This window comes from Aotus nancymaae, unplaced genomic scaffold (genome assembly GCF_030222135.1).
Source record: "Aotus nancymaae isolate 86718 unplaced genomic scaffold, 86718_ANA_hifiasm-v0.15.2.pri h1tg000020l, whole genome shotgun sequence".
Lineage (NCBI taxonomy): Eukaryota > Metazoa > Chordata > Mammalia > Primates > Aotidae > Aotus > Aotus nancymaae.
This window is the reverse complement of record NW_026988432.1, coordinates 58472475-58594370: the sequence shown is the minus strand read 5'-3', so window position 1 is coordinate 58594370 and position 121896 is coordinate 58472475. Positions and strand designations below refer to the sequence as shown.

At 38.6% G+C, this 121896-nt stretch overlaps 3 protein-coding genes, 1 non-coding gene and 3 pseudogenes across 8 annotated transcripts; 3 read left to right on the top strand and 4 right to left on the bottom strand.

Annotated features, from left to right (window-relative positions):
* Positions 1 to 2844: 2844 nt before the first annotated feature.
* Positions 2845 to 59275, bottom strand: NDC80 (NDC80 kinetochore complex component). The gene is made up of 17 exons (XM_021672410.2): positions 59149 to 59275; positions 57771 to 57880; positions 55826 to 55903; positions 51766 to 51889; positions 51494 to 51666; positions 50629 to 50731; positions 44661 to 44750; positions 39969 to 40062; positions 38585 to 38691; positions 37700 to 37844; positions 31970 to 32175; positions 27157 to 27309; positions 25238 to 25327; positions 13384 to 13476; positions 11052 to 11182; positions 8730 to 8832; positions 2845 to 3043 (listed from the first exon to the last, which is right to left on the bottom strand). Exons 2-17 carry the CDS (start codon positions 57869 to 57871, stop codon positions 2906 to 2908), a joined length of 1929 nt encoding a protein of 642 aa, XP_021528085.1. The 5' UTR covers positions 57872 to 57880; positions 59149 to 59275; the 3' UTR covers positions 2845 to 2905.
* LOC105713170 (KATNB1-like protein 1) lies at positions 32602 to 33852 on the top strand (annotated as a pseudogene).
* A 53-nt stretch (positions 59276 to 59328) lies between the features above and the next one.
* METTL4 (methyltransferase 4, N6-adenosine) lies at positions 59329 to 92770 on the top strand. 4 transcript variants are annotated; one of them, XM_064379362.1, is made up of 9 exons: positions 59329 to 59431; positions 63128 to 63959; positions 66405 to 66467; positions 76126 to 76495; positions 78417 to 78486; positions 82820 to 82994; positions 85627 to 85733; positions 86100 to 86191; positions 89030 to 91159. In XM_064379362.1, the coding sequence occupies exons 2-9, from the start codon at positions 63564 to 63566 to the stop codon at positions 89185 to 89187; spliced, it is 1431 nt and encodes a 476-aa protein (XP_064235432.1). In that variant the 5' UTR covers positions 59329 to 59431; positions 63128 to 63563; the 3' UTR covers positions 89188 to 91159. The 4 variants fall into 4 exon arrangements, with proteins under 4 accessions (XP_064235432.1, XP_064235433.1, XP_064235431.1 ...); XM_064379363.1 differs by lacking the exon at positions 59329 to 59431 and adding an exon at positions 59441 to 59682 and having other exon boundaries at positions 63146 to 63959; XM_064379361.1 differs by lacking the exon at positions 59329 to 59431 and adding an exon at positions 59441 to 59682.
* On the bottom strand, positions 61535 to 64363 carry LOC105713231 (ubiquitin-conjugating enzyme E2 variant 1-like; annotated as a pseudogene).
* Positions 73401 to 109183, bottom strand: LOC105709388 (ATP-binding cassette sub-family C member 6-like). 2 transcript variants are annotated; one of them, XM_064379365.1, is made up of 5 exons: positions 109097 to 109183; positions 107391 to 107573; positions 105571 to 105696; positions 105304 to 105432; positions 73401 to 73473 (listed from the first exon to the last, which is right to left on the bottom strand). In XM_064379365.1, the coding sequence occupies exons 2-5, from the start codon at positions 107484 to 107486 to the stop codon at positions 73447 to 73449; spliced, it is 378 nt and encodes a 125-aa protein (XP_064235435.1). In that variant the 5' UTR covers positions 107487 to 107573; positions 109097 to 109183; the 3' UTR covers positions 73401 to 73446. The 2 variants fall into 2 exon arrangements, with proteins under 2 accessions (XP_064235435.1, XP_064235434.1); XM_064379364.1 differs by lacking the exon at positions 73401 to 73473 and having other exon boundaries at positions 102146 to 105432.
* On the bottom strand, positions 75653 to 75786 carry LOC135276167 (small nucleolar RNA U109). The gene has a single exon (XR_010343727.1). It is a non-coding gene; the product is annotated as a small nucleolar RNA U109 (small nucleolar RNA).
* A 4403-nt stretch (positions 109184 to 113586) lies between the features above and the next one.
* On the top strand, positions 113587 to 114468 carry LOC135276072 (tubulin beta-4B chain-like; annotated as a pseudogene).
* Positions 114469 to 121896: the final 7428 nt, after the last annotated feature.

The window sequence follows — 121896 nt, the reverse complement described above, 5'->3', positions numbered from 1 at the left end:
CCATCCATATTGTTGTGAAGAATATGATTTCATTTTTCATGACTGTGGCAATTGTATTTTTTATTAATATATAATAGATGTGCATATTTCTGGGGTACATGTGATATTTTGATATTAATAAATTCATATAATGTATAATAACCAAATCAGAGTAAATGGAACATCCATCACCTTAAACATTTATCTTTTTGCTGGAAACATTTGAATTATTCTCTACTATTTTGAAATACATAATAGATGTTTGTTGATTATAGTCACTCTACTGATTTATTGAACACTAGATCTATTTTTTCTATCTACCTGTATTTTTTGTACCCATTTATCAACCTCTCTTCATCCCTCCCTCCCTGTACCCATCCCTTCCTCTGGTAACCACCAATCTTTATGAGATCCACATTCCTAGCTCCTACATATGAATGAGAACATGTGATATCTGTGTTTCTGTGCTTGGCTTCACTTAACAATTACCTTCAGTTCCATCCATGTTGTTGCAAATGAATGATAGGATTTCATTTTTTAAATGGTGGAATAGTATTCCATTGTGTATATGTATCACATTTTCTTCATCCATTCACCCATTGATGGGCACTTGGGTTGATTCTGTATTTTGGTCATTGTGAGTAGTGCTGCAATAAACATGGGAGTGCAGATTATCTCTTCAACATAATGGTTTCTTTTGGATATACACCCAGCAGTGGGATTGCTGGATCATATAGTAGATCTATTTTTAGTTTTTTGAGGAACTTCCACAGTTTTCCATAGTGGCTGTACTAATTTACATTCCCACCAACAGTGGAGGAGAGTTCTCCTTTGTCCACATCCTTGCCAGGATCCATTTTCCTTTTTGATGAAAGCCATTTTAACTGGCATGAGGTATGTCATGGTGGTTTTGATTTGCATTTATCTGAATAGTGATGTTGAGCATTTTTTCACATACTCATTGGCCATTTGTATCTCTTGAGAAATGTCTATTCAGATCTTTGAGACTCTTTCTTCATGGGTCACTTGAGTGCATGATAACTACATATTGCTGATACCACACTGGATAGTGTAGATAGAACATTTCTATTGAAGAAATTTCTATTAGTTGGGGTCAGAAGTCAAGATTTTTCAATACATTTTACCAACGTATTGAAAGATTGGACCACTGCACTCCAGCCTGCACGACACAAGATCCTATCTCCAAAAAAACTAATCTTGTCATTAGTTATCCCTAAACTATAACCTTTTTTTTAATTCCTTTCTGACTAAATGCACCTCCGTTCCTAAAGCCTTGCTGTAATTCTATTCCAAGTTTTTATTGTGTTTTTCTTTCTATGTTCTTCATTCTGACTCACATTTGAAAGAACAGAAACTTAAACCTCACATTCTAGCATCCTGAATATTCATTTCTCATGGGTCCTGTGGCTGTACCCAGGATTGTGCACCAGCTCAAGTAAGTTCCATTGTGACTTCTAGCACTTCTAAGAGGTGTAATCTGAAGGAAATCACAGCTTCTCCAGAAATAAACTCTCATCTCTAAAATGAGGGGGTTGAACTCTTTTATTATTTCTTCTGTTTCTCACATTCTGTATTTTTCTGTTTCAGAGTAAAGATGGCATGGAGCCAGAAAGAACTTCATCTTCTTGGAAAACCACAGGGCTCTGGATCAGGAGTGGGTTGTACTATACACCTCGTGTCATTAAAATGTTTAGTTAGTACCAACCTTTGCATAATTTGTACAAGGGATCAGCAAACTTTCTGTAAAGGGCCAGACATAAACATTTCTGGCTTTGCAGGCCCCATGGTCTCTTTGGAATATACTCAACTCTGCCATTGTAGTATGAAAGCAGTCACAGACAATATGTAAATACATGGTTGTGACTGAATTTGGCCCTCATGATGTAGGTTGAGAACATCTCTAATCCAAAATGCTTCAAAATCTGAAACTTTATTTTTTTGTGACATCGTCTTGCTCTGCCACTAAGGCTGGTATGCAGTGGCATGAACACAACTCACAGCAGCCCCAGCCTCCTGGGCTCAAGGTATACTCCTGCCTCAATCTCCTGAGTAGCTTGGAATGCAGGTATGTGCCACAATGCCTGGTTTATTTTTAAACTTTTGTAAAGTCTTACATCTTGGCCTCCCAAAGTGACTGGATTACAGGCATGAGCCACCACAAACAGCCTAAAATCTGAAACTTTCGGGCACTGACATAACGCAAGTGGAAAATGCCACACTTGACCTCACGAAGGATTGCAGTAAAAACTGCTTCATGCACAAAATTATTAAAAATATTGTATAAAACAGGTGGGGCACAGTGGCTCACGCCTGTAATCCCAGCACTTTCGGAGGCTGAGGTGGTCGAATCACGAGGTCAGGAGTTCGGTAACAGCCTGGCCAACATGTGAAACCCTATCTCTAGCAAAAATACAAAAACTAGCTGGGTGTGGTGGTTGGTGCCTGTGATCCTAGGTATTTTGGAGGCTAAGGCAGGAGAATTGCTTGAACTCAGGAGGCAGAGGTTGCAGTGAGCTGAGATCGTGCCACTGCACTCCAGCCTGGGTGACAGAGCAAGACATTGTCTCGAAAGAAAAAGAAATTGTATAAAATAACCTTCAGCCTATGTGTATAAGGTGTATAAATAAATCTCATGTTTAGACAGGAGTCCTGTATTCAAGATATCACAAAAATCCCAAAATCTAAAAATAATACCCAAACCCCAAAAAACCCGATTCTGAAACACTTCTGGTCCCAAGCATTTTGGGTAAGGGATCCTCAACCTGTATTTTGCCAACTCCTGGTTTAAATCATTCTACCTTGGCTTCTTACCATCTGAAGTTAGTAAGAAATGAGAGAGAAAAACACACTTTATTAAGACAATTTTATTAACTATGGATATATATACATAATCAACCTTTTATCTTCATTCTTCAGAAGCCTTAATTAGAGCAGCTTTCTTCTTATACTTATCTCTAATCTCTTTAATATTTTCCAAGAGATCTTCTGACGTGCATTCTTTATATTCTCTATCAACTTTAGCAATCTGCTCCTCAAGATGTTTCTAGTGAAGACAATTAACAATTGTTAATGTAAAAATATTAATTTCTTTTAAAATGTTTAATTGTAAAATTTACAAACAAGAGGATAACATTTTTAAATTAAGAATAAAAAGGGCCGGGAATGGTGGCTCACTCCTGTAATCCCAGAACTTTGTGAGGCTGAGATGAGCAGATCACTTGAGGTCAGGAGTTGAGACCAGCCTGACCAGCATACTAAAAATACAAAAATTAGCCAGGTGTGTTGGTGCATGCCTGTAATTGCAACTATGCAAGAGGCTGAGGCAGGAGGTTCATCTGCACCTTGGAGGTGGAGGTTGCAGTGAGCCAGGATTGGACCACTGCACTCCAGCCTGCACGACACAAGATCCTATCTTCAAAAAAAAAGGAATAAAAAGAATTTTTTGTATTTACCACGTAGGCCCTTTTGGTGCCCTTTCCTAATTGTATCCTTTTTTTTCCTCCCCAAGATACAACCTCTTGTCTGAATGGTGTTTCACTTTTATTTATATTATACCTTTATTACACACACAGAGAGATAAATTATCTCTAAATAATATATTGATTTAGTAGTACCTGGTTTTAACCTTCATATTTATCAAATGATATTAAACATAATGTTCTATGACTTTTTCATCTATTTTAAAATTCATTCGTGTTATCATATATGGCTGTAGTTTATTCAATGTACTGCAGCATAGTGTTCTAGAATGAATATATCGACATTTACTTCTTTTGCTGGTAATTGTTTTGTTTGTTCCCAGGTGTAGTAGGCTGAGTGACAGCTTTTCCAAAGATATCCATGCCCTAATTTCAGAAAGGAACCTGTAACTGTTAGCTTACATGGCAAAAGAAACTATAGATGTGACTAAGTTAAGGGTCTTGAGAAAAGATTATCCTGCACTATCCAGGTGGGTCCTTACACCACTGTCAGAGTCAGAGAAAAAATTTAAGGACAGCAGTGGAGGGCAGAGAGGAGAGAAGATGCCATGCACTGGCTTTGATGATGAAGGAAGGGGCTATAAGCTAAGGACTGTAGGTGGCCTCTAGAAGCTGGCAAAGGCCCCAGAAAGATTACAGCCCTTTGGACCCATTTTAGACTGACCTTAAGGACTCTAAGATGATAAATCTGTGTTGCTTTAAGCAATTAGGTTGGTGGTAATTTGTTACATTAGCAATGGGAAACTAATATGCCACATTATTTGTTCTTCTTCTTCTTGTTTTTTTGGCTATTTCAAATACTGATATTGTAACAAATTACCACAAACAAGGTGGCTTAAAATAACAGAAATGTGGGCCAGGCACGGTGGCTCATGCCTGTAATCCCAGCAGTTTGGGAGGCCGAGGCTGGCGGATCATGAGGTCAGGAGTATGAGACCAGCCTGACCAACATGGTGAAACCCCATCTCTACTAAAAACACAAAAATTAGCTGGGTGTGGTGGTGCTTGTCTGTAATCCCAGCTACTCAGAAGGCTGAGGCAGGGAATCGCTTGAATCTGGAAGGCGGAGGTTGCAATAGCCGAGATCACACCATTGCACTCCAGCCCGGGCAACAGAGCAAGACTCTGTCTCAAAACAAAACAAAACAAAAACAAAAAAAACCAATAACCAACATAAATGTATTCTTTTACAGTTCTGGAGGCTAGAGTTTGAAATCAAGATGTCAGCAGGGCCATGCTCCCTCTGAAGGCTCTCAGGAAGAATCCTTCTTTGCCTCTTCCCAGCTCTGGTGGCTCCTGGCAATCCTTGGTGTTCCTTAGCATGTAGCTGCTTCACTCCAACATCTGCCTGTCTCTGCATGGCCTTCATATAAGGTATCAGTCATCAGATGGAGGGCCTGTCCTAATCCAATATGATCTCATCTTAACCAATTACATTTGCAAAGATCCTATTTGCAAATAAGGTCACCTTCTGTAATTTAGAATAGATGTGACTTTTGCGGGGGGCACTATTCAACCTAGTACAGCCCCCTAGCATATAGTGTAAACATTTCTTTAGGACAAATATACCTAGAGTGGAAGTTGGTTTTGGGGATTAGCAAATTACTTTCTAAAATTATTTTATCAATTTACATAATTGCTCGCAGTAAATCAGAACTCCCATTTCTCCACATCCTTGCTGGAATTTGGTAATGATCAAACTAAATTTTTGCCAATTTCTTAAGTGTGGAATATGGCATATATTTTCACATGTTTATTGGCCACCTTGGTTCTTTTGTGAAATTCTCATTCAAGTCAAAAAGTTATTTTTATTGATACATATCAGATGCGCATGTTTTTGGGGCCCCTTCAAGTCTTTGGTCCACTTACTTATTTTTCAGAGGCCATTATACATCGGGATGGTAATCCTTCACCAGTTGTGTTTTAAAAAATATCTTCTATCAGTTTGTGGCTTGTCTTTCCACTCTCTTTCCACATCTTTTATGTAGAGAAGATCTTAATTTTAATAAAGGTAAATTTGTACATAATTTCTTTTGTTGTTTGTACTTTTTATGCCTTTTGTGTTTGTACTTTTTAAGAACTCCTTTACAACCCCTAAAATATAACGATAGTCTCTTATAATCTCCTAAAAGTTAAAAAAGTTAGCCTCACATTAACTTCTGAATCCATCTGGAACTGATTTCTGTGTAGAGTTTAAGGTAGGGATCCAACTTCATTAACCGAACAATTCATTTTATCCCACTATTCGGAAATACTGCCTCTCTCACATATGTTTCAAGTCTATGCTCGTGCATCTATATCTGCACTCTTAATCACAGAGATTGGTCTTTCTGCATCAATACTATGTGTTAGTTATTATAGTTTTACAATAATTCTTGGTATGCCTAAACAGACCAAAAAAAAAAAAAAAAAAAAAGTCATTTTGTGTCCTGCAGGAAACTAGGAGTCCAGAACAGAAGTTAGCAAACTTTTTCTGTAAAGAACCAAATAATAACTACTTTAGGCTTGGCAGTCCAGATGGTTTCCTTAACAATTGCTCAATCTTGACACTGTAGTGCAAAACCAGCCAAAGATATACTAAAATAAATGAGGTGGCTGTGTTCCAATAAAACTTTATTTACAAAAGCAGGCTGTAGGCCCAATCTGGCCTGCAGGTTGTAGTTTGCTGACCCCTGGTCTAGAACATCAAGCCACATGTGAGACCTTTATGGGGCTTCAACCAGGAACTGCTCAAATAAATACTCTGTCCCACAAGAAAAATATTCCATCTAAAGATACCTTTAGGCCGGGCGCGGTGGCTCAAGCCTGTAATCCCAGCACTTTGGGAGGCCGAGGCAGGTGGATCACGAGGTCAAGATATCGAGACCATCCTGGTCAACATGGTGAAACCCCGTCTCTACTAATACAAAAAATTAGCTGGGCACGGTGGCGCGTGCCTGTAATCCCAGCTACTCAGGAGGCTGAGGCAGGAGAATTGCCTGAACCCAGGAGGCGGAGGTTGCGGTGAGCTGAGATCGCGCCATTGCACTCCAGCCTGGGTATCAAGAGCGAAACTCCGTCTCAAAAAAAAAAAAAAAAAAAAAAGATACCTTTAGATCAAACCCCTGTTTTCTTTAGTCCAACTTCATTGCTCATTTTAAAATTTCCTTATTTTGCCTGATTCTGTTCAACCAGTATTGTTCCTCTGAATCACAGGGATCAATCATAGAAAGCTTGACTTTCTATGCTTCTTTCATATTTTATGAAAGCTATTAAGCATTTTATACTGATTAATCATAAATTTTGCACAGTGCAAAGTAAGTGCTTAGTATTTGCTAAATTTGGTCTAATCCTCCCAATAACACCAAACTGTACAGAAACTAAAAAATAATAGTAACTTACCATTAGGTTTTCAAATCTAACTTTATGTTAACTGATTAAAACATTGATAGCTGTGATTACCTCACACAAATCTCTAGTGATAAGTTACTACTGGATTAACACAGAGGACAGACAATAGAGCTGCAGATAACAGAAAAATCACAGCCAGGCAATGGTAGCACATGCCTGTAATCCCAGCACTGGGAGGCTGAGGCAGGCAGATTGCTTGAGGTCAGGAGTTTGAGTCGAGCCTGGCCAACATGGTGAAACCCTATCTCCACTAAAAATACAAATATTAGCTGGGCATGGTGGCACACGCCTATAATCCCAGCTACTTGGGAGGCTGAGGCAGGAGAATCCCTTGAACCTGGGAGTCGGAAGTTGCAGTGAGCCGAGATTGCACCATTGCACTCCAGCCTGGGAGACAGAATGAGGCTCCATCTCAAAAACAAAACAAAACAAAAACAAACAAATAAAACAAAGAAACAAAAAAAAGAAAGAGGTGCTAAGGATGTTCCCAAGTGTTTAGCACAACCCCTTCATTTTACAGATGAAGAAACTAAAGACCCACCGAAGATATAAAATGATAAACAGACTTTGTCAACCTAAGCTATCAATTGTATGCTATGAAAAAACTTTTCTCTTATGCATCTAGAATAGAATTACTATATATTATCTTTGGGAAAATGAGAACATATTCACTCAGATAATTTTTTTGTCCTATGGTTGAGATGAACAACACTGGTTGAAAAGGATCAGGCAGTTATTAGAACCACTAAGTACTTGAATTAGAAAGTGGGTAGAAACCACATTTTCTGACATAGTATCTAGGACGCTTTTCTTACTTCTTCACACTAAAAAGTGAAGACCATTGGTACCAAGAAAGCAGCAGTTCAACGTCTTTCATGAAAGAGGATGGGTAGCAGGGTATCACATGCTCATGTTTTCAATAAATAGAAGTCTATTAATATGATAAAGTAAATTTTTTTTCTTAAAGCGTACTCAACTGGAAATATATCATCAACTAAATTAACCAGGAATTTTATAGTTCAGCAATTTCTCTTAACTCTTAGGGCTCTGTGCAGCAGGTTGGAGGGATAGTTTTATTGGTGAACTTTAGCTATGTGAAGAGTGGGATAAGGTAAATAAACCTCATGCTTCTGAAATACTTCATTTTGTGTTTATATGAAATGCAGAAATGAAAAATAATTGTCCTAAGGTATGCCCTTTCATCTTAAGCTGAATGAAATCCTAAATGTACTAATGTAAATATACTAAATATGTTTTCAGTATGTAGAACATGGCCTGGCATAGCAACATTACACGCTGTTGATGTAATAAATAGCATCATATGTTGTTTATGCAAATACAATAGATTACTTTGTAAAATGCACAAGTGGGTTGGGCGTTGTGGCTCACACCTGTAATCCCAGCACTTTGGGAGGTCAAGGCAGGTGGATCCCCTGAGGTCAGGAGTTTGAGACCAGCCTGGCCAACATGGTGAAACCCTATCTCTACTAAAAATACAAAAATTAGCTGGGCATGATGGTGGGTTCTTGTAATCCCAGTTACCTGGGAGGCTGACAAGAGAATTGCTTCAACCCAGGAGGCGGAGGTTGTAGTGAGCTGAGACCATGCACTGCATTCCAGCCTGGGCAACAAGAGTGAAACTCCATCCCAAACAAATAAAATAAAATAAAATAGAATGCACAAGTGTTTCTCTGCATCATGCTGCCATACCACTACAGAAGATTCTTCTGATAAATGTTTGCTAGATCATACTTTAAATATAAATAAAATTTATCATTTAATTTCTATGGAAGAAAGCAGAAATATATCAGAGTTTTAAAATCCTTTCTTAAAATGTAGGAAAGACCATCACATACTTACCTCTACAGACCTGACATGTGTAGCAACCATCTCTATCAGACGTTGCAAGTTATTTCCCACTTTCCGTCTTTTTTCACTCGTGGTTTGCATAACTATTTGGTGTCTGTAGAACAAAAACTTTTGTTTAAGTTGTCCAGGAAAAAAATTAATAACATCAGTTCTAGTTAGCTCATTTCTCATTTCCACATTCAATAAAACCAGACTGTGACTGATTTATACGGTGCATGCTATATGTATAATTTGTAGAGGTCCCATTATCAATCATTAAAAGAGAAATAAAAACATTTTCAGATCATTTGCAATCAACAAAACAAAAGAGCACCAAAACTTCATGTTTTAACAAATAGAGCTTTGGAGCAAAGGGTTGTAACTGAGTCTCCAAAGGGATTGTAAACTCAAATGCTTTCTGGGCAAGACAAAAATTTGCAAATGGGGGAGTAGAACTCTTACTTGTAGGTATTCAAATTCAAATTAAAACCAATAAAATTGCAGGCCAAATAAAGTTCAAGTTTCCTATGCCTGGTCTACACCTAAAGAAGTGAAGAGAAATGATGTTCTCAAGGCTTGTACTTGCAATCTCAAAGTAGGACATTTTTCAGTTATTTGAGGGCAACTTAAGACTTAAAAAATGTATATTTTACATGAATGTACACAGAGCCTATGGATTATTCAGTATATTGATTTTGTATAAGTTGCACAAGAGCATTATATATACAGAGACAGAATATTAAAGAAAGGATACCACTGTTTGTAGTTGTAGTTATTTTATTGTGTGGCTAAAATTTTTTGTAGGTAAGTTTTTTTTTTTTTTGAGATGGAGTCTCTCTCTGTCACCGAGGCTGGAGTGCAGTGGCACAATCTCAGCTCACTAAAACCTCCGCCTCCTGGGTTCAAGCGATTCTCCTCCCTCCACCTCATGAGTAGCTGGGATTACAGGTGCATGCCACCACGCCCTGCTAATTTTTTGCATTTTTAGTAGAGATGGGGTTTCACCATATTAGCCAGGATGGTCTCGATTTCCTGACCTCGTGATCTACCCGCGTTGGCCTCCTAAAGTGCTAGCATTACAGGCGTAAGCCACTGCGCCCGGCTCCTATGTAAGTTTTAAAAATTGTAAGGGAAACTGAGACGGAGGAGATCCTGACAATGTATAATTTGATTATAAGGAACTTCTAAGAAATACAACAAAATATATAGGCTGTGCTTTTATGTTTGTTCGAAAATATCAGTGTCATCTGGCAAGTTTCATGTTGCGTCATGCCAATTTCTTTCCTGAGAAATACTTGGTGAGTGCAGAAAACTGCATCCAGCTGAATCAGGATGCAAAGGAATACAGACACATAAGCACACACATCAAATATACATCAGCTACTCAGTGCACTGCATATGTAATGAGCCACATGCATCCAGTACTCATGGTACAATTTTCCATCCTACTTCAGATAACCCACTTTCTACCTCTTTACAGTAACTCACAGGCTGTAGCCCTCTGCATGCTTGTTTCCGAAATCAAACTAGAGGTCTTTTTAAGATGAATAGTCCCATATTTATTGTAGCATTATGTATTTCTTAACCATTAAGCATGTGTATCATTGTGCTAACATTTTTGTTTGGTTCTTATGTTTTGTTTATATGTGTCACTGATAGAGTTAATGTCTTTAGAGATGGAGTCTTGCTATGTTGCCCAGAATGGCCTTGATCTTCTAGGCTCAAGTGATTCTCCTCAGACTCCTGAGTAGCTGGGACTACAGGTGTGTGCCACTGACCCTGACTACTGATGAAACTTTTTAGTGCTGTGCCTCAGTATCAGTTTTCCCATAGGTCCTGTGATTGTTATTGCATGATTTTGCACAGCATGGTAACTATTGAGAAGACATATGTTGTGTTATAGTAGACTGACTATAATTTATAGTATAATTACATTTTACTACATAATTTACATAATTTCTAGGAAATAAAAACATGAGCTTAGTGGAGTTTATTAAACCTTAGTGGAATTTTATTAAAATTCACTAACCAATAGCCAATTTGAATTGATTTAAAATTTTATGTTGTTTTCAGGGATTAAAAGCCATGTTTTAACTAGATCTAAAGATTAACAATTTCTTGGTGAACCGTAACTGTAATACTAACAGAATGTACCTGCTGATAGAGAAAGTTCTCAAGTTATAAGCAGCTGTACTCAAGTTCTATATATCCCTCTTTCCATCCCAAATAGCTCTATAATATAAATTAAAGCAAAGAAAAATTGATCTAATTTTATAGAACTGTTAAATCAATAATCTGAAAATAAACATATAAATCTTGGTGAGATAAACTTACTCCCGCTGAACAGCATCTGATTCATTCATAGCTTCACTGAGCCCCTGGTTAACTGTACTTTCTAGCAGGTGCTTGTGTTTCTCCAAGGACTCAAGCTCATTGGCACATTTTTCATCCTCTTCCTCTGCTTCCTATCAGGATAAAGTCACGGTTATGGTTTCTTGATATTCACATTCTGTATACTCTAGGTAGATTTAAAACAATTATGCAAAGCATTTAAAGAAAATCAAGTTGCATCATTTGTATTCTCAAGAGCTTACTGTGTTACATGCAAGAGACTTTAAAATGTTCCTTTGGGAATTCCATATTATAAAAACACATGTGGTCGGGCGTGGAAGCTCATGCTTGTAATTCCAGCACTTTGGGAGGCTGAGGTGGGCAGATCACTTGAGGTCATGAGTTTGAGACCAGCCTGGCCAACATGGTAAGTAAGACCCCATCTCTATTAAAGATACAAAAATTAGCTGGGCGTGGTGGCATGTGCCTGTAATCCCAGCTACTCAGGAGGCTGAGGCATGAGAATCACTTGAACCTGGGAGGTGGAGGTTGCAGTGAGCTGAGATTGTGCCACTGCACTCCAGCTTAGGTGACAGAGCAAGACCCTGTCTCAAAAATAAAAAAAAAAAGATAAAAATAAAAGCGATTTTATTTTTTTAATTTGAAAATATTTATTAAAATGTAACATATATATATATATATAATCTTTAACTCAAAGGTTCTGCTTTAGAAATTTATCAAAGAGAAAGAATGGAAAAATGCATAAAGATATACAAAGATATTCACAGCAACGTTATTTGTCAATTGAAAAGTTAGGGAAAATATTAATAAGGGGCTGGCTAAATAAGTTTTAAATATATACATATATATAATAAAAACACAATATAAGGATCGTTCTCTCTACATTTGTATAAAAAGATATCCATGATATATTTTCTTGAGAAAGACAGATTATGAAAAATTATGTATAATTTGGTACCATTAAAACAATACATGTTTGTTTATCTGGAAGACACTTCCTAAACGTTAACCATTGTTTCTAGTCATGGGATTACAGTAGATTATAAGGTACATTTTATTTTTCATTTTATACATTTCTTACTTGATTCTCTATTGTTTGTAATGAGCATTTATATTATGAACAAAAAATATTTTTCCTTTAAAAAAATTAAAAAGTCATTGTATTCTCAAAGATGCAGAAATTAAAATTGGTTCGGGTTTTAGGGTGCCAAGGTCAACTGGCTAGAATTTAGTAAGTGAAGTTCTTTAGTTTTTTGGTGAGTTGGAAGTATTCACCAAATGTGACCTCTTCAAAAATTCACTAACCAATAGCCAATTTGAATTGATTTAAAATTTTATGTTGTTTTCAGGGATTAAAAGCCATGTTTTAACTAGATCTAAAGATTAACAATTTCTTGGTGAACAGTAACTGTAATACTAACAGAATGTACCTGCTGATAGAGAAAGTTCTCTTCAAAAAGCTTGTATAGGATTCATTCAGCAGTATTTTCCAGTCTGAACAACAGGAAATTTTATGATATTTCAATTAAGATTTTTTTTCCCCATGAGCTTCAAGGAGGCCTTATCTAAGTATCCAAGTCCTTATTTCACAGATGTATTAACTCTGCACAGGCAAAGTAGCCCAAATTCATCAATTCTTGTGAAGATGAAGTATCATAAAGCCTTTCATTTAAGTGCATCAGAGAGTAAACTCAAGCACTGTCATGGAGGATGGATGAAAAATAAAAATGATTACCAATGTTTTATATTGCACATTTACATCGCATTATGTGATGGGTTTTCTAAAAATTTCATACTGCTTAAGAAAACAAATAGGTCCTAAATATAATACAGGCCAAGAAAAAAGTTTTCAATTTCTCATACTTTGTTGCCATAACCAGGTAAAAAATACTGGCATACATGGTTAAAATTTTCACATGAATTGTGTAAGTGGTATTGAAGAGTCATCTGAATACTTTAAGTAAAATGCTGGTCAGGCGGCAGAATAGTGGAGAATCAGTATTTTAATTTCACCCACCTTCTAGATTGCATGTAAATGGTCTTTGGAATTTGACCAGGATAGCCAGTTTGCAATGACTCTTGGTAGACAACTACGTATTCAAAAGACCTTATTGGGATTCAGGCTTTAGCAGTACATAACAACTAAATCTCTATAAAAAGGTAGGAGAGATTCTTTGGCAAAGAAAACTAACCCAATATAGTTATAGTATATACACAGCTTAAAGATTTTGATTTTGATGTCAGAATATGTGACTCATCAATCAATCATGACACAGCTTTGGATAACCTATAGAAACTGTAGCAAAGTTCTTACCTTATTTTTTTGTTGGTAAAGATCATCCAGCTTTTGAACTTCTTCTTTCAGAGTTCTCACACTTCTCCTGCTTTCTGTTATCATTGCATTCAACTGGGAAATAAAATGTTGGTTGAGAGATCATAACTATACATCAAAGATATTTGACAAGTTATAGAGTTTTTATAACTGAACAATGTTATTTCTTCTAGTCCTTTCGACTCTCACCTATCGTTTGTCCAAAAATTTTATTATTCCCCAAAGAGAAATTAATTTCAAAGAAACCTCAAAATTAAGGATCTTAATATCTGTTTTTCCATTAGTAGTTGTGGGAGTGCTTTTTAAGCTCTCATATATATTATACATATTATTAATATTGTTATATTAATTTACTCATAAATAGTTTTTGCCTCTGGATTTGAAGTCTGGCTTTATTTAGACTATATCTACTATAGCTGTTTAGCTTTTCATTTGTATGTTCACTTTCTAAAATGTTAAAAAGAATTGTTTATATTAATTTTATTGGATGTTTGCTATTAGTTATAGTCTTGCATTCCTTCAAAAAGTAATAAAGTAAAGATAATTCTATACACATATGAAATTAAGAAAAAAATCTAGGGGTTAAAATTTAGTTAAGCTATTGTTATTTGGTAAAACACAGGGTAGTGACATATACAACTAGCATGCGCCCAGAACTCAAAACCAGATCTAACATTAAGAACTTTTTCTAAAGGTATGTTTTATCTGAAGTCACTAATAAGTTAAACAAGTTGTTTCAAATTCTCCTATAATAACACCAACAGATACTCAAGTAACCAGAACTTCCATTGATCCTCATGGTGGGTCAAACCATGTTAACTCATCTCTGAGCAGCTTCTACTTTCCATGTCAGTATTACTAAAGCTGCATTAATTACTTAAACATTTTTTTTTCTAATTCCAAAAGTACACATTTCCACTGTGTTAAGTAGAAGAAAAAATAAGTAAAATAATAATCATCAATAATTGTGCAACCCCCAAAGAACCACTATTAATATATGGCATACTTCCATCAGTATTTTCCTCAGTCATTCAATAAAGAGCCCTCAAGTTGCTTATAAACCAAGAAGATATCATTAATTACTGTCAGCCCTCCATATCTGTGGGTCCTACATCCATAGATTCAACCAACTATGGTGGAAAATATTTATGAAAAAAATTGCATCTTCGCTGAACACAGACTTCATCTTGTTATTATTCCCTAAACAATACAGTATGACAACTATTTACATAATGTTTACATTATATTAGGTATTACAAGCAGTTTAGGGATGATTTAAAGTATATGGAGGGATGTACATAGTTACATGCAAATACAGTCATATGCTGCATAATGACAACCACATATTTGATTGTGGTCCCATAAGATCATAATGGAGCTGAAAAATTCCTATTGTTTAGTGACAACTTGATGATGTTCACCCTGTGTAAGCCTAGGGTACTATGTGTGTTTGTGTCTTAGTTTTTAGCAAAAGGTTAAAAAAGTAAAAGAAAAAAATTTAAAAATTTTAAGATAGAAAATAGCTTCTAAAGATATAAAGAAATGATATTTTTATACAGTTGTACAATGTGTTATTATAAGAGTCAAAAAGTTAAAAAAAGTTTGTAAAGTTGAAAAACTGCAATAAGCTCAGGTTAATTTATTATTGAAGAAAGTACATTTTTACATACATTTAGTATAGCCTAAGTGTACAGTAATGTCCAGGGTCTTTACATTCATTCACCACTTACACACTGACTCACTCAGAGCTACTTCCAGTCCTGCAAGCTCCATGCACGGTAAGTGCCCTATACAGGTGTGCCATTTTCAATAATCTCTACCATATTTTTACTGTATTTTTTCTGTTCAGATAGAATTGGCTACACAAATACTTATAATTGCGTTACAACAGTTTATAGTAGTCAGTACGATAATATGCTGTTTAGATATGTAGCCTATGAACAACAGGCCATATCATATAGCCTAGGTGTATAGTAGGCTACAGCATCTACTTTTATGTCTATCACAAAGATAAAATTGTCTAATGATGCATTTCTCAGAATGTATCCCCATACTTATGCAAAACATGATTGTACTATACCATTTTATATCAGGGTCTTGAGCATCCTAGGATTTTGGTATACATGAGGAAGGTCCTGGAACCAATGTCCCATGAATACCAAGGCATGACTATTTCATTAGATGATTTTTTTTCTATCATAGTCAGAAGTCACCAGGCCGGAATCCCATCACTTTCTTTCTCCAACCAATGAATATATTTGTATGAGACCTTTTCTTCTACTTTCCAGTTAGTTTCAGGATACAGGGTACCCACTTTTCTCCTGATTAAGAGGTAACTCTTCTAACTTTTCACTGGATCTTATGCCTTCCTTTTTCTCTTTTTTTTTCTGTGGGGGGGGAGCACTCTGTCACCCAAGCTGGAGTGCAGTGGTGTGATCTCAGCTCATGACAACCTCTGCCTCCTAGGTTCAAGCGATCCTCCAACCTCAGCTTTGTGAGCTAAGGACTACAGGTGCGCCACTATGCCTGACTAATTTTTATATTTTTGGTAGAGATGGAGTTTCACCATATTAGCCAGGTTGGTCTTAAACTCCTGGGCTCAAGTTATTCGCCTGTCTTGGCCTCCCAATGGGCTGGGATTACAGGCGTGAGCCACTGTACCTGGCCCATGCCTTCCTATTTCTTCACGGACTGCTTTCTAATCCATCAATCTCTTTTACTCCTAATTTTTAAACTTTACCTTGTACTCCCTGTCTCATCTTTAAAACCAAACAACGCTCACCCCTGCCAAAACCAAACCCAAACTATAAAACCCAAAAATCATTTCCACACAGCTCTTTCTAACTATTGATCTACCTCCTTTCCTCAGACTCAAATATTTGTGGTAGTCTTAATTTGTAATAGCCCATGAAGAATAGTTCATTCATACTATTGTATCTTTCTACCATCTAAACTTCAATCCACAGTAATGTGGTTTTCGGCTTCTCTGCTTCATGAAACCATTTTTTGCAAATATTACCAGAAATACTTTAATTGCTAAAGCCAGTGAGTGACTTTCAGATTTAATCTTATTTGACATGTGAGTAACATTTGTGGTCACTAATCACTCCCTTCTGAAAAAACCCTTCCTTGGTTTCTAAGACCTTGGAATCTCCTGGTTTCCTCTAGGTCTTGGAAGGTCCTTCATAATCTTCCTTATAGTTTCTTTCCCTGCTTGTACTACGGATGTGGATGTTCTCTCAGGATTTTGATCTTGGTGGTATTCTCACTCACTTCTGAAAGTGATCTCTTTCACTCTCATACTCTCATATCTGGGAAATTTCCTGGCTTTAACTACCTGCATGCTAAGAAATACACACACACACACACACACACACACACAGCCAACACCCACAGACACACACACACACACACACACACACATTTTATTTTCAGCCCTGATGTCCTTCCTATATTCTGAATCTACAGCTTCTGCTTCCTCCTGGATGTCCCACAGACAGCAAGCTCAACATCTCCAACACTGTCCCCACCACACCCTGCTCTCAGTTTTCCTCCTCTAGGTTAACAGCACTGTAATCCACTTAGTTGCCCACATCAGAAATCTGGAAGTCATGTTGATACCTCTTTCTCCCTAAGCTTGCACATTCAGCCGTGAAATCGTTGGGTTCTACCTCCTTAACATTTCCTAAACCTGTTTCCTTCCCTCTATTTCTACTATACATTGGTTTAAGTCTCCTAACATTTTCAGTTGCATCCCCTCTAAGCCATGTTTTCCTATAACCCAAAGGGTTTTGTAAACCTAAAAATCTGATGAGCATAACTGTATCTATGTTAGCCCTTTTCTCTAAATGGGAGTGCCTGAAGGATGTATTTATCTTTAGGACACTAACATGGGGTCTAGTCTATAGTAGGCTTTTTATAACTTTCCTCCACATTTCCCCACCTACAGCCTTTAAAAAGTTCAAGTCAGTCTGAAAGATGTTTTGGACATGAAGTTCCTGTTGTTTCAAATTCATACCTTTTGGGAATCTCCAGGTTTCAGTACCCATTTCAACAAAAACCAGAAATCAAAATGAAGCAGGCTAAAGGAAGACTTCACTTCAAATAATCATCATTCCTAGGTAGCAGGCCAAATTCCTCATCTTTTCTCCACAGATATTTTAGAAATCTCAAATTGCAGTAATAATAGTATGATGTGATGAAACTCCTCACTTACCTAATGTTACAAAATTTTCTATTTTTCTGAGAATGTTAAAATTGTAATACAAAGTAAGTTTTGATAGAATTTATTAATATTAGAAAAATGGGGAGAGATCCAAGATGGCCGGTTAGGAGGAACTCGGGATTGCAGCTCCGAGAGAAAGCGCAGAGGGTGAGTGGACGCCGCATTTCCAGACGGATTTTTACTGCCCACAGACCAGGAGATTCACAGGTGGGGGAGTCCCACGGGTCGCCAGCGCCGCTGGTTTGACCGGCGCGGCTGCTTGGCCTGCGCCCTGGAGCAGTGGCTCCCTGTGCAGAGTGAGCGAGACTGAGTCCCCTCTAAGCCAGCAAGGGAAGCTGAAACGGGGAGCCAGGCCAGGAGATTCCCGGGCAAAAAAAGTGCCACGAATCTCAGAGCCGCGGCTTCAGCCAACGCAGCGGCTCCCGGGGCAGAGCAGATAAGAAGGTGTCCCCTCTTAGCCAGCAAGGGGAGCTGAAACAGGGAACCAAGCCAGGAGATTCCTGGGCAAAAAAAGCACCATGGCAAACACAACTGAACCTGGGACGGTCCAGCTCTGTGGAGGAGGGGCGTCCTCCATTACAGAGGCACCCTGCAGTTCCCAGGGCAATCTGCCCGTAACCAAGGCAACCTGCCACTACAGAGACTCCGTCACGACAGGAGCGGGCCAACATAGCAGAAGCAGTTCTAACCACACCTATATAAACAGGACTGCAGGGAAGTTCACACGGAAGCTGGGCGGAGCCCACAGCAGCTCAGCGAAGCCTCTGCAGGCTGAGTGTGACTAGGCTGCCACCTTGTGGGCAGGAAAAACGGAAGCAGCACAGCGGAAAATCATAAAGCCCTAACTCCCTGGGACAGAACACCTGGGGGGAAGAAAAGGGGGTTTATGAGTTCTGCTGCTGCAGACTTAAAATTACCAAAATCAGAAAGACAGCAACTACAAAGTCGACAGGTGGATAAATCCACAAAGATGGGAAGAAACCAGCGCAAAAAGGATGAAAACACCAGAAACCAGAACACCTCTCCTCCTACAAGGGATCACAACTCCTCACCAGCAAGGGAACAAGACTGGATGGAGAATGAGTGTGATGAAATGACAGAATCAGCTTTCAGAAAGTGGATAATAAGAAACTTCCGTGAGCTAAAAGAACATGTTCTAACCCAATGCAAAGAAACTAAGAACCTTGAAAAAAGACTTGACGAAATGCTAATGAGAATGGACAACTTAGAGAAGAATATGAGTGAATTGATGGAGCTGAAAAACACAACTCGAGAACTTTGTGAAGCATGCACAAGTTTCAACAGCCAAATTGACCAAGCAGAAGAAAGGATATCAGAGGTCGAAGATCAACTCAATGAAATAAAACGAGAAGGCAAGATTAGAGAAAACAGGGTAAAAAGGAAAGAACAAAGTCAACAAGAAATATGGGACTGTGTGAAAAGACCTAATCTACGTTTGACAGGTGTACCTGAATGTGACGAAGAGAATGCATCCAAGCTGGAAAATACTCTTCAGGATATTATCCAGGAAAACTTCCCCAACCTAAAAAGGCAGGCCAATATTCAAGTCCAGGAAATACAGAGAACACCACAAAGATATTCCTCAAGAAGACCAACCCCAAGGCACATAATCGTCAGATTCACCAGGGTTGAAATGAAGAAGAAAATGCTAAGGGCAGCCAGAGAGAAAGGTCGGGTTACCCACAAAGGGAAGCCCATCAGACTCACAGCAGATCTCTCAGCAGAAACCCTACAAGCCAGAAGAGAGTGGGGGCCAATATTCAACATCCTTAAAGAAAAGAACTTTCAACCCAGAATTTCATATCCAGCCAAACTAAGCTTCATAAGTGAAGGAAAAATAAAATTCTTTGGGAACAAGCAAGTACTCAGAGATTTCATCACCACCAGGTCTGCTTTACAAGAGCTCCTGAAAGAGGCACTACACATAGAAAGGAAAAACCAGTTCCAGCCACTCCAAAAACACATAAAATGGTAAAGAGCAGCAACACAATGAAGAATCTGCATCAACCAATGGGCAAAACAGCCAGCTAGCATCACAATGATAGGATCAAATTCACACATAACAATATTAACCCTAAATGTAAATGGACTAAATGCCCCAATCAAAAGACACAGACTGGCAAATTGGATAAAAAGCCAAAACCCATCAGTGTGCTGTATCCAGGTAACCCATCTCACATGCAAGGATACACAAAGGCTCAAAATAAAGGGATGGAGGAAGATTTACCAAGCAAATGGAGAGCAAAAAAAAAGCAGGAGTTGCAATCCTAGTCTCTGATAAAATAGACTTTAAAGCAACAAAGATCAAAAGAGACAAAAAAGAACATTGTATAATGGTAAAAGGATCAATGCAACAAGAAGAGCTAACGATCCTAAATATATATGCACCCAATACAGGAGCACCCAGATACATAAGGCAAATTCTTAAAGACTTACAAAGAGACTTAGACTCCCACACAATAATAATGGGAGACTTCAACACACCATTGTCAATATTAGACAGATCAACGAGACAGAAAATTAACAAGGATATCCAGGACTTGAACTCAGACCTGGAACAAGCAAACCTAATAGACATTTACAGAACTCTCCACCCTAAATCCACAGAATATACATTCTTCTCATCACCACATCACACCTACTCTAAAATTGACCACATAATTGGAAGTAAATCACTCCTCAGCAAATGCAAAAGAATGGAAACCATAACAAACAGTCTCTCAGACCACAGTGCAATCAAGTTAGAACTCAGAATTCAGAAACCAACCCAGAACCGCACAGCTTCATGGAAAATGAACAACTTTCTCCTGAATGTTGACTGGATAAACAACGAAATGAAGGCAGAAATAAAGATGTTCTTCAAAACCAACGAGAACGAAGACACCACATACCAGAATCTCTGGGACACATTTAAAGCAGTCTCTAGAGGAAAATATATAGCAATAAGTGCCCACATGAGAAGAAAGGAGAGATCTAAAATTGACACCCTATCGTCAAAATTGAAAGAGCTAGAGGAGCAAGATCAAAAAAACTCAAAACCTAGCAGAAGACAAGAAATAACTAAGATCAAAGCAGAATTGAAGGAGATAGAGACATGAAAAACCTTAAAAAAAATCAATAAATCCAGGAGCTGGTTTTTTGAAAAGATCAACAAAATAGACAGACCACTAGCCAGATTAATAAAAAAGAAAAGAGAGAATAACCAAATAGATGCAATAAAAAATGACAAAGGGGATATCACCACAGATGCCACAGAAATTCAAACCATCATCAGAGATTATTACAAACAACTCTATGCACATAAACTAGAAAACCTGGAAGAAATGGATAAATTCCTGGACAGTTGCCTCCTTCCAAGCCTAAACCAGGAAGAAGTCAAAACCCTGAATATACCAATAACAAGGGCTGAAGTTGAGGCAGCAATTAAGAGCCTACCACCCAAAAAAAGCCCAGGTCCAGATGGGTTCACAGCCGAATTCTACCAGACATAAAAAGAGGAGCTGGTACCATTCCTTCTGAAACTATTCCAAATAATCCAAAAAGAGGGAATCCTTCCCAAATCATTTTATGAGACCAACATCATCTTAATACCAAAACCCGGCAGGGACTCAACAAGAAAAGAAAACTATAGGCCAATATCCATGATGAACATAGATGCAAAAATCTTCAATAAAATACTGGCAAGCCAATTACAACAGCACACCAAAAAGCTTATCCATCATGATCAAGTAGGATTCATCCCGGGGATGCAAGGCTGGTTCAATATATGCAAGTCTATAAATGTAATTCACCACATAAACAGAACCAAAGACAAAAACCAAATTATTATCTCAATTGATGCAGAGAAGGCCTTCGACAAAATTCAACAGCCCTTTATGCTAAAAACTCTCAATAAACTAGGTATCGACGGAATGTATCTCAAAATAATAAAAGCTATTTATGACAAACCCACAGCCAATATCGTACTGAATGGGCAAAAACTGGAAGCATTCCCTTTGAAATCTGGCACTAGACAAGGATGCCCTCTCTCACCACTCCTATTCAATATAGTACTGGAAGTTCTAGTCAGAGCAATCAGGCAAGAAAAAGAAATAAAGAGTATTCAATTAGGAAAGGAGGAAGTCAAATTGTCTCTATTTGCAGACGACATGATTGTATATCTAGAAGACCCCATCATCTCAGCCCAAAATCTGCTGAAACTGATAAGCAACTTCAGCAAAGTCTCAGGATACAAAATCAATGTGCAAAAATCACAAGCATTCCTATACACCAATAACAGACTTAAAGAGAGCCAAATCAAGAATGAACTGCCATTCACAATTGCTACAAAGAGAATAAAATACCGAGGAATACAACTAACAAGGAATGTCAAGGACCTCTTCAAGGAGAACTACAAACCACTGCTCAATGAAATAAGAGAGGACACAAACAGATGGAAAAACATTTCATGTTCATGGTTAGGAAGAATCAGTATTGTGAAAATGGCCATACTGCCCAAAGTAATTTACAGATTCAACGCTATCCCCATCAAGCTACCAATGACCTTCTTCACAGAACTGGAAAAAACCACCTTAAACTTCATATGGAACCAAAAGAGAGCCTGCATAGCCAAATCAATTCTAAGCAAAAAGAACAAAGCGGGAGGCATCACACTACCGGACATCAAACTATACTACAAGGATACAGTAATCAAAACAGCATGGTACTGGTACCAAAACAGAGATATAGACCAATGGAACAGAACAGAGGCGTCGGAGGCAACACAACATATCTACAACCATCCGATCTTTGACAAACCTGATAAAAACAAGCAATGGGGAAAGGATTCCCTGTTCAATAAGTGGTGTTGGGAAAACTGGCTAGCCATATGCACAAAGCAGAAACTCGACCCCTTCCTGACACCTTACACTAAAATTGACTCCAGATGGATTAAAGACTTAAACATAAGACCTAACACCATAAAAACCCTAGAAGGAAACCTAGGCAAAACCATTCAGGACATAGGAGTAGGCAAGGACTTTATGACCAAAACACCAAAAGCATTGGCAACAAAAGCCAAAAGAGACAAATGGGACCTAATCAAACTCCACAGCTTCTGCCCGGCGAAAGAAACAGTCAATAGAGTGAATCGGCAACCAACAGAATGGGAAAAAATTTTTGCAGCCTACCCATCTGACAAAGGACTGATATCCAGAATTTACAATGAACTAAAACAGATTTACAAGAAAAAAACAAACAAGCCCATTCAGAAATGGGCGAAGGATATGAACAGATACTTTACAAAAGAAGACATACATGAGGCCAACAAGCATATGAAAAAATGCTCATCATCACTGGTCATTAGAGAAATGCAAATCAAAACTACATTGAGATACCATCTCATGCCAGTTAGAATGGCGATCATTAAAAAATCTGGAGATAACAGATGCTGGAGAGGATGTGGAGAAATAGGAACACTTTTACATTGTTGGTGGGAGTGTAAATTAGTTCAACCATTGTGGAAGACAGTGTGGCGATTCCTCAAGGACCTAGACATAGAAATTCCATTTGACCCAGCAATCCCATTACTGGGCATATATCCAAAGGATTATAAATCGTTCTACTATAAGGACACATGCACACGGATGTTCATTGCAGCACAGGTTACAATAGCAAAGACCTGGAACCAACCCAAATGCCCATCGATGATAGACTGGACAGGAAAAATGTGGCACATATACACCATGGAATATTATGCAGCCATCAAAAACGATGAGTTCGCGTCCTTTGTAGGGACATGGATAAACCTGGAAACCATCATTCTCAGCAAACTGACACAAGAACACAAAATCAAACATCGCATGTTCTCACTCTTAGATGGGTATTGAACAATGGGAACACATGGACACAGGGAAGGGAGCACTATACACTGGGGTCTGTTGGGGGGAGTGGGGGGTACAGTGTGGGGTGGGGAGTTGGGCGGAGATAGCATGGGGAGAAATGCCAGATATGGGTGAAGGGGAGGAAGGCAGCAAATCACACTGCCACATGTGCACCTATGCAACCTTGCATGTTTTTCACATGTACCCCAAAACCTAAAATGCAATAAAAAAAAAAAAAAAAAAATTAGAAAAATGTCTTTCTGTGGGTACTAGCATAATTATTTGTGAAATGTCATAGGTTTTGTTTCCAGATGACAAAAAATAAACAAGCTTCTCTTCTGAGAAAACATACAATTTCATTTTTTTTTTTTTTTTTTTTTTTTTTTTTTTTCCGGGGCTGGATTTTTTTTACTATACCAGTTATGAGGTTTCACACTTGGAAAAGTTTCTTAACCTTTTGAGTCTCAGTTGTCTCATCTGTACAAAGGGTATGATATTTGCATTTTAAGATTGTGATCAAATAGTAATGCAAGTAAAGTATCTGATTGATAGAAGGCTCTCAATTTTCCTCTTTTTTCTAAGTGATTAAAATTTAGAATTATTAAATGTCTTTGTTCAGGCTGCTATAACAAAATAGTGGAGGCTGGAAGCTTATAAATGAGAAAAAATCACTTTTCATAGTCCTAGAGGCTGAGAAGTCCATGGTCAAGCCACCAGCAGATTCAGTATCTGGTGACAACCTGTTTCCTCATATATGAGGCCTTTAAGCTGTGTCTTCATGGAGGTGGCAGGTCAGGGGAGCTTTCTGGGTCCTCTTTCTTTTTTTTTTTTTTTTTTTTCTTTTTTTTTTTTTTTTTTTTATTGCATTTTAGGTTTTGGGGTACATGTGAACAACATGCAAGGTTGTTGCTTAGGTGCATACGTGGCAGTGTGATTTGCTGCCTTCCTCCCCTTCACCCATATCTGGCATTTCTCCCCATGCTATCCCTCCCCAATTCCCCACCCCCCCGCTGTCCCCCCCACTCCCCCACAACAATTTCATTTTATATCTTGAAATCTATTAGCCAGATCACAGCAGTTCCTGAAGAGTTGAATTAAGAAGTGGTTTCCTTTAACTGCTTGGTGTCCTATAAATATCTTTTGTGTGTGTGTTTGAGAAGTAGCTTAACTTTTCTTAACAATGTTTAAAGGTTACTAAAGACAATAATAGAATTTTCCTTTTCAGGGATGTAGGTGATATTAAGGATTTCAGAAGCAGAAACTATCTGAAATTCACTTTTGGAAATAGACTTCAAAGGGAATTTGAGTTCTCTTGAAACTCCATGATCCAGAATGCAAAAACTTGGTAAAAAGAAACCTCTTAATCTATCACAGCTAATTAGCCTCTAACCCCACATTATACTTGCCTACTTTCAAGGTAGCCACTTGAAACCTCTTTTAGTATAAAAAGTGATTTTAAATTATCTCAAATTAGAGGCACTTCTCTATTAAAAAAAGGAAAATTTACTTAGTTTCATCTCACTTCATATGTGATTATGAGAAGGCTAGAATGTTTACATTTCTTAATAAGTTTCTTCAAATATTTCTGTCAAGGGTATACTCAATTCTCATTTTTTCATCATTTTATTAAAAAAATAATTCCTTAGCAATCAGAAACCACAAATAACATTTAATTTTAGGTTTTAAAATCTGAATTTTGCTTTTTATGGCTGTATGTTTTATTACTTACTTGTTCTAAAGTATCCTCCAAAACAATTTTTTTATTTAGAGCTTTATTAATTTCTTCTTCAGTTTCATTCAGGAGTTCCTTAAGAGGTACCTATAAAATACATAAGGAGTGTGGGTGACATATAACATTTAATTACAAAATATCCCTCCTGACGCATCTGTACACTGTGATAGGAGGAGTTACTTTTGGAGAAAAAGTGAAGCTATGACATTTTAAATCTAATATACTGTCAGACAAGAAAACAAAACTAGTTTTTAATCAAATTTCTGTTAGTGTAGACTATAACCTGCTTTTGGTTTCGAATACTTGGAAAATTAAAGACTTGCTCATCTATCCTGGAAATTCATTGATATTATTTAAACATTTACAAGCACACTTAGTTTACTGCAGGATTTTTTTTGGAAAACAATTTATATGTAGGTTGTTATTTTTACGCTATGTTATCCAGAAGTATTAATTTCTCTTTATCTTTTTCAACTGTTTAGTCAGGATTCTCTGCTTGTATTTCTTAGGTTTATTTTGCTCTACTGATTTTAACACAGTACTTCATTGCTTGTCATTTTTTAAAATTGAGGTGAAATTCACATTTTAAAATGGTTAAACTGAAATACTTAGGTTAAAATGAATTTAACGTAAAATTAAACACACAACACAAAATTAACAAAATTTAACATAAAATTATAGTGTGTAATTCAGTGGCATTTAGTACCTTCACAATGTTGTATAACCATCACCTCTAGCTCCAAAACATTTCATTATGCTGAAAGAAAACCCCATATGCCATTATGTTTAAGTAGGTCTTTTGAAGTTATTGCTGAGTGTTAATTTTGGCCTGCTCCTTTCAAAAGATGCAATGGCTTCTTTACTCTTTTTAAGAACCTTTCACCAAATACTACTTATAACACTTGGCCTTGTACCATATTGATTCTATTGTATTGTTCTATCATTATGTAATACTATTTCTAGAGATGAAAGCAAAATTTCTCCTTCAGTATATTCATTCTTTTTGCATTGTATAATCTTCTCTACAAAAATGTGATTCATGTAATTATTTTCTTGCATCAGCTATGTCAAACTACTCCAAATAGTGGTGAGCAAACTCTGCCTACCTATCTATAATCTATAATCTACTGATAGATTAGTAAGAAACTAAATGTTTACTGGATGTATTTTTTCACATTGAAAATGAATCTAGCTTGACTTAATCAATGTCTGTCCACCCACAAACTGTTATCTCTGGGAAAGTAGGGATGTATCTTTCTTGGTATTTTATCTCTATCATGTAGTTGGTCTGGAACGTATTATGTTAATGTATGTTCAACTGAAATATTAAAATCTATAAATAACCGACAAGTTACAATAGAGCAATTTAAAAATTTTCTTCCCAAAATGACTTCCTTGGCCATATTTTAAAATTGGGCAACAATTTCTCCTTGTTGACTACTGGTGTTCTTATTATTCTAACATGTTTTATGCCTTCACGTGTGTCCTTATGCCTGGAATTCTTTCTACAGCCATCCCCATACATATCTCATCTTTCAAGATTTCATTCCATGGTCACCATCTCCAGAGTCTTTTTTGCTACATGGGAAAAATCGATCTTTTCACTATAACTTGTAAAGACTTTTAATTAAGCACATATGTAGCATTTATTTATGTGTTTCTCCCCTGGGGGAATCATTAGCAACTTGACAATAAGGGTTAGTCCCTCTTTGTCTTTATAGTACTGGTATCTATTTTATATGTACTCCATTTTTTTACTGGATAGTTGAAGATTTCTAGCACCAGGAAGAAAGAAGATACAGTTTCAGTGCTTTATTCCTTTGTTTAGTACTGGGTTATGAACATGCTAAAGTTCAAACTCTTAGAGATATCAATTGTAAAATTAAAAAATCTTCAAAGTAGTCATGATTACTTACATAGACTTGAGCCCTGTATTTGACAAGGCAGCTGGCGCCAGCCTCAGGATTAAACTTAATTTCAAAGTCATAACCTTTGGAATTCTCAGCACCTTTAGGAATGAGTTTTAATTTTCTAGCTGATTTGTGATACTCTGCTAATTGTGTTTCAATCTGTAAGAGAACACAAAAAGAAATGTTAAAGCAGCCCCATTCCATGTGGTTTTTCAGTTAGCATTTCTGCAATTTTATATAAAACATATCACACCTATTTTTAGTAGTTTAGTAATTCAGTAAGTTTTAGTAGTAAGGGTAGCAGTTTTAAAATATACCACGAAGATAAGGTTTTAGTAACACTTAAATTTACAGAATAATTAAGACTATCATTAATTGGTATGTAATATACTACCATCTTCCATTTATCTGACAGCTTAGAATAAGAGTCCATATTTAAATTTACTTTTTGAAGTACCAGATAAAGAAACTATGAAACATGTAAAACAAATCAACCTTAGTTTTGTTAATGTACAAATTAAAACATTTCATATATCCAAAATAAGTAGAATGTAATCATTTAAATCTGACAATGTTATTTTAACTGTATTGATAAAAATATTTGAGTAATATATTTCACACTTCCTATTCTCATTGCTTCTGAGCTCTGTTCAAATTAGGCCATCAGAAAGGCTTTTTCCTCTAATAGAGTCCCCTAGTTTTTCTTTTCTTTTCTTTTTTTTTTTGAGACAGAGTCTTCCTCTGTCGCCAGGCTGGAGTGCAGTGGTGTGATCTCGGCTCACTGCAAACTCCGCCTCTGGGATTCAAGTGATCTCCTGCCTCAGCCTCCCGAATAGCTGGGGCTACAGGTGCTTGCTACCATGTCCTGCTAATTTTTTGTATTTTTAGTAGAGATAGGGTTTCACCGTGTTAGCCAGGATGGTCTTGATCTCCTGACCGTGTGATTCGCTGGTCTTGTCCTCCCAAAGTGCTGAGATTACAGGCATGAGCCACTGTGCCCGGCCAGAGCCCCCTAATTTTTCTAAACGCTTACCGTGTTTTATTTTTCTTCATAGCAGTCATCACTACCTGACATATATTTGTTCATCTCCACTTCCTGAATATAAGTTCCACGAAAGCAGCTCTATCCTCAGCACCTAGAACAGTGCTTTGCATATAGTAGATACTTAATATTTGATTGAATAAGTAAATTTGGAGTCTGGGTGACTTGTTTTTAATCTGCTTCCTCCATTTAACACATAATTTCTCATTGTTACTACTCATCCATAAAAATCAATTTGAGTAAAGGAATGCAACGGTAAGAGTACACACTGAACTTGCCTAACTAATTTGCAATTTCCAAAAATGCATTAGATCTCAAAAGCAATACTACTGATATACTAAATTTAAGATTTTCTATTAATGAATCAGAAATCATTTCAGTTACTATATTATAATATAGTATCTCTCCAGGGACTACTAAGTATGTAGGTCAATTAGTCCTTATACAAAATGGTCCCAGGAGTAGTTTTTTTCTGTTTTTCGCTATCTTAAAAAAAAAAAAAATCTAATGAAAACAGCTTTCACAAGTCAATGAACTTTATCATGACTAAATGCAAGGAGATCAATTATATGGCAAATGTGTCTCTGCTTTTTCCTTTTCATGTTCAATTCAGACAGAGAAAACACAGTTTCCTGATGAATCTAGATGCGGCCTCAATGTCTATCTCAACAAAGAATTCCAGAAGGGAACTACAAATCACAGTTGGCATGTGGAATAAAAATTAGTCCAGAAAAAAAGATGATGGATAAAATGTTTATTTAGGTCTTTTTATTTTTCGAGACAGAGTCTCACTCTGTTGCCCAGTCTGGAGTGCAGTGGTGTGACATCAGCTCATTGCAACCTCTGCCTCCTGGATTCAAGCAATTCTCATGCCTCAGTCTCCCAAGTAGCTGGGATTACAGGTGCACCCCACCATGCCTGGCTAATTTTTATAATTTTAGTGGAGATGGGGGTTCACCATGTTGATCAGGCTGGTCTCAAACTCCTGACCTCAGGTGATCCACCTGCCTCAGCCTCCCAAAGTGTTGGGATTACAGGTGTGAGTCACCAAGCCTGGACTTTTTTTTTTTTTTTTTTTTTCAAAGAGTCTTGTTCTGTCATCCAGGCTAGAGTGCAGTAGCGAGACCTTGGCTTACTGCAACCTCTGCCTCCCAGGTTCAAGTGATTCTCATGCCTTAGCCTTGAAAGTAGGTAGGATTACATGTGCGTGCCACCATGTGAGGCTAATTTTTGTATTTTTACTAGAGATGGGGCTTCGCTATGTTGGCCAGGCTGGTCTCAAACTCCTGGCCTCGAGTGATCCTCCTGCTCTGGACTCCCAAAGTACTGAGATTAAAGGTGTGAGTCACTGCGGCTGGCCCTATTGTGGTCTTTTGCATCCTGCCACCATCCTTTAATATCCCCTTTATCAGACTCTCAGGTGCTTAGTACTGTAAGGCTTTCTTCCCACTGTCAACAGCCCTACTCTGGCCCATCACCAGGCCACTGCTTACCTACTTCCCAGATTTTTTTCTCCTTTCAGCCTGGTCCTCCAAACCAAAATTGTTATTCTTCTTTAGTACAGCTGATTTTAGTTAGTTAAACTCAGAGTTCACCTAATCCAGAGATTCGTAACTTCTCTTTTCCCATAGTTTGAGGTAAGGTACATCCATTAATATTTATTGAAATAGCTCATTTCAGATTCACCAATCTAGTTTAATCACACATCATTTTATAAATGAGCAAACTAAGGCTATGCGAGGTTAGAAGATATGCTGAGGTCACACAGGTGGGTAGTGGCAAATCCAGGGCTAAAACCCAGTTTTACCAAATTATAAGTTCAAAGACTTCAGGTTCACCACCACAGGCTATTTCTTAATAGATGTATATTTTTCTCCTTGATACATGGGGACAGAGATTAGAAGGGTCAGGAGGATGAGGAAATAGTATTTGATTAGTGTTGCCCACTAGGCAATACTAGTTTTTGCTTCGATTGAACAATGTTTTTATTTTGTAACAATAGTGATTAGTATATGTAACAAATACTGTACTAAGAAAAGTGATGGAGGTATTAGGATTTTAAAAAGCCATTACTTTTTGGAACAAAAATTGGAGACTCAATTTTTCTTAGTGAGGGTTAGACTTTAGAATTACATCTATCAATAAACATTGTAACTAAAAATACAAGGATAAAAAACTTCAAACCAAAACTTAAGTTTGAAATTCTCTAGACTCAATTTCTCTTCATTAGAACAAATGCTTTTTAAACACATGCTTTCTTTCTTTTCCTTAAAAATGATCACTGTGGAACAATCTGATAGAAAAAATGTCCCTAGACAATGTGTTAACTTACAATGTTTTTTTGGAATAGATTAGTATCATGTATATCATTATATGGAATCATTAAGAAAAAGTTCATTTACACTTATAGCTATATGTAAAAGAGGAGATAGTGTATGGTAAATTGATTAAGGCAGGAGTATAGAACATTTATAAAAGATTGCCTACAAAAATAAGGATAAACTTTATCTAGAAACTCATATGGTCAGAAAGTCCATTTTATTGACAGTGTTGGTTAAATTGTTAGTGTATTACCCACAACACTGAAATTAAGTTGAATAATTTGCTTCTCTCATGCCGAGGCCCAGACCCACATATATAACAGCCTATTACATATTTTCACTTGGACATGGATATAACACATCCAGCCCCATTCCTGTCTCACAACTTCTTCCTTCTCTTCTCTTGCCAAGTGAGTGGTACCTGCCCAATTACCCAAGCCAGACAGGGCAATCACTTCCTCCTTCTTTCATCAAGTCTTATTCACTCTACCTCCTAAGTGATCAGAATCCACCTACTTCTTTGAATCCTTACTATCTTTTAGAGAATGATAGCAATTTCTTACTAGATTGCTGCCATAGATATTTTCACATTATCAGAAATAAGATCTTTCTAAGATGTACCCATATCTGTTTAGAAATTTTAAGGCCTTCTTAGAGGTTTCTGCATAAAGTCCAAACTTCTAAACATGAAAAGAGTCTTCATCCTCTGGTCTATGCTTATCTTGAGTCACATCTCTTGCTCTGTCCCCCTTGCTATTAAGCTCTAGCTGCCTGAAAAACTTACACATCAGACTGTTTTCTCTCTGAACTTTCCCATACATACTTCTTTGGCAAATTCCCTACCTGTGCCATGCTAACCCTTCCTTATGTTTCCCAATTCAGTTCAGTTGTTCTCTCTTTAAGAAATCCTCTTTTAAAAACTTCTCAGCCATCTCCCCACACCATGTACACTAAATTTGGGCTAGGTATACTATATCTGTCCTCAGTACCCTGTGTACCAAATATCTATTGGAGGTCTCATTTCATGGGAGTAAATGCAAACTCAGTTGGAAGTTTTTGAGGGGGAAGTCAATGTCTTATCTATTTTCTCTATGCCCAGCATAAGTGACACACAGCAGATGTTAAATCCTAATGTTTGAACAGCAAATAGGTGAATGAAGGACTCATTTTCTTTTCTACAGAGTAAAAGGAGTGGGACCTATAAACATTATTTTCATAGTTTTAGAGACTTTTTTGCTTATATTTTGGTTAAGTTATAAAATATAAATTAACTTGAATTTGAGAGAAATTGGGATATTACTGAATTGACATAAAGGGATGAGTATTTCATTAAAATGTTAATGCTAATGTTTTACTTCTTAAGCCAATTTATTCTACCCACTGACTTCTTAATTGGGACAGAACTTTAGAAAGGTCAGTTATGGTGAGTTGCTACTCTGGAAATGGTATGACATACCGCTTCTTTGCCTCTGGCATATTTTATCTCCTCATTCCACAACTTCTGTTGTTCAGCCTCCAGTTCCTTGGTTAATTTATTAATAGTCTGCTGCAATTCATTTCTTTCATGATTTATTCGCTCAATATCTGCAACTGAGTACTTCTGGTTGTCAACAATATTCTGCAGTCGAGCATTCTCCTGTTTTATTGCTTCGCATTCTAGTTCTGTGTTGGAAAAAAAAATTAATGTATCTTTAATTCCTACAAAGAAACAGATGCATCATGTAGTAGAGCTAAGATCTAAATTTCCAAGTCATATACATACATACATATATACATACATACATACATATTGTGTGTGTGTGTGTGTGTATTCTTTTTGAGATAATTCTTTTTGATCTTACTTTGTTCTTAACATTCTGGAAGATAATATAATTAAAGTTTTATGTTAAGAAATTTATTTCACTATTAGCTTGCTATGGTTTTTAGAAAGTACTAAATGAAAAAAAAAATGTGGCTTCATACATAATGAATGCCATTAAGAATTCCAGGTTTATACATGAAGCCACATTTGAACGGCCCTGCATGGGGCAAAGGGACACTTGAGGCTGAGGCTCCATGATACCACGAGGTGCCAATATTTAAGAGATTATGGCATTTGAAACTCACAATGTAAAAAAAAAATGGAACTTTTGAAATACTGAGGATCACTCCATTGACCTTCCTAGAAAAAAGATCTCTAATTTCATTAATAAAACATGAAAAAGGTTAAGAAATCTCCAAAACAGTTGGCTGCTTACATAAACAGAACAGTTGGACAAGGTGAAAAGCCCAGATTAAACCACATAAGGCGATCTATTTTAGAAAGTTAATCATTCCTTTCTAAATCCTTGTTACAGGAAACACAGTCCCCTAGAAGTAGGGATTGTGCCATGGCAAATAAGAAAATGAACTGACTTGTGCAGGCTACCTGTCTGAAAAATTAAGCCATAACAGTTGAGTCGCGCATATTTGGTTAATTCCAGTAATTCTGGTTCTTCCCAGACAGAAAACTTATCATCAAAACATAGTGAGTTTTTTTCTAAGGTTTTTCAGGACCATGAAACAATGTCCAAAATTTTGTTCAACAGGAAAATTTTGGATTTTTTTCTTTTTCTGAAAAAGCTCATTGAATGTAACTTTAACTTTCTGGAGAAAGAGAAATATAAGTGAACTTGTAAGCTTATTTGGTGAGGATAGAAGGGTTTGGAGTTGTGGTAGATTGCCTTCTTGTGCTTACCAACAGCTTATGGAAGAAAGCCAAAACACTTGGCTGTTGTGTAGACTTGTTACTTCTAGTAAAGTCACTGCTTTAAAGCAAATTTGAAGAATATATAATAGTTGATTTAAACTGGCTTCAATGGCCAGGTGCAGTGGCTCACGCCTGTAATCCCAGTGCTTTGGGAGGCCAAGGAGGACAGATCACCTGAGGGCAGCAGTTCGAGACCAGCCTGGCCAACATGGTGAAACCCCGTCTCTACTAAAAATACAAAAAAATTAGCCAGGCATGGTGGTGCATGCCTGTAATCCCAGCTACTTGGGTGGTTGAGGCACAAGAATCACTTGAATCCAGGAGGCGGAGGCTGCTGTGAGCTGAGATCACACTATTGCATGCCAGTCTGAGAGACAGAGTGAGATTATGTCTCAGGAAAATAAAATAAAATAAACTAGCTTCAAAGAGTCATAAAAAGGTGGTGGTCAGAATTATCATCCAAAACAAATTATAAACAATGGAAATATTCTGATTATAAAACAATTACGTGGATTGTAGGAAATCCATAAGAAAATCATCTTACTTTGGTTCTAGGATATACTGGTAATATAGCTATGGACGCGGATGCTTATTTATTACAGTCACATTGAGAGATTTCATCTACTAAAGAGGATCTGATTATTCAAAACATATTTGGACTATAGGATTTACAAAAAAAGTTATTGAAACTATTTTTTTTCTTTAAAAGTCCACATAATTAAACCCTTAATGAAACCCTAACAATCTACTTCACACTGAAGTGGAAAAATATCCAAAAAGAGCAGCTTCAACTTTAGTGAGGTAAAAGTACACTGTGAAGACTGTATGCCTTTGGGATATGTGGTTATTTGGTAACATTATTTAAGAACTACTAGGTCTTAATGCAGTCCTGCATAAGAATAAAATTTATACTATGTGAAGAAATGCCAAGGCGAGTAGATCACCTGAGGTCAAGAGTTTGAGACCAGTCTGGCCAACGTGGTGAAACCCTGTCTCTACTAAAAATACAAAATTAGCTGGGCATGGTGGTGCACGCCTGTGGTCTCAGCTACTCGGGAGGCTGAGGCAGAACTGCTTGAACCCAGGAGGCAGAGGTTGCAGTGAGCCGAGATTGCACCCTTGCATTCCAGGCTGGGTGACAAGAGTGAAACTCTGGCTCAAAAAAAAAAAAAAAAAAAGACTGATTACTATAAGAACCACAAAGGCCAATCACTGTGAAATCTTTAAAGATTTTCTTTTACAATAAAACACTTCAATGTGTACAGCTGTTTTATGTTGAAAAGATGAAAAGTCTGAAACATCACAGAAAAAGAAATCCTTACACTTGAGAGGCAGTGTGTCTCTGTTAATGATCATTCAGTTCAAATGCTTTCAATACTCCTGCATGATTCTTTGCAATAACTGAGAAACATCACAAGTTTGTTTTCTCACAGACATAAAAACATTTATATTAAAATATATCAGAGTTTATTCATATTTTACTGACATTTTCAGTGATAACCATACCAAACTGGTTAGGTTTTTGCTTTCTCTGTTTACCAATAGTGTTGTCCGATCTTCTGTGACTCATGGCCTATATAGAATATAGCAACATTTTTATAGCAGGCTGGGATGAATGGATGAGAATGACCAAGGGGTCAAAAGAATCATCCTGAGGGCATAGAGGATTGGTGTTTTGGTATCTTGGTTTGTTACAACCTATGTGCAGCACAATAGTTGGGAAGATCCACATTGCCTTAAAGTAAATTCATGGTTGGATAAAGTAAAACTTTCTGCATTTATCACAGGCATCTGCACAAAAAATCCACAATATATAGTATTACAAAATGTATGTAATCCAAGTACTTTGGGAGGCCGAGATGGGTGGATCACCTGAGGTAAGGAGTTTGAGATCAGCCTCATCAACTTATAGTAAAACCCCATCTCTACTAAAAAATATGAAAATTAGCTGGGTGTAGTGGTGCATGCCTGTAGTCCCAGCTACTTGGGAAACCAAGGAAGGAGAATCGTTTGAACCCAGGAAGCAGAGGTTGCAGTGAGCTGAGATCGAGACACTCTACTCCAGCCTGGGTGACAGAGTGACACTCCGTCTCTAAAACAAAAACAAAAACAAAAACAAAAACAAAATAAAATTTATATATGTCTCATCCACTCACATCATGAATGGCTTTACATAATCAAGAAAGTTCACACACTCATTCAATAAAACCATCTTAGATGAACAGTTATCAAATTAATGTCTCAAACTAAATCACTCTGGAATGGCAAATGATTATTTCTCTCTCACTATTGAGTCTGCAGCTATCAGAAAAAAGTTCTCATAAGAACAAGAAGGATGTATGACAATTCTCTTGATCATATGTTGACAAGAAAGATAAAGTATTAGTATTATAAAGTATTGCTTAATTGCCTTCTAAAAATTGTTATAATACGAATTTAGTTCAAACTTCCTTGTCATCATGGAGAATAAACAAAGGACATTGATTAGGGGCCAAGTGTAAAATAGGTAAAATATTTAAAGAGTTGGTTTAGAGCAAACCCAATATATGTAATCAGAGTTATTAGGAACAAAAAAAAAAATAGATTCAGCAAATAACCCTGGTAATTACTAGTCTTGAGTTGACAATCAATACTTCATAGAACAAGAGTTAAATCAAATATCCTAAGGTCCATGTACACAACTCCCACGTGGGACAGACATAGCCTGTAAAATCACAAAAGAAACAAACAGAAGCAGGTAAAGTCCTGGGAAAATAGTATAGTTGTCAATAAATTTATTTTTAAAACTACAGCTCAGTGGCCCTGTGACTTGTAGATACCTTCCTTTACTCTACTTCAGTCACTGCAGAAGCATCAAGCAATTGCATGTGCCATAGTGTTTTCCGGAATTTTATGACTAAGATTTCCGTGTTTATGAAAATAAGCTTACAAGACATAAGATATAAAAGAGCTTTCTTTAGTTGTGCTTTTCCCCAAGAATTGTAGTACTTGCAGCTTTAATTCTGATTTACAGTTTCAGCTGCTGAGCTGCTTGGGCGGTAGTGTTGGAGGACAGCCAGACCAAGACAGGCAGAGATCAAGAATCTGGCTTATTAGAGCCAAGCATGGTGGCGCCCACCTATAGTCCCAGCTACGTGGGAGGCTGAAGTGGGAGGATTATTTGAACCCAGGAGTTCAAGACTGGCCTGGGCAAAATAGCAAGAGCTCATCTCAAAAAACAAAATAATCTGGTTTATTTGGTTGATTAATTACAAAGTGGAATAGAGTATATATATTTGTGTGTGTGTGTGTGTGTGTGTGTGTGTGTGTGTGTGTATATATATAAAATATTCTATACAACCTACTAGTCCTTACATGTTTTCAAGCATTTGGTTTTTTGAAGCCAAGAAGGGCCTAACCTAAGAAACATGCTGCCTGAATATAGAAATATATATAATATATATAATATTCTATACAAATACATATATTTATTTCTATATTGAGGCAGCATGCTTTCTTTCTATATATTACATACATATAGATATATAAAATATTCTATTATAATATTCTATATGTATATAATAGAATAGATTATATACATGTATTAGAATATTCTATATGCATATAATAGATTATATACATATAATATTCTATAATATAGAATATAGAAATATTATTCTATATAATACATTCATTATAATGTATATTATATATATTATTCTATATATTCCTATATTCTATATTACAGAATATTGTATGTAAATAATATTCTATACACACACACACACACACACACACACACACACATATTCAGGCAGCACGTTTTCTTAGGTTAGGTCCTTCTTGGCTTCAAAAGGCCAAATGCTTAAAAACATGTAAGGAGTAGTAGGTTGAATAATGGCCACCTAAAAATATAAAGTTCTATCTCTCTGGCAACTGTGAAATTATCTTATTTGGGAAAAGGTTCTTTGCAGATGTGATTAAGTATCTTGAGATGAAGAGATAGCCCTGTATTATTATCCAGGTGGCCCCTAAATCTCATCATAAATGTCCTTACAAGATAGAGGCAGAGGGAGATATTTCACACAGGTAGTAGAGTACAAACACACAGGGGAGAAGGCAATGCAAAGATGGAGGCAGAGATTAGAGTAATGTGGACATAGCTCATTAATGCTGCCAGCCACTAAAAGCTGGAAGAGGCAAGGAATAGAACCTCCGAGTCCTTGGAGGGATGCAGATCTGCTGGAACAGCCTCTAGAACTGTGCGAGAATACATTTCTGTTGTTGTTAAACCATTCAAGCTGTGGTCATTTGTTACAGCAGCCTTAGGAAACAAACATGAAACACACTTAAAATGTGGTAGCCTGCTCTAGGTATGTACCACAGAAGAACAAAAGATATGAATAATAAAGCTATTTTTACATGCAACAAATCTCACACAAGTTCACATTCCAGTTTTTTAGCATTAGCTGTGCTTACCTACTCTAGCAATTTCCTCATTGAGACCATTTAATTTCTGGTCAAGAATGGCTGAATGAGACTCCAAATTGCTCATGTATGCCTGATACTTTTGAACATCTCCTTGTAAGGAAGCTTTCAGTTTTCTCAACGACTCTAGACGATTCTTTAAGAGAAAAGAATGTAAGTTTAGTTATTTTCAATAATCATTCCATACTTTAAAGTAAAGCAATATTGTTTAAATTTATTTTAGAGAAAGGCAGATTTGGGTTTTCCTTTCACTTTTAGAGGGAGCCAAAAGAACTAAATAGAAAAAAAAAAACAAAAACAACCAATGGCTAGAGTTGAAATAGAAAAAAAAAACAATGGCTAGAGTTGAAATAGGAAAAAAAAAACAATGGCTAGAGTTGAAAAAGCACAAAATTCAAAATCTGGTATTTTACAAAAACAGTTTGAGTGCTTCACTAAATAATTCAGAAAATAAAGTTAGATATCTGGATATTAACGTTTAGCCCTTAGAAAACTCAGGATACAATATACTATATAAACCTATTTATTACCATTCCTTTTGCACTACCTGCAAAACTCAGGGCCTCTTGTGACTAATGCTCCCTAGAGGTATATAGCATGGAGCCTTTGTTCAAAAGTACTTTTGGTCTTAAGTAAGCAGGTGAGAATCTTTCATCATATTCAGAGCACCATTAGTCTAAGACTGATAGACCACAAGGGAAAACAAGGCTCCATAGATACCAAACATGTTTTCATTGGGAGTTCCATTATGTAAAAATTTAACTTTTAAAAAGCTTAATTTTTAAATCTATTTTTTAAAAATTTTGATAAAGACAGTAACCAACACCCAAGAGTCTAAAAGACCTCTCAATTAAGTGTGTAAACATGTTTACTAACCGGTTCTTTTTCTCTTTCTTGTTCCAATCTTGCAATCTGTTCATTCAAGGCTCTGTTTTCTGCTTCTAATGATTCCAGCTTGAAAGCATCCACATTAAATAAATCCTCTGGAGACAAAATCCGAAAACTTCTTAAGATCTCAAATCTGCCTAGAACACTCTTTCCCAGGTTTTCACCATTGCTGGCTCCCTCACTTCCTTCTGGTCTCCGCCCAAAACACTATCAGTAAAGTACATCCCATCTTTGTAAAACAGCAAACCCTTTCCTTTACTCCACTGTACTTCAACTCTCCTTGTTCTGCTTGATTTTTCTCCAAAGCATTTATCACCATTTGACTTATAGTTGTTCATTTCATTATTTTCCAATTTGTGTCTATTAAAATTTAAGCTCATAAGGGCAGAGATTTTCATCCTATGAGATTACTGTACCCTCAGTGCCTAAATGGTGGGTGGCACATAGTAGGTATATAATAAATATTTATTTGAATGAATGAATGCAGTTTTTATGCTTGGTTAATTACATACAGAAATATCAAATTACTCACTAGATGCTTTGATCACTCTAAATTTTCCTCTCTTAATTTTGCTCCCTTTCCTATGTGAACAAGCTAAAATTGTCCTGGTTACTCTTTAGGAAGATACAGTCCCAGGGGACTATAAGGGAACGCTTTCCCCTTTGTGCTAATACTGGCAAGGTGATACTCTCTGGTTTTGATTGATTCCATTGTCTTTGGAGGAATAGCTTCACACATCCTACATTTATCTATTTTACCTTTCATTTTGGCATTTTATATACAAGGCTATTTCAATAGAAGGAACAAAAATGTAAAATAATACCTCTGGAATGTTTTAGAGTTCACTAGTAAATACTGTATGTCATTAGGTTGCAAATGAGTAAAAAAAGGAGTTTCCTTACATATTTGGAAATATAATGTCTTGTTAACTTTTTGCCACAAATTTTGAAAGAGATCTTAGGTCTTCTGACTAATTGGTACTTTAATTTCTCAAATAGTAAGCGAGGACAACATAGGGATATGATTCCCCAAGAGGAATAACATTTGCTAATTATCTTCTGTGCTTCTGGTAGCGTGTTTGGTACTTTATTACACTGTCATGACTGCTGCTAAACTTTGTCAGAGAAGTCAAGTATTTTATTAAAGCTCCACAGACAGTAAGAGGTTATGCCTCAGGTGTGGTTCCAACACTAGTATTCTTTTTGCTTAACTTCTCTCTACCAAAGAAACCAAAAAGATAAAAATCAGTAGGCATTCAGATACATTTAAAGTAAGTAGCTCATATGAACACTGGATATGGTAAATAAATTATCACTGTGTGAGCAGAGTTAAATGACCAAAAGCAAGCATATTCAGAACGAGAACACTTACTTAGTTTTGACTGCAGCTCTGCATTCATCTTTTCAAAATTGTCGGCACCACTCATGAAACTCTCATAGCATTTTATGGTGTAGTCCAAAAACAACTATGGGTTTAAGCAGATTTTAAAAACAAAGTCATGATTCTCTATGTGGTTTGTTTCACTTTTCTAGGTGGGAATTTAAAAAATAGAAATACTAAGTAGTCAGATGAACTATAAATAAAAGATAAAAATCTGGGCTATATAATTAATTATGTGATACACACTAATTTAGTCTGCTACTTCTAAATTTGAATAATGAGGATAAAATAACACCTAAATTTGGATAAAGACAATATTTAAAACCAGTAAGCCATACCTACAGAATTTTGAGATGGTCAAACAAGGAAGCTTATTAATAAATGTAATTCGGGAGAGAGATCCAAGATGGCTGACGATTAGCAGCTCGGGCACGTACCTCCCAGTGAAAGCGCAAAGAACAAGAGGACGCCACACTTTCAGACGAATATTAGTTGCTCACGGACCAGGAGATTCCCAGTGAAGGAGCTCCACGGGTCGCCAGGGCGACTCTTGTGGCCGACGTGGCGGTTTTGCTGGTGCCTTAGCACGCCAGTTCTTGGTGCAGAGTCCGGAGATTCCCGGGCAGAAAAGCACCATCAATCTTAACACCGCTGTTTTGGCCGGCTCAGTGGACTGCTCAGATTTCGGTGCAGGGAATCAACAAGTTGGACGTCAGAGACCCAGTTAGAAAGTCGGTAATTATAAAGACGACAGACGGACAAATATATAATGAAGGGAAGAAACCAGTGTAAAAAGGCAGAGAATACTCAAAATCAGAATGCCTCTCCCTCTACAGGGGATTGCAATTCCTCATCAGTAACGGAACAAGGCTTAATAGATTACACGTGTGTTCCAATAACAGAAGCAGGTTTCAAAACGTGGGTGATAAGAAACTTCTGTGAATTAAAAGAACTTGTTCTAACCCAATGCAAAGAAACTAAGAACCTTGAAAAAAGGTTTGATGAAATGTTAACGAGAATGGACAATTTAGAGAAGAATATAAGTGAATTGATGGAGCTGAAAAACACAACACGAGAACTTCGCGAAGCATGCACAAGTTTAAACAGTTGAATTGATCAAGCAGAAGGAAGGATATCAGAAGTTGAGGACCAGCTCAGTGAAATGAAACGAGAAGACAAGAATGCAGAAAAAAGAATGAAAAGGAATGAGCAAAGTCTCCAGGAAATATGGGACTATGTGAAAAGACCTAATTTACGTTTGATAGGTGTACCTGAATGTGATGAAGAGAATGAATCCAAGTTGGAAAATACTCTTCAGGATATCATTCAGGAAAATTTTCCCAACCTGGCAAGGCAGGGTAATATTCAACTCCAGGTAATACAGAGAACACCACAAAGATATTCTTCAAGAAGACCAACCTCAAGGCACATAATCGCCAGATTTATTAGGGTTGAAATGAAGGAGAAAATACTAAGGGCAGCCAGAGAGAAAGGTCAGGTTACCCATAAAGGGAAACCTATCAGACTTACAGCAGATCTCTCAGTAGAAACCCTACAAGCCAAAAAAGAGTGGGGACCAATATTTAACATCCTTAAAGAAAAGAACTTTCAACCCAGAATTTCCTATCCAGCCAAACTAAGCTTTATGAGCGAAGGAAAAATTAAATCTTTTGCGAACAAACAAGTACTTAGAGAGTTCACCACTACCAGGCCTGCTTTACAAGAGCTTCTGAAAGAAGCACTATACATATAAAGGAACAACCAATATCAGCCTTTCCAAAAATATATCAAAAAGCAAAGAACTTTAACACAATAAAAAATTTACATCAACTAATGGGCAAAACAGCCAGCTAGCATCAAACGCCGGTATTAAACTTATATATATTTTAATTGGATAAAAAGCCAAAACCCATCGGTATGCTGCATCCGGGCCCATCTTACATGCAACAATACACAAAGACTCAGAGAGAAGGAGGAAGATTTACCAATCAAACAGAGAGTAAAAATAAACTAATAAACAAAAAGCAGGAGATGCAATTCTCGCCTCTGATAAAGTAGACTTTAAAGCAACAAAGATCAAAAGAGGCGAGGAATGACATTACATAATGGCAAAAGGATCAATGCAACAAGAAGAGCTAACGATTCTATAGATCAACGAGACAGAAAATTAACAAGGATATTCAGAACTTGAACTCAGACCCGGAACAAATAAACTTAATAAACATTTATAGAACTCTCCACTTCAAATACACAAAACATACATTACCACCTCACACCTATTCCAAAGGTGACTATATAATTGGAAGTAAATCACTCCTCAGTAATCGCATAGCATTTCATAGGTTTAAATTAAATATTGGTTGGCTGTTTGTTTGTTATCTTCTTCCCTTATTCCTTCCTGACTACATCATTAAGTATAATTATCAGTATAAAAGAGGTTTTCAATACCCATTACTAAATTGCATTCTAGCCTGGGCAAGAAAGCAATACTCCCATTCTCTCTCCCTCTTTCTTTTCCTTCTCCCTCCTCCCCATTCTCTCTCTCTCTTTCTCTTCCTTTTTCCTCCTTCCTATTCTCTCTCTCTCTAAAAAAAAATTAAATAAATAAATAAATAAATAAATAAATGTAATTCAACATAATATGCATAAACCTAATCATCTTTAAGAATAAAGCACCTGATGAAAAATTTAAATAAACTGCTGATCATCTAAGTCCAACTGAATTGACAAGGTCTAATTGTAAAAACCCAAATGTAATTAATGAAGGCTACAATTACATTGTAACTTCAGGCTAAAAAATGAGTTGCATGATGAGTAGCAAACTAAACAGCACAATACTAGAATTCTTAGCATTTATTCAAGAGAAAATAACACTATATTTTGCATTCATGAAATTTTTTTGGTCACTGAGAATGTGGACTTTATGAGGCAAGAATGGCAGATCAGAATTTTCCATAGCCTAGATGAAGTAAATATCCCTCAAGACAAATCAATTCCCTTCGTGCTAATTTGTTGCTTATGATGTGAACTTGAAGGGGGTACCCTGAAAAGGTAGTCTGAGTATTCCTGTAACTGGAAAGGTGGATCACTGATGGTAAATTAATACATTTTCATTCTCCTTTGAAATAATAGCTCAGATAGCAAGAATAACTTTTACTGGTTAAACCTTTAGGATGGCTGTCAAGACATTTAACTTTTTTTTTTTTTTAGGTAGGGCCTCACTTTGTCACTCAGGGTGGAGTACAGTGACATGATCTTGGCTCACTCTAGCCCTGACCTTCTGGCCTCAAGTGATCCTCTAGTCTCAGCCTCCCGAGTAGCTGGGACCACAGGTATGCACCAACATGCCCAGCTAATTTTTGTACTTTTTGTAGAGACGGGGTTTCACCATGTTGCCTAGGCTCGTCTTAAACTCCTGAGCTCAAGCGATCTGCCAGCCTTGGAAAGTGCTAGGATTACAGGTGTGAGCCAGGGTGTCTGGCAAGACATTTAATAGTTAACAGGTGTTGTACTTTGGTAAAACTGAGGTGCAATTAGAGGCAGTCCAATATACATACTGCAATGTGGGAGGATAATGTTCTCAAGGGTAGGATTGAAGGCTTTCAAGGAACCTTTCCAGCTGGGATTATTGCTGAAGTAGTAAAGGGACACGTTTATTTTTTGTTAAAAAGAAAAAGGCAATGATATCAACACTAGTCAGTTGATGTACCTTTGAACTACATCCCAGGAATAAAAGACAGGACTGAAATTATTCCCACTTTTCTTTTGTGACAAAAGTTCCAGAGAATGAAGGTTAGAATTACAAGAGAATAGTTTTTCTTCTCAGTGGCCCGTATGATGACTGGTTTTTCATGTATGCTAGGGGATATTAATGTATAAACTAATGTTTCTTTTATCTCAACCACTTGTGGAAGTGGTGACTCTGAGCCTAAGTGACAATATGTCTAAATAAACAACCTACTCATGTGCAATATCTTAAGACTCAACCTATTATGTTTTGTATTGACCAAGGATTACATTAAAACAATGTTGCCAATATTGGTATCTGCATTCCACAAGACAAAGGAGGAAAAGAACATGTAACAACATGCTATGATTTAATTCCAATTCCCTTCCATTTTTTACTTAATTAACATTTTCTAATTTTTGTGCCTAGTTAATTTTAAGAAATTACAGTGTGATTCAAATGGATCCATTAATATTAAAAAAAAATAAAATTTAGAAAGTTTTCAGGAAGCAAAAGACAACTCTACAAAAGAATATACAGACAATCCCAGACTTAACAATGGTTTGACTTCAGATTTTTCAGGTTTCTGATGGTGCGAAAGCAATGCAGTAGAAACCATACTTCAAGTATCCATACAACCTTTTTGTTTTTCACTGTTAGTGTAGTATTCAATAAATTACATAAGCTATTTAATACTTTCTTATAAAATACGCTTTGTGTTAGGTAAGTTTGCCCAACTGTAGGCCAGTGTAAGTGCTCTGAGCATGTTTAAGGTAGGCTAGGCTAAGCTATGACGTTTGGCAGGTTAGGTGTGTTAAATGCATTTTTGAGATGACATTTTCACCTTATAGTCGGTTTATTACTCTATCATAAGTCGAGGGGCAGCTGTATTAAATCCAATAGCGACACAATAATATCAAGGCAATTCATTATTGTAGTTTATGATAATATGGTACCTTATTATGCATAATTCCATCATCACTTTCTTCTCCCCAAGGGTGTCCATCATCAAATAAAGGTGAGCTTTCTTTCATGGCAGTATGTATCTAATTAGTACACAAGCAAGAAAAGGAAGTTGATATGAGAAGCGCAACTTTCATATTTTGCCAAATTCCATTTTTAGTGTCAGTTGTAGAAGCATTTACAGTATTGTGTAACTAAAAGTCTCTTTTGATAGGTTATTATATTAAACATTAACACTTTTCATTTTCTTTCAAATAAAACAATTTCAAAGTATCCTTTTGACACTTTAAAAATCCTTTTTTTTTTTTGTTAAAGTAACTAAACGCTTCAGGATCTAGAAAGGATGAACTCTATGCTTAGTTCTGTTCCACAGAGAAAAATGTTGACCTTTCCTTTATGCTGCTGTTAACCCATTGAGAGCAAATACACACATTTTAACTTAGAATCCAAAACAGAATTGCCACATAAAAGGTGAGCCAATAATAATTTTTCTCTTTGAGTTCAATTTTGGTGCTCAAATGTTAAACTAATTCATTCAGTACAATATGAATTTTAGATGAAATTTTACAATAGAAAATCTTTAGAAATAAAATAATTGTTTAAATTAAAAGTGATAACGTAAATTATAGCAAAATAGATGTTTACAGACAAGCTAAAAGCAAAATAGTTAAAGGTTTTTAAGGCACAGAAATTCCATTTTGGAATGCCTGCTTTTATATCTTGTTTTAAAAATATAACATTTAAAACATGAAAACACAGAAAATCTAAATCAAATTGCTATAAACATATATTTATATCTATATTTATATATTGCCATGTTGGCCAGGCTGGTTGAACTTCTGACCTCAGGTGATCCACCCGCCTCAGCCTCCCAAAGTGCTGGAATTACAGGCATGAGCCACTGCGCCTGGCCAGGATATAAATATGTATCTAATAGTATAATGAACATTAAGTATAAAATTACTAACTTCTAAGAAAAGGATTACACCTTAGGAGTACATAAAAGAAGAATGGAGTTTCAGAAAACAATTAAGTTTTGTCATCCTGGAATTCACATACAGGATCACCCAGGGAGACATTGTCCTTAGCCTAGAGTTGTTTGCCTCGTACCCCTTTCCTATTCTAAAGGTACTCAGAAGACTCTTTGTTTATCTAAGGCAGATGCAGAGAAGCTTTAAGAACTTTGAGTGATAGACAGATTTTTTTTTTTGAAAGGGAGTCTAGCTCTGTCACCCAGGCTGGAGTGCAGTGGCTGTGATCTTGGCTCACTGCAACCTCCACCTCCTGGGTTCAAGAGATTCTTCTGCCTCAGCCTCCCGAGTAGCTGGGATTACAGGCATCTGTCACCATACCTGACTAATTTTTGCATTTTTCATAGAGAGGGGTCTCGCCATGTTGGCCAGGCTGGTCTCGAACTCCTGACCTCAAATGACCCACCCACTTTGGCCTCCCAAAGTGCTAGGATTACAGGCGTGAGCCACCGCGCCAGGTGGACAGATTTAATATAGCCTGAAAGACATGTAGGGCAGAAGCCAAGATAAGGAACAGAATTGTAAACTTTATCATCAGGGTAAAGACAGTTTCTGTCACCTTGTCAAGGTCCTTATGAAAACTCTTGCTACTTTGCAAGATTCAAGGAGAGCCTTACACAGGGACAGCCAGATCCCCAAGAGCCATAGAAAAGACTTTACCAAAAGGACTGAAGAATTGTAAACTAAAAAGACTGGTTGAAATAGTTTCAACCTGTAATTGTAGATATAAAAAATATAGATTTGAGTCATGTTTTCATCTAAAGATGGCATTTTCCACTATAATACCACTTCTTAATATTGTGAAACATTAGAGGAGGAAAAGGACACAGAGGGATCTGGGATAAGTCAGGCCCAAGTCCACTTAGATCACTAACCAAAAGGTTAGCAAGATGCTCCTGGAGTGTATGCAACCTTCCTATTTACAGTCCTTAGCAGATATGACGTGGTAACTTTGGCTAAATTATTATCACTTAGACACTGTAATAAGGACTGATTATGTGCCAAGTTCTGTGCAAGGAGGCATAGTGAGATAGGAAATCAAAGTATATTTACAAAGCATGAACAAACAATTTAGAAGCATAACATGAATAACAAACAATGAACAAATAGAGGTCATTAGGAAATCAACATATAATACCAATAGGTCAAGAGAATAACAATAATCTCAATATATCCTGCAAAAGCATAGGATAACCTTCAAAGATCATTCTTGATAAAAGTGAATAAACTTCAACATGAAAAACATTATCTTCTACAGAATACATCACACTAAATGATACAATGAAAAATATTTAATTTAAAAAGTGGTTAGCAATAGAAATCAACTGAGAACAGTAGTTGTAATAAAGCAATTCAATAAGGGTAGTAAACATAAAAACCTCTTTTAGTAATAATTGCCATAGAAATAAAATTAAAAAAGAGAAAGTCTGTTCATCATAGTAACAAAACATATGATAAAAATATGTTGTTTGATATTAAGAAAACTACAGGGCCAGGTGTGGTGGCTCACACCTGTAATCCCAGCACTTTGGGAGACTGAGGTGGGTAGATCACCTGAGGTCAGGAGCTCGAGACCAGCCTGGCCAACATGGTGACACCCCATCTCTACTGAAAAGTATAAAAATTAGCCAGGAGTGGTGGTAGGAAACTGTAATCCTCACTACTTGGGAGGCTAAGGCATGAGAATTACTTGAACTCAGGAGGCAGAGGTTGCAGTGAGCTGAGATCATGCCACTGCACTCCAGCCTGGGCAACAGAGTGAGGCTCTGTCTTAAAAAAAAAAAAAACCCAAAAAACAAAAACCAAAAACAAAATCTTACTGAAGGAACAAAAGAGATGAAGAAATGAGATTTAATACTTTCCCAAATGACAAGATTAAATGTTGTCAGGATGGAAATTTCCCCCTTATACATCCATGAATTCAATGTTATATCAATAACAACAATAAAAAAAAATTAAAATATTTTTTTAAAGTCTGCAAAAATAATTTAGAGTGAGGATATGAGAATAGCTAACATTGTGAAAAGCAGTAAGAATCTTCCTCTTCTAGATAAAACATATTAGAAAGTGTCAGGAATTCGTATGGTCATGAAGCAGGGATAGAAAAAAAAGAGCAGAGAAATAGGTTTAAGAACATATGACCAGGTGTGGTGTCTCACGCCTGTAATCCCAGCACTACGGGAGGCTAAGGCAGGCAGATCATGAGGTCAGGAGATAGAGACCATCCTGGCCAACATGGGGAAACCCCATCTCTACTAAAAATACAAAAATTAGCTGGGCGTGGTGGCATCCACCTGTAATCCCAGTTGCTCAGGAGGCTGAGGCAGGAGAATTGCTTGAATCTGGGAGGTGGAAGTTGCAGTAAGCTGAGATTGCTCTACTGCATTCCAGCTTGGCGACAGAGCAAGACTCCATCTCAAAAAAAAAACAAAAACAAAAACAAACAAACAAAAACTCATACTGGTGACAGTTCAAAACTATGGGGAAAGTTTCAGTTATTTATTTATTTTTGAGACCAAGTTTTGCTCTATTGCCTAGGCTGGAGTATGGTGGCGCGATCTTGGCTCACAGCAACCTCCACCTCCTGGGTTCAAATGATTCTCATGTCTTAGCCTTCCAAGTAGCTGGGACTTAAGGCATGCACCAGCATACCCGGCTAATTTTTTTGTATTTTCAGTAGAGACAGGGTTTTGTCATGTTGGCTAGGCTGGTCTTGAACTCCTAACCTCAGGTGATCCACCTGCCTCAGCCTCCCAAAGTGCTGGGATTACAGGCATGAGGCACAGCTCCCAGACAATATCACTTATTCCGTAAATGGGATTGAGATACATGAGTGAATCATTTAAAAAATAAGGCTTCCTCTTTCTTATACTAAAATAAATTGGAGATGAATTAAGATTTAAACACAACACAAAGAAGCCATAAAAATACTAGGAGAAAACTGACAAAATTGTTTTTTTAAAAAACACTGGGGAGGAAAAGAGGCCTTCCTAAATGTGGCTAAATTTCTAGGCTTATGTTAAGTGAGAAAGAAAATTAGAAAAGAAACCTGAAGTCTCTTATGGATTCTTACATCACATCATGCAGAGCAACATAAAAAGGAGGGGATTTCAACTTAAGTAATGGGCTTGGAGGCATCCCAAGAGGCCCCTCCCCAAGTGAGGCCACTGCAGGTACTCCACAAGCTCTACAAGTGATCTGCCAACAACACAATATCATAAGCTGCTTAGGCAAAGAAGGGTTAAGTGTTCTAGTGACAACAGGGATATCTGATGGTGAGAGCAAAAAAGTAGTTATCCAGTGTCCATGGGCATCACTGGGGAGACACAAATTAAATGCATAAATGTTACATATAAAGTCCAATGAAACTTGGATTTTTATTAATGGGCTATGGCATTGGAATTCTACTGTCTTGACAATGGTGGTACTGAATGTACCAGCATGGCTCCTGGATCAAAATCCATACGCCCAGTGCCTGCCCTCATTTAGTTAAAGGCTTGCTGATGGCTAAGAGAATGTCTGGGAAACAGTATTAGCTTTAGGAATTCCAGGACTAAGTAGGACAGGAAACTTGGAAGCTACAAAAGGAGAGACTGCATTAAATTAGATTAAAAACTCACATTTCTGAACAGACAAAACAGCACATAAAATGAAAAGAGAAAAAAAATTACTTGCACCATATAGACAGGAGCTAATTTCTCTAATTCAACCATTTTTGATTTATAAAATGGCGCTCTTGCAAATCAATATAAAAAAAGAGAAATATCAAAAGAGTAGGTATTATAAAGTGAAAAACATTCAGCTTTAAGAAACAAAAAACGTAAATAAGAAAAAATTAGCTGTCAAATTTTTTGCTTGTTTTGCCAACTATTAAAACCATCAGTAAGTTTAATATATAAAGGTTCAAATTCACAGCAAAAGGCAAATGATGAAGTTGCCTAAAAAAGCATGCACAAGTAAGTTAAAAGAAAACCATATAAAAACATTACTTGTTCCAAATATATACACACACACATACACACCCATTTATATATAAACAAGCTATTTTTCAACTCCTAAATTAATAAAGATTTTAAAACAATAATGCTTACGGTTTGGAAAAATGAGTATGCTCAAATATTGTTGAGCTTGTAATTGGTACAAGTTTTCTAGAGAAAAATTTGTCAGCATGTATCAAAAGATTTAAAAACGTACATATAGTATTTTACACAGCAACACACTTTAAAAACTACATTACAAGGGGCAGGGTGTGCTGGCTCACGCCTGTAATCCCAGCACTTTAGGAAGCCGAGGCAGGCAGATCACCTGAAGTCAGAAGTTTGAGACCAGCCTGGCTAACATGGTAAAACCCCGTCTCTACTAAAAATACAAAATTATGTGGTGGCGCATTCCTGTAATCCCAGCTACTCAGGAGGCTAAGGCAAGAGAATCGCTTGAACCTGGGAGGTGAAGGTTGCAGTGAGCCAAGACTGTGCCACTGTACTCCAGCCTGGACAAGAGTGAGACTTCATCTCAAAACAACAACAACAACAGAAAATCTATCACAAGGAAATGTTTTATGTTACTGTCTCTAAGTTTGGAGATTATGGTTACATCACTGTATTTTCCAAACTTCTTGCAGTGAATATGGATTTTAATTAAAAAGGGTGAAAATGAATTCATGAGGGAAAATAAAAAATGAATTTCCTATTAACTCATTTTTTTGAGTTGTAAAACCTCAAGAAAACAAATAATCTCCTTGTTAATTTAGTACTTTCTTCCTTTTGCCTTGTGATAATAGTTTGAAAAACTTTAAATCAAATGTGCTTTGAAAAATGAAAACTCTGAAGCAAACTCTGAGAATACTGTCAAAAGACTGAGAGAGAAAAATATCTTTTTGAGGAAGAAAATCCTTTCCCATGTATACATTTCAAAAGGACAAATCAAATACCTTGATGCAGTCTATTAGCCAAACCAAGGCTGCCACAATGTGAGGCCATGTATGAGGAGCCCCCACTGTATACATGGAGCTTTTGGATAGTGCAAAAGGATACCTATAAGAAATTAGAAAAATATAAGCTAATTTAATGTTTTTATAACTTAGTAAATATAAAGGTTAATTAAGAAGTTACATTTTAAAAAATTCCACATATACACCCAATCTTGACTTGTTTAGAACTTTAAATTATGTTGGGATTCTGTCCTTAGCCATCTTAATATCTATGTATTTCTCTGTAGATTACTTTGTATATATAACCCCCAAACTGCAGAACTTGATCTATACAACCAATATGCTGGACTACTCTCCCAAAAGATATTTTGTTCCCTCATAAACCACATGTATGTACACCTCCAAATCCATTCTTCCCCCTTTCAGTTTCATCACACTCTGTTTTCACCAGGTGTGAATCCTGTTTTTTTTTTTGGCTTCTGTAAAATCTGTGGTATCTAGCTTGTCTTTTCTATTCCCTGTCACTTCAGCAGTTCAGGGCTTTATGTTCTATCTTCTGTTGCTCTGTAATAACCTATGAGTAGTTTTTTTTTTTAAAGAAAAGTGCATTTAATATGTGTGTAACCATCATCAAACTTCATCAGTTGCTAACAATTTATAATCCTTCCTGCTTCTACCACTGGCAATTTGCATTTAGTTTTTGTAAGCAGTTATATTTTTTTCTCTTCAATTTATCCTACATATACTGCCCAAAGTGGTCATCTTAAAACATATTATTTTTCTAACTCAAACTTTACAAATTAATTGAATTTGATTCATCTCTGTGTGCCAGTCATGTCTCTAAACTAGTGAGAAATATACATACCCAAGGTCTTTAAAGATTCTTGGAACCTCTTCTTCAAACTTTGTGTCAGGAAGTACATATGAAGGGCACAGGAAGCCATAAAGAAATGTGAAGATTTTCAGGAAGTCTTTAACAGAGGGAGCTTGTAGAGATTTCATGGATACATTATGCGCATAACCATTTTCTGTAAGAAACTACAATACTTTTTATAAAACACCAAACATTTTGTAATGGAAAATTATTTGAAGATACCTATGACAACAATCACAGTTTAGACTAAAATCATAAAGTACCTCACAGAGCTGTCGAATACACTGCTGAATGAATGCTTTGTCATTAAGTGGTCTCGGGTCCTTGATTTTCTCAGAACTGGAAAATATACCTAATTGACTATTCCGGGATCCATGTCCACTAGTTCTGGAAATATATTTTTAAAAAGCCAGTTAAAACTTTCTCCTTCTGTGATCAAGTCTAAATTATTTCAAGGCAGTTTTGCATTTTAACATCAACATCAAACATTAAATTTTTTTTTTTCTTTACCTAATATCCAATGTGATAGTATAAATTCTCATAACTAAACAGAATTCTCTTATTTAAAGCAGAAAGAACAAATAAGAGTAATATATGAAGTTATAGCAGTTAAAGATGAAGATGTGAAATGAGGCAGGAATAAACACATACTTGGCTGGGTGTGGTGGCTCACGCCTGTAATCCCAGCACTTTGGGAGACTGAGGTAGGTGGATCACCTGAGGTCAGAAGTTTGAGACCAGCCTGGACAATACGGTGAAACCCAGTCTTTACTAAAAATACAAAACTCCGTTGGGTTTGGTGGTGCACACCTGTAATCCCAACTATTCAGGAGGCTGAGGCAGGAGAATCGCTTGAACCCGGGAGACAGAGGTTGCAGTGAGCCGAGATGGCATAACTGCACTCTGGCCTGGACAGAGCAAGAATCCGTCTCAAAAAATAAAATAAAATAAAATAAATTGTGGTGTTCTATGTTATTAACAAGTGCATCATCCTCAAAGAATGTACATTTCGAATCCTGCTGGATCTACTGCACCAACTATTCTCCAACTTTATTCAATAGCCGAAATCCTTTTGCTATTCCACTTGCCCTTCCATAATTGTCCTTTACTCCTAATCCCTTCACTTGCCATTATTTCTTGGGGGAAAACGGCACAAACACCATTGTGCAGGTGTTTTCTCATGAGCTTTTCTCTGCCACACAATAGCTATATTATGTATCTGACTGTGATTTACCATAAATATATTTGTTGCTACTTTTTAGTAATTATGGCTATAGCATATATGCTTCATCTAAGCCCAACTCCCCAAAACAAAAACTTGTTTATTTAAATAATCTTTATTATAATGGTTACTTTGCTTAGCTTTGTGGCCCAATTTAGCTAACCATCATAGCTTATTAAATATCATCAGAACAATAATTTTCCTTATTGGACAGATGTTACCAAGTTGAGTTACAACAAATGTTGTTAGTACGTGAACACTCATCAAAACTTCATTTCTCCCTGCAAGCTGCTTGCAAGCTTTTTTCCTAAGGATTTAAGGCTTCTTTAGATTGGCTCATTTGACTGCCCTGATTAATTAGTGAATTAATTAGTTTATTTTCCTTGATAATTTGTTAATTTGAGAACCACTTTTCTATGCAGTGCTCTTACTTAGGCGTTTAGTATATATATATGTATATACACAATAAAATGAATAGGTATATAGATTTAGCTCTTATTCTATACCAAATTGATAACTTTTTAAATTTTAAGAGATTTTCTCCCCTAATCAGAATACTGTATTAGTCAATTTATAGAGCATAAGGTCTGGAGCCAGAATATGGTTTCAAATTCTGTCTGTTGCTATATGATCTTGGATTAACTACGTAAGGTCTCTGTGTTTTAATTTCCTTATGTATAAGGAAGAGATTGAGGAGATTGAGACCAGCCTGGCTAACACAGTGAAACTCTGTCTCTACTAAAAATACAAAAAATTAGCCGAGGATGGTAGCACATGCCTGTAGTCTCAGCTACTCGGAAAACTGAGGTAGGAGATTCTCGGTTGAATTCGGGAGGCAGAGGTCGCAGTGAGCTGAGATCACACCACTGCACTCCAGCCTGGGAGACAGAGTGAGACTCTGTCTCAAAACAAAACAAAACCAACAACAAGAAAAAAATGCAGACATATCAGTACCTTCTCATAGGGCAGTTCAAAGGATTGATTGAAAGAAAATATAGATAAAGCACCTAAAACAATGCCTGGTCTATAGGAATGCTCCACAAATATTAGATTTCATAATTATTATCATCTCTAAAGTTTATCTCTGAGATGAGTTACATTACAAAAATACCTTAAAATTTTTTAGCCACTGGAATAAATACCAAAAATGGAAGTTTAAACCAATGAAATCAAGTTGTTTTCACAGCAGCAACTTTTTCAAAAGGTGACAAGTATTTCATCTCTAAATATTTTGAAAATAATGGAAGAAACGGGTTTGTCTTAAGGTTATATTTTGTTTTGGTGAAACAACAACATAATTTATTTACTTAATTTTGGGGTTGAACATTTTTTAAAAAACATCAATTTTATTGACATAATTTGTTTAGAATAAAATGCACCTGTTTAAAGCATACAGTTTGATGAAGTTTGACAATATATGCATTTGTGTCACCTTTGCCAATCAAAATATGAATATTTCTATCATCCCCAAAGTCTCCTTATCCTGTTGACAGTCAATCCTTCTCCATCCTGCAGCCTAGACATCCACCGATCTACTCTAAATGGTTGTTCTCAAAGTGTTGTCTAGGGAATACTGAGAAATCAAAACAATTTTTATGATAAAATTAAGATGTTATTTGCTCTTTTCATTTTCAATCTCTCATGAGTGTACAGTGGAGTCTTCCAGGGGCTGGTAACATGATGTATGATATTTCAAGAGATTCAATGCAGAAGCAAGTATTGGAATCTAGCTGTCTGCTATTAAACCACAAGAGATTTGCAAAAACTCAAAACAATGTCACTCTTTTTACCGAAATTGTTTTATTTTTGAAAATATGTTTTTTAAAAGTTAGAAACATGTTATTTATGTTACCATGTAATGGGTTGTTATTTTAAATTGAATACATATTTTAAATTTTTCTCAGTTTTAATTTCTATTATGGTTAATATTGACAGATAGAGCCCATAAAACAAAAGCTCTGTGGAGTTCTCATTAATCTTTTAGACTGTAAAAAAGACTAAAATGTTGAACGAGATAATGTTTTCTCATTTTATATTTATTTTTTTGAGACAGAGTGTTTCTCTATTGCCTAGGACAGAGTGCAGTGGTGCTAACATGGCTCACTGAAGCCTTGATCTCCTGGGCTCAAGCAAACCTCCTGCCTCAGTCTCTTGAGTAGCTAGGATTATAGGTGTGCACCATGATGCCCAGCTAATTTTTAAATTAAAAAAAATTTTTTTTTTTTTTTGAGATAGTCTCTCACTGTCACCCAGACTGGAGTTCAGTGGTGTGATCATCTCAGCTTACGGCAACCTCCACCTCCTGGGTTCAAGTGATCCTCCAGCCTCAGCCTCCCAAGTAGATGGGACTACAAGCATGCGCCAGTGCCCCCGGCTAATTATTGTATTTTCTCTAAAGACAGAGTTTTACCATGTTGCCCAGGTTGTGTCTTGAACTCCTGGACTCAAGTGATCTGCCCACCTTGACCTTCCAAAGTGCTGGGATTACAAGTGTGAGCCACCACACCTGGTCTACATGCCTGGCTAATTAAAAAAATTTTTTTTTTCGAGACAAGGTCTTGCCATATTACCCAGGCTGGTCTCAAACTCTTGGACTCAAGCAATCCTCCCACCTCAGTCTCCCAAAGTGCTGGGATTACAGGTGTGAGCCACTTTACCTGGTTGACATGCCTGCCTGGCTAATTAAATTTTTTTTTTTTTTTTGGTAGATACACGGTCTTGCCATGTTGCCCAGGCTGGTCTCAAACTCCTGGATGCAATCAATCCTTCCATCTTGGCCTCCCAAAGTGCTGGGATTACAGGTGTGGCCACCATGCCTGGCCACTCCTTATTTTAAAATGCAATGACTCCACTGTGTCTGAAAGTTAGGTATAAAATTTTCAATCAATTATTTACTTCTAACAATGAAATAGTGGTCTGAATGTGTTAGCTATACTGTCTAAAGCAGATATAACCTAAACTTTTAACCATTTAAAAACAGAGGAAAACGAGATTATAACTTTTCTCTCGAAAGGAACCATGTCATCTAATGTATTTGTTCTCTGAGGGCAACAATGTATGGCTATAAGAATTCCTTTTTAGAGCTAATAAAAAATCATTACCTTTTGCCAAATAGCGAGACTTTTCTTTCAGATGTTGGTTTGTTTATACTCAACTTTCCAAAGGTTGGTTTCTCTTTGCTTTAAGAAAAACAGAAAACAATTCTTTAAAATAAAAATAAAAATTAGCTCATGAAACTTTTAGAAATAGAACCAACAACTTTTCCCTACTACCTATAAAAATAATTCAAAATCATAAAAATGTTTAGCAAAATCATGAAAGCTGTTATAAATAGGATGGGGTAAACATGTCAATATAAGTTATAATGCTTGCAATGTTGGGGGACCAGCAGAGGTCCCTCTGGTGCATGTACCCTCTGGTAGATTTAATCTTTGTTTTAACCTCAGCATGTCTGTTTTACTCATCTCATTTTTAATAACAATCTAAACATTTTCTACCTTAAATTTGCATTTCCAAAGGGTAAAGCCAAAGTTAAAAAAAAAACCCTGAAGGTAAAGAACAAGATAGCAAATTTGCATCCCAAAGACATGGAACATACTTTCAGGCCTAAATATCATTATTATTATTACTTTCTAATTTTAAATTATTAACAGAAAAAATTAAATATTGACACATAATTGTACCTATTTATGGGGTACATAGTGATACTGTGATACATATAAGGTACAATGATCAAATCAGGGTAATTAGCATATCCATCATCTCAAACATTTATATTTTCTTTGTGTTGGGAACAGTCAATATTCTCCTAGCTATTTAAAACTATACAATATATTATCGTTAACTATAGTCATTATACTGTACTATAGAACGCCAGAACTTATTCCTCCTATCTAGCTATAATTTTGTGTCCTTTAACAAATCTCTCCATTTTACTTTTTAATTCTACGAGATAAACTTTTTCTTAGTTTGCACCTATGAGAAACGTGGTGTTTAACTGTCTATTCCTGGCTTATTTCACTTATTTGCCAAGACAAAGAAAGGTGTAGGTAGGAAGTCCAGTTAAGACAAAATGGTCAAAGGTAAGGCTTGTTATGTTGATTTAAGTCTTTGACTTCTCTGCAGAACAAAAATCTGATCTACATTATGATTTCCATTATCTTAACCACATTTACAATTTTTTTTTTCTTTTAGAGACTACTCTGTATCAGAATCTAGCTTCACTTATTACATTATCTAAACTGTAGGCAAAAAAAATTGAGCATGGTGACCTTTTAGCTTCTAATACAATTAAAGGAATAAAGTCTTCTTGGTGTACGTAATGTATAGTAGCACAAATATTTTCTTGGTTTACAGTATTCAAAAGGAAAAATATATAAATATTTCAAGTGTCTAAAAGTAGCAGAGGCTCATACTATGTAAACCCAAGTAATTTAAAATCAGTTAGCAAGTAAGTTGTACCCCAGTATTAGAGAAGAATTGATACAGCTCTACAATGGCTTACAAATAGCCTTCTCTTATCTGGAAGATTACTCAGAGTGAAAAACTATACAATAGGAAGTTCTTTCAGATATTTTTCCAGCAAATCTTGAGGAAAGAGTTTGGAGGAGTGGTGTTTTGTAGGCTGCTACTATATTATACCTTATTACGAGAGCAAATACTTTTCCTCTGATTTGATTGAGAGCTTTGCTAATTGAAAATATCTCAGTGAACTCTAAGTTACAGCACAGAGCATGCTTAAACAAGTAGCTCTAAAATAAAAGAGAAAAAAAAGAGAGTACTGAAGAAGAATTAACAGTCCTTTTAAGGCGTGCCTGGTAAAGCATTTGGCTTTGGGAATTTAAGAAACAAATGAGATGACACACGACACCTAGTAGAGTATCACACCCACTTTTAGACTTCATTGATCCAAAATTAGGTACCACTGGGAACAGACAAGACTCACCAAGACATCACTCATATTACATCTTCGTATTAACTATTTTTATGATTTCTTTGCCTAAGATGATAAAGCATGCAAGTTAGAACCACAAGGGAAATACTCACGTTTGAGGAGTATAGAGGCCTTGTTTATTTAAGTCCTGGGATCTTAACTCCTGCATGGAGAGGCGGCCAGCACCACCGGTGGAAACTGAACTGCGCTTCATGCTTATGATCTACATTCACGAATTCAGGATTAAAAAAAAACACACCAAACTTTCCAGACAGGGATGGTACATTAAACAAGTGTTTATCCTTAAACAAAAAGGCAGTCAGGTTTCATTGTTTATTCAAGATCTTCATCTTTCCCCTGGGGTATCTTTGTTTATGTACACTTAACTTCTCATTTGCAGGGAATATCTATTTAGTTCCCTTTAAAAATAGTCGACATAAACATTTATTAACTGCCCACTATGTATAAGAGAGTGTGTTAGGCAATGCAGGAGATGCAAAGATGAATAAGTTATGGTTTTTGCCTTCACAGGGAATCCGTGGTAGCTAAAGCCCTGGTCCACGTTACTGCTGTTGGCTCTGCCTATTTCATAGGAAGACAAAAAAAAAATTAACTCAAATTATCTTATTCACCTAAAAATCTTTCCTTTTCTTCGGTTTCAGAGAATGAAACTATTGTTTTCCTAACGTCAATCTCTCCGGCTCTATCCTTAACCAATTCTTTCCTCAATTACTGCCTTTTTGGCATCAATCTCTCCTTCAACAAGGATAAATCATCTGGTCCACAAAACGGTTTCTAGGCTGCCTCCATTTACAAAGCACATTAACAGGTCACTCCCTTCACATCTGCTAAAAAGGTTGTCTCCTAAGACACACATGATTTACAAAACTTTTGATCCCGTCTCATCTTTGCACTCAGCCTTCTCAGGTCCTGCCCTGGTTTTCAGGAAGGTGGCTATCCTTTTACTTCTCTGGGTACTCCCTAGTCTTTTCCACTGATTACACTCTTCTTGGTTTTGGCCGCCTATTTGTCCTTCAATGAGCGTTTGTTCATCTATTCAACTTTTCCACTCACACCTGTGCGTCCCCGTTTAATCTCCACTTATAATGTGCTCTCATGATTTAAGATGAAGACTTCTACACGCAGTCCTTACACGGCCACTAAGAAGCTACAGTAGTATTCAGACGCAACCCACCCGTCTTCTCCTGTCCATCTGCTTCCGTCCCCTTCAATTTTTCCCCTTTTCCTCTCTCGGGCCTCCACTCCTCATCAGTGTTCCCCAGGCCCTCCCCTTTCCCCCTCGAAAATCGTTGCTACCAGAAATTTAATGGACCCCCTGAAACCAGCGCCACGCAGTTTTGGCCTCAAGGCTTCTCCCAACAGTAAACAAACACCAAAACATTGTCTCAGGACCTCTAAAGTTAAGTCACTGGCGCCATCACTTTCTTTCTCCAGAACGGTTCTGCAGAAACAAAGTTAACCCTATGTCACCTTTTTTCCAGTTTCCTGACACGACCCAAGGACCGAATTTCTGTAAACCGTGCAAGTATCCGCTAGGCAGGACAGCAGTCATCAAAACACCAGGTCCTTCCTTTGCCCGCCAAGACCGTTCGAATTTGAATGTCTCCGCCGGCTCTGACGTCATTACGCATGACGCGTGCGGTAACTTTTCTGCGACCGTCTCGTCGCTGAACTCTGCGTGCTGGTCCCACCCAGCCGCCCTGCCCAAGACACTGGCGTCTGTGGGCCAGTGTAACTGTCCCTACGAAGTCTGGTACGACCCCTAAATTTAGCTCTGAAGGTCTGCGGGCAGCCTGAGTGCGGAGGAGCGGCCTGAACACTCCAACTCCCACTGGAAACGTTTTTCCGTAAAGCAACATGGCGGCGCCCATGAACTCTTGGAGAAAGCTTTTTTTCTGTGTACTGAAAGGGGCGTTTTTCATGATCACTATTTAGATGGGTGCTGTTTTCATGAGGAGAGTCTGAGAAGGCGGCGTCCGCTTTTTTGACAAGGGAAGCGGTGAGGTAGGAGAGGGGCTGCAGAGTGGGTGCAGTGGGTTCCAAGGATCGCGTTGGTGTGGCTGCCGCCGAAATTCGGGCTCAGTATTCGATCACTTGCGGGAGTCTCACAGTCCTCTAGTAGTTGCTGACCTGAGAGAAGCCAGCAAGAATCCAAGTGGTTGGGGACGGGCGGCGAGGGAGTGTATGCGAAGCAGAGACGCAGGAGAGGGGTGCACTAACCACAATAACAGTATTTCACTTTGCTAAAATAGGATTTTCTCGCTTTTGTGAGTTTGACTTTAGAAACAGGCACTGCCCAGTACCCGGAGAGTGGTGGTGATGGAAGAACTCACAGCTGCAGGAAATCTGGATACTTGGGTTTGGTAGCAATTGTGCCATTAACCAGCATTGTTATTTTTGGGCAAGTTGCCTTTCTGCTCTGAGTTTCAATGTTCCCGTCTGAATTTCTAGCTCTCACTGGCTATTCCAGGACGCTTTCATCTCAGCTGTTGCCTATGAAGGGGATGGGGAAGAACCAAAGATTATATTAATACAAAAATTGTATTAAAATTAGGCAACGGGTTGATAATAAAAAGACTCATTTTGAAATACTGTTAGGTTAAACTTTACTTACAGGTTGTTAAATCCTTAGAACTAGCGTTTACCCCAGAAAAGATTAATGGAAACATCAGTTGCTTTTCAGACTATATAGTTGCTGCTTCAAAAGGTGGTTTTACACAAATACAAAATTAAAAGAAAACTTTAGTACAAAGAATTGCTTTTATTTCGGTGTACATGCATAGTTCAGCTATTAGTGGTCCTGGCAGCAATTTGCCAGGAAGTCAAGCCTGCCGGTTTCCTGATATTCCTGCTGTGCTCCCCAATTTCTTAGTCCCTGCTGAGGATCTTGAGAAGCAGCAGCACCAAAACCAAAGTATGCACCAAATTCAAGGTTCTTTCGGTTCCAGTTGTCACATTCCAAGCTAGACGCCAATGGATTGCAAGGATGACCAAATGAGAGCCCTGTTTAAAACTTCAATTTTTAAGAGCAAACACAATTGCAGGAGAAGAAAACAATTCAGAGGGTTCATATGTGCCTACGGTTGTCTTCATGTGGCCTTTTTCCAGGTTTAACCACCAAGGACTCTGAGAGCCCGGGGGAGTAACCTTGCTGACTGTTCTTTTCCCCATATCAAAACCTGAGTTAAAAAGCTGATGATGACAGCAGAAGATGGCAGGGCTGAGGACCCAAAATTCATTTCCTAGGCTGGTGGAGAGTGAATAAATGTGCTTCCAACCTTACTTTATGGCTGGTCAAAGCAAAGAAGTGTCATGGAAAATGTTGGGTGGTGACAGTGCAAAAAGAGGCAACGCTCTCCTTTTTTTTTTTTTTTTGAGACGGAGTTTCGCTCTGTCGCCCAGGCTGGAGTGCAATGGCGTGATCTCTGCTCACTGCAACCTCCCCCCTTGGGTTCAAGTGATTCTCCTCCTTCAGCCTCCTGAGTAGCTGGGATTACAGGTGTGTGCCACCATACCCAACTAATTTTTTTGTATTTTTAGTAAAGACGGGGATTCACCTTCTTGGCCAGGTTGGTCTTGCCTAAGACCAACTCCTGAGCTCAGGTGATCCACCTGTCTTGGCCTCCCAAAGTGCTGGGATTACATGAGCTACTGCACCCAGCCACGTCTCTTGATAAAGGCTAGGGAGAGGAGATATGGGGAAAGCCCTGAATTCCTCACAGAAGGCCAGTCTCAGAGGGGAGCAGAGGGGTTACAATCTGTACTTTGGCTAAGGGTGGGAGTGGAAGAGGTGGGGACAGGACAGTGGTTTGGAAGGAACATCATTGCTTAAACCAGAGGTGCCCACACACTCAGCAGTAGTCCCACAGCCTGTGACATTGACATCTACTCTAAAGCCTCCCAGGCTAGACAGCTGTTGCATGGTGTGGGGGTGGGAGGCAGGGAGAGCAGTAGCGGGAGAAGGCAGAGACTCCAGGCCATGTAATGAGCAACAAGGTAATTGTGTGATGTCTTTCCACAGTTTTATTAGAACGTACCCAACCATTTATGATGGGAATCACTTTAAATATACTTTCTTGATCCTGTCATTTGACAAGTGATTTGTTATAGCACAACTTATATATTTCAAATGGACAAAAAAGTTAGTATCATTCACAGTATCTTAAGATAAATTTCTTTTGAATAGGAGGATCCTTTCTAGTACTTTGGGGTCTATAAGATGTATCTAGAAAATTTACTACTGTGGACAATGAAGACTGCTTAAGTTGAATGGGGGTGGGAAAAAGGGCCTGTGGTTTTTCTTTTTGATTAATGGCTGTAACACTGTCTTTCAGGCTCCTGAGGGAGTTTCATGTTTTCTTTAGATGTCATTAGGTGTTCAACCTCTTCTAGGACAATTTTGATGCTATATGAATTCTGCTGTTTTGCTAGGACTGAAATGGCTCTTGAGTCCACCACTTCTTTAGAACAGTTAACTCCATGTTAGTTTTTGTTACACATTTTACAAAAGGGAGTGCGGCTGAGTATTTAGGTCCACATTCTAATTTAAGGCTATCTATTCAGTTTTCATAAATTGTTCTTGGAGGCCCAATTATCATCCCTGTCCATTTGGTGTCATGTCTTCATCATCTTCTAGACTCCTGCTAATTGTGCCATCTCCTACTCCTTGCTAGCCTTCTTCGAGTTCTTCCAACAGTTGGAAATTGTGAGGTATTCCTACTCCTGAGCCTGTGGTGGCTGCCATCTTGTGTTGCTGTCACTCTTAGGCTGGCTCCTTCTTCCCTCTAATTCATTTCTGACACTATTTCTATCATGAGATAGTGTCATCTCTCCCAGATTCATTGTGTAGACATGATTCATTATATCATTGACCATTGGTGATCAACTCAACCTTCACCCCTGCCCTTAAGAAGGCTACAGCAGCTGCGAACCAGGAACTGTGTATGAAAACCAATGTACATATAATATGATTCATGGAGTTAGAAATTTGAATCTAAATAGTATGATTATTAATTGTGCCATTAAGCACTCATTTATTTATTTTGCCCCCTCATAAGGTCTCCACTGCACTGGATTTAGAAAGCAATATCTAGAACTGTAATCCATCTTTAGAAAAAAAGATCAGTTCTGAGAAACCCAGTTATCCAAGGAGTATTGCTCAGAACCAATTACAGATCCAGACTCTCAACCTTGCAGTTTTGCTAGGGTTTAATGCTTCTGATGTGCTGTTAAAATTGTATTTTATTTGACTAGAAAAATTTTTTCTTTTTACCTTATTACTCTGTTGGTAGTAGTGGTTAAGTAGGGCTGACTTACTATGACAGTTTGAAAAAATGAGGACTGACCTGCTAATAGCACCTTCTGAAACTCTGTGCCCCTCTCTGGATATGTTTATCTCATTAAGAAGGGTGAATTCATGTAGGTAATGTAGTGTTCTTTGCTTTTACAGCAACTTTGTTCTTTTAAGGATTCAACGACTTCCTGAGTTGCAAGATGTGGACCTAGTGGCTAGACCCAAGGACCAAAGCAAGAAGTCATGTGGGACCCAGGAAGACAGGAGGATCCCGTTGGAATTCCAGAAACAAGATCAGGTTTTAACCCCCTTTGGCCAAGTTGGCTGAAAATGTTGATTATCAACTCTAAAATGAAAAAGAAAGTTTATATTAAAACATTGCAATTTTCTTAGAACTTCTATATATATTAACATATTGTGAATGCTAAATTCTCTTCAGTGTGCCTGTCTGATTTACATACTTGTGCATCAAATCTATCTGTGTGTATGAAGTGTATGTTTATTGAAATATAAGACATTTAAGAAGCTGATCTGGAAATTTGGATTTTACTTCTAGTTCCTGATTACCAGAGGTTTTTTTTAAAGGAAGAGAATGTCTGTGGTACACCAGTTGTCAGCTGGGTGGTTACTGGATCATCTTTCTTTTATCAACAAGATAAACTATCAACTTCACCAGCATCATGAACCTTGTTGCAGTAAAAATGAGTTCACTACTTCTGTCTACTTTGATTCTCTTCAAGTGGATTCTGTGTCCTCCTCTGGAGCCTGTGCTACATTTATTGCTTCTGACTCTACCACTAAGCCAGAGAATGATGATGGAGAATATTATGAACTGTTCACACAAAAATTTGTTTTTCGACCTGAACTGTTTGATGTCACCAAACCTTATATAACTCCAGCTGTTCACAAAGAATGCCAGCAAAGTAATGAAAAGGAAGATCTGATGAATGGTGTTGAAAAAGAAATCTCCATTTCTATTATTGAGAAGGTAGAAAGTTTTAAGAAATACTTATTTTTCTGCAGAAAACATGAATGAGATTTATCATCTAAATGTCTTAAGTATCTGGTAATTCATTAAGTATAAAGAAGAAACAATAGAACCCAAAAAGGCTTTAGCATATCCAAAATAATTTGTAGCTTTTTTCCTAACTTCTACTATTCTTAGAAGACCAAATTACATAGTATTTAAAAAATAAGCAAAGTTGGTTGGGAAGTGAATTCTGTGTAAATTAACCAAAAAAAATAAACCCGGACAGCAAAGCAACAACAACAACCCCCTCCCCACAAAGGCCCCCTCAAAAATCTGTTTTCTTGATTAGGCATTTGTATTAATTGAAATGTATTTACAACTGCTTTTGCTTAAAAAAATAAGCAGTAAGTGTTTATATATATATATATTTTATTTTTAATAAAAAATCTGTGCAAGTTGTTGGAATGTAACAGTAAGTGGTTTTTAAGAGATTTTTAGAGAGCTATCCCTTGGAGATATGCTCATGTAATAAAGTTTGCAAGAAGGGTGATTGTTTTAAAAGTTTCTAGTGAAATAGAAAGCTCCTGTGGTAAGTGTATCTGTTTGTAAAGTATATATATTTGTATATTCACACTGGTGCAATCTTTTAGTAGAATTTTGGGAATGCCATACAGGATCAAATTATGCTTTAATACTCTTTGTATCTTTCAGGAGTTTAGAGGTGATTTTACAAAGTCCATTTTAGATAGATTATATCAGCATTTTCTTTTTTAGTGATAGGATTAACATTCATCACTCACCGAACAAACGTTTGAGCTCTTTCTGTGTGCCACTGTACACAGAGTAGATGAAACAAGATAGACATAATCCCTCCCTCATGAATCTTATAATCCGATGGAGAAGAAAGATATTAAATACAAAAGTTTGTTGAAAATTAGAATGTGGAAAGTAATAAAGAAAAGAAATTTTCTGAAGTAGAACTTTTTAATATTGTGACTTTTTTCTTGTGCATATTTTTCTTTTTTTTTTAATTTTAATTTTTAACTTTTAAGTTAACAGGTACATGTGTAGGTTTGTTATATAGGTAAACTTGTGTCATAGGGGTTTGTTGTACAAATTATTTCATCACCCGGGTATTAAGCCTAGTACCCATTAGTTATTTGTCCTGATCTTTTCCCTCCTCCCACCCTCTGACCTCTACCCTCCAGTAGGCCCCAGTTTCTGTTGTTCCCCTCTATGTGTTCATGTGCTGATTCCCCCTTTTTTTGAGATAGAGTCTGTCTCTGTCACCCAAGCTGGAGTGCAGTGGTATGATCTCGGCTCACTGAAACCTCTGCCTACCAGGTTCAGGCACTTCTCCTGTCTCAGCCTCCCAAGTAGCTGGGACTACAGGCATAAACCACCATGACTGGCCAACTTTTTGTATTTTAAGTGGAGACGGTGTTTCACCTTGTTGGCCAGGCTGGTCTCAAACTCCTGATCTCAGGTGATCCACCTGCCTCTGCCTCCCAAAGTTCTGGGATTACAGGCATGAGCCACTGTGCCCAGCCCCGTTTTTCTTTCAGCGAATATTTATTAATCATCTGCTATGTGTCACACACACAAAAGAAAATATACAGTGTTGTCTGAGGTCTTAGTAAAATAGTATGTTGTAATATAAGTGATTCAGATAATAAGCCTTTGTAAAGGACTTTACAGGGTATGGGCATTAATTTTTAATGTTTAATCTCTTAGGTCGGGTAAATTTCTCATAACATGGAAAAAATAGATAAGCATATGTCATAAATGTAATCTTGATGACACCTTCTGATATGCTAAAGCAAATTATACAATATTAAGTCCATTTGTTTATTTAGCCAATAAACATTTATTGTTAGCCTGCTAAGAGTTTGACACAAGGTAAGTCCTGGGGTTTCAGCAGTAAAAAGTACAAAGTCCTTGCTCTATATTGGATGGTCTTACATGTTCTTTTCTATGGAATTGTTAGATATAGAACAGTGTTAATATAAATCTTATTCATACCTAACCCTCAGATCAGTCATAAGTACATTGGAATTTCTTTTGATGATAGCATCTGGCTAGTTCCTCTTCTCAGAAATGAAGAAAATTGAGAATAATTATACCATATATAAAGTGATAGATGGCACTGGTAATGTCATACAGTGTCATAGTTTCCTTGTATTTCATGGGTGCTGGTGCTACACTTTATCATGTGGAACTAGTGCTTATTAATAACAGATAAAGCTGAGGTGACCTTTTACAATCCATTTTGTTTATTTATTTATTTATTTTTAATTTGGGAAAGCTTACTTCCTCAGTCCATACCCTTTGCATTGATTTTGACCTCAGTAGACAATTATTACTCTTAAAGACTGAGATATACTACATGCAAAATGTGATAATGAAAAAGCAAAATATTAATGGCAACATTAATTTTTTTCCCGTAATTTATCTACTCTTTAGAAGCGTAAAAGATGTGCTGTTTTCAATCAAGGTGAATTAGATGCTATGGAATACCATACAAAGGTAAGTGTAAAATGTTCGTTGGTCATATTAGAAGATTAATGTGAAGTAGTAGAAAATAAACGGACAACATAAATAAGGATTTTTTTTTTCAAAATCAAACAATCATTTTGATCAGGCTTAGGACTTAATAGATTTATTGTTAATTTTATAGTAATGAATAGTTTAAACCAGTTTTGTCTGTTTTTTTTTTTTTCTTTTTTTGAGACAGAGTCTTGCTCTGTCGCCCAGCCTAGAGTGGAGCGGTCTCCCGGGTTCAAGCAATCTCATGCCTTGGCTTCCTGAGTAGCTAAGATTATAAGCGTGTACCACCACGCTTTGCTAATATTTTGTATTTTTAGTAGAGATAATCATTTCACCATGTTGGCCAGGCTGGTCTCGAGCTCCTGAGCTCAGGCAGTAGGCCCGCCTCAGCCTCCCAAAGTGGTAGGATATTACAGGAATGAACCTCTGCACCCAGCCTAAACCTGTTTTAATTGAAACTTCACGTACTTCTATTAGCTTAAATATTTAACAAAGTAAAATTATGCTATATTGGTAAAGTTTAGAGATTTTAGAGATTATAAAAGCCTATTGTCTATAGATAAAACAATATATTAAGATAGTATCAGAAGAGAGCATGAGTAATGTGAAGGATATGTTTCTGGAACTTAGAGATAAATGAGATCTGAGAGTTAAAGAAGTGAGAAGAAACAGAAGGAACATAAATTTTTTTTTTTTTTTTTTTTTGAGACGGAGTTTCACTCTTGTTACCCAGGCTGGAGTGCAATGGCGCGATCTCAGCTCACCGCAACCTCTGCCTCCTGGGTTCAGGCAATTCTGCTGCCTCAGCCTCCCGAGTAGCTGGGATTACAGGCACGAGCCACCATGCCCAGCTAATTTTTGTATTTTTAGTAGAGACGGCAGGGTGGTCTCGATCTCTTGACCTTGTGATCCACCCGCCTTGGCCTCCCAAGTGCTGGGATTACAGGCGTGAGCCACCGCGCCCGGCTGGAACACAAATATTTTAAACTTAATTTTTTTTTTTTCCTTGGAGCACCTTTGAAATGGCAAAATTCAGTCTGGAATTTGGCTTGGGGGATGGTAATTTCAGTTTCTGTCTTGTTGAATTAATGCGATGGTAGGACACACTGGGTTTTTTCCCTTTGTTTCTTACTGTGGTAGAATATACATAAAATTTTCCGTTTTAACCATTTTTAAGTGTAAAATTCTGTGGTATTAAATGCATTTGCAATGTTGTGCTACATCATTGCTGTTCATCTCTAGTACTTTTTCATCGTCCCAAACTGGAACTCTACCATTATATAATAACTCCCCATTTCCACTGTCCTCCAGCCACTGGTATCCTTTCTTCTGCTCACTGTCCCTATGAATTTGCCCATAGTAGGTATTTCATGTAAGTGGAATGATACAATGTTTATCTTTTTGTATCTGGCTAATTTCACTTAGCATAATGTCTTCAAGGTTCATCCATGTTGTAGTATTTATCAGAATTTCCTTCCTTTTTAAAGCTGAATAGTGTTTCATTGTTTGTATATACCACATTTTGTTTATTCATTTATTTGTTCATGGTCATTTAGGCTGTTTCCACATTTTGGCTATTATGAATAATGTTTCTGTAAACATTAGTGTATGAGTGTTTGTTTGAGTCCCTGTTTTTTTCAGGTATATACCCAGAAGTAGAATTGTTGGGTTATATATAGATTTTATGTTTAACTTTTTCTTTTCTTTTTTTTGAGACAGGGTATCACTCTGTTGTCCAGGCCGAAGTGCAGTGGTGCAGTCATGGCTCACTGCAGCTTTGAATTCTTGGGCTCAAGTGATCCTCTTGCCTTAGCCTCTCGAGTAGCTGGGACTACAGGCATATACCACCAAGCTCAGCTAATCTTTTATTTTTTTGTAGAGATAAGGTCTTACTGTGTTGCCCAGGCTGGTCTCGAACTCCTGGGCACAAGCAGTCCTCCTGCCTTGGCCTCCCAAAGTTCTGGGAATACAGGCATGAGCCACTGTACGTAGCCTTCCGCCCCCTTTTTTTTTTTTTGATCGTAGCCATTCTGATGGATGTAAAGTGGTATCTTACTGTGGTTTTCATAAAGACATTGGATTTTAAATGTTTTGAAGACAGCTGAATACACAAATGTTAAATCCTTCAATATGAGAAGTTTACTCTGTTAGTTTTGGAAATATACCTATTTTATTGAAATGCCACTTGCAAGGTTAACTGCAGAAATATCAGAAAAATCCAGGGTATTTATATCTATAAAAAAGATTAATAAGATTTACTTTCATTTTAAAGTTTACATAAAATTAAAGAATAGAATTTCTTGAATTCATGTATGTGTGTGTGTGTGTGTGTGTGTGTGTGTGTGTGTATTATATATATATATATTTTTTTCTTTTTTTTAGGAGGGACAGGTTTTCTTTATGTTGGTCAGGCTGATCTTGAACTCCTGACCTCAGGTAATCCACCTGCCTTGGTCTCCCAAAGTGCTACAATTACAGACATTAATGAATTCATGTATGTTCTAATTGCTAAATACTTGTGAGTGTTAATCATAAATAGAAATTATGAAACATGCTGCAGAATGAAATCAAACTCTTAAAAAGTAGTAGGACAGAATATTTGTTGAATCAGATTTAGAGCCCTTTTAGCTTCTGTAGCAAATTTGAATGAAGATGATATATGGCCCTTTTATTGCTAATTAACAATATCAAAAATTAGAATCTTATTTGCTGTGATACAGTATTCAGGAATTAACTATTAGAAGGGTTGGCACAAAGACTATTAATAACTAAAATGTAGGGCTGGGCGCAGTGGCTCACGCCTGTAATCCCAGCACTTGGGAGGCCGAGGCGGGTGGATCACAAGATCAAGAGATCGAGACCATCCTGGTCAACATGGTGAAACCCCATCTCTATTAAAAACACAAAAAATTAGCTGGGCACGGTGGCGCGTGCCTGTAATCCCAGCTACTCGGGAGGCTGAGGCAGGAGAATTGCCTGAACCCAGGAGGCGGAGGTTGCGGTGAGCCGAGATCGCTCCATTGCACTCCAGCCTCCGTAACAAGAGCGAAACTCCGTCTCAAAAAAAAAAAAAAAAAAACTAAAATGTACAGGTGACTTTAAGGAACATATATTAAGAAAAAATCTAGAGTACAACTTGCCTTATTTTCTTCCCTGAATCTGTCTTATCTGTGTGCCCCACTTCCTTCCTATCTATTCATCTATACATTTCTCCATTTACTCACTCATTAATTAAATTAATTGAATTTACTGACAAATATTTATTGAATTCCAGCTGTATCCCAGATGCCATGTCATCTCCATGACTTCATTAGAAGTTGAGATAGATATAATCCTTATGATATTGTGATTTTTCTTGAGGAACACAGACAGTTGAATTAAACTACTAGGTAGTGTAAAAAGCACTATCATAGGAGAATTCTAGGACACTATAGTGGCATACAGGACAGATCTTCAACTCAGGCTTGAGGATGGAGTATCAAGGACAGTTCTATGCAGACAGTAATTTTGTTTAAGCTAGCCATTACAGTAGGCCTTAAGCATATGAAGAGGTTGATGAAGAGTGTTCTAGGCTTAGAAATAATAGCATTTGCTAAGTTGAGAAGCAAGATGGAAAAGGGCTTGTTGAAGGAACTGGAAAAGGTTCAGGATGACTTGACTGTGGAATGCAAATAAGAGAGTGGCTAGAGATGAAAGTGTAGGAAGTAAAAGTAAGTGGATGATGTAAGATTTTTATAAGCCCATCATATGACATTTAGACATAATTAGTGGGAAGCTTTTTCTTTTTCTTTTTTTTTTGTTCCACTCATGACACCTAATTTTTTTTTTTTTTTTTTTTTAAAGAGACAGGGTCTTGCTCTCTCACCCAGGCTGGAGTGCAGTAACACAGTCATAGCTGATGGCAACCTTAAACTCCTGGGCTTAAGTGATCTTCCTGTCTCAGCCTCCCAAGTAGCTGAAACTACAGGCATGCACCACCATGCCTGGCTAGTGGGAAGCTTTTGAAAGTGCATGGAATGATCAGATTAACTATTTAGTTTATTTAATATTAACCTTACTTGTTTTGGATCGAGAATACATTTATATAATAAAGTTTAAAATGTGCACAAAATATACAGTGAAAGTCTTTCGTCTCTATCCCTCAGTCACCAGTTTCCTCCTCCCAGTATATCTGTCCAATGTTGTTGTACATTATGTAAAGGACAGTGCATATACATTCTCCTCCCTTTTTTGTTTAGATGGTAGCATATTTCAAACACTTTTGCACCTCGTTTTCTTCCGTTAACTTAAACATACTTTCTTGTTTTATATCTCATTGTGTTTCATAATTTTATTTACTTAATCTTTAACTGCTGGTGTTAGGTGTATATGCACCTGCCACTTTCCACATGTATATGTGTATCTGCAGGATAAATTTCAAGAAGTTGAATGACTGGGTCAGAGGATACTGCCAAATTGCTACTGTAAAGTTTTTATCAGCTTACTGACAACGAGAAATGTATAATTTACCTGTTTCCCCAGATCTTTACCATCATGGTGTGTTATCAATGTTTATGTCTTTGCCAATCTGATAGGTTAAAAAAATAGCATTTCAGTATGGTTTTAATTTGCATTTCTCTTTTTATGAGTGCAGTAGGTATTTTTACATATGTTCTAAAAACCATTTATATTTCTTTTGAGGGGAACTGTTTGTTTCTTTCACACATTTAAAAAGTTGGGTTGTTCTTTTCCTTAGTGATTTATAGGAACTCTATTTATTTATTTGTTTGTTTGTTTGGAGACTAAGTCTTGCTCTGTCACCCAGGCTGGAGTGCAGTAGTGTGATCATGGCTAAGTGCAGCCTTGACTTCCCAGGCTCAAGTGATCTTCCCACTTTAGCCTCCTGAAGATCTGGAACTAAAAGCATGCCATCATGCCCGGCTAATTTTTGAAATTGTTTTGTAGAGATGGGGATCTCCCTGTGTTTCTCAGGCTGGTCTTGAACTGCTGGGCTCCATTGATCCTCCTGTCTTGGCCTCCCAAAGTGCTAGGAGTACAGTATGAACCTCTGCGCCTGGCCAGAGCTCTTTATATGCTAGGGAATTTGTTCTTTGTCTGTGATACAAACTGCAGATATATTTTCTTCAGTTTGTCATTTAAGTTTTAATTATGATGAGTTGTTTGTTTTTACCACACAGACAATATTATATTTTATTTGGCTGAATTTATCAATTTTTTTCCCTTATGATTTCTGGATTTTGGAGTCATAATTGGAAAGATATTCCTTCTGCAAGGTTTTAAAAGAATTTTTTTCTTTCTTCTGGAACATCTGTCATTTTATTTTACATGTATATCATTGATCTATTTAGAGTTCTGAATAAAGTATGAGGTATGAAACCAACTTTTTTTTTTTCCGGTTGACTACCCGTTCATTTGTTCCACCATCATTTGAGTTTTTCCTTGTTGATATGAGATGCTAACTATGTAAAATTCACATATGTATTTGACTTTATCTCTGGACTTTAAGACTTATTTGTCTCTATTTGCTAGTGTCTTGAGGTTTGGAGGTTTGACTGTCCAGTAGTGCCAGTTCTGCCCACCTCCATGCTTTTCTTATCACTCCTCTTTTTAATATATTTGTTTTCTTTCCTCATATGGATTTTAAGATCAATAATAATATCTAGTTAGAAAACCTATTGTCATGACATCAAGTTAAATTTATAAATTAAATTAGGGCACGTGTTGACATCTTTAAGATGTTGGCAATTCTGCCCCAAAACATGAAGGTATTTTTCCATTTGTTCATGTTTTGTTGTGTTGTTGTGTAAAATTTTCTTTATAAAGGCCTTGTATGTTTCTTTTTAAGTTGTACTAATTTTTTTGTTATTGTATCTCTTGGATTTTCTAGATATATAACTCTTTTATTTTAGACAAAGTCTCACTCTTGTCCCCTAGGCTGGAGTGCAATGGCATGATCTCGGCTCATTACAACCTCTGCCTCCTGGGTTCAAGCGATTTTCCTGCCTCAGCCTCCCAAGTAGCTGGGATTACAGGTGTCTGCCACCACGCATTGCTAATTTATATATATATTTTTAGTAGAGACGTGGTTTCACCATGTTGACCAGGCTGGTCTCAAACTCCTAACCTCAGGTGATCCACCCGTCTTGGCCTCCCAGAGTGCTGGGATTACAGGTGTGAGCTCAAATAGTATTTAATGTTACTTATACCTTTCCAATTATTATATTTCTGATTTCTTCTCTAATTTTATAAGGTGGAAATTACAATACAATATTAAATAATATTTGTATGCGTAATAAACATAAATAATATATGTGAGCACAGTTTCTTGTCCTTGACAAGGGGGATAATTTCATCATTAAGCACAATTTTCAGTTGAGTTGGAAATAACATATTAGGCATATATGGAGAATGAATAGATTTTTCTTTTTCTTTATTTATTAGTGTACCAGTCTTTTAAAAAAATGAAAAAAAAAAAAAAAAAATCGGCTCCAAAGGTAGTCTTATACCATTCTTTAAAGAAGGAAACTTTCTTTTAACTTTACACCCACCCCACACCCCAATTTCAAAACATCATTTATTTGTCTTAGTCATGGACATTTCCAAGATGAGATTTTATATTTTGCTCCCATAGCTTTTGGTTATCAGAAAACCCATGCTTTCCTTTAATGGAGTTTGGTCCAGCTGATGTTGGTGTATCCTCTCTAATATTCTTCATCTTCATCTTTGCTTCCGGAGGCATTTCTTCTATTCATTATCTTCATCTTCATTAAAAGCTGCTGCTACTGAAAGTGTTATTGGAGCAAGAGTTGGAACAGTTTCTTTAGACTTACTTGATCCAAGTCTGATGGATATGGCTGATGCTTTCTTTGTCATCTGACTACCTATGGCAAATCCAAACTTGGAGATCTTTGTAGGCTTTGTTGGGAGGTCTGCAGCTTCTTTTTCAGCTGATCGCTTCTCAGCGCTGCGACTGGAACTTTCCCCTCTATTATTAGAAGAAACAGACTTAGTTTTCACAGGTTTTTCTACTGCTTCTTCAGGTCCTCCGCCGGCTCCAGCTTGCTGCGACTTTTCAGGCTTCTCTCCCGCCTTCCCGTCCGCCATTTTCCCCGCCGCGGCCTTCCCGTTGTTACTATTTTTAAAATGTTCTACAGGATTTGATTTGCTAATATTTGATTTGGGACATTTATAAGTGAGATTGGTCTATTTACTTCTTTGGCCTTATATATATAACTATATATGTAAATATGTAGGATGTTTACACACTGGAGAACTTAGCCCTCTAGTGTTGAAAGCTAGAAGTTTTCCTTTTTACTTTTCAATTTTCTGGAGCAACAGAAAAATAATTGGGATAATTTGTTCTTTCAGAGTTTGATAAAGTTTGATAGAATCCCCCCTTTGTAACCATCTCAGTGTGTTGCTTTTTGTGGGGGATACTTTTTTGGCAACTTTACTTTTTCCTCTTTTTTTATTTATTGATAGAAGAATTTAATGGTGAGACTTTTTCTCTGGGCACTGTGTTAGCAACATCCTGTAAATTCTGATGTGCTGAGTTTTAATTTTCGTGGGGGAAGGTGTTTAGTAACAAAATCAGATTTTTAAATAGAGAACAGGATTTTCAGGTTTTCTGTTTCTGTTGGTGTCAGTTTTTGCAAGTTTTATTTTCTAAGAAATGTGTTGATTTCAGGCCGGACATGGTGACTCATGCCTTAATTGCAGCACTTTGGGAGGCTGAGGTGGGCAGATCACTTGAGGTTAGGAATTGGAGACCAGTCTGGCCAACATGGTGAAATCCCATCTCTACTAAAAATACAAAAAAATTAGCCAGATGTGATGGTGGGTTCCTGTAACCCCAGCTTACTTGGGAGGCTGAGGCAGGAGAATTGTTGGAACCTGGGAGGTGGAAGTTGCAGTGAGCCGCCGAGATTGTACCACTCCATTCCAGCCTATGCGACAGAGAGAGACTCCCTCTCAAAAAAAAAAAAAAAAAAAAAGTGTTCATTTCATCCTAGTTGTCACATTTGTTGTCATGAAGTCATATTATCTTATGCTATCTTTTAATGTCTGTAGGATCTGTAGTGATAATAACTTTTTCATTCCTTTTATTGGTAATTTGTGTTTTCTTGATAGGTAAAATATACATATAATAAAATTTACTGTTTTAACCATTTTTAGATGTACAATTTAGTGGCACTAAGTACATTCAGAGTGTCATGCCATCATTACCACATCCATCTTCAGAACGTGTTCAGCATTCCAAACTGAAACTCTACCCATTAGATAGTAACTCCCCACTCCCCTTTCCTCTGCTGCCTGGCAACTAGTTTCTACTTTCTGTCTCTGAATTTGCTTATTCTAGGTACCTTATATAATTGAAATCACGTAATACCTGTCCTTTTGCATCTGGCTTACTTCACTGTGTGTTCAGGGTTCATCCATGTAGCATATATTAGAATTTTCTTCTTTTTTTAAGGCTGAAAAATATTCCATTTTATATAAATATCACATTTTGTTTATCCATTTGTTTATGGACATTTGGGTAGTTTCTACCTTAGGCTATGGTGAATAATGCTTCTCTGAAAATAGGTGTACAAATATCTATTCCAGTTCTTGCTTTTAATTCTTTTGGATATATACCCAGAAGTAGAATTGCTGGATTTTATCGTAATTCCATGATTAATTTTTGGAGGAACCACCATACTGCCTTCCATAGTGGTTCTGTCATTTTACATTCTTACCAGCAATACCCAAGGGCTCCAGTTTCTCCACATCCTTGCCAACACTTTTCTTTTTTCATAATAACTATCATAGTAGGTGTGGAGTGGTATCTCATTGTGGTTTTGATTTGTATTTACCTAATGGTTGGTAATGTTGAGCATCTTTTTATGTGCTTCTTGGCCATTCGTATATTTGCTTGAGAGAAATGTCTGTTCTTATCTTTTGTTTATTTTACAAGTGGGCTGTTTTTTTTTTCTTGTTGAGTTTTAGAAGTTCTTTATGTATTCTGTATATTAACCCCCTATCAGTTACATGATTTACAAATATTCAAAGAACTAGCTTTTAATTTAGTTAATTTTCCTTACTATTACTGTTTTCCATTTTATTGATTTCTGTGATTTAAACTTAATTCTCCTTATAGATTATTAATATTATTATTTTTTTTCTTACATAGGAGTAATCTACTGTCACACAACCTCTGCTGTAAGGTTGTCAGCCCTGAGACCTCCTTTTGTAATTTAGCATGTTTGGATGTGTTTCTGCTCCCAAAGGAATGAAGAGCAGATATTTCCTCCTGCAATCCCTATAGATTAGAAATTACATTTTCCTCTAGAAGCATTCAGATTATTAAATTTACCTGATACATGTGTGAGACTATATTTTCTTATATATATTGTTTGGTTATTTTGTTGTCAGTGAATTTGTGAGGGTTGTTTCATTCTATAATTAGGAAACAGCAGTTCAAAAGCATGCTTGTACATTCTTATCTTTTCATTGTAGTACAAAATTATTTTACTGTAAGCATTAATGATGTTGATTTCAATTTATAAATACAAATATTCAAAGCACAGTAGGAATTTTATTTAGAAAATTCTTTTAATGTCAATGTTCTTTAAATGTACTTAAAATTCTCTTACAGATCAGGAAGCTGATTTTGGATGGATCTTTACAATTAATCCAAGAAGGTCTCAAAAGTGGTTTTCTTAATCCACTTTTTGAAAAACAGGACAAGTGTAGTAAGCCCATTATTTTACCACTTGACACCTGCAATTTGTCAGAATTATGTGAAATGGCAAAGCATTTGCCTTCTCTGAATGAAATGGAACATCAGACATTGCAATTGATGGAAGAGGATACATCCGTTACTGAACAGGATTTATTTTTGCGAGTTGTTGAAAACAACTCTAGCTTTACAAAAGTGATTACTTTAATGGGACAGAAATACCTGCTACCACCGAAAAGCAGTTTTCTTTTATCTGACATTTCTTGTATGCAACCACTTCTGAACTGTAAGTAATTATTGTGTTTGTTATCAGGAAAATATAATTTTTTGTGGGCTCAGAAGTTAAGAGCTAGTCTGAAATTTGAATATGGGTCACCATTTATGAGGATAGGGTAAACACTTTTCCTCATGTTATTTTTCTTTTAGATTCAATTTTAAGGGGCTAACTTTTGCTGTTTTTTTTTAAATAAGTTTTTATTATGAATAAAGAGTCAAAAACTGGTTTCTAAGAGAATAAATATAGTTACTTCTCTGTACTTAGGAATTCAGTATACAGTTGTGATTCACTGTACAGTTGTGTTTAACCAAATCACTTTATTTAATTTTTTTCATAGCAAAGTAGAAACACTTCAGTTATGAATATCAATTCCCAAATTATTCCTAGCCTTGTATAAAGGATACATTTTAAGGTAATGTTCAAGCTCATTGTCTAAAATTTCTTGAAACTTTTTCCTGTACAAAGTTAAAAAATTTAAATATTGAAGTCACAGTCACACAGACCTGTATTTGACTATAGATTCTGAAACTTATTTAACTATGAGTCTTTGGGGTATTCATTTCACAAAACTGAGCCCCAATCTCCTAATTTATAAAATGGATATGATAATACTTGCTTCCTAGGGTCATTTTGAGGTACATTGATAAAATTAAATTTAATTTGCTGTTTATTGTTGTTTGGACATTTTATAGCAAAATTTTAAGTTATTGAGCAACTACAACACAACTTACTAATGAAAAGCTTCTTTTAATTGCTATCAAGCCATCTTACACGAGTGGTTATCCATGTAGTAGTGCCATAAGTTCTTCAGAGTAAATGACAGGATAACAAATTAATGAGAAAACCATGCTCTGCATGAACATTTTTTCTCTTCTTTTTGATCTTTGTTACTCTAATAGCTTAAAAAGTGTTACCTCCTTATTTTAATTTGCATTCTTTTGATTACTTATAAAACTGTACACATTTATTAAAAACATACCTGTGTTTATAAAAGGGGGAGAAGGGACAGCTCTTCCTTACAATAAAATTCCTATTAATAAATGAATGGAATGATGGATCTGGAGAATTTCCATTTGACAAACATCATAATAATTGGGTATCAAAGTAGTGGGTGAAAAGATGAGACAGGATATTTTCATGGTCTTAAAATATCTCCTCTCAAGATACTTGTTAATTACAAGGGAAAAACTGGAGAAACTCGGCAGACAACACTTTAACCAAAGACTTTTTGACATCCTTTACTTCTTGACATGTTGCACTTATAGGGCAGGGCAGGCATTACTTTGGCGGTCCTCTTGCCAAAAATAAATAATCTAAATTTAATAATGAGATAATACTAGACCCAGATTGAGGGGCATCCTATACAACAATTGGTAGCATTTAAAAGTTTCAAAATCGTAAAAGACATAGAAAGACCAAGGAGCTTTTCTGGGTTGGAGGAGAGTTTGGAGGGATGGCAGCTAATTACAATGTTTGATACTGCCTTTGATCCTGGGTCAGAAAAAGTACATTAGTAAATAATTGGGGACGTTTTATTATGCTCAATACATCAGTTATAAAGGCTGAAATTATTTTTAAAATAAAAAGTAAAAAAAAAAAAAGACCTAGATTTCTTAGGACTATATTAATATGGCTGCCAAGATGCATAGGAAATTTACAAATCATTAGTGTTCAGCTTACTGAGCTGTAGTCATCTGCAGGTAGTCTCTGCAAAAATTGCAATAGGTGAAATTATGATACAATTCTAGAGGTAAGGGAAACATCTAATATTTAATGATAAATGACTCTGTTTGAATAAGTGTTATATATAGATTCTTTTGGTGTGTTTCATTATATTTGTGTCTACAGTGAAATCACTTGAGTTTTGAAGAACATGTTTTTGAAGTTATCACAGAGAAGGTATTTTCTAAAATTGTGTCTTTGTTTTCAGATAGGAAAACATTTGATGTAATTGTGATAGATCCACCTTGGCAGAACAAATCAGTTAAAAGAAGTAATAGGTAAGTGGAAATGAATTAACTATTAGAAATGCTTTATAAAAAACTGTAGTCCTTTGTACATTATAGTTTAATATAATATAATATTGGCATTACTTTATGATATAGGTTATCTTGCTTTTAATGGTTTTAACATTTTTATTTCTTTAACTAGTTAATTCTCTTGAACTGTAACTATGTATAGGTGTAAGAATGTCAAAAGTAGTGCATTTATTAATCATCAGAAGCAGTTCAGGGCTGTTTCTGTTAACACCAAAGGATAACATATTTGCCTTCTTCCATATCAATAGCATTAAAAATTTTTTTCTTTTAATTCTAATGAATGTCTTCAGTTACATTTTCTTTCACTTTTCAATTTTCTTGACTGAAAAATTCCAATTTCCTTGACTTAAACTTTATATGAAATTTCTTCTCCACAGTGATCCTCATCTTTCTTATGCTTCTTGTTTATGAGCTGTGGCAGTATGATTTGTTTCTTTTCTTTTCTTTTTCTTCTTCTTTTTTTTTTTTGGAGATACGGTCTCACTCTGTTGCCCAGGCTGGAATACAGTGGTGCAGTCAAAGCTCATTGCAGCCTCAAACTCCTGGTTCAGATGTGCCTCCTGCCTCAACCTCCTGAGTTACTGGGACTACAAGTGCATGCCACTCTACTTGGCTATTTAAAAACCTTTTTTTGTAGAGACAGTGTCTTGCTATGTTACCCAGGTTGGTCTTGAACTCCTAGTCTTAAGTGATCCTCCTGCCTCAGCCTCCCATAGTTCTTAGATTACATATGTGGGCCATCATGCCTGACCAGATTTGTTTCTTTTAAAGTTGCAAGAATTGTAGAAAGAATTCATGTATCTGTATTCTGTATGTGTAGATATCTATATCTATATATAATTTTTTTGTGAGTTACTTGAGAATGAATTAATTAAGAGAAAGGTTAAGTTACCCTTGAATATTCCAGTATTGATTTCCTAAAAACAAAGATAATTATCTTACATAATGTAATTATCAAAATAGGTAATCAACATTGATATAATATTCTTATTGATTCGGCACTATTATGTACAGACATTATTCAGGTTACACTGATTGTCCCAGAAATGTCCTTTGTAGCAAATAAAATTCTGGATTATACATGTTCAGTTGTCATATCTCTTCAGTATCTTTTAACTCTCTTCCTTTGGCTGATTTTAATTTGTATCCTTACCCCTGAGAAATTGTAACTGTGAATATAAAAGTTTTCAGTAAGTTTTGTTAGTTTAGCAAATTTTTGAACCTGAAGATGGTTTTGGAAACTACCTAAACCTGCAGTTGGTTTTAGAAGTGAGGTGTCTTGAGGACTGGGCCTTCAAACTTTGCAGTTTGGCTAGCTCTGGGCAATATATTTTTATTAATAGTTCTCTTGGGTGTGTACCTGGAGTAGAATTACTGCACCATGTAATTCTACCTTTAAGTTTTTGAGGCGCTATCAAACTATTTTCTACAGTGCCTGTACCATTTTATATTCCCACCAGCAATGAGGGGTCTAGTTTTTCCACATCCTTGCCATTTTCTTTCTGTTTTTTTTTGCGTACTTTCCATTGCATCACATAAAGATGCATATTTTAGAATTTACTCAGTGATTTCCATGAAATTAGAGCTAGAATAGGTGATATGAATGTTTCCCCCTTCTCCACACAAATCAACCCAATTAATTAAAATTAAGGCAATCAAGAAATCTGCAGTTATTGAATCATGTAACTTAAAATTTTTGACCTGACATTCTTGATAACTGTAGCAAAATTAGTTTTTTCATCACTTTGATTATGAGAAATACTAGTTGCTGGAAGAGCACTTATTTAGATGGCAGGAATCTTGGGTGCTTGAGATCTGAAATCTTTTGCTCATTTATTTGTTTTTTTGAGACAGAGTTTTGTTTGTGTCACCCAGGCTGGAGTGCAATGGTGCGATTTTGGCTCACTGCAACCTCCGCCTCCTGGGTTCAACTGATTCTCCTGTCTTAACTTCCCAAGTAGCTGGGATTACAGGTGCCCGCCACCACACCCAGCTAATTTTTGTATATATATATTTTTTAACTAGAGAGGGGGTTTCACCATGTTGGCCAGGCTAGTCTTGAACTTCTGATCTCAGGTGATCCACCTGCCTCAGCCTTCCAAAGTGTTGTGATTACAGGCGTGAGCCACCGCACCAGGCCCTATTTGTTTTAAGAAATACTTACTGATTGTTCCTGACATACAGTTGTCATATGCTCAAGCTGCATTCCAATGTTTGTTCCATTTGGCCATCGGGAAGTCATTTACTTTTTTCAGAGCAGGCATAGTGGTAAAAGTCTCATTGGAGTCAACCAAGGAATAAAATAAAGGAGAGAAAGTAGAAGGACTTGCATACAAGTCTTTAGCTTAGTTGTAGATGAAAGGAAATGGAAAGGAGGGAGTTTCTCTTCTGTATTCTCTGTTCCCTTCTTTCTCCTACCCTCCCCAGATTTTCCGCTCCTTTTCTTCTCCCTCTCTCCTTTCTCCTTTTCTCATCTTTCTTCTTTTCAAACGAGACAGGATAATCATATTTATAGGTTGATGGTAAAGAACTACTAGAGAAGTTGAAAATACAGAAGGAGAGGAATAATTGGTATTACAAGATACTAGTATATGGGAATAAGAGAATACAACTGGAGGGATAAGCTTTAATAGGTGAAATCATGCCATTTCCCTTAAGAGGAAATGTATGGACATAGATAAGTAAAAGTATATAAAGGAGAGGGGTTAGGGTTGGGTAGTTGAAGGATCTTGGTGGCCTTTAGTTTTACTGATGTACGAGTTAACTTCATCTGCTAAGAGAGAGTTTGGGCAAGGGATCTGAAAAGTGGTGAGGGTTTGTGGTACTTGACCAAGGATAAGTAAAAGAATTGATGAGTAGTTTGAGATCCTAGGAATGGATTTAATAAACTTTTAGTGAGTCAGTTCTGCATTTTCTCTACCTGATTTTCCCTATACAACCAAGTTGAAGAAAATTGTGATATTGATTTAAGTTTGGAGGTTTGCAGGAACTGGAGGTTGAAGGGTAAAGGGAGGATGGGAATTGAGAGTGCTAGTGAGAAGGCAGTGAAGCGATTGGTGGTCCATAGGGAAGAAGAGTAAGTGTGATCAGGAGTAAACTGATAGATAAGGTCAAAGAGTAGGTGAGGCATAAGATGTTATTACCAGAGATTGATGTTTATGGCTTCAGAGAGGGAGCAAATGTGAGTGATGACAGGGTCCAGGTTACGGCATTGGAGTGGATTATGGAAGTGGGACGAAGGCAGTTGTATTTGTTAGGTGAAAAATAGTTGAGATATGTACATTATTTGGATTGTGCTTTGAAATTGTTCAGAATAATGGCAAGTTTTATATTGGTGAGGTAGAGGGATCTCAGAGCTTAAGTCCTTATTGAATATGTTGAGGATGAAATGAATTCAATAAGGAACAGTAGAGGCTAACATACCTGGATAGCATACCTCTCAAAAAGAAAGGGTTCTTTTTTTTTGCAAAGATGGATGAATTATAGCCTCGAAGCAGCGGGGGAATCAGGAGAATAATGACTTCTCCCCTCACTCTGAATGTTGGAGAAAAGCCATATTCATTTGATTGAATATTGTAGAGCAAGTAGTATTTTAGCAGGACAAACTAGACATTATACTCTATGGCCAGGAGGTACAAGATTATAGATTTTGTTTTACAAAATGAAAGCGTGAGGGCTTCAGAGAACCCAGTGGAACTGACTGAGAAGGCAACAAGCAAGATGATAGATTGGGGGTTACAAATGCAGTGGGGTGGAGATGAGGTTGGGTGAGATGATAGGTGACATAGGGAGTCAGCATTATGTGCAGGATTTGAGGATTCTAGGGGTAGGAGAAGCTTCATTGGTATAGATTGGCTTTAGCATTACCAATTTTGCAACACCAATTTGGTGCCAGGTAAGGCTTGTAGGGTTTGACTTAGGTTATTGAAAGACTCATTTCAAGACTCACTGTGATGGGGCTTCTGTGTAACATAGAGTATGGGGTATAAACTACAATATTTGCTTAATTTTGAATTAGAGAAAAAATATTGTAAATAGTAAAATTACTGAAGTGATGCATTTAGAAGTGATCAAGAAAAATACAGCCTGTTTTAAACCCATAAAAAAAAAGTGATTTTTGACTTGTGTGTAATAATGTGTCCACTGGGTGTCACTGTGGCTCTATATTTTGCTACACAAATAAATAGCTATAAGATCTCTGCATTTGTGGAGTTAGTGTTATGCGTGTCTTCTCCCTGCTTATTTTCCTTTTTTGCAGTGAATTTTGCTCATCCTTTTTTCTGTTTATTTTTAGGTACAGTTATTTGTCACCTCTGCAAATAAAACAAATACCAATCCCTAAATTGGCTGCTCCAAACTGTCTTGTTGTTACTTGGGTGACCAATAGACAGAAGCATCTACGTTTTATAAAGGAGGAACTTTATCCCTCTTGGTCTGTGGAGATAGTTGCTGAATGGCACTGGGTGAAAGTAAGTTCAGAAGTTAGCTTATTTGTTAATACAGCTTGATAGAAGTCACAAAAGGTAGCGTCTACTTTGTAATGCTTAACATGGCACTGCTCTGCTCCTTCAACATGGGCTAATTCTGACTTTTGCTTGGCTGCTTAACACTTTTATATTTCTATTCTCAAGGCTATTTGTTTGTATGTCTTTTTGTAATGGGGCCTCAAACTGCTGGCTTTGGGGAATCAGTAAGGATGATATCAGGATGAAATTTGTAAAAGCTCTGATGATGTCTGTAGTTAAAAAGACAACAGACAAAAGCTTTGGGGAATTATATATCACAAGCACAGAAATAGTCTTAAACCTTCATCTTCTTTCCCTTTATATGCCCACAGTTTCAACCACCCTTTGTGATTTCTTTTTCTTGTTTTATGGGGGATGAGGGCAAGGAATAGCAAAATAACCCATTGTAGAGGAGGTGGGAAGATGCCAGAACCAAGAACCTTTTATGCTCTAAATCTTAACTTAGGTCCTCAGTGCCTTTTGTGCTGCTCTCCATATTTTTGAAAGAAATGATTCGAACTCGAATTGGTTCGAATCATTAAGCAATGATCTTTAATATCTCTGCAGGGTATAAGATTGTCAAAAAATACAGAAGAATGAGACATCAGTTTAGAGTTCATCGGGCTTCCTTTTAAAGATGCATTGGCTATTTAGATGATTTCTGTAAAAACCTTCCTAAATTTTGAAAAGATAAGCCAAGCTATTATTTCAGTGTTTAATGTTTATATCACAAGCATATTCATTTTTGACACAGTAGTGTTATACTTTTTATGGCTTTGTGTATACTTTTTCATCTACTGGAATATCTTCTAAAAGCTGTGTATAGTAGTTCCTCTTTATCTGTAGGGGATACATTTCAGGACTCCTAATGGATGCCTGAAACCATGGATGGTAGTGAACCCCATATACAATTTTTTTTTTCTATACGTAACATACCTATGAGAAAGTTTAATTTATAAATTACAAAGAGATAAACAATAATTAATAATAAAATAGAATATTATAGCAGTATACTGTAAATGTTATATGAATGTGGTCTCTCTCTCAAAATATCTTACTGTACTGTACTTACCTATCTCCAGATTGCGGTTGACCATGAATACCTAAAACCATGGAAAGTGAAACTGTGGATAAGGGGGGACAACTGTATATTGATTATTTATACCCATGTTATGGGACTTGACAAAGACTTACAGTTGTACCTTTGTTTTCATGCTGTAGTTTGGTCTTAGTGTTGGTTGATTTGGTGTAGGACCATGATAGGAGTATAGTACCCCATTCCATCTTGCCTATTATGATAGTTCTTTTATAATCAGAAACTGGGGCCAAAGTCAGGAGGATATTACCTTTTGAAATCAAACCCCGTAAAATGTTAATACATGAAAACTAAGATTATTGATCTGTAGTAGTAATCAGTTCTAAGATATGGTATGATAAGACCAGTATTTAAATCATAAATATCATATATTACGTTATACGAAGCATTTATTAGGTAATTATACATATTGTTATGATAGGAGGAGTAATGTGCATTGAGTATAAAGGCCACCCAATGTGCCAGTGTTTATACTGCACTTTTTGTACGAGATGCTGTCTGATTGGCACTAGAGGAGATAAAAGACTTTCTGATTACTGATATGGCTGTTTAGGTACATTGATATAGGATAAAGAGTTTTACAGATTGACAGTGATAATATGTATTCCCATGGTAAATTAATGAATTGATATTTTAAATTATGTTTTGAGTTTGATTAGCTTAAATGAATCTTTGAGAGTATGATCATTCCAGGGTGAAATGATGAAATTAAATTTCTGAATTTATAATGCCAAGGGCCAGTCTCTGGACTAGATATTGTCTATCAACCACCTAGTTTCTATCCTTATTAATTTTGGCTTTGACAATGTTTAATGATACTATTTCCTATAACTAAAGGGAAATGCATTATTATGATCTACTTAGTCATATTGCTAATTCATTTATTAGTTCATTAGTAATTCATTTATTAGTTCATTTGCATGACTAATAAATAAATTACTGATGACATGCTTTCCAGGAATCAATTTTAGTTAAGAGTAGGGATTGTTTTATGTGCAAGATGACAATGAAGTTGTATTTGAAATATTTATGTGATATTAAAAAAAAAATCTGTTATAGAAGCACTGTCTAATATGATAGCCACTACCACATGTGAGACTTCAGCACTTGAAATGTGGCTAGTCCAAACTGAAATGTACTCTTAAGTGTAAAATACACTTCAGATTTCAGGCACAGTACAAAAGAAAGAATGTAACATATCTCAATAACTTCTTTAATTGATTACATATTGAAATGATAGTATTTCAGGTATGTTAGATTGAATTAAATTTATAATTAAAATTGATTTCATTGCATTTTGTTTTTACTTCTTTTGGTGTTTCTATTAGAAAATTAAAAATGATATATGTGGCTCACATAATATTTTTACTGAACAGCACTAGCCTGGAGGTTTAATTTCGTGTGTGTGTGTGTGTGTGTGTGTGTGTGTGTGTGTGTGTCTGTGGAAGCTCTATAGTGATGGGAAAAAATAAACCTCTTTTGTTGGCTTCTTCCTATCAGGTAACCAGTTCAGGAGAGTTTGTGTTCCCATTAGATTCTCCACACAAAAAGCCTTATGAAGGTCTCATACTGGGGAGAGTTCAAGAGAAAACTGCTCTACCATTGAGGTAGGAAAGGCAATTTTTCAAAATTGTATACATGTATTAATTTTTAGGCTTTTCAAAATGATTAGCTTAGTAATCATTGATTTTTAAAAATTTTTATGTTTTTGAAAATCTGAAAATGGCCCAGGGCAGAAAAGAATGAATGGTATGGTACAGGAAACTATATTTTATCTAGTGTGTAATTGTCATTATTACAGAAAAGGAAATTGTGGGAATGTCTCAATACTTAAATTGTTAATTTCTTTCATTGATTATAAAATTTGTTTTAAAATCAGATACAGAAAGAGAACAAAAATCAATGCAGCCATGGCTTATATATAAAAAATTGTTTTTTAAAATATAGTTTACTTTCTTGTTCTGTTTAATTAGGCATGCAGATGGAAACGTGATCCCTATTCCAGACCACAAATTAATTGTCAGCGTGCCCTGTACTCTTCACTCACATAAGCCACCGCTTGCTGGTATGTTTTTATAAAATAGAATTGTTGCCACTTTTGTCAAATTTGAAAAAAGACTACATTTAGTATTTGAATGGCCTACAGATTCAGAAATTAAGTCAGATGTGGCTTGTTAATGCGTATTCTAAAGCTTTATAACAGAATTTATCTCTATGAAATAGAGAATAGTTTTATGTTACTCAGCTTTTCCAGTTATGCCATTTTTTCAGATTCCCCTTGCTATAAGTTGCTTCCCATCACTGGCTGACACAATGAATGCTGGTAGGCACCTGAGGATGTAGTTCAGCTAGGCCCTTTATTTTACTACCAGGGCTCTATTCCTTGATTGTTCTAAAACCAGGAACTCAGAATAGTAGTCAGAGAGATAGAAGTCCCTTGATATTTGGTTAGCGACTCTCAGTTTTACATTTTTTAAGAGGTAGTGTTACTTTCCTGGAACATTGACAGGTAATTGCTGTAGCCTGCAATTCTCACTAGTCTTAATGCTTTAGTATAATGAACGAACATGAGTTTGAATCCTGGCTCTAGGAGTTGGGCAAGTCATTCAAATCTTTTTCTTTATCAAAGTCCTCATTTAAAGAGGGAATAATGATATTTATTATTTTAGAGGTGTGAGGAGTAGTTATAATATATTTAAAGTTCTGTAGCATGTGGTAGAAGCTCAGTGAAGGCTAAATTTTTCAAGTCAGAGTATAAAAACATAGAAATGTAAGTCCTTGAGAGGTAGTGAATTTGATATTCAAAGTTCACTTTTCAAAGAATTTCTTCAGGAAAACGTATTTTATTAGTTTGGTAATTTCTGCCAGTAACAACAACGACAAAACTCCTGCAAGTTGCCGCTCAGGAGTACTACAGGCAGCTTATGTTAGCTTGCAGAATATGAGGCAGTTCATAAACTGGGATATGTAGAAAGTGAGTACAAATTCCCAAGGGAATTCTTATTGCTAGCACTCAGGATTTTTGTTACCTTAAGTTGCTTATGCAGAAGGGTCCTTTTGAAAAAAAATTTTTTTTTAAGACAGAGTCTCAGTCTGTCACATACAATACCTGATCTTGGCTCATTGCAGCCCCTGCCTCCTGAGTTCAAGTGATTCTTCTGCCTCAGCCTTCCTAGTGGCTGGGCCTACAGACATGTGCCACTATACCCGGCTAATTTTTGTATTTTTAGTGGAGATGAGGTTTCGTCATGTTGGCCAGGCTGGTCTTGAACTCCTAAGCTCAGGTGATCTGTCCGCCTCGGCTTCCTGAAGTGCTGCGATTATAGGCTTGAGCCACCATGCCCGGCCTCCAGAAGGGTCTTTATAGTATTACTTCATTTGAGACATATACAAATGTCTACCTGATGATCTATTCTTTGACTAAGAAGGATTTCAGTGAATAATTGGTTGCCTTACACTTTGGACTGTCATAGACCTTTAATGCTTTAATATATAACTCAAATGAAAAGTGAGATTGCATTGTTCCTCGTGAAAAAAAAATTACACTTGGCACTAGTAATACCTGATTATATATGTATATGTATTCCTCTCATTTGAATTTTCTTTATCATTTGGTAGCAAAGCTTAATTTAGTATTTGTCTCAACTCTTATTTTTTTCTTTTAAAAATTCAAAAGCTAAGGCCGTAAACTTTTTATTCTGAGATGATAGTAAACTAGATATAATTCCGTTAAAATATAATAAAGTTATATTAAAGATGAGCCTGAGGAGACAGGTTTTAAAATTGTGAATAAAAGTGAGTCTTGCCCCAAAGTATTACAGCTTCTATCTTTGAAATGCAGTTCTGCCACATTCCCAGTAGAGAGCAGCACAAACACATTTTTAGGATTGAAAACATTTAAGAACAAAAGTTAGATTCTGGAGGAAAAATCTGAATAATTCCATATATCTATACTCATGTTTTGGTTAAGTAGTGATAGACAGGAAATATTATAATATTTTGTTTTTGCATTCATGTTACTATGTGTATTTTTAATAGAGTTCATGTTACTCTATGTATTTCAGAAAGCATCTCTCAGATTTCTGCAGTATATTTTACCCTGAAATCATAACTCTAGGGGTTTGGGATGATATATATTCTGTATATAATGCTTACAACTTTTACATTTAAATGTTCTTAAACTGTTTTATACAAATTCATAAAATGAAATGTTTTCTCTTTTGTATCTATCTAGAAACACCCCGATATTTGTTTTAAAGTTTAATTGGTTATTTCTGCTGCAAAATGTAGACGACCACATTGGTAGCATATGCCATTTCAAAATGATACATTTGCATAAGTTTGAAATTTTTTCCGATAGATTGAAAGATAAGCTATTAATAGCTATGGTTTACAATCTAACATCATTATAAATTTATATTGTTTGAAAGGTAGGAAAATCATGAAATAAAAGTATTTAAATCCAAATTTTAGCTTTCACGTTTTACCTTAGTGGAATTTCTACTTCTTTTTACTGCTTTACTTACTAACAGTCTCCATCTGAAGAGTGAAGTTTAGTTGATGGAATTATATGCACTGCTTGGGCCACTTCTCTCTTACTCCTGCCCCACACTTTTAAAGCAAAAAGGAAATGACTAGCTGTGCACAGAATACATCCTCTCCATTGGTTAAAGTGTGTTTTACCAACTCCAGATGTTATGTAATTGTTGAAGTTTATGTGTCATACTCATGCTTAAATTTATACATTCACATTTCTAAATTAATATTTAAAAATCAGAATAATATTTTCATTAATTTGCCTTTATTTTATGTTATTTTGAAATAAAATAATTGTAGTTAACATTATAAAAACACAACTTAATATTCTGTCTGTTGTTCTTTTTTTTTTTTTTTTTTTTTTGAGATGGAGTTTCGCTCGTTACCCAGGCTGGAGTGCAATGGCGCGATCTCGGCTCACCGCAACCTCCGCCTCCCAGGTTCAGGCAATTCTCCTGCCTCAGCCTCCTGAGTAGCTGGGATTACAGGCACGCGCCACCATGCCCAGCTAATTGTTGTTCTTAACTAGAAAGGAAAAGAACCATGCAAAAATTTATGACATTGAGAAAACAGGATGGTAATAAATGGGTTTAGGTTGTGTGTATTTTTCCACTCCATCTAAGTACCTGGCCATCATTTTCTATTAGATTGTGAACACTCATAAAACATACATATTCTGCTTCCTTTGTTAAGTCCTATAACACTGATTATAGTGGGGGCTCAGGAGAGGAAACATTTTTGAGTGACTGACTCCAGTTTAAATTTCTAAAATAGGGTTGCTAACATCTTCATACCAAAAATCTGAAGAAATGAAACAAATAAAACCTTGCTTCAGTGTAACCTTAGACCACATTAAAAGTGAATTGAGACCGGTAAGGCATTGCATTCATAAGGAGAAAATGGAAAAGTGATGTAAAGTTATTGTCCTCTAAGATTCTAGGGAAATCTTTCTCTTTCAAGGTTAGTAGCATTTAATTTATATACTTACGAAAGGGCTAGAAGTCTTCATGCCAGCATCTCCTAGAAGCCATCAAAGCCCAAATTTGAGTTCACTTGAATTACAGACAATGAAACCTTTTAATTCTTCTTTGATTTTTGCTAAACAGGACCAGTACTTTCTGACAGATGAACAAGTATTTTGCTGTGAGAGCAACTGAAGAACATGATGAAACCTAAAATGTTTGATGTATTCTCTTTTAAACTTTATCTGTCTCTAGTATTCCTAAGGAACCCACATCATTCCTGAAGGAAATTTGATAGGTTTCTTCCAAGCTTAATCGTACATAGCAGTTATGAACTGTATTTTACCTTTTCTAGTGATTTTTCTTATCTGAATTTTATACCAAATTCCTCGTATGTGGTTAGCATGGCTAACCAGCAGCATGATTAAGATTAAATTGATTTAAGTATTGGTCATCCAACTGAGTGAACATGTGGTTTTCAAAAAGTTTCTGTGTTCTTCTTTTCTCTGTTTTAGTGTAGGTAACAGCTCTTTAGCCTATAGTTCTTTCCCCAACAAAATACAATGTGCAATAGTATTAATACATTGAATAATACAGGGAATACTTAACGTGGAAATACTATGTTGAACTTTTAGGTTAAAAGAAGGATCTATAATTTGAAAATGAAGAAATGTTCTTAGTACTACCAACTTGCTGCTAAGGGGGCTAGTTATTTAAATGTTAGTTATTTGTTCTCAATATTTCTGTCTCTATCCAGCTCTTCATTTATTATTATTTTATTAAATTTTACATTGCAGAGACTTTTATCTTATTTTTAAAAAAATGGATTGTTTTTGAATTTTTTTAAGAGTTCTTTTTCATGCATGGATTATATTTATTAAAAATAAATTAGCCGGGCACGGCAGCTCACAGCTGTAATCTTAGCACTTTGAGAGGCTGAGGTGGGTGGACTGCCTCAGCTCAGGAGTTCAAGACCAACCTGGGCGACACGGTGAAACCCTGTCTCTACTAAAATACAAAAAAAGTAGCTGGGTGTGGCACTGTGTACCTGTAATCCCAGTTACTTGGGAGGCTGAGACCGGAGAATCCTTGAACCGGGGAGGCGGAGGCTGCAGTGAGCCGAGATTGCACCATTGCACTCCAGTGTGGGCAACAGTGTGAGACTCTGTCTCAAGAAAAATAAAAAAATAAAAAAATAAAATAAATAAATTAGGTTAGTATTCAGGAGATATGTCGGCAGTATTGGAAAACTTGAAAAGTCACCTATGTAGGTGGTAAAGTCCTCATTTCTCATCTACAAATGAAAACCAGTAAATCAGGACTATGGAAGTTCAGATGGTATTGTTCCCAATCTCAAAGGCCCTTTATTTTAAATGGCTTTCTAACTATAAATAGTAAAGCCTGTGATGAAATCCTTGAAATTAATTTGCTGTTTATAAGAAAAAAATGAAACATCTCTCTTCTTCTAATCTTAACTGCTAAAAGGAAATGGATTCTTTCCTTAATAATAATTTTTATGTTTTTTCTTTTTTTTTTTTTTAACAGAGGTTTTAAAAGACTACATCAAGCCAGATGGAGAATATTTGGAATTGTTTGCTCGAAATTTACAGCCAGGTTGGACTAGTTGGGGCAATGAAGTTCTCAAATTTCAGCATATGGATTACTTTATTGCTCTGGAGTCTGGAAGCTGACTATGATCTTGTTTAAGGAAGTGGTTTCTTCATTGTTTCCTCACCACTTTTCCATTCATTCTAACTCATTTTTTATTTTGTTACCAACCCATATGCTTAGAATATAAACAGGACTTGGTTTTTCAGTAAGGGACCAGAAGTGACTAGCCTTTATGTAATTTTGAGATGGATTTTACTTGAGTTGCACTAATCTTCTACATTATTCTAGATCATACAAATTAAGTGGTAAGCAGTTATAAAGATGGCAAGACCATGCTATTGAAAAAGTTCAGAAAACATACACCGTGGACCAGAGATCATAACTGTATCTATGGATGTGTTTTGTGTGGCCTATATGGTATTGTAAAATACATTTAGAACCATCATTCTAAAAAATGGGAATATTTCACATAAAAGTCTAGATTTCTACTTCTTTGTAAACATCAGAGGCTCTGGCTACACCGAGGCCTCTGTTCTTTCTTGGCATTAGTCTGCAAGACCTAGTAGTGGTGGCTCCCTTGGGAGGAGCCTTGTGCTCTCCCCTTTACTACAGTACCACTGCCGCCGTGCTGCTCACTTACATCATCCACTTGGCCCTTGTATGACCTGAATTTGCAACCTCTGCTGTACTATTATATTCTGGAAAAAATATTCAAAGACCTGCCAAGTACTGCATTAGTATACTGAGTTTATACACCATTTTTGTAGGGGTTTAAATTGCATTCAGGGTCACCTTCCAAGCACTTCTTGGTTGTGCTTGCTTTTCTAGGAGAAAATGAAAAGATATTCTTTATAATAAACGTGTCAGCAAAAGCTGTGATTGTGAGAAGAATATTTATAGATTTTCTACAAATAATTTGTCTACCAAGTAAAATAATTTGACTGAAATAATTCTTTGAAATGCATATTGATTTGTTATGTATTAACTTTTTAAAAATAGAGGTATAATTTTCACAAAATAAAATTCTCCAATTTTCGGTGTTGAATTCAGTGGTTTTGAAAACATATATGGCTGTCTGTCTGCCACAGTGATCGTGACACAGAACATTTTCTTCACCTCAAAAACTTCTCATTTGTCCTTTTGCAGTCAATCCCCTCCTCCTGTCCTTGGCCCCTGGCAAACAGTGGTTTGCTTTCTATCATTAGTTCTGCTGTTTGAGAATTTCATATAAATGGAATCATGCAATGTTTCATCTATGTGCCTGGCTTCTTTCACTTAGTATTTTGAGAAAAGCATTTATAGTATTTACAGATTGTCGATAAATATTTATCCAAGTAAAATGTTAGGCTGAAATGATTCTTTGACAAGCTTGCCAATTTACTGATTTTGTCAAGGAAAAATATGTTATTTTTGAAGTTTGTTCATCCTTTGAGTGCGTGAGTATAGTATCAGAGGCTTAATTTTGTGTTTATGGATCTATTCTAACTTGTTATTTAAAATGAAAAAGGTATTAAACTTGAAGCAACTTCTCATGATCTCATTTGAATTCTTTTCAGCTTTGTTTAGTATTGATGGATTTTATATCGTTGTAGGAACATTTTATCCTTACCAAGTTTTTGAACTTTTATTTTTGCATTATAAATACTGGTACTAAAAGAGAAAAAGAGAGAATCTTAATTCAGTAAGTTTGTTATTCACGTTGCAGGAGTTACTAGTTTTAGCTGTGCTCAGAAGTTGTAAAACCTCTGGACCTTGTTTTAACACCAATTTAATTATTGGGCTCCATTTTAAATGAAGGATGAGTCTGCAAATTTTAGCAATAACATACCTTGTGAGAACAAAAATGAAGGAGTATGAACAGCAAACTTTGACCTCATTACTACAGTTGATAAAGCCAACTGACCTGTTGGACTTACATATTTTAGAGCATTTTCATTCAGAGCTTTGTATATTATCTTTATAACTTGTAAGAATTTTGTGGTTTTTTTTTTTTTCTATCACATTCTTTTTATAGACTTATGGCCTTTTAGGACTCTTGGTAATAATGCTTAGGCAAAGGGATGGAGCCAACATTTGTTGAGTAGTAAATGTTACTCTGTGCAATGCTTTTTACTTATTGCGTTTAATCCTTACATAATCCTGAGAGATAGATACAACCTTCATTTAATAGTTGAGAAAGCTGAAGCCCAGGGGACTATTTTGTCTGTAAACACACAGTAAGTGTTGAAACTAGGTTACAGTTTCTGACTCTATAGCCCCTGTTGTATTCTATGTAAAAACATGGATAACTGAGCAAATGACTAAGGATTTCTCAAGTGATGTCATTACACTCCAGCTTTCCCCCTCGAGCTCTAGAGTTGGGTTTGATTGGATTACTAGAGGCATGGAATCACAGTGGACATCCCAGGGAAACCACACACAAAAAGCCTCCCAGCCATTTTGCCACTATGTGCTTAACTGCTAACACCACTCAGGAAAGTGTGGGGTGGGAATCGTGTCTCCTAATACCATATCCTTGGAATTCTTGGCCTTTCTCTTGAGACTCTTTCACCCTTCTACATGGGATCCAGTAGAGTAAAATAATAGACCACAAAACACACAAAATGACAACTACTCTTGGAAGCAGATTCTCTTTAAAAAACTTGATCTTTTTTATCACTTGTCCTCCTTTCTTGTTCAGCCTTTATTTATACCCTCTGGTCAAAGTTTGACCCAGGTTTTCTTTTCTCTTGGCCACTGTAGACACGAGGTCTTTTTTGTACCTAAGGCAGTAAGGTCAGTGTGGCGCAGTAAGTTCAGTTTGGCACAGTCGGTGCAATCTAAAGCCAACTTGAGTACGTTTGAACCAAACCGGCTTTTGACTTTGAGCAAGTTAATTAAATCTTTAGGCATTGGTGTCCGTTCATGCATATGGGCAATAGAAATACTACCTCATAGAGTTGTTACGAGGATTAAATGAGTTGACACATGCAAGGCACTTGTAACAGTACTTGGAATATTTTAAGCACTCCAAAAATGTGACAACTTTTTTTTTTTTTTAAATTTCAGGTCAAAAAGTTATTATCACAGTCTAAACTCTCATTCAGGGAACATACTGGAAATTAAATGTTAGTTCCATCCCTTTGGCCATGCATTATTAAACTGCCCATAGAGTTTTTCTGTCTAAACATCCTTTTTTTTTTTTTTTAAAATCTGTTTCTTGTTCATAACCTGCACCTGATTTCATACATGGAGAAGCTCTGTGGTCCTGCCTAAGAAACAAATTAAACAAGGGCCACATGCAGCTTTGGGCTTCATGTCTTGACTGCCTCCTGCCATGTTGACTAAGTTGTATAGCTACTCTGCATTGCTCTTTGTTGACTCTCATAGGTGCTAAATTGGTTGCCTTTCTGATATTTTTTCTATGTTGAGAGACTTCAGGCCCATGCCACATAAATTTGGTTTAAAACAGATGTGTTACACTTTGCTGCAGGTGTTAGGAAGTTGATCTTTATTTGCCACTCAGGGGATTTTCCAGTTGATAAGGCACAGAGCAAGTAAAGAAGGCCTATTTCTTAAGACTGTCTGAAAGGCACCAATGGAATAGGTTTCTTCTCTTGAATGCCAACCTTTGAGGGAGGCCAACATCACCATGGGCCAGTGGCCTTCTTGGAGGAGGATGTAATACAGACAGCCTAGTCCATGACACTGGGGATATAAATCCAGATCTAGATCTGGGCCTAGCTTTAGTTCTGCCTTTGCTCTGTCCTTGCTGCAGGCTCTCTCTACCTTGTCCTGTTCTAGTCCTCATGATGCAAACTCATTCTCACAAAAGAATTGTAGGCCCCCAAATCTCAGACTTACTACCCAAGAGACACATATCTTCTGAGCATTTTAATGTATTCAGCTTCAGGCAGATGCTGGCTTTTCTCCTGACATGATTGAGAGGATTATAATCATGTCAAGGGACCTTCCCTTCCTGAAGATGCCCGATTTACCTCATTTGATTCATGTCATGCACCACTGGCCTACCATACCTTGGTAAGCAGCACAGCACTGTTGACACCATTCTGTGGTTACTAGAGTTCTTTCACTTTAATTGTTTCACTTTATCTTCAAGACAATCTTACGAAGGTATAAGCATAATGAGAGAATAAGTTCATAGAGGCTACTCGTAAGGTTAATAACCAAGACTTGAATTCTATTCTGGTTCCTAAGTTAAGGCACTTTATGTTATATCATGTTTGCTAATGAACTTGAGATCTTAATAATAGGCCCATCAGCTACTAATCAGAGGGTTCATTATATGGCCTGGAGCATATTTAGAATGGTTCATATGTAATTACCCAAACATACCTTTCTCATTATACCACATCATCAGTCTTGTGCTATTAGCATAGTATTTTTTGTTAGAGATTTTAGTGACATTGATTGAACTGATAGTCTCAGTCAACTCAGAGTCACTCTGAATCTGATGGGCTGCTAAACCCTTTGACATAAGCCATAAGCACTTTTACCATGCCACTGTATTTTAACAACTCAATCAGATTAGCCATTTTAAGCTCACATTTTAAGGAAGTTATTCTGCAAAATACTCACCTGGATTTGAGGATATAGGGTAGTTAGAAAAGGGAATAATTAAGGTAAGTACAAGTGCAAATAATTTATGCTGATTTGATACCAGTATTTGGATATATGGACCAACTCATAACTCCAGATGGGCTCTTAATTAAATTCACAGCTCTGTTGATCAATCTGCACTAGCTTGAAAATAAGTCAGAACTACCATGATAATTCCACAACCAGCCTTTTCCCCCTAAATATTCTTAGGGGGTTAACCTAGACCTCTTGGGGCATCTGTAAACTTGAGTGGGTCCTTAGATTTTTCAGTATCCATCCAAGTCCCTGGAGCCATATATAAACACGTTGATATCTAGTAGTGGAGAACATGAGGAAAACTCATTGATTTTCTCAGATGAGATGTTGGAGATGTTGGCCTAGTTGTTAGGTAACTGTGACAATGGGATACCTTTGGATGACAGCTAAGGCAAATAGAGTGGTTGCAGTATTAAAACTGTTTTTAGTCAATATCATTAAGGAAAAACATGGTTCCCCACTGCCTTTTAAACTGCTACTCCCAATACTATCCACATGTACCCTGAATGTTAATCAGACTGGACCATTTGCTGTTACGTGATTGAGGCCTCTGCTTTTGCTCATGGTACTTCCTCTGCCAGGAAAAAACTAGCTAGACTTTGGGATCAGCTGGGTCTACATGTTGAGTCTTGATGTATTTTCGCTTCTGAGTGACTTTGAACAATTAGTTGAACTATCTTATCGTGAACTTACTTTTCTAAGGAATGAGAAGGCTAATTTTTGGACCTTATAGAATTATTTTGAGGATGAAATGAAATAACTGAATGTGTGCAGCATAGGACCTAATAACCTAGCAGGTGTTCCATATATACTCATTTAAAAAAAAATTTACAGTCTTCCTGGCAACACCTCTAATTTCATGATCCACTTAAAAAAAAAACAACCCTTATTTTGGACTAGCTTTAGGTTTATAGAAAATATGCAAAAATATCAAAGAGTTTCTAAATTATTTTTCATCTCTGTAACCTCTGTGAAACCTCCTATTTTATAGTCAGAAGTAATTATTCTCAAAGTGAGCATTTTGCATGCTTCTTGTAGAACATTTAGAATAAATTTATATCTATAGCATTGATACTACATCTATACTTCTCTCTTCCTTTCATTTCCCTTCCCTCCCTTCCTTCCTTTTTTCTTTCCTTAATTAATTAGCCAGGCATGGAGGCATGCGCCTATAGTCTCAGCTACTTGGAGGCTGAGGCAGAAGAATCTCTTGAACTTGGGATGCGGAGGTTACAGTGAGCCGACATAGTGCCACTGCATTCCAGCCTGGGAGACAGAGTGAGATTCCATCTCAAAAAAAAATTAACGGAGATAGGACTAATTATTAGTTTTTCCTTATTCCAGTGAAGGGTAGCAGAATATGCATCCCAAAATATGCCACTTTGGCATGAGGATTATTTTGAACTAAAGGCAATTGAGACAAAGCAGGTATAAGAAAATCTCTCTGTCCCTCAGCCACCTATTTACCTAAAAGCAGGACAAAAATTGACAACGGTTTCCCTTCCCTCTCTAAAAGGAAAGACAAATGTTTCACCAGACTATAGACCCTTAGCCCAGAGACAGCCCCAGAGGAATTTACATGATAAACTTTATTCACTAGCTGGTTATTTAAAAATTTTTATTTTTTAAAATTGACAGATAACATTGTATGTTTTTATCCTCTTGCCATAAAAATGATAACTATGTGAGGTACTGTATTTTTTTAATTAGCTAGATTTAACCATTCTGCCTTTACCGTTAGTTTCCCATTTATTTGCCTTTCCACAATTTCCTGCTTTGTGAGTCTCAAGGTCCTTTTCCTTTGTCTTTTCACTTGTCTAAAAATGTATCATTCTTTGTGGAAGATGCTGATACGGTTTGGCTCTGTGTCCTCACCCGAATCTCACCTTGAATTGTAATCCCCATAGTCCCCAGGTGTCAAGGGTAGGACCAGGTGGAGGTAATTGAATCATGAGCATGGTATCTCCCATACTGTTCTCGTGATAATGAGTGAGTCTAATGAGACCTGATGGTTTTATAAGCCTGGCATTTCTCCTGCTTTCACTCATTCTGTCTCCCACAGTCCTGTGAAGAGGTACTGTCCACCATGACTGTAAGTTTCTTGAAGCCTCCCAAGCCATGTGGAGCTGTGAGTCAATTAAATCTCTTTTCTTTATATATTTCCCAGTCTCAGGCATTTCTTCATAGCAGTGTGAGAATGGATTAATACAGATGCTGTATAAGCCAGGGTTCTAAGCTACCTCTTTGAGGATTTCTCATTACCTGGTTATCTCCTGTGTATGAGATATACATGTTAATAAGCTTCTGTTTGTTTTTCTCTTGTTAATCTGTCTTTTGTTATGGGGTCTCAGCCAAGAACTTAAAGAGGCAGGGGGAAAATTATGTTTTCCTCCCCTACACAACATACCTGGAACTGCCAATATTTAATCAATGAATGAACTGACTCTTGGCCTTCAAGTATCCTGTAAAAAACTAGTAGAGCATAACAAATCATGGAATACAGTCAAACACTAAGAGTTGTGAAACAGATGGAAAGCAATGCAGAAGTTTAGAGAAGCACGTCACTTAGAGATTGCTAAGCAATATGAGAAAAGGAGAGTGGGAACTGTGTCTTGATTAATTTTCATTTATTTCCTAACTCTAGGCAGTAGTCCTAATGTAGTTACTAGGAAGTAGGCAGCTAAAATATGCTGGTTCAGAAAGTTACAAAAGAAGAATTTTATTCTCTAGATTGTACAATTAAAAAAATTTGTTTCCTGGAAATTTAGAAGCTATTAATGCATACAATTTATTTTGTCAATATAACAGAAATAGAGATTAAATTAAGTGAGGATTTTTTTTACCTGCTTGTCTGCATTCTCCACTTTTTGAATGAAACTGGTATTTGGGTTTCTTCTCTACAGTCATCTAGGAGGCTTATTTTTTAAAATTATTTTTACAGAGGTATAATTGATACATAATAAGTTGCACATATTTAAAATGTACATTTTAATGAATGCTACTTATGTCTATGCCCTGTGAAACCACCATCATAGACAAAATAAACATCACCACTCAAAATTTTCTGATGACCCTTTATAATCCATCTTTCCCAAGTTGCTCCCCATCCCATCTCTAGGAAATCACTGATCTGCTTTCTGTGCTAGAGTTTTGTGCATTTTCTAGGATTTTACATAGATGAAATTATACAGCATGCAACCTTTTTTTTAGGGTCTAACTTCTTACAATCAGCCTAATTATTTTTAGATTTTCTATTTTGTTTTGTGTATAAATAATTCATCCCTCTTTATTGCTGAGTAGTATTCAATTGTATGGATGGGCCACACTTTATCTATTCATGCAGGGGTCTTCTCTTGCTGATATAACAAATCACCACAATCAAAATAGCTTAAAACAGCACCTATTAGTAGCTCACAGTTTTTAGGTCAGAAGTCCTAAAAGAAAGAGCTTCTACACAGCAAAAGAAACCATCATCAGAGTGAACAGGCAACCTACACTTTGGTTGTAGAAATGGGAAAATTTTTTTGCAATTTATTCATCTGACTGAAGGCTAATATCCAGAATCTACAAAGAACTTAAACAAATTTACAAGAAAAAAAAACCAACCCCATCAAAAAGTGAGTGAAGGATATGACCAGACACTTCTCAAAAGTGACATTTATGCAGCCAACGGACATATGAAAAAATGCTCATCATCACTGGTCATTAGAGAAATGCAAATCAAAACCACAATGAGATGCCACTCATGCCAGTTAGAATGGCATTCATTAAAAAGTCAGGAAACAACAGATGCTGGAGAGCATGTAGAGAAATAGGAAAGCTTTTACACTGTTGGTGGGAGTGTAAATTAGTTCAACCATTGTGGAAGACAGAGTGGTGATTCCTCAAGGATTTAGAACTAGAAATACCATTTGACCCAGTAATCCCATTACTGAGTATACACTCAAATGATTATAAATCACTCTACTGTAAAGACATATGTACACATATGTTTATTGTGACACTGCTCACAATAGCAAAGACTTGGAACCAATACAAATGCCCATCAATAATAGACTAGATAAAGAAAATGTGGCACATATATACCATGGAATACTATGCAGCCATAAAAAAGGATAAGTTCATGTCCTTTGTAGGGACATGGATGAAGCTGGAAACCATCATTCTCGGCAAACTAACACAAGAACAGAAAACCAAACACCACACGTTCTCACTCATAGGTGGGAGTTGAACAATGAGAACACATGGACACAGGGAGGGGAACATCACATACTGAGGCCTGTTAGGGGTGGACAGTAGGAGGAGGGATAGCATTAGGAGGAGTATTTAATGTAGATGATGGGTAGATGGGTGCAGCAAACCACCATGGCATGTGTATACCTGTGTAACAAACCTGCACGTTCTGCACATGTACCCCAGAACTTAAAGTATATATATATGTAAAATGACAAAACAAAAAGATTTATATAACTCATGCTTTAATGGTAGTTATGATGAGTACCATAAAAAAGCAGCCCAGGCCGGGCGTGGCGTCTCACACTTGTAATCCCAGTAATTTGGGAGGCTGAGGTGGGCGGATCACCTGAGGTCAGGAGTTTGAGACCAGCCTGACCAAATGGTGAAACCCTATCTCTACTAAAAATACAAAATTATCTGGGCATGATGGTGCATGCCTGTAATCCCAGCTACTCGGGAGGCTGAGGCAGGAGAATCGCTTGAACCTGGTGGGCGGAGGTTGCAGTGAGCCAAGATCATGCCATTGCACTCCAGCCTGGGCTATAAGCATTAAACTCTGTCTCAAAAAAAAAAGGCAGCACAGAGGTTAGAGAGGAGAGGAGGGGTCTGACCTCATCAGGAGATCAAAGGCGGCCTCCTGCAGGTGGGGAGTGAGATCAATGCCCATCAGGCGGCTTTCCTCTCAGGCTCAAGCAAACATGTGGACTCTGGAAACAGGATAGGGCACGCCCAGCTCTGGCATGCTCAGGGGGACATGAGGCTGGGACAAAGCACTCTGGCAGGCCAGCATCAAGAGCTGCCCTCCTGGCCACCCAGGATTTGTCCCCTTGGTCCCCTCCTCCCCAGGTGACAGCTCAGGTGTCGCAGAATGAGACTTACATGGAACGGGACCTGGCCTGGCTCAGATGCTTCATGCCCCACAGGAGCCAACAGCTCCTGCGGCAGCAGTCTAGGGACTTAGTGTAATGAGAGCACAGACAAGTCCAAAGCTATGGCCTCCAATCAGGTATGCAGTCAATGGACACAACTTCCAGCCCACATGCAATTTGGAGTCTTTTTCTTTTTTTTTTTTGAGATGGGGGTCTCACTTTGTCACACAGGCTGAAGTACAGTGGTACAATCTCAGCTCACTGCAACCTCTCCCTCCTGGGTTCAAGTGGTTCTCCTGCCTCAGCTTCCTGAGTAGCTGAGATTACAGGCACTTGCCACCATGCCTGGCTAATTTTTGTAGTTTTAGTAGAGATGGGGTTTCATCATGTTGGCCAGGCTGGTCTTAAACTCCTGACCTCAAGTGATCCTCCCATGTGAAAATGACCCCTAGGCTGGGTGCAGTGGCTCATGCCTGTAATGTCAGCCTCCCAAAGTGCTGAGATTACAGGCTTGAGCCACTGCACCCAGCCTAGGGGTCATTTTCACCACCAGCAGTATTGTCTGGGAACACAGCTGACTGGCCACCTTATCAGAAGTATAACCCTTTATCCTCAAGAGGGAAAGACTGTAAGTTAAAATTAGGCTCAAACATTAAAATTAGATTAGGAGGAGTGGACATGGTGTCTAGGCAGTGAAAACAAATGCAAAGACCCCGAGGTGGGTGGGTTCCCAGAGTGTTTGAGGAACAGAAAGGAGGCCTGTGTGGCGGGAGGGGAGTGAGCATGGAAGGACGTGTGTGTGAGAGCTGATGAGGCCAGAGAAGTCCCAGGAACAGATCTCACAAGATCTTACAGAAATAATTGAGGAGGTGAGGCAGATCACTTGAAGCCAGGAGTTCCAGACCAGCCTGGCCACATGGCGAAACCTTGTCTCTACTAAAAATACAAAAATTAGCTGGGCATGGTGAAGTGTGACTGTAGTCCCAGCTACTCAGGAGGCTGAGGCAGGAAAATCGCTTGAACCTGGGAGGCGGAGGTTGCAGTGAGCCGAGATTGCACCACTGCACTCCAGCCTGGGCAACAGAGCGAGACTCTGTCTCAAAAAAATGAATACATATAAATAAATAGAAATAACAAAGGAAGTGAGAATGTAAATGTATTGTGAGTGACTTTTTTTTTTTTTTTTTGAGATGGAGTTTTACTCTTGTTACCCAGGCTGGAGTGCAATGGCACGATCTCGGTTCACTGCAACCTTCACCTCCTGGGTTCAGGCAATTCTCCTGCTTCAGCCTCCTGGGTAGTTGGAATTACAGGTGCACATCACCATGCCTGGCTAATTTTTGTGTATTTGTAGTAGCTGGGGTTTTCTTGCTTCCTTTGACTCCTGGGGAAACCAAGGCTCAGAGAGGCCCCTTGTTTCAAGGACACACAGATGATCTGGTCCAAATGGCGATGCTCCTACTGCCACATCACGATGACTTCTGCATCTGCTGCTCTGACATCTGGTCATAAACACTCTAATTTTATTTCCTTTTTTAATTTAAAAAATTTGTATTTTTAAATTTTAGGAATATATATTATATATGTACATATATGATTTTATTTTTTAATTTTAGGTGTATCATATATGTGCATATATGTGTGTTTGTGTGTGTGCTTATACATATACATATATTTTGAGACAGAGTCTTGCTCTGTCACCCAGGCTGGTTGTGGAGTTGCATGATCTCGGCTCACTGCAACCTCCGCCTCCTGGGTTCAAGCAATTCTCTTGCCTCAGCGTTCCGAGTAGCTGGGATTACAGGTATATGCCACAAAGTCTGGCTAATTTTTGTATTTTTAGTAGAGGTGGGTTTTACCATGTTGGCCAGGCTGGTCTCTGACTCCTGACCTTAGGGGATCCACCCGCCTCAGTCTCCCAAAGTGCTGAAATTACGAGTGTGAGCCACCGTGTTCTGCCCAGAGCCCTAGTTTCAAATAGCCAATTCCTCTACTGGATTTTTTACTCTTCTAGGTTTTTTTGGTGTTATTTTTTTTTTGGCAGATAGGAAACCATTGGATGTTCCAATGACAATATGGCCCATCTTCCCTAAACTGACACTGTCTTCCCCACTTTCTATGAGAAACTTTGTTCCGCATTTGCCTGAGATGACCTTGGGCTCTGCACTCCCCAGCTGCGTGGCCCCGAGGCCGTCATTCCCTTCTCCTAGCCTTAGTTTCCCTCCTCTTTGAAATGGCCTATTAGAATCCATCACATGGCTGAGCTTGGCTCAAGCCTGCAATCCCAGCACTTTGGGAGGCTGAGGCGGAAAGATCACTTGGGCCTTGGAGTTTGAGACCAGCCTTGGGAACATAGTAAGACTTCATCTCTATTTAAAAAAAGAAAAAAGAATCCCTCACTGTGCCCTGTTGTGAGAATCCAATGGGACAGGTGTGTAAGTGCCTGGCACAGTGCCTGGCACATGCTTGGAACCCCAGAGTGTAAATGGTCCCAGTATTATTGTTTCTATACTGTGTCCCAAAAAGCTGACTTAGGTCAACTGTGGGAGCACAGCCTTGCAGAAATTACTGAATAACCTGTGGAATTTCCCCTTGGTTACAAAGGTTACTCTTTTAAAAATGCTATCCTTGGTCAGGCGCTGTGGCTCACACCTGTAATCCCAACACTTGGGAGGCCAAGGCGGGTGGACTACTTGAGGTCAGGCATTCGAGACCAGCCTGGCCAACATGGTAAAACCCTGTCTGTACTAAAAATAAAAAAATCAACTGGGCGTGGTGGCACATGCCTGTAATCCCAGCTGCTTGGGAGGCTGAGGCACGAGAATCACCTGAACCGGGAGTTGGAGGTTGCAGTGAGCCAAGATCGTGCCACTGCACTCCAGTCTGGGCGACAGAGCAAGCCTCTCAGAATAAATAAATAAAATAAACAAACAAACAAAAATAAAAACTTTGTCCTTAAGGACAGGATGATGTTTCTCTACCTTCTTCTTTAGGGGCAGGATGGAGTAACCACTGGACACCAGAAATGATCTGTGAGTTCAGATGTGGTGGCTCACGCCTATAATCCCAGCGCTTTAGGAGGCTGAGGTCAGAGAATTGCTCAAACCCAGGAGTTTAAGATCAGCCTGGGCAACAAAGAACAATCTTTTCTCCACAAAAATAAAATAATAAAGTAAAATATCTGCAACCTGCTACAGCCTGGTCATTGCTGTCAAGATAACCCCTCTCCCTGAAGCCTTGGCTAAACACCGTTGAGGCCAGTGACCCTCAACAGGTGGGCCATTTTGTCCTACTCGCCCACAAGGGACACGTGGTAATATCGGGAGACATTTTGGGTTACTGCAATTGGATGGTATGCTACTGGCATCTATGAGTGGAAGCCAGAGATGCTGTTTCACACCCTCCAGCAAACAGGACACCCCTGTCCTCCCAACAAACAGTCATCTGGCCACAGTGTTACTAAAACTGAGGTTGAGAAAAGTTGGTCTAGACTACCTGTTTTTTCCTTTACAGATAAAATGACCCATCATGTCTCCTAATAAAGAAATGCTGCTTCCAGCTGGACACATTGGCTCACACCTGTAATCTCAGCACTCTGGGAGGCCGAGGCAGGTGGATCACCTGAGGTCAGGAGTTCAAGACCAGCCTGGCCAACATGGTGAAACCCAGTCTCTACTAAAAATACAAATATTAGCTGGGTGTAGTGGCACACACCTATAATCCCAGCTACATGAGAAACTGAGGTAGGAGTATCGCTTGAACCTGGGAGGCAGAGGTTGCTGTGAACTGAGATCATGCCACTGCACTCCAACCTGGGCAACAGAGCAAGCCTCTCAAAAAAAAAAAAAAAAAAAGGCTGCTTCCCAGATTAGGCAACAGAAATAACAGAAATATGGGTGGGTGTGCAGAATGAGTGTGTAAACATAGATGCCTAGGAATGAGGGGAGGGTGAGTACATGAGATGAGGGAGGCGTGCATGTAGGGGAATGTGTGCACACAGGAGTGTCTCTGCCCAGGTTGTGTGTGTGTGCATGTATGCATGTGCTTGTGTGATGTGTGAATCGATGCATTAAGTGTGTGCCCCGTGTGCAAGTGGAGCATGTGATGTGCGTGTGTAAGACAACAGGAAACCGTGTTGATGAGAAATGTATGGAATGACAGGTACTTACAGGTGTGAGAGTGGATTTTGTGTCTCTAGAGTGTAAGTGACTGGCTGTGTGTGTTGCTGAGTTGAGAATAAATCATATGTGGAAACGGGAGGAGGAAGGATGGGACCCAGGGCCTGAGCCAGCATTTTGGTTTCCAGGGTGGCCCACGCCCCCACTTACCCCTCCAGAGGCCTGCTGGGCGGCGCTGGTAGCTGGCAAGACAAAGCAGAGAAGCCAGTACCCAAACAGCACTCCAGATGACTGGACTCCCTTCTTCCTCTCAGTGTGAATCAGGAACACTGCGAAGCTCTGGGCGGGAAAGTCAGGACAGGCCCCTTAGGGGAGGGCGGGAGGCGGGGGAGCCTCTTCTCCTCCCCTTGTTTTCCACTGTGGCAGGCAAAGCAGCAGCTGGGAGCAAGCCCGGCTCCAGACGGAAGCCATCCTTACCATTGTGGTGAGCCACACCGTAGGATGAATGAGGAATTCCGGGGCCTCGGGCTTTCCCTGCCGGATTTTCCAAAGAGCGACAGCCACGCCGGAGGTACACAGGACCATGAGGGCGAACCCAAGCACCTGGGGAGACAGGCTTAGATAAGCTTGGGGGGCAATAAGAGAGGTCACAGAAAACGAATTCGCGACCCCACGTTCAGTTGGGAGCTGGTTCTGGGACATCGCAGCTGGGGCCCTGTCATGAACCGATATCACCAGCTAGCAATGTGCCAACGTAAACAATGTGTAAAGGGCATTGCAGGTCAGTCCTGACGTGTGACTGTCTTGTAAATAATGCACAGCAAGGCCTTGAGCCAACTGAGTGTTTTCCAACGTGCAGGGAGTGCTCCAGTCATGCACATGTGAGACAACTGTGGGTGTGAAGAAACAGCAGGAGATGAAATGTACTCACTGGGTAAAGAACTATCCTCTCTCCAAGTTATTTTCAGTCCCTGCTATGAAATCAAGGAGAAGCTCTCTGTTGGGGCAGTAAGTCACTAGGGTCTCTCTAATATAGATGGGTTTCCCTGCTGAATGAAAGAAAGGAAGAAAGTGAGAGAACACGTACACACCAGAGGGAAGGCCAGAGCTAAGGCGCGTTGGAGGAGCTGCTCAAAGAACCTCAGTTTAAAGCAGAGGCTGGAAAACTATCAATCACTGAGGAAAAATAAAAACCATAATATGTCATGACAGGTGAAAATTACATGAAATCCAAGTTTCAGTGACTACAAAAAATTTTATTGAAACACAGTTAGCCGGGTGCAGTGGCTCACACCTGTAATCCCAGCATTTTGGGAGGCTGAGGCAGGCAGATCACCTGAGGTCAGGAGTTGGAGACCAGCCTGGCCAACATGGTGAAACCCCGTCTCTACTAAAAATACAAAAAATAGTGAGGTGTGCTGCTGGGCACCTGAAATCCCAGCTACTTGGGAGGCTGAAACAGGAGAATCACTTGAACCCAGGAAGTGGAGGTTGCAGTGAGCCAAGATCATGCCATTGCACTCCAACCTGGGTGACAAGAGTGAAACTCCATCTCAAAAAAAAAGAGTAAGAAAGAAACACAGTTATGACTGTTGTCTCTGGTTGTGACTACAGCGCTCATGCTGCAGTGGCAGAGCTGAGTGTTTGGAAGGAAGCCTGCCTGGCTGACAAGGTCTCAAGTACTATGTGATGCTCGGCTCCTTAAGTTCGCCAACCCCTGGGTTGGTCGTGGGTGATGATGCAAACATTAACACAATGGCAGAAGAAGGAATGAACTCTGAAGAACATTCTTTAGAGCCTACAAGAATGGAGGAGAAGAGGATGGATGAGCAGGAAGGCTCACACTTGGAATGCCAGTGCCTATGCAGCACACTGAAGTAAATACGTATCACTTACGAAACTGTTCTATAACACAGCCAGTGGGAAACATAAAAATCAATGCATGACGTTTAAAAGGCTCATCCTAATGTGGTCCTGAAATCAACTTGTGGATCCGAGAGTCTACATGGTACGTTTTGGAAAATGCCAGGCTATGGTAGTTATCAACTGTCTGGGAACATGGGAATGTGTGTGTGTGTTTGTGCAAGCATGGATTTTTGGAATTACAAAGTCTGTTTGGGAGAACTGTGTCCCACCGAGTTGACCTCTGACGCCTCTCTAATATTGCTCTGTTTGATTAACAGAGTCCCTCCTACATCCTGATAGGAGGAGTCTACTTTAGGACTCCACCAGGTTCCAGCCTGTCCCCTGCTTCCCCCACCATTGCCTGGTTCCAGGCTCCCAGGGATGGCAGGTACCATCTTGGCTTTGAAGAGTGGGGACATCCGTAGGTAGCCCCGGCCATGGTGGTGGATGAAGAGGAGGTAGATGGGGCCGAGGACCCAGAGGTACATGGGTGGCACCCACACTCCTGCTGTTCTCAGGAAGCACAGGCTCAGCAGACTGGTGGCGGCAGGTTCAGGCTCTGTCTGGTTCCAGACCTGAGGGAACACCAGGAGGACTCTTAGGAATGTAGAGGGCAGGGGTCCCCAGCTCTAACATTTATACAGAAATGTACCAAGCACTCTTTGGAATACCTAATAATTCTCAACTCCTTTCAGCCTGACATCAACCTTAGGTAGATGCAATTATCATATTGATTTGCAGATGAAGAAGCCGAGGACCAGAGAGGTTGAGTAGCTTGGCTAACTTTACCCAGCTGAGAAGTGGAAGGGCTGGGATTTGAACCCAGGGAACTGGGCTCTGGGGTCTAGGAGACCTGGGCTCCATAATTATTGCTAGGCATGGACTGTCAGTTTATCCTTATAGCAACTCTAGGACATAGGCCATACTGTCCCCATTTCAGAGACCAGCAGAATGAGGCACCAAGAGGGGAACTGCCTCCCTCAGGGCCACACAAATGGGAAGTAGCAGAGCTGACTCTGACCCAGGCTTATCTGACCCCAAAGCTTGTCCGACTGGTGATCCTGATGTGATTTATTTTTATTATTATTTATGTTTTAGAGACAGAGTCTCACTCTGTTGCCCAGGCTGCAGTGGCACAATCAAAGCTCACTAAAGCTTTGAACTCCTGGGCTCAATCAATCCTCTCACCTTGGCCTCCCAGAGTGCTGGGATTACAGGCATAAGCCCCCTCACCTGGCCTGGCTAATTTTTTTTTTTTTTATGTTTTGTAGAGATAGAGGTCTCACTACGTTGCCCACACTGGTCTGGAACTCCAGGCCTCAAGCAATCCTCCTGACTCAGCCTCCTAAGTGCTGGGATTACAGGCAATGAGCCACTGTGCCCAGCTTCATCTGTTGTTTTTATCTCAGCAGTTCTGCTGGTCCTATCTAACTTTGGAGGAAATTTGAAGTTTAGTGGACGTGGCCTCTCCACTTCTCTCTCCGCTGTCTTTTTTATTTTCCCTGGTTTCACAATCCACTGGCTGTGCAAAGGTTAACCTCTGTGCCTCAGTTTCCTTCCCTGCAAAAGGGGGATGAGACTCTACTTCTATGAATTGTATTAAATGGATTAGCAGCAGCAAAGTTCACAGCACTGTGGCACCATGTTGGGCACAAGGCTAGGCACAGAGGATCCCTCAATTCATACCAGCCTATTGCTTCACCTCCCTGGCCCTCAGAATGCTGGGAGCTTGCAACCCCCACCCCAACCCCCACCGCCCGATGAACTCCACTCTCTGGAATACTTTGCTAAGAGCAATGGGAAAAGAAACCAGAGAGGTAAGTGCTCTCTGGGGGGGGACCCACTAGCTTTACGCAAATAAGGGTCAAAGCCCCTAGAAGCTGGGCGGTCTGGTAGCCCCTTAAACAGAGCTGGAGTATCGGGGGCCGGCTTGGTGAAAGGGGTCCAACCCGTGCAGTTAGGGGACTGGAGTAATTCTCCTCGCTTCTGGGTCCAGGAATTTGGGGGTCTCTCCTCTCCCCAGTATCGCAGCCCGAGAGATCTGCAGCCAAACCAAGCCTGGAAAAGGAGAGTGGGGCGCGATGTGAGGGGCACTCACCTCCTACCCCACGCAGGGCTCGCCAGGCGCGGCCATTGGCGCCTCAGTTGTCCTGGGTCCCAGCGTCTGTCTGTAGGTCGGTGTCTGAACAGAGTTCTCCGCTGTGCTCCTGCCAGGGAAGGGGCGGGGCTGGGCAGTTCCGGCTGAAATTGGAGCTCGGAGATCAGAAGGCCCCGGGCAAGGTCCAGCTGCCCGGTGGGGGTGGAGCCACAAGGGGTGAAAACAGGTAGGGGCGGGAGGGGGGCGCGCTCGGGGAGCTGGAGCAGGCACCTGGGTGGGGGATCCCGGAACCCCTGAAAGTTCAGTGACACGTCCTTAGTTTCCTCTTCCCCCTGCAACAAGAATCACTCCAAACTTCCCAAACACTTTGGACCCAGCAATTCCAGTTTCTCCGGATGAGAGAACTCAAAGGTCTGTGATCTTGTTCAGAATATCCAGTGGGGGAGAAGATACTATTCCTCCCAATATTGCAGGGCATGTACACCCCCCTGTGATATTGTTTGTTGTATTCAGGGAGGGAGAGTATAATATTCCTCCCAATGTCACAGGGAGTGTACACCCCCAAATGATATTGTTCATAATACTGAGGGGAGGAGGAGATGATATTCCTCCCAATATCACAAGAAGTGCACACCCTTCTTGGATCCTTTTCATAATATCCAGGAAGGGAGAGGATGATATTCCTCCCAATATTGCAGGAGTTGTACACCCCCAGTGATATTGTTCGTAATATCCAGGGTGGAAGAGGATAATATTGCTTTTCATATTACAGTGGGTGTACACCCCCCTGCAATATTGTTTGTAACATCAGGGTGGGGCGGGAAGAGGCTATTAGTCCCATATCGCAGGGGTATACACCCCTGTGATACTGTCCACAACATCCAGGGGAAAAGAGGATGACATTACTGCCCATATCACGGGCGGTGTACACCCTCCTTCGATATTGTTCATAATATCCGGGAGGGGAGAGGATGATGTTACTCCCCATATCGCAGGGGTGGACAAGCTGTGATACTGTTTGTAACATTCAGTGGGGGAGAGGATGATGTTAGTCCGAATATCACAGATTGTGGACAGCCCCCTGCGATATTGTTCATAATATCCAGGGGGAAAGAGGATGATGTTACTCCACACATTGCAGGGGTGTACGCCCTCCTGCGATAGTGTTCATAATATCTGGTGGGGGAGAGAATAATGTTACTCCTCATATCACAGAACGTGTACACCCCTCTGCGATATTGTTCATAATATTTGCGGGGGGGGGGGAAGGATGATGTTACTTTTCATATCACAGGGGGTGTACACCCCTGCAATATGGGAATATACACCCATATTGTGATATGGTGTACACCCCCTGCAATATTGTTCATAATATTCAGGAAGGGAGAAAATGATGTTACTTCCCATATCGTGTTCACACCTCTGCAATATTGTTCATAATATTCATGGGGCAAGAGGATGGTATTACTTGCCACATTGCAGAGGGCATACACCCTCCTGGGAAATTGTTTGTAACATGCAGGGGATGACAGGACATTTTTCCCAATATCGTAAATGTAAGGCCGGTTGCCTCGCCGGGGGCTCGGACACACCCCCTTCCCTCTCCGGGGGCTCGGACACACCCCCTCCCCTCACGGGGACCTCGGACATGCCCCCCTCCCCTAGCGGGGCCCTCGGACACGCCCCCCTCCCTCACGGGGACCTCGGGCATGCCCCCTTCCCTCGCCGGGAGCTCAGACATGCCCCCTTCCCTCTCCGGGGGCTCGGACACACCCTCTCCCCTCGCGGGGACCTCGGACATGCCCCCCTCCCTCACGGGGACCTCAGGCATGCCCCCTTCCCTCGCTGGGAGCTCGGACATGCCCCCTTCCCTCTCCGGGGGCTCGGACACACCCCCTCCCCTCGCGGGGACCTCAGACACGCCCCCCTCCCCTAGCGGGGCCCTCGGACACGCCCCCCTCCCTCGCGGGGACCACGGGCATGCCCCCTTCCCTCGCCGGGAGCTCGGACACACCCCCTTCCCTCTCCGGGAGCTTGGACACACCTCCCCCTGACCCCGCCACCCGGGAGCCTGGGAAAAAAGCCCCATCAGGACCTACCTGATACCATTTTGTCCCATCCAGGCCCCACTCCCTACCTACTATTTTGTCCTATCCAGGTCCCACTCCGTGCCTGCTATTTTGTTTTCTGCAGGCCCCACCCTGTGCCTGCCATTTTGTCTTCCTGCCTACTATTTTGTCCTATCTGGGCCCCACTCCCTGCCTACTATTTTGTCCTATCTGGGCCCCACTCCCCTCCATTTTGTTCCATCCGGGTCCCACTCCCCTCCATTTTTGTCCCACTCACCTTGGGCACAGCCAATCAAACGCCTCCACTCCCTATAAAACTCCGTGCCTGAGCGGAGTCCGCGTGACTTCTCCGGCCCCTCCTGTCCAGACGGCAGAACCTCACCCGGGAGCCTGAATAAATTCCTTTGCATTGGATTATCTTCATGCTGGCCTCAGTTTCTTCATTTTAAACACGGCAAGAACCCAAGAACAAACCTTACAGTAAACACCCTGTGTGTACAACCCCCCGTGATATTGTTCATAATATCCAGCAGAAGACAGGATGATATTACTCTGCGTATGGAAGGGATGTACACTCCCCTGTGATACTTTTCATCATATCCAGTGTGGGAAAGGATGATACAACTTCCAATATGGCAGGGGGTGTAAACTCCACTGTAATATGGTTCATAATATTTAGGGGGAAAGAGGATATTATTACTTCCAATGTCGCAGGGGTTGTACACCCACCTTGTGATATTGTTTGTGATATCCACGAGGTGAGAGGATGATATTACTCCTAATATCACGAAGAACGTACACCCCCTGGTTTTGGGGGGCACACAGCAACATATTCAAGCTTATGTACGTGGCATTTGAGGTCAGGGCATTGAAAAATAATGAGGCACTGTGTGTATGTTATTTGTGCATGAGAATGAAACAAATTTTGTAGCCTGGGCACTTAAGCTATCAGCCTAATTTGAGAAGAGAAACATTGATATGAAATGTAAGAGAGAATTCCTTCTAAGGACCATGTTATTATCCAATCAATTTCTTTAAAAGAAGGAGAGGCTGGGCAAGGTGGCTTACACCTGTAATCCCAGCACTTGAGGAAGGGAGTTGGAGACCAGTCTGGTCAACATAGTGAAACCCTCATCTCTACTAAAAACACAAAAAATAGCTTGGCCTTGTGGTTCATTATCCCAGCTACTCAGGAGGCTGAGGCTGGAGAATCACTTGAAGCCGGGAGATGCAAGTTGCGGTGAACTAAGATCATACCACTACACTCTGGCTGGGCAGCAGAGTAAGACCCTGTCTCAAAAAACAGAAATAACAACAATAATAATAAAAACCATATTCCTTTTTCACTTTAAGTAGTATCCTTGCTTACAAAAGTATGCTCTACATTAAGACTCTGTCTTAAAAAACAGAAATAAAAAGAAGCCCACATTACTTTTTAACTTTAAGTATCCTTGCTTACAAAATTATGGTCTAAAGACCAGCAGCACTGGAATCACTAGGAAACTTGTTAGAAATCCTGAATCATGGCTGGGCATGGTGGCTCATGACTGTAATCCCAGCACTTTGGGAGGCCAAGGCAGCTGGATCACAAGGTCAGGTGTTTGAGACCAGCCTAACCAACATGGTGAAACCCCATCTCTACTAAAAATACAAAAATGAGCTGGGTGTGGTGGCACATGCCTGTAATCCCAGTTACTCAGGAGGCTGAGGCAGGAGAAATGCTTGAACCCAGGAGATGCAGGTGGCAGTGAGCTGAGATCCCACTACTGCAGTCCAGCCTGGGTGACAAGAGCAAGACTCTGTTTCCAGAAAAAAGAAAAGAAAAAAACATATTTGGGCTGGGTGCAGTGGCTCATGCTGTAATCTCTGCATTTTCAGTGGCCAAGATGAGAAAATCACTTGAGCCCAGGAGTTTGAGACCAGCCTGAGCAACATAGTGAGACCCCATCTCTATTAATTTAATTAATTAATTAATTACTTAATTTTTGAGACAGAGTGTCTCTCTGTCATCCAGGCTGGAGTGCAGTGGCATGATCTCAGCTCACTACAACCTCTGCCTCCCCAGTTCAAGCGATTCTCCTGTCTCAGCCTCCTGAGTAGCTGGGATTACAAGTGCATGCCACCATACACAGCTAATTTTTGTATTTTTAATAGAGACACGGTTGCATGATGTTGGTCAGGCTGGTCTTGAACTCCTGACCTAGTGATCCACCCACCTCAGCCTCCCAAAATGTTGAGATTATAGATGTGAGCCACTTCACCCAGCCCTCTATGAATCTAAACATAAATAAAAGAAAACATTTGTTAGGTATGTAGTAGCTAACACAAAGGTATCTGAACATAAAATTAAGAAACAGCATATTAAATCCAGAAGTATAGTAAAAAACACAAAATAAAACAGCAAAGTGGCCGGGCCCCCCTGGGTGGGGGACTGGGTCTGGGATGGGTTTCCTCCTCATCAACAAGATCCGGGAGGAGTACCCAGACAGGATAATGAACATGTTCAGTGTGGTGCCCTCACCCAAGGTGTCAGACACAGTGGTGGAGCCCTACAATGCCACCCTCTCCATCCACCAGCTCATAGGAAACATAGATGGGACCTACTGCATCAATAACGAGGCTCTCTATGACATCTGCTTCAGAGCCTTAAAGCTGCTATGCCCACCTGTGGTGACCTGAACCACCTGGTATCTGCCACCATGAGTGGGGTCACCACCTGCCTGCACTTCCCATGCAGAAGCTGGCGGTGAACATGGTCCCATTCCCCCGCCTGCAAGTCTTCATGCCCACTTTTGCCCCACTGACCAGGAGGGCAGCCAGCAATACTGGGGCCCTGACAGTGCCCAAGCTGACCCAGCAGACGTTGGATTCCAAGAACATGATGGCAGCCTGCAGCCCTGCCATGGCCGCTACCTGACAGTGGCTGCCGTGTTCAGGGGCTGCATGTCCATGAAGGAGGTGGACAAGGTTAATGTCCAAAACAAGAACAGCAGCTACTTTGCTGAGTGGATCCCCAACAATGAGAAAATGGCTGTCTGTGACATCCTACCCCAAGAGCTAAAAATGTCCAACACCCTTATTGGCAACAGCAGGGCCATCCAGAAGCTGTTCTAGTGCATCTCGGAGCAGTTCACAGCCATGTTTCCACACAAGACCTTCCTGCACTGCTACACGAGCAAGGGCCTGGATGAGATGGAGTTTACCCAGGCCAAGAGCAACATGAATTACCTGGTGTTCAAATACCAACAGTACCAGGACACCATGGCCAAGGAGGAGGGCGAGTTCGAGGAGGAGGTGGCCTAGAGCCTGCAGTCACCGGGGAAAGCAGGGAGCGGTGTGAACTCATTATTCACTCCCAGTCTGTCCTCTGGCCTGTGCCTCTGTGTGTGCACTTGGTTTTCCCTGTCCACGTCCCCTGCTGTACACACACCATTACTGAAGCATTTTCATAGTGACAAAATTTTTTTTTGTTTGTTTATTTTCATGTGAACTTTTTTGCCCGATATACATTTTGTCTTCTATAAAATACCTGTGCCCCTACTGAATACTTCCGTGTGTGGCTGCAGATGTGTATGTATGTCATGAAGAATAATTATCTACAGATCACACATATAGATCTCAGATTTCACTGTGTTCCTGTAATCTCTTCATCTTGTAAGAATCTGAATTTTAGTCTTGGAGACAGAGGCTATCCCTTATCTTTGAAACAGAGATAGGAAATCCCGGGGCCTGAGCTGTTACACCCTAAGGTTAGTAAACTTCAATGAACATCTTATGCTGATCTTCTGAGTGGGAATGTTCCCATGTAACCAGCGGGAGGGAGGAGGTTCTCCCTTTTAGCAGCTATTTGGCAAGATGCTTTCCTCATGGGCTTGGTCTCCTTGTCCTCACCATGACCTCATAACCACATCAGTCCCAGCTCACTTCTGAGAAAGCTGGGGCTCTGAGCCCCACTGAGAATTGGTGTCTGGGATCAGGCAGCAGGGACACAGTGAAGGGGGAGGATTTTACATGCCAAGGTTGGGAGAGGCAAAGCTGGGAGTCGCAGGGGGAGAGCGAGGTTGCTGGGGATAAGATGATGCCAGAACAGCTCAGGATTGGCTTTGAGTTTCCCGCCAGAGTCAACCTGATTCTGAAGACCAAGGCGCAGCTCCAATAAACCAGACCCATCCTCACTGTTAGTCTCCTGGCACCATAAAAAGTAGGGGAGACAGGGCCCCCTGATAGAACCAAGTTAAATTTCCCAGAGCTCTAGGCATTCATTCACCCTGATCCAGAGCCTTCACACACCCAGGGAAAGAATCATTCCTACAGGTAATGGACTAAGGGCAGTAGGGCAATGAGGAAGTGCTGGAGGCATAATTCCCTGTGCACACCCGGCTATCTGAGCTCTCCCATGGTGGCTCTATGGGGCCCTCAAGAAGCCTCCATGCTCCTGCTCACACTGCTTGCCCAGCCAGGAGCCTTCCAGCTCCACCTGAGTTACACAAACTCCCAAGTGAAAACAACCCACTCCAGCCTTTTCCACAGCCTCCTGCTTGTTCCCAGGAGATCCGGTCTCTTTCTTTTGCACCCTGGGTCCCTTCACTTGTGCTTCTACTGTGGGTGGGTGGTCACAAGCTCTCTGCCCTTTAGCGTGGATCTCTCTGCTGGAGGACACAGGATGCCCTGCAAGTCAGGGACAGGTCTCATCCCTCACAGAGATGGCCATGTGGCCCAGGTTCGATGCACACCTGCAAAACTGCTATTTCTGGCTTCTATACACAATCTCTGGCTGGGCTGGTGGCTCAAGCCTGTAATCTCAGCACTTTGGAAGGCCTAAGTTGGCAGATGGCATGAGTCCAGGAGTTTGAGACCAGCCTGGGCAACATGGTGAAACACAATCTCTACAAAAAAAAAAAAAGAGAGAGAGAGAGAGAGAGAGAGAAGTCATGGTGGCTCACACCTGTAATCCCAGCAGTTTGGGAGGCTGAGGTGGTTGGATCACCTGAGGTCAGGACTTCAAGACCAGCCTGGCCAATATGGTGAAACCCTGTCTCTACTAAAAGTAGAAAAATTACCAGGTGTGATGGTATGCACCTGTAGTTTCAGCTACTCAGGAGGCTGAGGCAGAAGAATCACTTGAACCTGGGAGGTGGAGATTGCAGTGAGCTGAGATCTAAGATCCCACCACTGCACTCCAGCCTGGGTGACAGAGCAAGAATCCATCTCAAAAAAAAAAAAAAAAAAAAAAAAGACTGGGCACTGTGGCTCATGCGTGTAATCCGAGCACTTTCAGAGGCCAAGGTGGGCAGATCATGAGATCAATAGATCAAGACTCTCCTGGCCAACATGGTGAAACACTGTCACTACTAAAAATACAAAAAATTAGGTGGGCATGGTGACATGCACCTGTGGTCCCAGCTACTTGGGACGGAGAGGCAGAAGAATTGCTTGAACCTAAGAGGCAGAGGTTGCAGTCAACCAAGATGGTGCCACTGCACTACAGCCTGGCAACAGAGTGAGACTCCATCTCAAAAAATTTTTTTAAATACAAAGGAGCCAAACGTGGTGGTGCATGACTGTAGTCCCTGCTGATCCTCTGGAGGCTAAGGTGGGAAGATCACCTGAACCCTGGAGATGGAGGTTGCACTGAGCCAGGATTGCACCACTGCACTCCAGCCTGAGTGACACAGTGAGACTCTGTCCCCACAAAAAATAAAAAATCTGTCTTTATCTACAAGAGATACCTGCTGCCAAACTCATGACAAGGAAATAATGCAACCGACTGTGTACTCTCGGAAACTTGAGAGAAGTGAGCAGGATCTCAGCCGGTGTTACCCTTGTACTGCAAAGCCCTGCAGTACCATCTGTGACATTTCTTTCTATTCACTCAAAAAAGAAGAGATGAATATTTTTAAAAATTACTTTATACCGTTCGAATGAACACATCAAGTGGTACCTTTAGAGGTGATGGTAAAGGTCTCACAGGCCACATGACTAGAGGAGAGGGTGAAGTCTGAGAGGACACTCAGGTGAAGGTTGAGTGTCGGTTGAGAGAGCAGGTCAGCTGGCAGAGGTGTCAGAAGACACTCGGGTGGAGTTGTGTACGGACTCAGAAAATCATTGGCTAAAGGTGGTAGAGGTAATACAAGACACTCATGTGCAGGCGTCTGTGGTCTTGAAAACTCATCATCTGTAGAAGCTGGAAGAGGTGTCAGAAGACACTCGGGTGGAGTTGAATATGGATTCAGAAAATCATTGGCTAAAGGTGGTAGAGGTAATAGAAACTGATGTGCAGGCGTCTGTGGTCTTGAAAACTCATCATCTGTAGAAGCTGGCAGGGGTGTCAGAAGACACTCGGGTGGAGTTGTGTATAGATTCAGAAAATCATTCGCTAAAGGTGGTAGAGGTAATAGAAGACACTCATGTGTAAGTGTCTGTGGTCTCGAAAACTTATCTGTAGAAGCTGGCAGAGGTGTCTTCTCAGAAGACACTTGGATAGAGTTGCGTATAGACGAAGAAAATCATTCGATAAAGGTGGTAGAGGTAATAGAAGACACTCATGTGTAAGTGTCTGTGGTCTCGAAAACTCATCATCTGTAGAAGCTGGCTAGGGTGTAAGAAGACAGTCGGGTGGAGTTGCATATAGACTCAGAAAATCCTTCGCTAAAGGTGGTAGAGGTAATAGAAGACACTCATGCTTAAGTTTCTGTGGTCTTGAAAACTCATCATCTGTAGAAGCTGGCAGAGGTGACAGAAGACACTCGGGTGGAGCTGCGTATAGACTCAGAAAATCATTCGCTAAAGGTGGTAGAGGTAATACTAGACACTCATGTGTAAGTGTCTGTAGTCTCAAAAACTCATCATCTGTAGAAGCTGGCAGAGGTGTCAGAAGACACTCGGGTGGAGTTGCGTATAGACTCAGAAAATCATTCGCTAAAGGTGGTAGAGGTAATAGAAGACACTCATGTGTAAGTGTCTGTGGTCTCAAAAACTCATCATCTGTAGAAGCTGGCAGGGGTGTCAGAAGACACTTGGGTGGAGTTGCGTATAGACTCAGAAAATCATTCCCTAAAAGTGGTAGAGGTAATAGAAGACACTCATGTGCAGGTGTCTGTGGTCTCAAAAACTCATCATCTGTAGAAGCTGGCAGAGGTGTCAGAAGACACTCGGGTGGAGTTGCGTATAGATTCAGAAAATGATTCGCTAAAGGTGGTAGAGGTAATAGAAGACACTCATGTGTAAGTATCTGTGGTCTCAAAAAGTCATCATCTGTAGAAGCTGGCAGGTATGTAAGAAGGTACTCGGGTGGAGTTGCATATAGACTCAGAAAATCATTCGCTAAAGGTGGTAGAGGTAATAGAAGACACTCATGTGCAGGTGTCTGTGATCTTGAAAACTCATCATCTGTAGAAGCTGGCAGGGGTGTCAGAAGACACTCAGGTGGAGTTGCGTATAGAGTCAGAAAATCATTCGCTAAAGGTGGTAGAGGCAATAGAGGACACTCATGTGTAAGTGTCTGTGGTCTCGAAAACTCATCATCTGTAGAAGCTGGCATGGGTGTCAGAAGACACTCAGGTGGAGTTGCGTATAGACTCAGAAAATCATTCACTAATGGTGGTAGAGGTAATAGAAGACACTGATGTGTAAGTATCTGTGGTCTCAAAAACTCATCATCTGTAGAAGGTGGCAGGTATGTAGGAAGACACTCGGGTGGAGTTGCATATAGACTCAGAAAATCATTCGCTAAAGGTGGTAGAGGTAATAGAAAACACTCATGTGTAAGTGTCTGTGGTCTCAAAAACTCATCATCTGTAGAAGCTGGCAGAGGTGTCAGAAGACACTCGGGTGGAGTTGCGTATAGATTCAGAAAATGATTCGCTAAAGGTGGTAGAGGTAATAGAAGACACTCATGTGTAAGTGTCTGTGGTCTCAAAAAGTAATCTGTAGAACCTGGCAGAGGTGTCAGAAGACACTCGGGTGGAGTTGCGTATAGACTCAGAAAATCATTTGCTAAAGGTGGTAGAGGTAATAGAAGACACTCATGTGCAGGTGTCTGTGATCTTGAAAACTCATCATCTGTAGAAGCTGGCAGGGGTGTCAGAAGACACTCAGGTGGAGTTGCGTATAGAGTCAGAAAATCATTCGCTAAAGGTGGTAGAGGCAATAGAGGACACTCATGTGTAAGTGTCTGTGGTCTTGAAAACTCATCATCTGTAGAAGCTGGCATGGGTGTCAGAAGACACTCAGGTGGAGTTACGTATAGATTCAGAAAATCATTCACTAATGGTGGTAGAGGTAATAGAAGACACTCATGTGTAAGTATCTGTGGTCTCAAAAACTCATCATCTGTAGAAGCTGGCAGGTATGTAAGAAGACACTCGGGTGGAGTCGCATATAGACTCAGAAAATCATTCGCTAAAGGTGGTAGAGGTAATAGAAGACACTCATGTGTAAGTGTCTGTGGTCTCAAAAAGTCATCTGTAGAACCTGGCAGAGGTGTCAGAAGACACTCGGGTGGAGTTGTGTATAGACTCAGAAAATCATTTGCTAAAGGTGGTAGAGGTAATAGAAGACACTCATGTGCTGGTGTCTGTGATCTTGAAAACTCATCATGTGTAGAAGCTGGCAGGGGTGTCAGAAGACACTCAGGTGGAGTTGTGTATAGACTCAGAAAATCATTCGCTAAAGGTGGTAGAGGCAATAGAGGACACTCATGTGTAAGTGTCTGTGGTCTCGAAAACTCATCATCTGTAGAAGCTGGCAGGGGTGTCAGAAGACACTCGGGTGGAGTTGCGTATAGACTCAGAAAATCATTCGCTAAAGGTGGTAGAGGCAATAGAAGACACTCATGTGTAAGTGTCTGTGGTCTCGAAAACTCATCATCTGTAGAAGCTGGCAGCGGTGTCAGAAGACACTCGGGTGGAGTTGCGTATAGACTCAGAAAATCATTTGCTAACGGTGGTAGAGGTAATAGACACTCATGTGCAGGCGTCTGTGGTCTTGAAAACTCATCATCTGTAGAAGCTGGCAGAGGTGTCAGAAGACACTCGGGTGGAGTTGCGTATGGACTCAGAAAATCATTCGCTAAAGGTGGTATAGGCAATAGACTCTCATGTGCAGGTGTCTGTGGTCTTGAAAACTCGTCATCTGTAGAAGCTGGTAGGGGTGTCAGAAGACACTCGGGTGGAGTTGCGTATGGACTCAGAAAATCATTCACTAAAGGTGGTAGAGATAATAGACACTCATGTGCAGGCGTCTGTGGTCTTGAAAACTCATCATCTGTAGAGGCTGGCAGGGGTGTCAGAAGACACTCGGGCGGAGTTGCGTATGGACTCAGAAAATCATTCGCTAAAGGTGGTATAGGCAATAGACTCTCATGTGCAGGTGTCTGTGGTCTTGAAAACTCATCATCTGTAGAAGCTGGTAGGGGTGTCAGAAGACACTCGGGTGGAGTTGCGTATGGACTCAGAAAATCATTCACTAAAGGTGGTAGAGATAATAGACACTCATGTGCAGGCGTCTGTGGTCTTGAAAACTCATCATCTGTAGAGGCTGGCAGGGGTGTCAGAAGACACTCGGGCGGAGTTGCGTATGGACTCAGAAAATCATTCGCTAAAGGTGGTATAGGCAATAGACTCTCATGTGCAGGTGTCTGTGGTCTTGAAAACTCATCATCTGTAGAAGCTGGTAGGGGTGTCAGAAGACACTCGGGTGGAGTTGCGTATGGACTCAGAAAATCATTCACTAAAGGTGGTAGAGATAATAGACACTCATGTGCAGGCGTCTGTGGTCTTGAAAACTCATCATCTGTAGAGGCTGGCAGGGGTGTCAGAAGACACTCGGGCGGAGTTGCGTATGGACTCAGAAAATCATTCGCTTAAGTTGGTAGAGGTAATAGACACTCACGTGCAGGCGTCTGTGGTCTTGAAAACTCATCATCTGTAGAAGCTGGCAGTGGTGTCAGAAGACACTCAGGTGGAGTTGCATATAGACTCAGAAAATCATTCGCTGAAGGTGGTAGAGGTAGTAGAAGACACTCATGTGCAGGTGTCTGTGGTCTTGAAAACTCATCATCTGTAGAAGCTGGCAGGGGTGCCAGAAGACATTCGGGTGGAGTTGTGTACAGACTCAGAAAATCATTGGCTAATGGTGGTAGAGGTGCCAGAAGTCTTTTGTGTTTAGGTGTCTGTAGTCCCAGGTGACACCCAGATGGAGGATGTGGCCGGCAAGCCATCAGTGGTCTTGAAGGGTCAGCCATGAGGTAGGGTGAGTAGAGCAATCCTGAGCAATGATATTGCTGTGCTGCAGCCAAATTAACCTGTAGGCAGAAGGAAGAATTATTTTGAAATGTATGAATCTGACAGACAGAACCACCACTGCCAACACAGGCTGCACCTTATGTTGCTGCTGATAGTTTTTTGCACCTTTCCGTCCTCCAGGTTTCAAAACAGCAGCATCAGTGTCATGAAGTCACCCTCCCACTAAGTACCACTGACAGCTGGGGAGTGAAGAAGAGTCATTGGGACAAACTGTTTTCTCCACATGCCACTGCGTCTGTCTGCAAATGTAGGCAGGCTGGGGCCTGCCCCAGGGAAGACACAGTCATAGCACAGTAAGGAAGAAGCATCTGTCAGACACAGGAATGTCTCTGTCCATCCTCATTCCTCCCTCATCGCCATCACCAGAGCATGTTCTTTGCATCAGATAAACAGCAAGTAAGAGAGGTATGAAAAGCCCATTGTCCAC

Coding starts and splice junctions, on each gene's coding strand:
- NDC80 (XM_021672410.2), bottom strand. CDS start 57,871: ATGAAGCGCAGTTCAGTTTCCACCGGTGGTGCTGGCCGCCTCTCCATG. Junction 51,890..55,825: donor GTCTCGCTATTTGGCAAAAG/GTAATGATTTTT, acceptor ATATATTTCCAG/AACTAGTGGACATGGATCCC. Junction 32,176..37,699: donor TGAGGAAATTGCTAGAGTAG/GTAAGCACAGCT, acceptor TTTCCAACACAG/AACTAGAATGCGAAGCAATA.
- METTL4 (XM_064379362.1), top strand. CDS start 63,564: ATGTCTGTGGTACACCAGTTGTCAGCTGGGTGGTTACTGGATCATCTT. Junction 76,496..78,416: donor TATGCAACCACTTCTGAACT/GTAAGTAATTAT, acceptor CTTTGTTTTCAG/ATAGGAAAACATTTGATGTA. Junction 85,734..86,099: donor AAAACTGCTCTACCATTGAG/GTAGGAAAGGCA, acceptor CTGTTTAATTAG/GCATGCAGATGGAAACGTGA.
- LOC105709388 (XM_064379364.1), bottom strand. CDS start 107,486: ATGTACCTCTGGGTCCTCGGCCCCATCTACCTCCTCTTCATCCACCAC. Junction 105,697..107,390: donor CACTCTTCAAAGCCAAGATG/GTACCTGCCATC, acceptor CTGTCTCCCCAG/GTGCTTGGGTTCGCCCTCAT. Junction 105,433..105,570: donor CGGTGTGGCTCACCACAATG/GTAAGGATGGCT, acceptor TTTCCCGCCCAG/AGCTTCGCAGTGTTCCTGAT.